The sequence below is a fragment of the Paroedura picta genome, chromosome 6, assembly GCF_049243985.1.
Source record: "Paroedura picta isolate Pp20150507F chromosome 6, Ppicta_v3.0, whole genome shotgun sequence".
NCBI classification, from domain to species: Eukaryota; Metazoa; Chordata; class Lepidosauria; order Squamata; family Gekkonidae; genus Paroedura; species Paroedura picta.
In genome coordinates, this window is record NC_135374.1 from 107,883,062 (window position 1) to 108,027,240 (window position 144,179).

The 144,179-nt window shown below is 44.7% G+C and overlaps 1 long non-coding RNA gene across 1 annotated transcript; it reads left to right on the top strand.

The window, feature by feature from the left end:
- The first annotated feature begins 23,265 nt into the window (after positions 1–23,265).
- Positions 23,266–88,698, top strand: LOC143840772 (uncharacterized). Its single transcript, XR_013232397.1, has 3 exons — positions 23,266–23,319; positions 67,308–67,373; positions 88,544–88,698. It is a non-coding gene; the product is annotated as an uncharacterized LOC143840772 (long non-coding RNA).
- Positions 88,699–144,179: the final 55,481 nt, after the last annotated feature.

Here is a 144,179-nt window from a genome sequence, read left to right on the forward strand (position 1 = left end):
GTCACTTTGGTCCAAAGTAAAAGCCATTTGAGGGGAAATACCCTCTGCTTTTGGATTCACCTTTAGTAATGAAACCATTTGGTTACACCAGGGATTCTCAACCAGGGCTCCTTGGAAACCACTGCCCCACTCCATCCCCAGTTACTGCCTCTCATCGATGTCTGTTCTCACACCGGCTTTGAAATCCAACCTAGAAGCACGCAAATATAGAAGCAATGTTTATGTTATAACTGGAGTCGAAGTGTCCTTATCTCAAGCTGAAGGAAGAATGGAAGAGGTGTTTGTCCCTACTGCTTATGTAAACAATTGGAGGGGTTTTTTTTTTGGGGGGGGGGGAACCATGCAAGCAGTTTTTTGGACCTGTCAGCAGCTTATGGTGAGCTGGCCTGAGAGTTGCAATTTCGTCCTGGGAGATGACATAGGGGGGAAGAGACCCAAGGTTACTGGCCTAACCCGTAAGGGCATCATCTCTCCCAACCACCAAGAGAAGGGTATTATGTAATCCTATTTTTGGCGTGCAAATTTGGAAACTTCCCTGTGTCTATTTATTTGCTGCAGTCTATAAATATTAAAAAGGCTTTCCTCTCAATGTGATCAAATTGGGAGTGTTGCACTGGGCAAAAGTACCCTGAATAGGCCACCTGGCTATCACCAAGAATACTTGAAGGAGTACAGCTTGAGACCATTCCTTCATACCACGGAATATCTTTTCTCATGACCAACTGAAATAACACCAAATAACATGAAAGCTTGCAGGTTCTCCATAACTTTTCATCAGCCTAGCAAGTTTACATAGATAAAATGTTGCTCAGTTAACTAGTTTTCTGAGAAGTAGCTAAAATAGAGGCCTCCGGTGAGCCACTCAAATTTGCATAGTTTCTAAAATGCTGGAAGGAGACATAACAAACAATAATTGCAAAAGTTGCAATTGTGTACACACTTAATCTGACAGTAAGCCCCAGTTTATTTAATGTCCTTATTTATAGCATGCCTTTCACACAAAGACTCAAGATGGATTATAAAAATTAGGAGCCAAGAATAAATGCAGTGACAAAGCTTACAGGCTTTCTAACAACATTAAATGCCAAACCGTATGCTCTTATATCAAATGCTATCTTAATAAGCTGGGTTTTAAGCTATTCTGTGGAATGACAGCAGGACAGAAGCCACAAAGAATGTACAGGAGGCCGCTGAACTTACCCTGATTTTGGGGAAGGGCCATTGCTCAGTGGTAGAATTTCCCCTTGGTATGCAAAAGGTCCCAGATTCAATCCCCAGCATCTCCAGGTAAAAGGACCAGACAGTAGGTAATGGGAAAGACCTTTCCTGAGAGCCTGGAAAGCTGCTACCAGTAGGAGTAGAAAATACAAACCTTGGTGCACTAATGGTCTTATACTAAGGCAACTTTATGTGTATTCATATGTATACCCATTTACCAGACACTACCTTTCAAGAGGCCTGATTCAGACAAATTTAGCCATTAAAGCTCATCTTGTCAGGGGTGGGAATTCACTGAAAACAATGCAACTTACTTCTTGAAAGACTGACACAAGATCATGCTGCAAGGGACCAAAGGAAGAGAAATAAATTCTTGTGAGAGTCCAACTATCGCAGGGTCTGTGGAACACATACCTGTTGTGGGGCTCCATGATCCTGTCCCCCTCTCTGACACACAGACACATACACTCTAATCCCCCTTTGCCTCTCCACCCTGGTCCCTCCCCCCTCAATCCCTCCCTCTCCCCCACACAAACAATTTCCCCCACTCCGTCCTTGCCTCTACCACTGACCTCTCCTTTGTGCTCCTTCCCCCACCCTCTCAGAGACACACAAACGAATGTGTATGCACAAACACTCTCTTCTCCTTCCTTACCTGTTGCTGCAGATCTCTGATAGTGGCTGTAGTGTCTCCCTGCTTCCCAGGCCTGCCTTGATCTGCAGAGGGAGGGGCAGCCTGGCAAGCCAGGTGCCATGGCAACACGGCTTCCCCGGCCTGCCCTGCACTGTAGTGGCACAGTGGCTTACTTCAGGGGTGACGCCTCACCCTGCAGCTTTTGTGTGGGGTGTGCGGTGGCCCCAGCCAGTTTTAGGGGCACTGCCTCCACGAGTTTTTTGGCTGGTGCCTCAGCCTCCCCTGCTGGAGGCCTCCCCACATCTTCTGGTGAGTTCTCTAGGGTGGGGCTATGGACATCACATCCATACCCATTTCCATCCCAGGGGGTGCGCTAGAAGATGTGTTCCACATCAAAAAGTCAGCTTGACGAAAAGAAATTTACAAAGCACTCATGAAACAGATGATTGAAGCTCTCTCCAAAACTGCAGTGGTTGAAGCAAATGCTAGAAAATTAATATGGAATGCTAGGTGTGAATGAGAGAAGTGTCAAAAGCTATAATGTGCAATCTGTGAGAGGCGATTTCAGAAGAATATTCATAAACCGAAATACTTAAAAAAAACAGAAAGAACACACATACACCAGCTTTTAACTGATAACAAAACACTGTAAAGAGCTCTACTGGAAACCTTTTAAACTCCAACCGTCTACGTCCAAGGAGGCAGGAGACTCCTGTATTCCTTCCCCCCCTGCCTTAAGATCTAGAATGGAGAACTTTTTCAGATTGACCTCCTTGTCTGAAGGCTGGAGAGAAGTTTCTAGATCAAGTTCTCAGTCAGTGCTTGTGCCCATGCTGATGACCTTCCTCCTGAGTAAGTTCCATGCAGCATCCTTCCAGATGCTTGGTTTTCGGTGTTCTGTTCTCAAGAATAATTCCAGAAATCAATGGGCTTAGATGGGAGTAACTCTGCATATGACAGCATTGTGAAGACTTTCCTGTTCAGAAGGGCTTTTGAGTCTTTCAGATAGATTATATAGGAGCAGAATCAAGTGAGTAGCTGTGTTGGTCTGAAGCAGCACAACAAAACAAAGTCAGAGTCTAGTGGCACCTTTAAGACTAACAAAGATTTATTCCCACTGTCATGATGGTAGTTCTTAGTCTGAGAAAAGCTCACTCAAAAGCTCACTCCTTGAATAAATCTTTGTTGGTCTTAAAGGTGCCATTGGAGTCTGATTTTATTTTGTTATATAGGGGCAGTTATGCATTCACTGTTTTTCATCAAATTCTGTTCACTTGACACTGTTAAATTGCCCCTTTTTAAATTCCTCTTTTTAAAAACATGCCTTTGGGGGGAGGGTTGCATGCCATAGTATTATTTATTATTATTATTATTAGATGTATTACCTGCCACTTTCATGAAATGTCTCACAATGGCTTACAGTATAAAAATCCCGCATCACATAAAATATTAAAACATTAAGATTACAAAATAATAGCTCTGGCAGTGCGAGGAAAGATCAAACTCATCTTATCCCCCCCCCCTCCAAATCAGCCTCTACTCTCTCAACACTTCTCAACATGTCTAGGGGTGCAAAATCATTCTAATCTGAGGAAGGAGCCCAGTGAATCTTCCGTGCCCTGACCTCAACCAAATGCTTGGCAAAAGAGCTCCATTTTACAGGCCCTGCAGAACCACGAAAGCTCTTGCAGGGCCCTTAGCTCTTCCAGGAGCCCATTCTACCAGGTCAGGGCCAGGACTGAAAAGGCCTTGGCACTGGTTGAAGCCAGGCAAGCTTCTCATGGGCCAAGAACCACCAACAAATTAGTACCCGTATTAGTAAAGCCCTGCGGGGAGTGTAAAACAATAGGCGGTCCCTAAGGTATGTGGGTTCCAGACCATGAAGGTCAAGACTAAAACCTTGATCTGGGTCACAATTGGCAGCCAATGCAGCTGCCTCAGGACCTGCTGGATATGGGCCCTCCAAGTTGTTCCTGTGTGGACCCTAGCTCCTGCATTTTGTACCAGCTGCCATTTCTGGGTCCAGAACAAGGGAAGCCCCATGTAGAGCGAGTTACAGGAATCAATTCTGGAGGTGGGTAGAGTGAATCAAACAATTATGCATTTGAGGGAGCCCTCCTCAAGTGGGAGAGTTCTTCATTGTTTTAGGAGCTCATTGATAGGTTGTGGTCAGCAGCAATCTCATCTGACTGACACATGCTGCTGGCAGAGCCCCGTGGGGATTGTAGTTCATGGGCTTTCTGTTCAGGGGAGGAGACAGAAAACACAGTAACGTTTATGCATGCCATCAAAAGTGTTCCTGGAACTGGCTTACAGGAAAGAATTGTAATAAAGCAAGTTTACAATACTGTGAGGAAACAATGCAGAAAATGCCATGAAGGGTGAGTGCCATGCATAATCAAAAATACTCCGATGGGTTTTCTGTGGCAAAACCACTGCCACATGGAGAATCAAAAAAAAGCAATTTTTTGCAGACTTTTTGTGAGTTTTCCTGTTGTGCATAACCGACCCAGATTATCTGAGTAGTGGTTAGAAGAAGAAGAAGAAGAAGAGTTGGTTCTTATATGCCGCTTTTCCCTACCCGAAGGAGGCTCAAAGCGGCTTACATTCGCCTTCCCATTCCTCTCCCCACAACAGAAACCCTGTGGGGTAGGTGAGGCTGAGAGAGCCCTGATATCATTGCCCGGTCAGAACAGTTTTATCAGTGCCATGGCGAGCCCAGCTGGTTGCATGGGGGGGAGTGCAGAATTGAACCCGGCATGCCAGATTAGAAGTCCGCACTCCTAACCACTACACCAAACTGGCTCTGATTATGTAGTGTGGTAGCTAAAGAAAAGCAGACTCTGATCTAGAGAACCGAATTTGATTCCTTACTCCTCAGGAAACCTTTTTCCTCAAGTCGTGTTGGATAATGACCAAGGTGGGAGATTGTAAAGTCTCTTTCCTGCAGCATGTAGTTTCATGCTCCCATTTGCAGTTCAGGTGCTAGTTAACATACAAGACCCATTTCAGAATGGTCCTGATTGTGCATGCAGTTGTTTGACTGGCAACATCTGCTGTTTGGCTCCTGACCAAGGATGCTCACCCAGTGGTCCAGCTTGCACCTTCCGTGTGTCTAGTGACCATGAGAGACAATAATTCAATGGCCTGCATGCATTTGAATGTCTTGACTATGGCCAGCTGCTGAGTAAAGACATTTGCACAATCACATGCTGTTTTCTCGCCAATGTCAATCTTCTGTCAATGGCTAAAAGGTAGTTAGTTGCTCAGCTATGTTCTTCATATAAAAGGTAGATGTGTTATCTGCCCAAAGATCTAGGCGATGAATCTCTGCAATTCATTCTCATGATCCCAATAGATGCCCTTGACTGTACTTGTGCAGAAAGCAGACAATATATGTAGGTCATGTAAGCATGGGCAAACTGGGCATGAGCTATGCTTGAAGTGTAGGTCTTAAGCATTGCTCCCTGTAAAGGATGAATCTGTCAGTTGTGAAAATGACTGCCAACTATAATTCAAACTAAATGAATCTTAACAAACAAAACTGCTTGGTACAATGTTCACATCAGAACATTTGGACACTTTGGACAGCAACATTAAGGCAATCTGTCTAGGATGTCCAACTTGTCCTTAAAATAGCATCTTGATCATGGGAGTTCAACTTTCCATAAGAAGAAGAGCAGGGTTTCTATACCCTGCTTTTCACTACCTGAAAGAGTCTCAAAGTGGCTTACAATAATCTTCCCTCTCTCTCCCTGCAACAGACACCCTGTGAAGTAGTTGGGGCTGAGAGAGCTCTGACAAAACAGTTCTGTGAGAACTGCTGTAACAGGACTGCGACTAGCCCAAGGTCGCCCAGGTGTCTGCATGTGGAGGAGTGGGAAATCAAATTCAGTTCTCCAGATTGGAGGCCACTGTTCTTTACCCACTACACCCCACTGCCTCTCTGTGAACATCACAGTGTTCTTAGTGAAGTAGCATCTCTGGTCCTGGTCCACCAGAAATCCCACAGTGTTCTCAGAGTGATGAGCTAAAAAGTCACTTGGTGACATTTCTGGTTTCTTATGGACATACAATTGCTCTTCCAACTCTAAGTACCCTGTTCAGGTATTCCACTCAGAATTTATCTTTCGCAATTGGGAAAAAAGGAAGACTTTTCCCACTAGGAAATAATTGGGCAGCCAGGGAGGGAATGACCTTCAAAAAGTCATCCATCCCATCTTCCTCACTTTCCAGTCAGTCAATGCAACAGCTAGGGAATAAGTTTTAAAGTATGGGTGAGTGGAAACAATACCAATAAATGCATTATTCTTGTCTTTAAAACAGCAAATGAAGGTTGACAACAATATATAGATTTTCAAAAAAAGTATGCTTTCCCCTGCAGGTATTGGGTAATGTAGAAACATAAGACACAGCAACTGTGATGGGAAATCCAAGTGGTAGACCGTGTTACAAAACACCACCTGTTTATGCAGCAAGCATGAAAGATTCAATTTGATCAGATCCAAAAACCACCCTGAAGATGACAGGGAAGTCTCCCAGGGGAGTATGTCTGCTTGGCTACAAGGAGCAAGATGTCTATGAGAATTAAAATATCCAGAGCAATTTCAGATAGATGCAGCAACAAATACGATCATTTTGAGGGGGGAAATGTAATCATGATATGTGAATGGAATAATCTAATATCCTCTAGCGTTTGTCTGTGTTGTTGCAGTGATAAATGTGTGTGTGGGTACACACTAATTTATTACAGAATCAACACAGAAGAAAATATTCCAAAACGTCAGAAATAATGAGTAACATTAGAGGACATTAGATTATTTAATTTATTACATACAAACTGACTATGCATGGCCGCGGCCACACTGGGCCGCTGCTGATGCATTCAGCAGAGCAGGGTGCTCCGCTGTTTCTTGTGTCCCCATAGGGAACGCATTTCAGTGGTGGAGCTGGTCTGCCACTTTCTGCATCCCTGTGAGGGGACATGTTTTGGTGATGGAGCAGCTCCGCCACCAAAATGTGTTCCCCTGGGAAAAGCAGCCATGGCAAAAAGCTTCCACCATGGGGGGGGGGGTGTAGAAAGGTGGGGTTGTGTGAGAACACATCCTCCCCCTTCCTGAAAGATAACAAAAAATACCTCCATTTTGTTGGAGTAGGCAATGTCTGGTATACAAAGTTAGGAGGAAGAAGAAGACCTTGAAGGGGGCAGCAAGAAGACTATTAGATAGGTCAGAGAGTTCAGGACCTTTCCATCTTTTACGTGTATCTATTGTCTGTCCCTAGACTGATACTCTCAGGGCAATTTCCTCTTTCTTCACGGAAGCTTTTCTGTATTCTCTCAACTTGAGCTAGCTATCTAGGCATACCTATCCTATCTCTCCCTCTGCATTATCACAAATATCTTTAAACCGCCCGTGGCGCCGCGGGCGCCATCTTTAAACCGCCCGTGGCGCCGCGGGCGCCACGTCTTTAAACCGCCCGTGACGCCGCGGGCGCCACGGACTATATAAAAGGCTAAGGGGTTCTAGGGCGGGATGTGTCCGTGATGAGGAAGGGTCCGAATTGGACCCTTCCTCTGGACAGACAATCGTAGGGACCAATCGGCAGGCGCGCAGCGCCTGCCGATTGGTCCCTATGATTCCCAGCCCCAGCAAGTGCGAGCCGCGCGCAGCGCGGCTCGCACTTGCTCCCTTTGCCGGTGGCCTGGCGCGTCAGAGGCGCAAAGCGCCTCCGACGTGTCAGGCCGGCCGCAAGGGAGTCCCCGGCAGCCGCGCGGAGCGCGGCTGCCGGGGGCTCCCTTACGGCCGGCCTGACACAGCTCGCCGTCTCAGGCTGTCGGCCGAGCGAGCCCGGAACCCCCCCGAGCCACAATCAAGGAAGCCGCTGGGACGCAGACAGGCGCGGCTGCCGGGGGCTCCCTTACGGCCGGCCTGACACAGCTCGCCGTCTCAGGCTGTCGGCCGAGCGAGCCCGGGACCCCCCCGAGCCACAATCAAGGAAGCCGCTGGGACGCAGACAGGCGCGGCTGCCGGGGGCTCCCTTACGGCCGGCCTGACACAGCTCGCCGTCTCAGGCTGTCGGCCGAGCGAGCCCGGGACCCCCCCCAGCCACAATCAAGGAAGCCGCTGGGACGCAGACAGGCGGGGAGACGAGCTGCGTCGGAGGCCACAGGGATGGTCGTCTGGCTGAGCGTGGCGCTGCTCGCTTCCCTGGGGACCCTCCGGCCTGGCTTCGGTGGGCGATCCTCTCCGCCCACAAAGCACCTCCCGATCCGCCCCCCTCTGCGCTCCGTCACAGCCGTCCGCCCGCCGCCATTACCTCCAAGCCTTGCAAGGCTGCAGGTCGCCGCTGCCACTAACAATACATCACCCCCCGGCCCAGGCAGCGAGCAACGGCCGGCGGGGGATGCTTCGGGACCGCCGCCGGCACTGATCCGACCCACCACGCAGCGCCAGCCGCCCAGCTCCCATGATGCCGGCTGAGGCTGCTCCCAACGCCCGCGCATGCGCCGCCTTGCAAGGCTTGGAGGTAATGGCGGCGGCCGGCGGGGGATGCTTCGGGACCGCCGCCGGCACTGATCCGACCCACCACGCAGCGCCAGCCGCCCAGCTCCCATGATGCCGGATGAGGCTGCTCCCGAAGCCCGCGCACGCGCAGGACGCCCCGCTGCCGCCCATCACTATTCGCCCACCGGACCCGCCCACCGGCATCAGCCGGTGGGCGACACTTCGGCCCACCCAGCGCCGCCGGCAGCGCACTCGACCATGCGGCCCAAGCTTCCCACCTCCAGCGCCGCTACATCCAGCCACTCACAGTGTGCCCAGCCAGCTTCCCGGTAAGTGCCCAGCCAGCTTCCCAGCCGCAGCCCGTCCACTTCCTACTGCCCTCCAGCTTGCCCGCCGCTCGCACCCCAGGAAACCCCTCCCGGACTTCCAAAGCCCCGCCGCACAGCCCTGACGCCCTCATCGTGTGCCCTTCTAGCGCCCGCTGCATTTTGCCTGCAGCGGGCTTATTTTCTAGTTCTTATATAAATAAAACCTTTCCTCCTTTAACCTAAAATATAGCCTGTGCATATCAATGACTTATCCGCCCTGCTAACACATTTGACCCCATGGCACTTCAAAGTACCGTGAAGCCAAATGGGGGCATTTTCAGTCCCCTCCTGGCCACTGTAGCAGTTCCGTCTTCCTTTAAGTAGGAACCTGGCCTAGCCTGGCCACTAATGGTCACTGTGGCAACAAAGGGAATACTGGAAAATCAGCATTCCCTTGCCATGGGCCATAAGAATCCCTAAAGCAAGCCATGGCTGGGAGTAGGCTGGGCCGACATCATGCATAAGCGGGAATTAGCCCCGCTGTCATGCAGGCACCAGACTGGTCTTTCCTACCTGTGCATAATTGGTCATGTATACACATAAGCGATTAAATATCAACCACTCAATAATCCATAGTCCTAAAAGAATTCTATAAATCCTCCTTGGTGAATGATAGAAAGGAAACAACAAGATAATTTTTTCAGTTATTTATGTCTTAACAACTCAGCTTTATGTGCCATGAAACTAATACAGGAGGTAATTTAAACATTTATATTCTGCTTTTCTGAGATAAATGTAAGCACCTTACCATAAATTCATTAAAATCAAATACCACTCCCACATCTGCCTATCATAAGACCCTCCCAATTAGAGTAGCAAACAGTCCGATCATTATATCAATACAAAATTAGCAGTTACCCACAAAACCAATTATACCAAATGCCTTTGCCTTAAAACCCTACAGCATGACTTCTACCCAAGACCCCCATAGAACTGCTGACAGAAGGTAGGTAGTAGGCAGTCATGGTGGGCATGGTGGGTCTCAGTATAAGGCACCTTCATGTGTATATGAGGAGCATTCTGGGCATCCTCCAGTGTTGTAACTAAAATTGAAAGATGTTTTCACATCCATTCAAGCTGTGAATTGATTTGCTCAAGGCAGATTGGCTGGCCAAAACAGCAGCTATCCACTGGGAGGGCAGGCAGGGAAGATTAGTCATTCCCCCCTCACCTCAAACTGTAGTTTGCATTCTTGCTGCCAACCGAGCTATGATATAACAGGATTAGCTGGTTGCCATTTGGAGCCAAGCTGGAACTTTGGAGACCTTCTTCTGGATTGGGCCTTGATCATGGGAGGTTCACCTGTCTATTGAGAGAAGAGTTAGTTTTTTATAACCTGCTCTTCACTACCCAATGGAGTCCTGATGTGACTTACAAACATCATTCCATTTCTCTTCTTACAATATGCACCCTGTGAGGTAGGTAGAGCTTAGAGACCTCTAACAGAACAGCCCTAAGAGAACCATGACTGGCCCAAGTTCACTCAGCTGGATTCACGTGGAAGAGAAGTGGGGAATCAAACCCTGTTCTCCAGATTAGAGTTTGTCACTCTTAACCACTACACTACGCTGGGTCCAAAGCAGGAATAGGTTGAAGAAAGACCTCATCTTCTATATCATATGCTTATAGGCTATACAAAGATTGATACCCCAATTACTACATCCGTTTTGCTATAATCCAGCCATGTGACGCAGGGAACCCCCACCGATGCTAATCTCACATGAACTGAAGGATGTATGAATTGATTTAACCTAGTAAGTATATGTGTATAAAGACAGCTGGTCCCTTGATTATATAGGTCCCAGACTATGAGAATTTAAAAGCTTAAACTACCATTTTGAATTGAATTTAGAATCTCATGGATCACTAGTACAGTAGTTTTATCACCAGCATTGTCTGGCCCTTGTACAAATCTCCTGATGAAAACATGGTCTGCTATGTTTTGCACTGAATGAAATTTCTAAGACAACCGCAAGGGCAGTCCCATCTTAAACATGTCACAGATGACCAATGGAGAAGTGACAGACACATTTATGAGTGTGGGTCACAAAAATTGAAGAGTTCACAGATGATTGCAAGTCATAAAAGGCACTTCTGGCTACCACACTAAATTTGCCTTTCTACTAAATGGACTCCGGGGGATGGTAGAGGACAGGAAGGACTGGAGGGTCATTGTCCATGGGGTTGTGATGGGTCGGACACGACTTCGCAACTAACAACAACAACTAATATGGCAGAATCAAGAAGTGCCCCTAAGCATTTAACTTCTGCTGATAAGGATTTTATCCCATCTATCAAAGTCAAATCACCTCTATCTTCCCAGCTTCATGACTTTGACTGCAGCATCCAGACACTGTCCTGAGAACAAGAATGTGGTATCATCATGTTTCTTGAAAGAAATGCAGAGTTGAGCATCATCTGATTATATGGAACTCCCAAACTCTGGGTGATCACAGCCAGAGGTCTCAAATATATGTTGAACAGTGTTGGTGAAAGAACAAGGACCACCACAGTCCAATTTCCAGGCTGAAGTCAAAGGAAAAAGAGTGAGGAAGAAAAAGATTAAGAGAAGGAGCAACAGTAGGTGAAGTCAATAACAAGTTAGATATATCTGATAGCCATCAGAAGTGGGTGTTGTGTTGCAAATTGAGAATAAAAAGGGGTCTCAGCTACGAAAATGCCGGAGATTACTATTGTAGCATCAATGGGTGAGCCGTTGTTTGTGCTTCGACAGCTAATGATAGAAATTATTAGGCTGTTAGAGTGGAGCCTTTCAGGGCAGCCAAGATACTTCTTGCTAACAGGACATGCTGACATTTGTCTGTTTTAAGCACAGATAAAGGTAGATGATGATTATAGTCATGGTGTCTTAAGAAATTGGAGTTGAATATTGTGTTCCAGGGTTTTATATCTACTTCCTGAAACAAGATGCTTGCAGTATAGCGTATTTTTATGATAGGGATCAGAATTGGATTTGACATTGTTTTTAGAACTTGGGCCAGATTATTCAATACTGAGTTGGATCCAACTAGTCTTTCCATTGGTAAAAAAGGGAGAGGGACTTTGACCACTCAAAATTGGTTGGCAATCATGAGATGTGAATGGATGAAAGTCATGTATATTAGGGGTTGTAGTCAGGAAAACAGGATGAGACGGAGTGCGAAACTCTAGATACAACCCAGTGGAGTGAAAATCAGTGATGTTAGGAACAGTCCCAGAGATGTTCAAGTGATAGGTGGGGGAGCTAAAATTTCACAAGGACCCCATGGAGAACACACATTCGTCCTGTTCTCCTGCAGCAGCATTGGTTGCCTGTTGAGTTCTGGATTAATTTTAAGGTTTTTGTCTTAACCACCAAGCCAGTCAGAGGATGAATGAGACACTGCTAGACCAAATTACACAATTTTCAAAAAGGGGGGAAACAGTGGTCATGGGTGACTTCAATTATCCAGATATCTGTTGGTACACCAACTCTGCTAAAAATGCAAATTCTGTTAAATTCTTAACTTGTCTTGCTGACAGCTTCATTTCCCAGAAAGTAGAGAGGGGAACCAGAGGCTATGCTATTTTAGACCTGATTCTCATCAATAGGGAAGAACTGGTAGATGAGGTGGAAGTAGTGGGCACACTTGGTAGCAGTGACCATGTGCTTTGGAATGTTCAATTCTGGGAAAGAGAAAACCTTTACGTAGTCGTACGTATGGACTGGACTTCAGGAAAGTAGATTTTCACAGACTTAAAGGTATGTTGCGTAGAGTCCTGTGGTTAGAAAGACTTAAAGAGATGGGAGTCCAAGAGGACTGGGAGTTTCTTAAAAGTGAAATACTGAAGGCTCAATCACAAACAATTCCCTTGAGAAGAAAAGATGGAAGGAGCCTAAGGAAGACAAGTTGGCTCCATAAGCAGTTGTCAAAAGATTTGAGGAATAAAACAGAGTCATTTAGGAAATGGAAGGAAGGGCTTATTACCAAGGATGAGTATAAACAAATAATCAATAATTGTAGGGGGAGTGTTAGAAAAGCTAAAGCTCAATATGAGCTAAGGCTAGCAAGAAATGCTAAACATAACAAAAAAGGCTTCTTTAGTTATATTTCAAGCAAGAAATAGAATAGGGACACCATAGGACCACTGCGAGGTCAAGAAAGTGAAATTATAACAGATGATGAAGAGAGGGCTGAACTGCTTAACTCCTATTTCTCCTCAGTCTTCTCTTGTGAGGGAAATAGTGATCAATGTGGCAAAAACATAACAGAACATGGGAGACAGGAATGGTGGCCTAGGAACACTGTGGGAGCAGTCCACAAACACCTAGTTTCTTTAAATGAAACAAAGTCTTCTGGGCCAGATGAACAGCATCCAAAGGTACTAAAAGAGCTTGCAGATGTCATCTCTGAACCTCTCTCCATTATTTTTGACACTTCTTGGAGAACAGGTGAGGTGCCAGACGACTGGAGGTGGGCAAATGTTATCCCTATCTTCAAGAAAGGGGAAAAGGAGGATCCATATAATTATCAACTGTCAGCTTGACATCTGTAGCTGGCAAAATTTTGGTACAAATAAACAAACACTCGGTCCTTGAGCAGCTGGAAATGAGAACTGTCATTTCTAAGACTCAGCACGGGTTTCTCAAGAACAAATCATGTCAGACCAACATTATCTCTTTTTTTGAGAAAGTGACTACCTTGCTGGATCAGGGGAATGCCGTGGACATAGTTTATCTGGATTTTAGTAAAGCTTTTGATACGGTTCCACATGATATTCTTGTTCACAAGTTGGTAAAATGCGGTATGGATCCTAATTCTGTCAGGTGAATCAATAACTGGTTGACAAATTGTACCCAGAGAGTACTTGTTAATGGTTCAGCATCTTCTTGGAAAAGAGTGACAAGTGGAGTACCCCAAGGATCTGTCCTGGGGCCTGTGTTGTTCAACATATTATAAATGATTTGGATGAGGAATTAGAGGGGATACTTATTAAATTTGCAGATGTTACTAAACTGGGAGGGGTAGCAAACACAGCTGAAGACAGCAACAGAATACAGGATGATCTTGATAGGCTCGAGAAGTGGGCTAAACTGAATAAAATGAAGTTCAATAGGGACAAATGCAAAGTTCTGCATTTAGGTAGGAAAAACCAAATACACCAATAAAAGGTGGGGGAGACATGTCTTGGCAGTAGCATGTGCGAAAAGGATCTAGGAGTCTTAGTAGACCATACATTGAACTTGAGTCAGCAGTGTGACTCAGTGGCTAAAAAGGTAAATGGGATTTTGGGCTGTATCAAACGGAGTATCATGTCCAGATCACGGGGGGTGATGGTACCACTTTACTCTGCTCTGGCTCGGCCTCACTTGGAGTACTGTGTTCAGTTTTGGGCACCCCAGTTGAAGAGGGATGTTGACAAACTGGAACATGTCCAGAGGAGGGCAACAAAGATGGTGATGGGTTTGGAGACCAAGACATATTAAGAAAGGTTGGGGGAGCTTGGTCTGTTTAGCTTAGAGAGGAGACGACTGAGAGGCGATCTGATAACCATCTTCAAGTATTTAAAAGGGTGCCATTTGGAGGATGGAGCCCCAGAGGGACAGACCAGAACAAATGGGATGAAATTAATTCAAAAGAAATCCCATCTAAACATCCAGAAGAACTTCCTGACAGTTAGAGCGGTTTCTCAGTGGAACAGGCTTCCTTGGGAGGTGGCGGGTTCTCCATCTTTGGAAATTTTTAACAGATAGCCATCTGATGGAGAGGCTGATTCTGTGAAGGCAAAGGGGTGGCAGGTTACAGTAGATGAGTAATTGGGATATGAGTGTCCTGCATAGTGCAGGGGCTTGGACTAGATGACCCAAGAGGTCTCTTCCAATTCTATTATTCTATGATTCTATGATTGCATGGTCATAGGACACAGGCCCCAGGGCAGACCTTGCATGGTCTAGGACCCAGGTCCCAGAGGGACCGCCTCTCCAAATACTCCCCTCAAAGAGCTCTACACTCAGCAAATTCCTACTTCTTAATGTTCCCTGGCCCCAGAGAGGTTTGCTTGGTCGCAACCAGCACCAGGACTTTCTTGGCCCCGACTCCAGCCTGGTGGAATGAGTTGCTGGCAGAGATACGTGCCTTCATGGAGCTTCTTAAGTTCTGGAAGGCCTGCAAAATGGTGCTCTTCCACCATGCATTTGGATCACCTTTACCATCAGAATGGGTCCCTTGCCAGTCTCCTTCTCCTGCCATCTTATGCCTGGTTGATAACCGGTATTCCATCTACTTGGTTCCCAGGCATTATGGGGAAAATTGGATGGAGCATATTCTGATTGTTTGGCTGTAATAATTTTAGATGATGATATTTTAAAACGTAGACATTATATGGGTTCCTGAAGATCGTTCAGAAAGGGAGGACCTGTAAGAATACTGTGAACAAACAAACAAACAAACAAAATTATATCTAATACATATCCTTGCTTTATTTTGAGTTACTTCTGTTGATGTTTGTGTCATGTTTTTAGGCCATGCCAAAAGTCAATAAACTCAGCTTTATTTCATTTTTATATGGTCTAAAAGTGAGAGATGGGCTGAGGAACACCCCTAGATCTTAATTAGATATGCACACAGTACCACCAACATTGAGTACTAGCTAAAATACTGCAATGCTTATTTTAATTGGCCAATTAATTAAAGGCTAGAGAGTTAAAAAGAACTAAATCTTTCGCTTGTACATTCCTTTATGTTTGGATCAATTGTTGTCACAATGTACATACCCTCAGAGTGAAATATAAATTAAACTTAAATTCTTGCCTTGTACATTTCTTGGCTACAATATTTGGTCCAAAAGGGGGAAGAAACCCACCAGTTTTTGACAGTCATCATTCCAAATTCCAAGTAACCTCACTGTTCCACCACCTTTAGCCTCTTTTAGGAGTGTTGCGTAAGATGCCCATCTATCCTGCCTTTGGTGGGGCAGTCCCGCTTTTGGGGCACTTGCCCTGTGTCCCGCGGCATTCTCAAATTAAAAAAAAGATTTTAATTTTTTTTTTGGCTGCGCGCCCAGCAGGCAGCCCAGCAGGCAGCCCTGCAGGCAGTCCAGGCTCAAGAGGCCCCCACGCAGGCACCCGGGCTCAGGTGGCCCCCGTGCAGGTGCCTGGGCACCTGGGTTGGGGCTCCCCGCTGGCTCTTCCTGGTCCGCCGCCGCTCTAAGGCCAGTCAGGGGGTAGGAGGACCTGCCTGCCACTGCCTGCCACCTGCCACCAACTCCGCCTCCGCCACCATCACCATCCTTCTGAGGCAGGTCGGGGAGGGAGGAGGGAGGGCAAGCCTGCCTGCTGCTGCCTGCTGCCGCCGCCATCACCACCACCACCATCGCCCTGCCGCTGCACTTTTGAGGCCAGCTGGGGAGGGAGGAGGGAAGGAAGGGGGAGGGAGGGCGGAGGGCCCGCTTGCCGCCGCCATCGCCACTGTGGCAGCGGCGGCGGTGGCGCATCCCGCCTTGTGGCCCCAGAAATCTGGTCACGTTAGTGTTGCACCCATGTTCTGAAATTACTGGGTGTTCATTTTCAATATGCAATTCACCTTCTGTCATTCAGAAGAGCAAACTGCCCTTTCTGAAGACTAATCTTGTTTCTTCAAAGAGGTCAATGTTATGGTCAGGTACCAGAGCTTTGCTGTGCTTGTGGGCTTTGGGTTCCTGGAAAGGCTGTCACATTCATTTCAATCGAGGCACCAGGTCAGCCCACACATTCCTTTTGTGCATTCTTCATTGAATGGAACAGCTTTGTCTGTGCATAACAACAAAGAACTCTGCATCTGAGCTGCAGCCAGCAAGCCTACCTTAGTTCTCACCCGGAAGCATGGATAGACTCCTGCACTGGCAGAACAATTACATTCAACCACTGTGAGATGCAAATCACAGTTATGACTCAAAGGCAGGAAGGAAAGAGGAAACGTTTTGAGAGGAAAGCCTTCAAGGCAGTGAAGGGGGCAGTAGAGGGTTGCAAACTGTAATAGGTCGCCATCTTCTTGGACTTCCCAGATCCACACATTCAACTTCACTACTTCTAGGAAGGGAATAAGACTTCACTTTGAGAACTCATTCAAGGGCTTCTTGCTCCTCTGCAGAAACCACCTTCAGTCTCTAGCTCACATATTCCCAGTAGGAGTTCTGAGGAATCCTGGGATTCTGCAAGAGTTTCTCAGGGGTTCCACAGCATTTTGGTGAAGTTTGAATGGCTACCTGCCACAGCTTGGTTAGGCAGAGGAACTGAACAAGGGCTAATGCTATGTTGAGGCTGCCAGTTTTGGGTTGGGTGTGGAGCCTGAGGAGTGTGGGGATTGGGGGGGGGGGGTAGAGCTCAAACTCCTTGGTCTCTTCCTCATAGTTACAGGATTTTGTTGGATCCTCATTGCTGGTGCAGCAGTAGATCAAGAGCAGTGATAGCAAGGCTTCCACATGACAAGGATCCCTATAGTTTCCCTGCCCCAAACGGCTAAAAAATAGTTATTTCCCCAGGGCTACTACAATTTTTGCATTTTTTATAAAAAGAAATAGCACTAGAATATTGATATACCATTGTCCCGATAGATATAGTGCTTTCTCTGAATCCTCAACTTACATTTTTAATAGGATAGGACAAGCATATGGGGTAAAGGCTATTAGCAATAAGGTATAAAGGGAAGACTATGTCTGAGAAGGAAGGCACTGGCAAACCACCCCTTATTGAGTCTGCCATGAAAACGCTGGAGGGCATCACCCCAAGGACCCAGTGCTTGCACAGGGTATACCTTTACCTTTACCTTATGTCTGAGAATCTGACATCTCTGTAATCTTGCTGTCTGAGGGCAACAGTGAGAGGGATTCTGAAGTTCTAGCCCTGCTGGTGCACCTCCTGATGACATGTCTGTTTTGGTCACTGTGTGACACAGAATACTGAACTAGACAGGCCATTGGCATGAACCAACATGGCTTCTCCTGTGTTCTTAAGTGTCTAATTGCTTCCATTGAGGAGATATGCCTTTTATTATTATAGGATAAGCATGTGGAGCAGAGGTGAATCTGTGACTATCAGTTATAAGGTATAAAGGGAACTCTAAGTCTGGGGCAGTGATGCTCTGTATTTCGAGTGCTTGTGGGGGCCACAGTGAACATCTTCTCAAGTTCCAGACATGCTGGTGGACTTCTTGATGGCCCATGAGTTTTGGCGACTGTGTGACACATAGTGTTGGACTAGATGGGCCACTGGCCTGATCCAACAGCTTCTCATGTTCTTGAGTCTCTAGTCACTTCCAATGAGGAGATAAGCCTTTGTCTTTATATGGCCACAAGGGAAAAGGCTGGAAACTTACTTTTAAAAATAGAAAGCCAGGCTTTCAGAGAAACTGTTGTGCCTATCAGTACAATAGTATATTGATGGATAAAATGGCATTCCAATTTAAAAACAACAAATAAAAAGCCTTCTTATGGCAGGTGGACAAGATGGATGCCACGGGATCAGGGAAAACAGCTGCCACAAGGCCTAGAAATTTAAAAATTTCCTACCCACACAACAACCATCCATACTTCCTAAACAGATTGAACTCTGGACAGATAACCCATGTGAAAGACACCCTTACCGCAGGTGAACTTTGACTGGACTACTGCACTGAAGGTTTGATGCTTCGATCTGTATGTAACCGACTTTAACGGATGCTGCTTTTAATTGTTTTCCTCTGATCTATTTCAGCACTGCTGGCTCTTTCAGCAGGATACTTGTATTGTTTCATTGACTCTTGTAAAGCGCTTTGAGCAACTTCTCACGGAGACGGCAGGAAATAAATATTTCAAGTAACAATTGAAATGGGAAGCAGCGCTGCAATAGGAGCAAAATGTGATTGCTTTCCATATTTCCCAAATGTAGCAGTGCAGCCTTTGTAATACCAGATGTTGCATACTGATAGAAGTGCCCTTGGCAAACATCTAGTCAGTCTAACCCAATCTAGATTATTGGAATTCTATCTTGCATCTACAACTTAATTCCATTTTAAATTGGTCTCATCATAGCAATAAAAAGTTATTGTTTTAATGAACCAAATACTTCCATTAGCAATATATCTTTTATTACAAGGCATTAAATGGATTTAAAGTATAATTAACTGTAAATTAATTTGATGCTTAAGATAACTTAAATTCAAGTTTCTTTTTTATCACTTGGTTTGTCGGCGTTGGTTTCGGCGCAATAAAAATGGAACGCTTTCAAAATCGTTCCGATAGAGGGATGATTCCAACCCACGTTTCTAGATATCGTTTCTATAAATCCAATAATATTACAGTAAAATTAATTATGATTCATAAAGCAGAACAAAATATACATCATATTATAGTAACATCTAGACAACAGCATAATTTATCAAGAACTTTTCCGGGACTGCTTAGTAAATCCAGTGAAAATGTGCCGGGATACTCTAATTAAACTGACTCTTATCCCTAATGTTAGCTGCCACTTAAAACTGTCAAATCTCACACGTTCAAGTTGAACACATGAAGCTGCCTTCTGCTGAATCAGACCACTGGCCCACTGAGTTCATTGTTTGCTCAGACTGCCAGTGGCTTTCCAAAGGCTCAGGGCGAGGTCTTTCACATCACCTGCTACCTTGTTATTCTTTTTTTGGAGATGCTGGGGATTGAACCTGGGACCTTCTGCATCCAAAATAGATGCTCTGCTACTGAGGTATAGCCCCTTTCTTGGACCAAAGGGTGATATTGCTACCAGGGAGCACTACAATTAATTGTTGAGGTATTAGCGAAAGCTTCCCATCCAAAGGAGGGACGCTGAGATGTGAGAGTTCTGATCCAACATTGTCTTGTGGGTGATTCACTGGCCTTTCTGTCATCATCAGTCACACAGATAGACCTCCTAGAATTAGTTTGAAAACACAATCCTTACCTTAACTCAATGTGTCCACTTACTTTGTGAGGACTTTTCTTGTGATGGCTTTTTAAAAAATCAAGTACTTTTGCTGGCAGAATTTAAATATTCTTAAAAGAATATGCTTAAAAGAATAAAGTGGGTTTATTTAGAAGAAAAACAACTTTGTATTAAAAGAGGGAGGAGAGAGAGAGTCCTAACATTCTGTCAGCTGAGGAAGCAAGCAGGGAGGAAGTGTGCTCCAATGAGCAGGAAGTCTTCAATGAGCCAATCAGAACATTGGAGGAAAGTGTTTGACAAATACTAGGAGATTCCTGATCTAAATATGATAATTATACATCTCCTCTGATGCCCCCTATCAGATATTCTTCATATGTTGAATCATGCACACTTCAGATCTTGCATCTTCCAGTACTCATTGAAAGTTCTCACAGATAATTTACAATCAATGTGTAGATTACAAGACCTTTAAATTACTCCATCCCATGAACCCTTCTTCTCTCTTCCTCACCTTCCCTGGTGCCCAGGGCAAGGGCAGTAGATGTGGCAATGAGGTATCCTCTTTTTATGCCCCCCCCCTCCTTTCTTGCCTTTCTTGATCTGTAAATGTTTCATCCCATTTAGGAAGTGTTGGTGACTATGTTTTCCAAGGCTTATTGAGACAGCCCTGCAAGTTAGAATAGAGGAGAGAGAGGGGGGAAATGAAACTGAAGGAAGGTCTAACAGTTTCTCCCACAAGGTAATACTTGGTGAAGGGAACAGTGTGGTGTGCAGGGCCCAAAGGTGTGGAAATGCGGATGGAAGGAGGGTGTTTCCCTGCAATGTAAGCTCATCGCGGACTAGACTCAACTATGAAAAGGTTCTCCATTCACTGGGGTGTGCCAACTTAAATCAGGGAAATGTGTATTACAAGCTCACCAGTTGAAATGCCATTATTGCCTCTAGTTCCCCAGGATCCACTCCCAAAATATCCAGGTATTTTCAAACTCAGCACTTAGCAACTTGAATTCAGAGATCTTATATTTGTAGGGTAGAAGGCCATAGAATCCATTCTCCAAAGCATGCATTTTCTCCAGGGGATCTGATCTCTGCAGTTTGGAGAACAGCTGTAATTCTGGAGGATCCCCAGGTCCCACCTGGAAGCTGGCATCCCTAGTAATAGGAGCAAAATGCTTTTAAAACACAGCATCTGTATCCAGCTTTTCCAGGGCAGCCTGGTGTGAGTGTTCGCACTCTCAAGGTGAATTAGAATTTATTGTCCTCATTGAAAATGAAAAATGAGCAATTAATGCATAAATTGCATGTGCGCAATAGGCAGGGGATAAAATATTGCTTTAGTCGCCAACATAAATATTGTGACCCTTAATTAGGCTGATTATTCTCTTTTATAAATAGGGAGGAAAGGATGGCAGTTTCATAATCTATTGGACCACCATGTGGTTTTGTTTTCCCTGTTCCTTACAATCGCTCAATTCCATGTGTATTCATAAAAGTCCTTCCTAAAGACAGATAGGTTTTCCCCTTCCTGGATTTGCATTTCTATTGCATAAATAATTGCCATATACTTGCCATGGTCTTACATGTGGAATGAGTGCATTTATCAGTTGAGGTCTCTCTGATCAAGATCCTTACAAATAGTGTACGTATGGATGTCAGCTTGTAAATACTGGGCTGGACTCATCAACGTGTAAATGGAAACTCAAACTCACTTAGCACAGAACTGCTTCTGGAAGCAGGAGGAGGAGGAGGAGGCTGCTTTTCTCTACCAGGAGTCTCAAAACAGCTTACAATCACTTACCTCTCCCTGGCCTGTTTAAGGTCTCCTGATAGCTAAGTTGACCATCTGTCCCACCTTTGGCGGGAAAGTCCCGCTTTTGGGGAATTTGCCCCATGTCCCGTGGCATTCTCTAATTGTCCCGTGGCGTTCTCAAATTTTAATTTAAAAAAATTGGGGGCCGCGTGCCCAGCAGGCAGCCCAGCAGACAGCCCAGGCTCAGGAGGCCCCCGCGCAGATGCCAGGGTTCTGAGGCAGGGCTTCCTGGCTGGCTGTGCTGCCACGGGCGGCTCTTCCTAGGCCACCGCCGCTGCCCTTCTGAGGCCAGTCAGGGTGGAAGGGGGGGAGGGGGAGGAGAGGGGGAGGGGGGAGGGGGAGGGCCTGCCGCCGCAGCAGCAATGGCGGCGCGTCATGCCTCATAGCCCCAGAAATCTGATCACATTACTGATGGCCCACGGCAAGGGAACACTCTGATTTTCTAGCATTCCCTTTTTTTTCCATGGCTGCCATTGGCATGCATTGCCATGCACAAAGGAAGAGCCGGATGTTCCAGTCCTGGCTCCTCCCCATGCTACAGTGGCCAGGAAGGGTCTGAAAATGCCCCACTCAGCAACACTTCACAGCTTTGCAGCGTCAATTTTTATTTTAATTTTTTTGCAGGAAGGTGGGATTATGTTCTCATACAATGTGTTCTCCCTCAACAAAACTCTCCAGAATCCAGCCTGGCCTGGAGGAAATTCACCTACCATCCCTCAGCAGCAATTAGCAATTCCCTGAGTATGTAAGGAAGGGCCAGAAGAGACAAACTTTGGCACATCCCTTCCTGCCCACCCACTTACAATCTAAGTTTATATTGATAAACAAAAAATGGTTGGAGACAAAGAAAGATCCTGGCGTTCTTACAGGGCAGCAGATACACATACACACACCCTTCAACTAGTAGATGCTGTGGATACTCTTTATGGCTTGGATCTTGACTAGCATTTCTACAAACTGAAGGATTTCCATCAGCAGAATGCAACTTTCCCCCTTCCTTCTGCTGCAAGCCAAAATGCTCCCTCCAGGGCTTCCTGGTGATGAGTCCCCCCCCATTAGCTGGAGGTAGATGGAAGTTTGTCACATGAGGGGTGAAATCAGTGACAATCTCAGCTGCTCCTTTTAATCCACAGAATTTTTAGGATGAATCCAAGCATCTGGAATCTCACTAAAGTCCTACCCTACACTTTTCACTGTATAGGCTGACAGAAACACATTTCCTTTTCCTAATATAAGTTTTCCCACTGTAAATTAGCAGCTGTTCAAAAGAAAGAGGATGGATGTGAATGTTGCCTCCTGCTTCAGAAGCTGACAGAATGAGCTAATTAATCCATTGAAAATAAGGTTGCCAGCTCCAGTTTGGGAACTACCTGGAGACTTTGGGGGTGGAGCTGGGAGTAGGTGGGATTTGGGGCAGGGAGGGACTTCAGAGGAGTATAGTGCTACCAACTCCACCTTCCAAGCAGCCATTTTCTCAGGGGGAACTGATCTCTGTCACCAAGAGATGAGCTGTAATTCCAGGGGATCCCCAGGTCCTACCTGGATGCTGGCATCCCTAACAGAAAATGATTCCAGCATCAGAAGGTCCAAATGGGACATCTGTGATGTGTACGGCTGGACATAGAGTTGTCTCTGATTGTGAATCATTTTGTACACACAAAAGTGCCCACTTTCAGTTCATTTCTTTTAAATTGGATGTTGTTAAGACACAGCTGTTGTAGTGATAGACACAGCATGCTTGCACAAAGCCCCACTAAAGGCAGCCAATCACATCTCCTCTCTGCTTTGCTTTTTTATGAGGTCACAAGGACATTGGCTCAATAATACTGTCAGTTAGATGATGTCGTCAGAATTACTGCTTGAGCTCTTGCAGCAGTTAGAGACCCCAGCAGGTATGGGATCACGGTTTTTCTCCAGTATTTGCAAATGTATTTAATCATTTTCATTTTTTTTTCAAATTTGTTGACGTTAGTTGACAATTATATTTACAGAAAGGATTTTCTTTGTGTTTCATTTACATATAATTAGCTTTTTCAGTAACTAATATGGTAGATATAACAGATATTTTGATGGTATATTGGATTTTTCTTCTTAATTACATCAGATTGAAGACTGGATGTAATGATATTTTATGTTATATCGTCTTTATCCATTGTATATAAGTACTTGTGGGAGAATTAGCATATTTTATCAAGTGAGCAGTCCTGGAAAAAAACACTGGGAACTTGCAAAGGGTGGAGACATGTTCACATGTACAGCTCTTGTTTCAGTCAGTGTGCATGGACATGTAAAACCTACATAAGCTGGAATGCTCATTTGTAGCACGAGTGTCTCTTATCTAAACCAGGAGGTCAGCCCAGCTAGAGCATCTCTGTACAAGCATGGACAATTTGCCTTCATTCAGAAGACCTACTGGCACAACCACTCAGCTGGTCACATGACACTGCATTTCAAAGGGCACATAGTCTGTCTCCCCAAGTTATTATTCTTTGATGCCACCCATCTCCCCTTCTGAGCATAGACAAGGAGCCAGAGAAGATAATATTCTCCCAGGTTATTTACGCACAGTCTGGCAAATAGAGCTTCCAAATTCTTGCCAGAGAGTTCCCATTCCAACATGCCCATCAGCATCCCCTCTTTCCAACCCTATTCATCCCATCACGATCCGTTTTACTTGCCTAGTTCACAAATGGAAAGAGACTCAAAGTTGCCTTATACCAGGGGTAGTCAAACTGCGGCCCTCCAGATGTCTATGGACTACAATTCCCAGGAGCCCCCTGCCAGCATTCGCTGGCAGGGGGCTCCTGGGAATTGTAGTCCATGGACATCTGGAGGGCCGCAGTTTGACTACCCCTGCCTTATACTAATGAGACAATGGTCTATAAAGGCCAGTTTTGAGACCCAGCTTGATGTAGTAGTTAGAACAGCAGCCTCTAATTTGGAGAACTGTGCTTGATTCCCCACTCCTCCTCTACATGCAGACAGCTGGGTGACCTTGGGCTAGTCAAAGTTCTCTCAGAGCTCTCTCAGCCTCATCTACCCCTACTCTGGACTCTGATTTTATTGTGCTACTTCAGACCAACATGGCTACCCATTTCAATCTACCCCTATTCCCTGTTGTGGAGAGAGGTGAGGAAGGGTGTGTGTGTGATTGTATGCCACTATAGGAAGTAAGAAATGGGGTACTAAACCCCCGGCTCTTCTTCTTCTATAACCACCAGTGTCCTTCCAGAGTCTCAGGCTTGGGTCTTTCATGTCACATACTCCTTGATGCTTTTAATCTGGGACTGAACTCTATTTAAAGGACCAGAAGAAATATGGCAATGTTGTTGACTGTAGGCCAAGTCAGATTCACTCTACAGCTCCCAAAGACTTACGTCCACAGTTACCATCAACTCAAATAGCCACATTTACTTCCATCACTGGCAGGAGGCCTGCATCTCAGGGAAGCTCACAGTTGACCCATTCTGGCAGTAACTGCTTAAAAGTAGGAGTCACCAGCACAATACTCACCAGGCAAGGGCCTTATCGATTATCTTAAAATGTGGAGCAGGTGCCATATGGGGAACGGTGCTCAGAAGAGACATAGCTAGCATGTCGAAGAGCCATTTGCCATGCCTGAGCCAGTGAGTATCACTGCCATAGATGACAGAGTATAGGGTTTGCTCACATAGTAACTATCAGTATGTATAGTCATAGAATAATAGAATCATAGAGTTGGAAGGGGCCATACAGGCCATCTAGTCCAACCCCCTGCTCAATGCTGGATCAGCCCTAAGCATCCTAAAGCATCCAAGAAAAGTGTGTATCCAACCTTTGCTTGAAGACTGCCAGTGAGGGGGAGCTCACCACCTCCTTAGGCAGCCTATTCCACTGCTGAACTACTCTATCAACATTTTTTCCTGATATCTAGCCTATATCGTTGTACTTGTAGTTTAAACCCATTACTATGTGTCCTCTCCTCTGCAGCCAATGGGAACAGCATCCTGCCCTCCTCCAAATGACAAGCTTTCAAATACTTAAAGAGGGCTATCATGTCCCCTCTCAACCTCCTTTTCTCCAGGCTGAATATTCCCAAGTCCCTCAACCTATCTTCATAGGGCTTGGTCCCTTGGCCTCAGATCATCCTCACCGCTCTCCTCTGTACCCTTTCAATTTTATCTACGTCCTTCTTGAAGTGAGGCCTCCAGAACTGCACACAGTACTCCAGGTATGGTCTGACCAGTGCTGTATACAATGGGACTATGACATCTTGTGATTTTGATGTGATGCCCCTATTGATACAGCCCAAAATTGCATTCACCTTTTTTACTGGTGCATCACACTGCCTGCTCATGTTTAGTTTACAATCCACAAGTATCCCAAGGTCTCATTCACACACAGTGTTTCCTAGAAGCGCATCCCCCATCCAGTAGACATGCTTTTCTTTTTTTCTGACCCAGATGCAGAACTTTACACTTATCTTTATTAAATTGCATCTTGTTCTCATTTGCCCATTTTTCCATTGTGTTCAGATCTCGTTGAACTCTGTCTCTATCTTCCGGTGTGATTTCTGTATTGTAAGGTAAAGTTTATAAGTCCAATACATAGTTGCACTGTAGCACCCAGAAAGAGAACTTGTTGTACGGTCTCATCCCCGCTGAAGTTCAGGTTTATGTTATAGTGGGATTCGGGAGTGATGGAGGCTGCAGCTCCTAAGCCAGTTTAAGGATTTATGGGACCCTAACAATATACAATTGCAGCAGGAGCAGCCAGACTGGGGGCAGACGGTCCCCAACGGTGGAAAGGGGTGGAAAGGGAGTATCCTTAAAGAGAGAAAAGAAGGGAGGAGAGAGTCTATGGTCCTGATCCATGGAGGGAAGGCACAGCGTGGGGCTCCTAGACATGCGGGGCCTGTAGCATGGATAAACTGGGCCTGGTGGGATATCCCAAGGGCTTTCTTTCCAATGGTTCAGATGATGAAGAGGTTATTGATGCATCTCAGGCAGAGGTGAACCGCAGGAGGGTAGGTGCAGAGAAAGTGGTGTACATCTGCTTTTCTGTACAGTGGAGGCATCCAAGTACCCTTGACAGTGCTGTTGACCTGAAGGCAGAAGTGACTCTCCACATCAGAAGTAGTTGTGAGAACAGTACTCAGGCTTTGGCAGAGCTGTAACAACATATTTTAAATCCTGTCTCCTTGGGTTGACCTTTCCTCTGGAAAGCACTCCAAACCAGGAGGGCTGGAGAGAGGAGAGACATGGTGCAAGAGGCAGCTGCCTTAACGCAGCTTTGGGCAGTATAATTTTAAAATTGACAAAACACACTGGATCTGAGGTGAGCTAAAGTATTCCGCCGTGATCATCATGGATAAGGTTCTTTCTTTGGTTCCAGAAATGATTTCTGTAACTTTCCTGGAGCAGATGTTCAAAATGTTCCCCTCCTGTAGGAATAAGTCTTATAAGCTTGTGTAGTGCTGCCCCAGTTATTCAGTTATGTTTCCTTACGGGTAAAATTTGCATTCTAGTCGCTATCCTGGGTCTTGTTGAATTCATATATATATATATATATATTTAATAGGAGGGGGAGGAGACAAACGTTTGCTATTCACTTTAAGCCTAAATTGTGTGGGCATGCATTATTCTGCCAAGGCGTGATTTGGTACCGAGTTTCCCCTTTCCGAATCAGATTTAACCTCCTGCCCTCCGCATGCATCGTGCAAACACGGCAATGGAGGGGAAGTGAATGCTTTTCTATCGTTGATGTCTGTGGGTGTGAAAAGTATAACTGCACACATTAGCATTTAATTTCCTTCAAACGCCTGCCAGTTTAAGATCCCACGGGATTGCATTTAATTTGTAAGCGAAACTTGGAAGGCGCTCGGCTTCTGCGTAGCCACACTGCACAGCCGGGCTTCAATTAACGGCCTCCCCGACGATATGCTTTACCTGCAAAAAGACTAATAGAAAAGGGATCTGAGGCTGAATTAGATGTGCGTGCCTGTGTAGTTGATGTACCTTCAGAAGGGGAGCCAAACTGTCATTCGTCACTGTGGCCGATGGGGAAAAATGCATCTCTGGTCCTTAGAATTTGTTGACTGAATGCATTGGGCAGAATTAGCCCCCCTTCTCCCCCAATAAAAAGATACATCTTTTTATTAGCACTTTTCAGAAGTTTTTTTCTCTCTTTAATACACTATAGTTTCTGTCTGGATGACAATATCATTAAAGGGGGGTGGGTAAGGAAGTGAGCCCAAGCAATACGGGCCTTCAATTAAATAGGCTTTTTCTAAGCCAGGTGGTACAATACTTGAAATTGCCATAAAGGAGTGTTAGATGAAAGATAGATGCCTCAATCAAATGAGTATAGGTGATGGAGCTGGGGTATGTATGGGAAATGGAAATTCTGTCCCGTAAACCATTGAAAACTGTAGTATTTAGAATGATGAACAGCAAGAAATGTCTCTTGTCAAGTACTTAAGATGTGGGATTCACTGCCAGAGGGTGTAGTGATGGCCGCCGGCCTAGACAGCTAAAAAGGTGATTAGATAGATTCATGGAGAGTTCAGAGAGGTTTAAAAGGGGATTAGATTCATAGAAGATTGGTCTATCAGTGGCTACTAGACGTGGTGATTAAAGGGAGCCTCACAGTCAGAGGCAGTCAGCCTCTGATTTCCAGTAAAAGGAAGGAGGAGGAGGAGTTGGTTTTTCTATCCCACTTTTCACTGCCCGAAGGAGTCTCAAAGTGGTTTACAATCACCTTCCCTCCCTCTTCCCACAACAGACACCTTGTGAGGTAGGCGGGGCTGAGAGAACCCTGACATTCCTGCTCTGTGAGAATAGCGCTATCAGGGCTATGACAAGCCAAAGGTCACCCAGTTGGCTGCATGTGGGGGAGTGGGGGAATCAAACCCAACTTGCCAGATTAGAAGCTGCCACTCATAACCAATTCTTCCCTACTTGCCTCCAGAACAGTTGTTGAAATGGAGAATGGCTCCAGACCACAGCTACCTAGCTAGGTCTCGATCCCTCTTCTTCTATACATAATGGTTTCTCTAAATTAATAAAACAATATTTTATTCTTTAAGCTGCTTGGTGCCCTACTTTCTCTGCATATTCAAACACTTCCATCACAATGAGAGAGATTAATGATTTTGGCACTAGAGTTCTGGACAGAGGTGAGAGGATGACATGGATTGCCTGAGAGGATCAAACTGCAGTAGCCAAAGTGAGAAATGAAAGGTGCAAATGAAAGTGTTTTCCAAGGGAATGGAGAGGAAGGGCATATTTTTGTGCTATTGTACAGAGTGAAACAACAGCATTTGGTCATAGACCGAAAATGATAACGATGATGAGCATCAGAGAGGATACAGGAATCAAAGCTATCAGAAGGCTTCATGCCTGGTCAACAGGATGGATGGTGCCATTATCAAGAGATGTGTGGAGACCATTTCTGGAAAGCAAGGCTTATTTGAGCAGATGAAAAGTTCATGGCTTGGACATACTAAGTGTGAAATTGTAGTTGGATACATTTTATAGGCACCTTGAAATGTGACATAGGATGTAAAGTGAACATTAGGCACTAGAGACGTAGACCTGGATGTTTTCAGGGGACACTGCAAGCCATGAGATTTCATGAGGCCATCAAGGGACAGTCCACAGTGAGGGTACAACATTCTGAATATGAATGGGAGGGTCAGTAGGTGGCAGTAGAGAGTCATCTTGGTATAGTGGTTAGGAGCACTGACTTCTAATCGGGCGAGCCGGGTTTGATTCTGCACTCCCCCACGTGCAGCCAGCTGGGTGACCTTGGGCTCAGCACAGCACTGATAAAGCTGTTGTGACCAAGCAGTAATGTCAGGGCTCTCTCACCCTCACCCACTTCACAGGGTGTCTGTTGTGTGGAGAGGATAGTGAAGGCAATTGTAAGCCACTTTGAGACTCCTTTGGGTAGAGAAACGCGGCATATAAGAACCAACTCTTCTTCTTCAGTAGGAACACATCCTAAGATGGAAGAGGGATCATGAAGACCACTCCAGGTTATTCCATGTCCTCTGCTTGCCAAAAAGTAGTTCAGATGGTTTCCTCTATAACTCCACAAACAAACACCTGGAGGAAAACAGAGAACAAGGTGTGCAGTACTGTATAAGAAAGACCTGGTATAGTGTTGGGAATGGGAGTGGGGTGGCGTGACCTTTATGGGCTTGGGGGCGGGCTCAGGGGGAAAGGGAGGCTACTTAAGGAAGGAACTGTCATTTATGAGGAGGAGGGGCTCACCTGTAGTGAGGTAACTATGGTGAGTCCAGGGAGGAAAAGGGGAAAGCCTGCAAAAGACTTAACCAGTCTCCAATTATGAGATGCCACCTATGGGCTGTTCTTAACCCTGACACCAACCTCCAGGCACTGTAGCGGAAAAGAAGGGGTAGCAGGACCCCACGGACCCTGACATGTTCACAAATGGTTTGCTACATGCAGCAATTTAAAGCACCCATCATATGTTGGCCATTAAATGTAGAATGTCCTATGTCCAAAGAAATAGACATTAGCAATGAAATCTTTATCTCCCCTCCTCTTTGTTGCTGTGGCAATCTCCAATAATGGCTGTCAAAATTTTAAAAAAGAATATAGTATTAATTGAAGAAACATGGTAATGCAGGCTTTTGTCCAAATTTCAACATATGGTCCCACCTGCCCTTTGACAAATGGATGAGCTCAGTGACAAATGTATGCTGTTATCTTCTTAGGGGGAAAAATGGACTTTTTATGGCTCATTAATTCAGTTTAAAAATCCATTATAACTCAGATTCATTTCTAGAGGACAAGGGCCACCTGTTGAGCAATCTCCATTACTGGAGATCAGCAATCCATCTCCCACAACCAAGAATTTGAACAAGTTCCTAGCTGCGCAGAATTCTGTATCCATTTTCACATGTACAACAAACTACCAAAAACGGTTTGCTACATGCGGCATTTTAAAGCACCTGTCATGTGTTGGCCATTAAATGTTGAATGTCCTATTAGTAATGAAATACTCATCTCCTCTCTTCTTTGTTGCTGTGATGATCACCAATAATAGCTTTAAATTTTAAAATAATAATATAATATTAATGGAAGAAAGATTTCAGTGCAGACTCTTAATAAGATAGTTCCCATTGTTGATCCTTCACAGATGCCATGACATCAAGAGATGTCTACTATTTATAATTAGGGTATGAGACCAGAATATATCAAGTTCTGGAAAAATTCCCTTTTCTAATACTGGTTACTATTAAAACAAGGGACCTCTTAGTCTAGATCGGGGATTCCCAACCCTGATGTTACTCGAAAGCTCTCCAAGGGTTCTGTAGCCTTTCCCAGATATTTGGATGGCTGCTGACGTCATTAGATGTCACTAGAGCCCAATTCTCCTGTTACTCTACAGCAGGGGTAGTCAAACTGCGGCCCTCCAGATGTCCATGGACTACAATTCCCAGGAGTCCCTGCCAGCGTTCACTGGCAGGGGCTCATGGGAATTGTAGTCCATGGACATCTGGAGGGCCGCAGTTTGACCACCCCTGCTCTACAGGAATAGTCTCCTTCTCTACAGTGAAAATGGTAAATGATCAATTGATCGATTGGCTGGCTCCTGCATCTTACTTCCACATCCACTTATCTAAAAGGGCGTGCCACCACTTCCGGGGTTCCTTGAAGGCTGAAAAATATTTCAGGATTCTTCCATAATCAAAAGGCTGATAAGGGCTGATCTAGAGTCTAACCTCTCACCAGCCTGTCATCTTAAATCCAGCCAGGCTCCTCCATCCTTCTGTGCTTCTTTTCATGAAGAACTCATAAAGTTTTGTGTCAATATTTTCAGGGTTTTCTTCATATTTATAAGAACAAGAACATTAAGAACACTGAGTTGGATCTAACCAAGATCCTCCCCCAACCAAGATTCTGCCTCTGCCCCCGCCCCCCCCCCCTACACACACACTCTCAAAAGGCCACACTGGAGATCTGTATGTAATAAGGGGGCTATCTTTGGTGAAGATAATTTGATGCAATTGAGCAGAAGAACTGGCTGGATCCAATGTATTTTTTTGCATTTACTTGAGAATAAGCCCTATTAAAATCAGATGGATTTCCCTCTTAGTAATCAGGTTACAGGCCCAGCCTACATGCTTGTGATAGACAACAGATGCTTAGCTGTGGCTCCCCCTGATGTAAATGGATCTGATTGTGCTGGAGAGGATGCCAGCTTTTCTGTTCATCAGAAGAACTGGGATATGTAAATAGCAGCAAAAGAACTGGATGTGTGAGACATCTGCTTACCGTATCGTTGGGTTAATAAAAATATAATGACTAGTGCTCTTTATATAAAAGTGATAGGTAATATCCACTAATGAGGTCTGCTGTTACCTAATGGAATGTAATAGCATTAAAATGATTTCACAGCATTTTATTTTAATTTCTCTCCCATCCACAAAAGGAATTCAATTTTCTAACAAGTGCCAGGTGCAATTACTCTGTGGATCAATGCAATGTTTTTTTCTCATTGGGGAACTGTGACTAGGAATGGAGTCAAGGGATTGGAAATGAATCCAAGCTAATATTTAATATGAGGAAATGTTCAGCTAATTCCCAGTTTATTGCTTTGTCCCTCAATGATGCACATTTCTAATTATCATAAACATTACAGACTCTCTCTTAAATTCTTCCCTGGGCCAGATAAGCAGAATTAGAGAATTCCTAACAGGGGAAAAAAATGCAGTATCCATAAGAAGTCAATTTTGAAAATTTGCAATATTTTCATATTTACCAAAGCCCTTAGGGGGCTTAGCTTTTCCTTCAATGTCTTTGTCTTATGAAACATTTTCACAATCAATAGTGCAAGCCTAGGCAAAGTATATAGAAAGGCCCAGTACAGGACATCTAATTAAGCCCTCTGCCCAGTGCAGGATCAGCCTAGAGTAGTCTTTTTCAACCTTTTGACCATGGAGGACCCCCTGACATATTCTCCAGATTTCAAGTGATGTCAACTGGCCACACCCCCAGAAGTCATATGTCACTCAAAGTGACATCACCAGCCACTCCCACCAGATGTGACTTCAAAAGCTCACTCCCATATCACAGGAAGTGAGGTTGCTAGGCCTCTTCCTATGTCATCAGAACTGACATAGCTATTAGATCCACCCCACCCACATCTGACTTTCACAGATTGCTAGAGATGCAATCTCAGTTCAGTACAAGATGATCTCCTTTGCTTTATCAACAGAACAATACCTGCTCTTAGGGCTTACTGGCTGTTTGCTCTTCTTCAGGAAAAAGGTGCCTGAGATAGACCTTGGTGCTCATGATCTCTCTCGTGTTCTTATGGTTAGCTGGCAGCCTATCTGGTGAATATTCCTAGCCAGGGGCAGGACTGGCTTCTGAAAGGCTAAACAGCAGGGAGGTGAAGAGGAAGAATCTGTGGCTGGGCATGAAGGTTCAGGTGGAGGAAAGATGCCTTACTCTGCCCAGAGAGGTCTGGACCCTCGCTCTAGCTTCAGCCACAGCCTCTCAGGCATCTTTTCCTTGAAGAAGAGCAAACAGCCAGCAAGCCCAGAATGAAGGTATTTTTCTGTTCATGAAGTTTCATGGCCATTCCGCACAATTTTAATATAGCACTAGTCTTACATTTTGTTTTCGCCACTAAAACTACGTTCTGCATGACGTCGTGAGCAATCTGCAACACTCCTGCAACACTAGCTCCAAAATTGCTTTGTTGTAGCGATTTCCGGGGAATTGGGAAAAATGGATTCACCCTCAGAAAATCGCTACACTCTTGCCAACAACCTGCAACACTTGCGAAAAAGACACGTGCATTCTCAATGTAGCAGTTGCAACAAAGACCCTCCCCCTGACTCTCTCCTCCAAACTTCCAGCAAAGCGATCGCCATTTTTCCCCCCTCAGAGCGGGGAAAGCAGTGAACCAGCGAGGCTTCATTCATCCAGCAAGGCTTCTCCGGCTACAGTCCCTCCACAGAAGTGCTTTAAAGCTCCCCTAAGTCCCCAAGCACAACACAGCCCCCTGTTCGCCAGTTCCCTTTAATTTCGGCCAAAAATCGTGCCTGTGCGGGGGGGGGATTTTTTTTTCCACTCGGGGGAGCGTGGTAACGATGAATCGCTAGGTCACACACCAGCTAGATGGGTCTCTATGTTGCGAAGAATCAAGGCATATTCGTTGAAACGTTAGTGTGTGTGTGTTTTTTTTAAACTGTGCTTAAAGGGAAAGGGGCTTTTCGGGTGCATGATAACAACCGCCCATTGGCTGTTCTGTTTGATTGATGGCCAGGGGCGGGAACAAGCACAGAAAAAAATCGTGTCCTTTCTAGCGAGACCGGAAACCTGTGGGGAATCAATGAAAAGCTACCGGGTTCCACTACAAATGAAGGTATGCGGAACACCGAGATTCCACTATTTAAAATAGTGTTTCCACTTTGTGAAAGCAATTGGCAACATTGGTCCTTGTGCGGAATGGCCTTCATTTTTATGTTTGCAGTATGCTAAATAGCAAACCTTGCCTGAGCAAAACAAGGAAGCATCACAGCTTTCATAAAGCCCACCATGCAAAGCAGCAATTCTTCTCAGAGGAAATGATCTGTGTGATTTGAAGGTGCGCTACCAGGCTCTACCAGGAGGTTGGCAATCTTAGTAAGACCTGAGTTTCCCAGGGTCAAAAATGGCTGCCAGGGCAAGGGGAAACATGGGAAGAAAGGAATCCTTGTACAGGTTGTGCACAGTCCTTGTGCTGGATCCAAGCATAATAGCTCTCAGCTAGGGATGCCAGCCTCCACGTGACAACAGATTAAGTCACAAATCCCAATCTCTGTCAGGATGATTTGGGATGAAAATCTTATGCTAAATAATTAAGTTTAGAGAGTTGCAAATCACAGGCTGATGTAGTGGTTAAGAATGGCAGCCTCTAATCTGGGGGGCTGGGTTTGATTTCTCCTTCCCCCACATGTGACCAGCAGGCTGCCCTTGGGCCACAGGATGTCTATTGTGGGGAGAGAAAGGGTAAGCAATTGTAAGCCACTTTGAAACTTCTTCAGGTAATAAAAAAGTGGGATACCATATACCAGCTGTTCATCTTCTTCACTTGAATTGTTTGTTGTTAAGACATAGAAGAAAGCTTGATAATATGTCCCTAGATTTAAACTACTTGTTTCATCCTCTTGGACTTCTTCAGCAAGGTTTCTCAAAGTCCATTCATATTTCTGAAATTTGAGAGCAAGCCCCCCACCCTCCCCGAAAGATAGAAGACTAAATGTTGTCTTAGGAGTACTTTTATGTGCCGGCCAAAAAGGAACTAGCTCCAATTGAAATTTCAGTAATATTGATGTACAGTAATCCAGATTTGCCCCGTCAAAATCCAATTCCACTCCATGTGCTGACTGGGCATCTTTAAAACCACAGGTTGGTGTCTCTGAATAGAGCAGAGAAACAGAACTGAATGCAAATATAAATCTGAATGTTCAGAGCCTTGGGCAAATGACAGTAAGACGAAAATGATATATCTGTTCCTCAGAAATGAAATCACATGTCAAGATTCTTTCCTCCAATGTCATAACCATTTGCTACCCTTATGATGATTGTAGCTCAAATATCACTTGCAAATATTTCAGGAGCTGAGGCACTGTGATCCCCATCTATTCCAACTAAATGGCTTGTAATCCTGACCCTTAGCTTTGCAGTGTTTATGAATTAGTTGCAGGGAATAGCTACGCCAGCAGACGAAGCACATGCTTTAATATCCGCAGCCACAGGACAGCTGCACCGGAGATAGATGCGCAAAGTGTGAAACATAGCCATTTCGACTTATTCGTATTACAAATAACTCTTTGGAGAGGTGTGAAAGCTGCAGACCACTTTCTGAAGCAGGAAGAGGTTGATCAGATAAGGGGACCAATTTGGCTACTTTGAGAATCTCATTATCTGGCACTGATGCATTATGTCATATTTCTGAGATAATGCTAGCAGGAGATCAGAGGAGTTATAGGAAAATTTCCATAGTTTACAAGCTACAAGTTTCAGGGAACTATTTTGCCCCCTAAAAAGAACATTTCAGAAACCCATTACAGTGTAATCTCAATAAGATGCTCCCGAGTGTGTTTTATGTACCCATTTATGCACATTTTGGTAGGCTGAAGTCTGTTAGGCTTTGGCCTTGTGCTTCATAGGGCAACCAAGGAGTGTAAAAATGGTTCTGTTAAAAAAAAAGAAAGGCTCTGTTATGTTTTATTGTGCAAAAAGTTCCAGGTCTATATAGTTTTTTGTAATCCATTTGAAACAATGTTCTTCATTTTTTTTTATTAGGCCGGGCTTTATAGAAGAATAACTCAAAGCTCTATCCAGAGTATTTTTCTTTTTATTATACACATCTTTTTAGTATCTTCTTAGTGTGTAGGACCAATATCATTATAATTATTTTTTTTAAAGAAAATTCTGATGTAACTTCAGGGATAGAGTGAATTTACAAGAACATTCTGCCAAAGTTTAAGACCTGATAGAACAGTGGTCCCCAACTTTTTTATCACTGGGGACCGGTCAATGCTTGACAATTTTACTGAGGCCTGGGGGAGGGACGTTGCAGCAGCCTGAGCCCCTGCTCCACTTGCTTTCCCGCCGGTGCCCCTGACTTTCCGCCACCCACTGGGGGGTGTTGCCAGCAGCAGCTGTGCAGTGCCATGCCGAGGGAGAGCCCCAGCCACTGGGGCCACTGGAGAGCACCAAAGGTGAGCCAGCGGCAGAGTAGCAGGGCAGCCCCCAAGGCAGCAGCCAGGGAGGAGGACTAGGAGGAGCCGTGGCCCAGTACCGACTGATCCACGGGCCAGTACCGGTCTCCGGCCTGGGGTTTGTGGACCACTGCCATAGAAAGTTTAGGACAATGCTTCTGGAGGGATGAGGACAATGTTTCTGTATTCCTAGATGGGAATACAGAGATGACCGAACATGTGCTATTGGAATATAAAATTTACAGTCAAATTTGGCAAGAGCTCATAGCCCCCATACTATCAGGCTTTCCTGTTAGCACCAATAAAAATGCTCTCAGACAGGAACCATGGGCAAACTCTTAAATTGCCAAATTTGTCTGGTTGGCTATTAAGATTAGAAGACCCTGGACTAGCCCCCAAAAGGAAGGCATATAATTATGACTCTTTTATTATTTTATTGCATTGTATTAATCGGCTAACTATAATCCTAATTCATTAGATGATTTCATTGCAATTGCTATATTTTTATACTAAGATTTATTCTGTTGTTTATATTGTATGATAAGTCAATCATTACTGCCTATATTGTATATGCTATTTGATATTCTGGTCTAGGGGACTGACAACTCAGTTGGGGAGATTGGCAACTAGTAGATTGACACCTCAACTGGGGAGGAGTTGTGGCTCAGTAGTAGAGCATATGCTTGACATCCTGAAGATCCTTCCTGGATTCAATTCCCCATATCGCCAGTTAAAGGAGTAGGTGATGCAAAAACTTCTGCCTGACACCCTGGAGCAGGGGTAGTCAACCTGTGGTCCTCCAGATGTTCATGGACTACAATTCCCAGCATTTGTTGGCAGGGGCTCATGGGAATCATAGGTTGGAGGATCATAGGTTGACTACCCTTGCCCTGGAGAATCACTACCTGCCTGAGTAGACAATACTGACTTTGACCAACCAAGGGTCTCATTCCATAGAAGGCAGTTTCATGTGTCCTTCATGAGGGAAGCAATTGGATCCTGCCAATTTGTTCTGCAAGTAGTATTGCTTTCCTCCAAAGAATAGCTTGCACCAGGGTAAGAATGTTTCTGCTGGATGAAAGGACCTCTGCTAGCAAAAAAAAAAATGTGCTTCCAACCCTGTGTTCCTACGTTGTTTGTCTCTAGCACTTATTATTAAAGTTATACTGATATCAACATTGAGGTCCCATTGAGTTGATAAAGTTAAAAGAAGGCCCTTCAATGAATGAAGCTAGAATGAATTTGATAGAAGCCACTTTGGAGCTAAAGGAAAATGTGCCCGGAGGTTGCTTGGCAAGATGGAGGTCAGGAGAAGACTAGTATTCCATTTCTGGAGGCATCTACAAACCCCTGTCTTTTTGGGCTACATTTTCTTGGCTATAATAAATACTGTATGAGAGTTTGAGGGGCTGCATGGAGATCACTTAGGCCCATTATGCACGGCCGCCGAAACGGCGATTTCGGGTCACATGGAAAACGCGGAGGGGGAAGACGCGACGCATACCGGTTATACACGGGGCGGGGCGCGACGGCGGCAAAACCCAGAGTAACCGATTATGCACGCGCCGATCCGGGCGCCGCTTCTGGTTGCGCCCCGCTCACCCGGAAGCTGCGCTTTCTTCCGCGTTTCACTGACGCGGCTTTTTCGGCGGCATGCACCGAAGCTGCAGCCGGTTGCAGCCGGCTCCGTGCGTTATCCGTGATTTTAGTCGCCGCCATTCCACCCCGAATGTGCGCTAAAACCCCCGTGCATAATGGGTCTTAGGGAAAAAAGGGGGTGGGGATAAAAGGTACTTATTTTAGGAAAGTCCACAAAGTTTAAGGCCTGCTCCTGGATTGGCTTCCACTTCTTGAGGCATACCGTCCTTCCTTGTCCTTGACCTATGAGTTTCTGATATGCTGAGATATGATGGTGTAGGAGTGCTCTCCAACATGCACGTTAAAGGTCCAGGAGATGCCAGAGTTCCACAAGATGACTGTTTCATGTGATACCCTCTAAGTGTGCTAAGCATGACACTTCCCTTGACAGGCTAATGAGGGGAATATAAGAAGTTTAATTCCAGATGTCTAGGGATGCCAGTCCCCAGACAGGACCAAGGGATCCCCCAGTTTTACACCTCATCCCCAGGTGACAGAAATCAGTTCCCCTGGAGAAAATGGCTGCTTTGGAGGGTGGAGTCCATAGCATTATGCTTTAATGAGGTCCCTCCCCACCCCAATTTTCAGGCATTCTTGGCTCCACCTACAAAGTCTCCAAGTATTTCACAACCCAATGCTGGCAACCCTACAGCAGTTACAGGTTTTTCTTGCATTGTCCAAAACAACACAAGGGCTGAAAAAGATACTGGTTATGTGCATTTTCTGATTTTTCTCCCCAATTATGAGAACTGTGAATGGGGCCTCAGCGAACACACCCGTTGTTTAAACATTGATCCATTGAGTCTGGCTTTAACTGCAGGTCTGTAGGCTCTTAATTGAAGTTGCTGCACTTTCTCTGTTTTAATCATTTTTTCATTAATATCATTTTTATTCGGTTGTCAAGTTTATTGTGCTTTTCTTCAAACCATGGGCAATCCATGTCACTTCAAAAAGAAAAAAGCTTAAGAAAAACAAAAGAGAGAGTTGTAGAAGGAAGGAAGAACTCTTGCTAAACCTACTTGAGAAGGGAGTGTCAGAGTCAGCTTAGAGAGATCTGTTGCTCCACATATCAGAGAATAAAAGTGTGGGAGGGTTCAGGGAAGGACTGCAGGGCATTTAGCACAGAGCCCTTATGCTACAGGGTGGGTGTGTAAAGTGCTGTCAAATTGTAGCTGACATGGCTTTCAAGGCAAGTGAGAAGCACAGATGGCTTGCCATTGCTAACCTCTGTAGTCTTCCTTGACAGTCTGTCTTCCACATGTTCAACCTGCTTAACTTCTGAGATCTGACGAGATCAGGCTATATCATACTGCCCTCCCTCCCTGTTCTAAACTAACTGCCAGTTTAAGAGGAGTCTGTGACTCCAAGGCTGCAGTTAGACATTCAGCTTAACTGTGATTAAATGAAAATTAATCTGAATGGACAAATGAAAATGAATGGACAAAATAAAAATGAATGGACAAAATTGATAGAGTACAGAGGAGAGCAATGAGAATGATCCAAGGCCTGGGGAGCCAAGCCCTTTGAGGAAAGGTTGGAGGACTTGGGAATGTTCAGCCTGGAGAATAGGTTGAGAGGGCACATGATTGCTCTCTTTAAGTATTTGACAGGTTGTCACGGAGGAGGACAGGGACTGGTTCTTGTTGGCAGCAGAGGATAGGACCCACTGTAATGGGTTTAAACTACATGTAGAACAGTAGGTACCACAAAAAAATTCACAGAGTAGTTCAGCAGTGGAATCAACAGCCTTAGAAGGTGGTGAGCTCCCCCTTAATGGCAGTGTTCAAGTAGTGGCTAGACAGATACTTATCCTGGATGCTTTGGTCTGATTCTGCATTGAGCAGGGAGTTGGGCTAGATAGCCTATATGGCCCTTACCAACTCTTTGATTCTGTGATTTATGCTGGGATTACACCTGTGCCTGTGTCTTTACCCTTCTTTGTATGAAGCACAATGAAGGGATGGTGTTTTAAGACTAATGATCATTTAGATTAACTAAGGTGCACAGTTTAACTGGAGTTAGTTTCCATCCAATCATCTGAGTTTAAACGAGGATTAAGCCCTAGCTAAAAATCCTGGTTTGAGATAGGAGGGGAAACCAGCTCCTGTTGACTGCATGAATAACTGAAATTAATCTTAGTCACCATTTTTTCCATTGTATTCTGTGGGAGAAAAGATCGTTGTACCATGTGCATGAGCCTAGCTCCTCAGTTTTTACATGTCTGCAGTTGAACTGGACATCTGAATGCAGTCCAAGACTTGAAGCTTCAGGGAGCAGCTTCTACTCTTTCATGAGAGATCCTTGTGACCATTTGCCCCAATGCAACCAGCTGGCTGCCTTCTGCCATGCTGTGATTGGACAGTTCTCCTTTAGAACTTTGATCTGGGTCAAAATTAATGTCAGTCTGCTGAACCTATCTTCCATGGGGCACAGGCAGCTGAAAACATTTTGGATACAGTTTACCAAGTCACTCCTTGTGGAACATCTATACATCTGTATCCAGTGCCACCAGAGAAGTGCAAGTTTGATCCAAAGATGATTCGTGTAATTGGATCCAATAACATTTTTTTCCTGCTTAAGTAATGTTTTTATTGATTGGGTGAAGTTTTCATTGACCCCTGGTCTATGCTACTGGAGGAGTACCTGACTCTAGATAAGTGATTATTTTGTGCTTGTGTGCCTTGCACTGATAGTTTATTGAGTTTGCTACAGGAATCTTTTCTTAGAATCATAGAATCTGTAAACCGCTGGAAGTGGTATAAGGTTAAGGCCTAAGTGGGAGGAGAAATGGGCGGGGCCAGTCCAGGATAGAAGGCGCTGATTGGCCCCTCGCCCGGACAGACAGAATTCCAGCCGGGAGGTGCAAAGCCAAAGTTCTAACAGAGCCAATGTTCTGACAGGTCCTGCCCACTCAGCCAAGCCAGGGGCAATCTGGAGACATCACTGCCAGTCTCCCCCTGACCACCAAAGGGAGAGGAGGTCAGTAGGGCTGGCAAGGGGGATGAGGCTTGGACAGGCTGTTCTAACTATCATGTCCAACTGAAACTTTGCCTCATAACACTGACAGAGCTGGCAGGTGGCTGGTGGGTGTGCTCCCTCCCCTTCAGGCCTGCTGCAAAGGAGCCTCTGACAGGCCCTGACTGAGGGGAGGGAGGTATTTCCAGGAGCAACGCAGGGGAGCCTGAGGGCCTTCCTTTTGAGGGGGGGGGCTTTCTCCTTCTGCCAAACAGTTGCCTGACAGGGAGGCTACAGAAAAGCCCCTTCTCACTTAAAATACTGCTCTGCCCGAGGGGTTAGACACCGCCAACCCATGTGTCTTTCTTCTTTTCAACTCTCTGCAGATTTGAGGTGACTGCACAGCATTATTCTGCAGATGAAACTGGATGATGTTGCGGAGGTTCTTTTGTCTCTTGTTTCATCTGCACAACAACCCTGTGTAGTAGGCCTCAAGCCTTTCAATTCAACAACAACCTGTGTGTGAAGCCTTAAATGTATATCCACACCCATGCCCTCATTTGCCACCACACCACCAGAACCTCCCACATAACACATTCAACCCCATGCCCTTACAGACTGGATAACTCCTCCCCATCCTCTTCCCACTGCAAAGCTCAAGTGCCTGTTGTATTCTAGTCATAGAATAATAGAGTTGGAAGGGAGCTCATGGGTCATCTAGTCCAATCCCCTGCACTATGCAGGACACTCACATCCCTATCACTCATCTACTGTAACCTGCCACCCCCTTCTTCTATCTAAACTTTGTCCACTGGACTCAATTTCTGACCTGTCAGTTTTTCACCACCAGACAAAAACTTTGTTTCTGCCTTTCACCTTTACTCCAATCAGGCTGTGATCCTGAACTAGATATACTCTTTTTGTTTTTATTGTTGGTGGTTTAGCTTCAGAGAAAGGGAAGCATTCTTCCATTCAGAAGTAACACATCTAATTTCAGTACTATACTTCACCTTAGCCGGAAGGACAAGAAGCTTCCAGAACAATTTGCTTCCATATAAATGCATTTAGGATTGCAACCTGAGAAGTGAAAGCACATTGAATAAGGAGTCTGGGTTCTATCACCATCCTGATGATAATGCCTTTAATTTCCATAAATGCACCTAATACTTTTATAGTACTGTCAGATCGGAATCCTTTATGAAAACCCACCAATCAGAATCCTTGATCGATGCATTTCTTCTTGGACAAGTTAATTTTTATACCTCACTTTTCACTACCTTACAATTGCCTTCATACAATTGCTTGGAATTGCCTTCCCTTCATCTTCCCACAACAGACACCCTGTGAGGTGGGTGGGGCTGTGAAAGCTCTAACAGGACTGCTCTGTGAGAAAAGCTCTATCAGAAATTTGACTGGCCCAAGGTCACTCACCTGGCTGCTTGTGGAGGAGTGGGGAATCAAGCACGGCTCTCCAGATTAGAAGTTGCCACTCATCACTACACAAGCAGACTTTGCACACAGCATACTGCAGATGAATGTCTGAATGCTCCCTCACATAAGAACTCTCATCACATGTTGAACTAACACATCACAGATGTGATTCCAGCCTGGGCATTCCAGTCATACTCATATGTGCAAGGATGTTCTTGAATGGGAGACCATTTAGACACTCAATCCTGCAAGTGCAGGTTGTGCATTTAACTTCTAAGAGAAACTACAAGTAGCTAATAAATACATTTTACCCCTGAATAAAATCCACTTGTTTTCCCTGAAGCATATGTTTACGCATTGTACATATTTGTTAATGTTTTAATTGAAATCAGAGCTTCGGTTCTAGTTTTTGCTGGGGGAATTTGCTGGCAAACTGTTTTGCTAAACAGGTTCTTTTCAAAGCAGATGTTTTGCAATAATGTTGTCGTTGTCCTTTGTAAGCTAAAACAATAACAAATGTTTTGACATCTGTGGTTTACATACCAATGGGCTTGCAAAGCTGATACCCAGCTTACAAAGAATGCAAATGGAGTGTTGTCCAATTATTTATAAAAGTGATGATTACCATGCCTGTTGTAGAATTTGATCTATATAGGATCTATGACTTCAAACTCCATAGCTGTATAATAACTAATGGGTTCTATAAATGCCCAGATGGGTCTATTAGATGGTGATCAAACCATCTTATCAGATGTTGATAAGAGTTGCAAGATGTTCATTTTTACATTGTTCACTGTTTTTTTCCTTTATGGAGTCAATTATCCAGACAACATCCCCACATAACAATAAAGACCTGCTGATATTTGGATTAACCTGTTGGGAATCAGTAATCATAGTCAGTGGGCCAGCCCACGGAAGAAATGTAGGTGATGGAAGAACTTGTTTTTTATATCTTCTTCCGTTGCTAGCATTATTATACCCAAAACTGTGGGTGGAATCCCAGAGCTCTTTTGCTTCTCTAGGATGTGTGTATCAGTGCAGTCCTAAGCAGAGTTATACCCTTCTATCCCATTTACCTTGATGGTGCTTTCTATCCATTATAAGCCCGTTGCCTTCAGCATATGTGCATGGAGAAACCACTGGGTGATACAATAATAAAGTACAATGAGGTTTTATTGGAGCCAAGGGCTCCTTTTACTTACTGCAAAGGGACAGTTAAGCAAACTGACACTTGACAACTTGTCAGAGTTCTGTTATGGAATTCCAGTTGCCTAGCAGCAAGATGCAAAAAAGATTGTGTAGATCACAATGGTTCCCTGCCCCTCCTGCCAAGGAACAATCCATCAGTTGATTAAGGCTCTGAAGGTCATGGCAGTAGAGAAGACTCCATTTTCACCACAGTCAGTGTGAAGAAATGAATACTTTTTGTGGAGGAGTGAAGGAGCATTTTAACAGGATTCCTCCCCCCTTGGGGGTGAAACAGGCAGGGAGGGAGAAGTCAGCCTATTGTTTACCTTCATACAAATGCTAATAGGTCTGGCCAGAGACAATGAGTGAATCAAACTCTACTTCTTGTCCCAGCATGAAATAGATATCTGGATGACTTTAGACCAGACAGTTGCCAGGTGTAATCTCCAGGAAGGGGCTCTGACCCAGCTTCATCTGATCAGTGGGTGGAGAAACTGAAATGATAAAAACTGTTTGCAACAAGGAGGAGGTCTCTTTTGTGTAGAGTCCATCAAGAGGGACAGAACTCTAACCTGAGGTCTGGAGGAGGCAACCATTTTTGACCGTGGGCTCACTTGGGCCCATTATGCATGGCTGTCGAAACGGCAATTTCGGATCACATGGAAAACGCGGAGGGGGAAGACTGGTTATGCACGGGGCGGGGCGCGACGGCGGCAAAACCCAGAGTAACCGATTACTTCTGGTTGCGCCCCGGTCACCCGGAAGCTGCGCTTTCTTCTGCATTTCGTGAACGCGGCTTTTTCGACGGCATGCACCGAAGCTGCGGCCGGTTGCAGCCAGCACCATGCGTTATCGGTGATTTTAGTCGCCGCCATTCTACCCCGAATGTGCATTATTCCCCCCGTGCATAATGGGTCTTGGAGAAAGCCTTAAGGTAATGTCATTTTTATAGTGATCTGTAACTTCTTAAGCTAGCCTGTCCTATAATTTAACATATGGTAGGACATGTATACCACAGACAAAATAATTTGCATTCTTACCCAGGTTTTTTGTTGTTGTTGTTGTTCCTTGTTCAAACTGGTGTTGTGTTAATTGTATGCTTGTACCGATTTTCTTAAAAAAAATACTTTATAACTTTGAATTGTGCTAGTAGTTATCTGTACTACATAGATCTCCACCATCTAAAGAAATGCTATCGTAAAGGAAACTTCAGGATGGGGGTAAGGTTGGTAGTTCGCAAGCTGCTATTCCTCCAGGGGTGCACTAGGCAGTAAATTGTCCCGTGGTGGCCAGGTGCTGGGCAGTGGGAAAGACAGAGGCAAGGCCTCTGAAATGAATAGAGAAGCTAGAAGTCCTGGACCTCCCAGCTGGCCATTCTGTATAAAGGTCAGTGGTATCAATGGTTATTCAAATAGATAAAGCTAAAGAGAGAGACCTCTCCAGGAGCTGGAAACATTTGGAGTGGCAGGGTAGAATAGGGCCTGCAGGCTGAAGCAGGCCCATTCTGCCACAGGCGGGTTCAGAGAGACCTGACTCTATCATATGCCTGAAGATCCCAGAGTCCCTGCTGTCACCTGGCAAGTAAAGTGGGTTCTGTTTATTGGCATACAATGGTGGAAATTCAAAAAGCAGAATTTACCTTAACCAGTTATCATTTGTTAGCTGGGTGGATCCTACCGTATTCTACAACTCCACTGAGCAAAGTTTATTTGCTCTGGAGCTGTCAGCGTTTTGCAAGGCCTGTAAAACAGAGCTCTTCCGCCAGGTCTATGGTTGAGGCTGGGATTGGCAAGGAAGAACATTGACCCCCTGGGGGGTTTGAAGTAGTCATCATCACCCTCCATCCCCCAATGCCCTTGTTCGGGTAGGGGAGAGTGGTATTTTCCGCCGTGCTGGGCATTTTTATAGTCTTTTAACGGGGATTTTAAGACTATTGTTACCTGCCACGAGCCTGTAGGGAGTGGTGGGAAATAAATCAAATAATAATAATAATAATAATAGTAGTAGTAGTAGTAGTAATAGTAATAATAATTATTATTATTATTATTTATATATTTTTGTTTATTGAAATATTGATATTTTCTTTTGGCTCATGCTAGAAGCTTTCTTCCAGTCTAAGGAGGCTTCCTCCAACTTGGATGAAGAGCCCTTTAATTTATAGAAGGAGGCTCCATAGGCATGCGGAAGGCTAATTGGGAGAAACTTGGATAAACCTTGTGGGCAAAAATGTTATTAAATATCATTCCAACTATCATCCAGTTATTGGTTTTAAAATCAAATCTGAGGTGTTCTGTTCCATAGTGATTTCCTTAAATAGCACTTGCATTGAAATTCTAGTATTCCCACGTTTTGAGTGTTCCCCAGGACATTTGAGTAATGTCAATATTTATGATATATTGCCTTTTTTTAAAATCATGCATTTGAGGACAGGATAATGTTTCCAGGTTTTCTACCCCTTCAAAATTAACTGATTTCTGTTTGACAGCAAGATGTGCTATTTTTTATTCAACTTTTAATGTATATCTTCAAGAGTCAGCTTGGTGTAGTGGTTAGGAGTGTGGACTTCTAATCTAGCAAGCTGGGTTTGATTCTGTGCTCCCCCACATGCAACCAGCTGGGTGACTCTGGGCTCGACACAGCACTGATAAAGCTGTTCTGACCGAGCAGTAATACCAGGGCTATCTCAGCTTCACCTCCCTCACAGGTTATCTGTTCTTGGGAGAGGAAAAGGAAGGCGAATGAAAGCTGCTTTGAGACTCCTTCAGGTAGAGAAAAGTTGCATATAAGAACCAACTCTTCTTCTTCTTCTTTTATATATATATATATACAGAGAGAGAGAGAGAGAGAGATGGATAGACACAATTAAAGAAGCCATGTCAGTGAGTATTAATAATAGGACCATTTGGAGAACATTGATTTGTAGGGTCATCATAAATGAGAAATTACTTGATGGCTCTAAATACCCGCAGAGTCATCCAATATATTTTCAGGGCACTATCCCACAAGTTATTCCAATGAAGTCAATGGGACCTGCCATCATTATGATTATGTACCTGTTTCATTGTTTTCACAAATGGCTCCAGGGAATGAGATGAAACATTCTGGTGTGCCCCTGAAATGTAATTGGTAGGCACCTGTTTTGGCAATTCGCCTTGAGGCCATGTGAAAGGTTAACTTTTCAACATCCAATGGGTCTTGCTATTCTTCCTACTGTGGTTTTCAAGCAGAAAAGAGACAGAAGCACAATGGCCATCAGATAAGTAATACACAATCCTCATGCTGTTTCTCTGCAAACATGAGGCTTTTGCAATGGGTAGGTGGTAAAGGGCTGTCCAGCCTCCAGTTGTGGTGGTGGGGTATCCCAAGTGCCTGTTCCTCACTGTCAAATGGAGCAGCAGCAGGGGTGGGTGTGAGGATAAAGAAATAAAGAAATCACTATCATCACCCATGCCAGGGAATACCACAAAGTGACAGCACTAGCTCACTGGAAATTCTATGGTTTCCTCATAGTAGGGGACTTCTGTTATTTCTAATACTTTCTCTCTCTTGATATTATAACTTGTAGACATTAAGAAATGGGAGAAATTGCTGCTAGCTACAGCCTCAGTACTCTGAATTCATTCAAATAACCCTTCATAAACACAAAGTTATACATTTATGTATCGTACGACTTCCATCTCCTGCATTTTCGGCTTCTATAGCTACAAGCTTCCCATTTGTTCTTCACTTCATTTATTTGAAATCTTACCCTTTCTGTGTCTTGTCAGCAGAGCAATTTGTGACTGCTATGCCAATTTAGTGGTTCCCCTTCCCCATAAAAGAAAAACCGCAACATCCAATCTGCTTTGATTTTTTAATCACATCTGTCCATTTGCATAGCTCAACCTTTTCTGGCTTGATTTCGTAGTGGGAATATTAAATAGGGGGGAAAGTGTGTGCGGATGTGTGGGTGGGCGGAAACAATAGGATTTCATCTGTAATGCTGGAAGCTGTGAGCAGAAACGCACCCAGTCTTTCAACTTAGTTGAATATGGAAAACAGCACGGCTTTGGATGCTGGAGGGGAGTGTGGAGACTGGGAGCTTCTTCTTGGAACGTCATCTGGGGTGAACACTGGGGTCGAATCCAACTATCCTTTCCAACAGTGAAACAAGGAGAAACAAGGAGAAAGGGACCCCCTTGGACAAACCCAAATTCAATGCTGTGTGTTATGGTAGGGGTAGTCAACCCGTGGTCCTCCAGATGTTCATGGACTACAATCCCCACGAGCCCCTTGCCAGCAAATGGGAACTGTAGTCCATGAACATCTGGAGGACCATGGGTTGACTGTCCCTGTGTTATGGGACCTGCATGGACAGAAGCCTTTCCTATGGCAGTAGTATAATGGAGGAGAACTAACTGTGGAGGGTGGGTGGGCTGGATCCTGCCTCCCAAATAGAAAGGTGACAAGAAATATAGACAATATTGTGCAACAGGGACTTTGCACCAGCAAGTTTATGGTATGTGCCACTAATCGTGGTCATCTCTACTCACTTCATTCTATCGTTTGTTCTGGGAAGTATAATGAATGTCAATGGATTTCACAAATCAAACTGATAGGCAAGGGGCATCAATTCCTGTGATATTTTTCTCCCTGTGCTCATTCCTACACTCTGCATCCAAACCCTGCCCTGAACCTCAAACCCAACTCTCACGAGTATTAGCCAAGTCAGTTGAGGTGGACCCAGGCACTTCCTTCTATAGGATTTCATATCCTACAGGGATTTTTTTGGTCTGTTTTGCTTTGGGGCCGCACCTTGTTTGGAAGCCTTCTGGCATGCCACCAAATTAAACAGTCACCCTCAATAAGGAGGAATTAGGAAGATTAGTGCTTGGATACAATCAGTTGAGGAAGATCATTCATTCCCTTGCAGAACCTTTGTGGAAAGGCTTATCTCAGATGAGCTGTTTGCAGAACCATTGGACTGAGTCTCAGCTGTAAGCCAGAAAGTTGCAGATTCAAATGTTGCCCCTGCCATGAGCTCAAACATCTTGATAAAACCTATCGAGTTCATGGCAGCGGTATCATTGTCTTAATCAGCCTTGACTGCCCCCTGCATCTGTGGTGGAAAAAGAATAAGAGCTTTTAAAATAATATCCTGCTTTTTACTACCTGAAGGAGTCCAAAAGTGGCTTACCCTTCCTTCCTCTGCAGCAGACCCCCTGTGAGGCAGGTGGGACTGAGAGAATAGAACTAATCCAAGGCTACCCAGCTGGCTATACATGGAGGAGTGGGGAATTAAACCCGGTTCTCCAGAGCCAACTGCTTTTAAAGGAACAGTTTGTGTGTTCTAAAAGTCAATGAGATAAATCCTTGAATACTCTAAGAGCTATATAATGGTGAGGATGACCGTGACTAAAGCCAGCTTGGTGTAGTGGTTAGGAGTGCCAACTTCTAACTTGGCCAGCTGAGCTTGATTCCCTGCTCCGCCACATGCAGCCAGCTGGGTGATCTTGGGCTCGCCACAGCACTGATAAAGCTGTGCTAACCGAGCAGGAATTTCAGGGCTCTCTCAGCCTCACCCACTTCACAGGGTGTCTGTTGTGAGGAGAGGAAAGGGAAGTGATTGCAAACCATTTAAGACTCCTTCGGGTAGAGAAAAGCAGCACTGAACCAATTCTTCTTCTTGTGTTCTGACCAAGCTGTAATATCAGGGCTCTCTCAGCTTCACCTCCCTCACAGGGTGTCTGTTGTGGGGAAAGGAAAGGGAAGGTGATTGGAAGTCACTTTGAGATTCCTTCTGGTAGAGAAAAAGCGGCATATAAGAACCAACTCTTCTTCTTCTTCTAAAACAAATGCCTGGAGATGGAGGGGCATTATGCACATTCAGGTTTTCACTTCAGTATGCTGACCATTTTAAAGTTTCATTTTTTTAAACAGTCATGTTTATGCATATGTTCTGATACTGCATTTTTTCCTGCTTAAGTGGGAGAGCACTTCCTCCATTGTGCTAGATGCTCATTGGCACGCTATGGTCAATTGCAATGTCACCTGACTGCTACTCTGTCACATGCTGCTGCCAGGGCCTCATGGGAACTGTAGTTCATGGACCTGGAGATCAATAAGAAATGTCCATGGGGGCACACAGTCTTTTGAATGCAAATACTACAACCTTTCCCCTTCAGAGGCATGCTGTTCCTTGTAGAAATTGTGGATTGAAATGCCTTTGAGGGAATGAATAAACTAATTTCTGCTGGTGTAATGTTGTCATAACAGAGGTGGGAGGGTCTACACCAAACAAGGGTCACCTCAAGCTGCCATTGGTGGACAAGGAACTAATGGAACTGTAGCTCATGGACCTGGAGACATCAACAAGAAATGTCCATGGGGTCACACAGCCATATGAATGAAAATGCTACAACCTTTCCCCTTCAGAGGTACATGTACAGGCGGCATGAGTAGGCGTGCAGTGCCAGTGGGGGTGGATACGCAGGCACAGAACAATCTGGAGGCAGTGTGGACATCGCCATTGCCATGGCTCCGCCACTGCTAGCCACTGCCAGCTGCTGCTGGCTGCCATCACCCCCCTCCCGCCACTTGCTGCTGCCGTCGGCCGTCAGCCGCCACTGCCACCACAGCAGCCACCAACCTGGCAACCCCGTGGAAGGGGCCAGGCGGGACCCCAAGCTTGAGAACCACTGATCTAGCTGAACTCAAACCATGTTCTAAATCTAATTTGCCAAAACCCATGCAGTTTCCGACAGAGATACACAATATTTCAATGAACTGAGTTCAGCAGGTAAAAAAGGAGGAAACTTAGATTTTAAACAAATCACTTTTCCGCCAATCACACAGAATGCTTTTGTTTCAAACAGAACCTCTCCCATTACATACATGGAGAAAGCTACAGAAACTTTCCCCGTGATATTGAATGCACTTGTCTCTGCATGGTAATTAGCAATGAGGTGTTTGTTCCAAACCTTTGGCAAATTGTGATGAAACTCCAACACATTTGAGAAGCTTGCTGTTAGAAGAGGACACAAAAAGACCCAGCCACTGATTGACACAAATTGCTCAAACAGTTTTGACTTTGTCTAAGGTCTTTACCTTATCTGATGGCACATGGCCCTGGCACAAGAAGGGGTCAAACCCCAGTTTCCTCTGGGAAGCACATCCTCCGAGCAATGGAAGAACAACCTTGTTTGTGTAAGCCAAAAGAAAGAAAAGGCGGTACACTTCTGGGCTGCACAATCATCATTGTCAATGCTACATGGACTTGTTGCATTTGCCAAGATTAGTACTAATCGGAATACTCTGCAGGAAGTGCATTAAATCAGTTTCGAAAATGTCAAGCCAAATCCTCTCTGCAGCTTTAATAAACAGCTTACCTTTTACATAATGCCAGAAACTGAATAAATACATGTGGCTCAGTGGAAGGGAATGCTTTTCTGGCAGGGTGTGACACATTTTTTCTTTGGAAACCTCAATGTAAAGGTTCCGTGAACACAGAATTATCTCTATTCTGACATTCCCAAGGGCTTTAAAAAAATAGTAAATTTGTAAAAATCCAAACTTACAAAGCCAATGGTATTGTCAAAATGCTTCTGGCCATCTTTAGCCGGGGGGGGGGGGGGAAATTGGGATGGCATGTGAATGTCAGTTTGAACATGGTTTCCAAATCTTTGATAAAGAGCTACGACCTATAATTATTTACTAACTTAAGTTATTGTCTGCCTTCCTTTCTGAGAATCAGTGTGGATTACAAATTTAGAGAGCTACTGAATAAAAAAGAAACAAAGATATCCCCTTTTTGAAATATGCAAAAATTGGCAGCCAGCTGATGCAGGTATGATCAGAGCTGTAAAAAAAGCACAATGCACCTCGAAAGAGAACCTTTTTTCAATAGCAGGATAACATTAAAGGCATTCTGGTGATTTCTTCTCCAAGACGTTGGAAGCAGTTCACTGATAATACAAAATGGTCTCTTGACTTTGGATTTGTGGATGAGGGAGAGCAGAGGGCACTCATATCTGAATGTACTTCAGTTTGATTTAAATTTAGCTCTAATTCAGTAGTGAACTTCTCAGACTTCAGTAACTGAAGGACCTGACCTGCATTACGATTTTTTAAAACATCCCTTTCCACTTGCTGGTACTCGCCACATATTAGACAGCCAATTTCAAAGTTCATGGCATGCTGTATATGCCTCATGGATATGTCTGTCTCCATGGGTCTCTTGCAGTATAGTGAAATTCTTACCAATAACTAACTAACTAACTAACTAACTAACTAACTAACTAACTAACTAACTAACTAACTAACTAACTAACTAACTTTCTTTCTTTCTTTCTTTCCCTTCCCTTCCCTTCCCTTCCCTTCAATTGAATTTATATGCTGTCAGTCCTGGGATTACCGACTCATGGCATCTTCCAACATTCATATAAATACAATAAAATATAATTCAACTAATTAAAATATTATAAAATACATAATAAAAATCCATTACTAGTCAGCAGCCACTGCATCCTTCTATAGTACAGATAATTGATTTACTGTGGGGCTGCTGTATTTTTTGCGAGGGGAGCCCCTAGTTGTTCCACCTGGCCTCAACCATACACCTGGTAGAAGAGCTCCATCTTACAGGCCCTGCAGAACTGAGAAAGCTCCTCTGGGAGCTCATTACACTAGGTGGGGGCCAGGACCAAATAGGCCCTGTCCCTGTTCGAGGCCAGGTAGACCTCTCTTGGGTCTGGGACCACCAACCTGTTTTTAAGAGCTTTAAAAGAAAGCTTAATGAAAAACAAAAGGAAAGCTTAACACCTACCTAAAATGTCAGATTTCTGACAGTCATTGATTTTATAGGTCCACTACACAAAAGGCCCTATCCCAAGGACTAATCAGTCTCAATTCCTGAATGGAAAGAACATTCCACCGGACAGCAAGAAACTTTCTTATTGTTAAATAATGTTTAGCCAGCAACTCACGGAACAATGCTGAGAAGGAACAGGTTTGCTGACTCCACCTTGGGAAATTCCTAGAGATTTGGGGGGCAGTGCTTGTGGGGAGGGACAGAGTTTGTGGAGGGAACTCTTCATGATATGTTGCCACATCCTATATTGGCATAATCAGATCACTTTCTTCCACCATACTTAAAAATGTACTTCTCCCCTTTCTCCCGTGTTTTATCACTTCTGCATACATTCATTCTATCATACTGATCTTTTGATCCTAAATATTTGAATTGGCATAACTTGCTGCTATCGAATTATGTTCTACTCAATATTAAACAAAAATAACTCAAAATCATCTTCAGATGTTTTTTCTCCAGGAGAAAAATCCACTCTGATGACCCATAAGGGGGTGGCAAATAACAGCTGTCCCACTACTCTCTGAACTAGCCTCATGTATTTAGAGGAGACAATTCTTTTCTCCTAGTCTGTACTGTGGCATGCTGGCAGGGGCTCATGGGAACTGTAGACCATGAACAATTGGAGAACTACAGTTTGATCACCCCTGGCATAGAGTAGCTACAGCAGGAATCCCCAGCTTGGCACTCATAGAAACACAGAAACATAGAACTGGAAGGCACCTCAAGTGTCATCAAGAACAATGGTCCCCAACCCCCGGTCTGGAGACTGGTACCGGTCCGTGGATCAGTTGGTACTGGGCCGTGGCTCGTCCTCCTCCCCGGCTGCTGCCTCGTGGGCTGCCCTGCCACTGTGCTGCCGGCTCTCTTTTGGTGCTCTCCAGCGGCCACCATGGCTGGGGCTCCCCCTCAGCGTGTCACTGCACAGCTGCTGCTGGCAGCACCACCCAGCAGGAAAGCAAGCAGAGCATGGGCTCAGGTGGCAGCGATGTCCCTTGGCAAAAGACTACCCCCCCCCCTGGCCTCAGTAAAATTGTCAAGCATTGACCGGTCCCCAGTGATAAAAAGGTTGGGGACCACTGATCTAGAAAACCCTCTGCACAAGGCAGGATATTCACATCTACCTTCCTCTCCTCCCTCTCTGCTAATGACTCCTGGGCTGCACGAAGCTTTTATTGCAATCCCAGATCAATTAAATCCCTCCCATCTGCACTGAAATCGATTTCCATTTTGATTTGATTTGATTTACCCTGTTTTTCACTACCCAAAGGAGATCCAGAACAGCTTAGAAACATCTTTCCTTTCCCCACAGCAGACAATTTCAAAGTAGGAGGGGCTGAGATCTCTAAGGGAACTGTGACTAGTCCAAGGTCATCCAGTTGGCTGCATGTAAAAGTGTGGAGAATCAAACTTGATTCTCCAGATTAGAGTCCACTGTTACCACCGCAGGTCTAGGAAGGGGCCTGAAAGAAACTCCCAGAGATGTTCATAGAAACAGATTAAGATCAAGATCACACAAAAGCGTTTACTTCTAATATTCAGTTGAAAACTACCATGAGATGGAATTTTGCATTGTTGCAGTCTTCCCTTCGCTCTCTGCTGAATCCCCTCGCACTGGAAAAGAGAGTGAAAAACAGTTCTGTTTTATATTGGAAGTCATTATAATGACCGCAGGAAGACTTTAGCTCCTTAGTGTCACTCGACCAATTAGAATTTCCCAGGGCTGAGCTATCAAATCCCAGCATCCAGTTTTCTGGATAGTGGTCTGAGGTGATCTGTTAGCTGCATGACTACAGGCAGCAACAACCCATAAGCTCCCTCAATTTGAAAGAAGAAGAGGAACTAAATGTATTGATTTCAACACTCTGTCAAGCACTGAGAGTAAAAACATATAATGCATGTAAATACGTGCATGATTTTTTTTTTAAATAACTTTTGGATATGGATGAACTTTTCGAAATGAGGTAATCAGGAGCAGCTGAAGTACCCTTATCCCTCTTTTTAGCCTGCCTAAATTGCTCATGGAAATTTCCCTGGAATGACCAGAGCGATATGAACGCTCCCTGCTTTCCCCCTGAATTTTCCATTTTTAATCTCCAATTTGTGCCCATTCAGTCTCATCTGTGGGAGCGGCTCCATCTAGGCCATGTGGACCCTCAAAAGCCATTGCTGGCACATGAATGTCTAGCTGACATTAGTGATCCCTTGAAACTCTGCCTCATAGTCTGAGCAGATGGCCTGCTGCTGGGGTTCATTGCCAGTTCTGAGTTGCTTGATGCATATAAATGAGGTCTCATAAATGACCAAACTGTCCCAGATTAAATTCTCTTAATGTATATATATGGATGGCCCAGGTTAGACCAATTTCATCATCTCAGAAGCTAAGAGGGGGGGATCAGCCCTGGTTAGTACTTAGATGGAAGTTCAGGATCACTGCACAGGTGCAGGCAATGGCAAACCTCCTCTGAACATCTCTTGCCTTGAAAACCCCACGGGGTAGCCAAAAGTTGGCTGTAGCTTGACGGTTTTTCCAATACCACCAGTTCCCTGTCAGATAGTAAGGAGGGTGCTGGCATATGTCAGGGGTGGATCAGTGGCAAAATTTGTACTAAAAGGTCATCTACATGGGATATTTGTTTGGTGGCTGCTGGTAGTCAAGATGCTGGTAATGCTGCTGGGTAGCTGTTAAGGAAACCTATACTTAAGGGTGGTGATATTTTAAAGTAGCTTAGTTCTGCTATGTATTGATAATGTACATTAGTGTCATCTGTATGAAGCCCCAGCCTGGAGGAATGCTCTCCCAGGTGAGATCAGGGCTCTCTAGGACCTCCAACCGTTCCAGAGAGCCTACAAGACACAGCTGTTCCACCAGACCTACGGTTGAGGCCATGTATCTAACACTGAGTAAATGCTGGCCTCCTGCCCAAGAACTGCACACTCTGTCTCACCTGATATAACCAAACACTCTCAGTAACATATTTTAAAGTGCATTATCCAACGTGAGCGTAATGGGCCCAAATGATGGAGCCCATCAGAGTAAGTGTTATGTGTATTCCATTTCTTTCCGTATTTATTTGGATTGCAGCTGTGGTGTGACTTTCATTAATCCATTTAAGATCAGTAAGATATCTATTTGGCTCTCCTGTGAATAACTGAAAAAGGGATTCGAAACAGACTGAATTACCTGGGAGGTAAGTCAAACCACAGAGCCAAATGTGGATTTATATTTAAACGTCTTCAATGCAGTCTTCATTTTTCACAAGGCCTCCAGGTTAATGGAGATCTCCCACGATTACAACAGATCTCCAGGAAACAGTTTACTTGGAGAAAGTGGCCCTTCTGGAAGATGGAGTCTATAGCAGTGAAATCCCTCCCTCCCCTAACTCCACCCTCGTCAGGCTCCACCCCAAAATCTTCAGACATTTTCCAACCCAAAGCTAGCGACCCTAGTCTCTAAAATGTTGCTGAACTCAAATCGAATTGTTTCAGGCTAGGAATTAAGGAAATGTCAGGCCCACAGTAAAATACCATATTGTTAAATGGATGTCTCCGAGGAAATCAGTGTCTCCAATTTAGTTACTAAATTCAACTGATGCAAGAATACCATTAAAAAAATTATCCTTAGTAACAAATATTGAAATGATTTGGTTGTTCTAGGATGAGGAAACATTTCATGCATTTTGTTTTGAAATGCTTCTTTGGGAAGGTTGCACTCCCTTAATTCCTATAGAATGGAAACGTAAGAGAGCCTTCATGCTGAATGGCTTTAAGCAAATGTTAGAAATGTTACCATCCGTAGACTTTCCAATATCTTCTGGGTAGTTGACATTTTTAAAGAGTAAGCTTTTACCATCAGCTGAATTATAGCAGTTAGTAGCAAACCAGGGGAGAGGCAAAATGAAATATAGGATTCGCACAAAGAAAAAACGATAAACACTTATTGGAACGGTATCATAAAATATTTTTTTCAAACACCTGAAACCTTATTTTAAATGTTCTTTTTAAGGTTGTTCCCCTTTCAATTTCTTTTCGCCTACATTAGCGATCCCCAACCTGTGGGCTGTGGACCACATGTGGTCCTTCGACTAATTGGAGGTGGGCCCCGAAAGATGCCTTCTCCCCCCCCCCCCAGCCCTTTACTTCATCCCCCCCCCCCGGCCCTTTACAACACACTTCGGGTGTCTTTGTCTCCCATCACTACCAGATAGGACTATCTCCTTGCAGAGAAACAAGCTCAGGGTTCCCATTGATTTGTCATTGTCCTTATGTTCATTGTTGTGGCGTGTCTGTATCTTATTTTGAAGGGATGTTTAAACATTACCATAGCGATCAGAGAGCATTAGGGCAGTGGTTGAGAGTAGAGGAGTAAACTACCCCCCCCCACTGGGCCTCAGTAAGAGGCGTTGAGTGGTCCCCGGTGAGTGGTCCCCGGCGTTGAGTGGTCCCCGGTGATAAAAAGGATGGGGACCACTGCCCTACATAACGAACCCAGAAGTTCCTCTTTTGTTGATTGAAGAAGGTTGCTAGGGGTGAGACCTGTTGTATATTTCCATAAGAAATTGTGATACCTTTTTAAAAATCCAGAAAAGGAACTGCATGTTCCACCTTCCATGAGGGCCACAGTCTGATCAAGTCTATAGCTTATCCTTCTCCCCATGCTTTTTCAAGTGCCCAAACTGTCAGAGAGTGGGGTGAGGTAGCTATTCCAGTGCTTGATGAGGCGGGACACACGTAGGCCTCTGCCCACCTCACTGCAGGCCCAACCAAGATTGAAGGAGGAGGAGGAGGAGGAGTCTCAAAGTGGCTTCCAATCACCTTCCCTTTCCTCTCCCACAATAGACACCCTGTGAGTGAGGTGAGGCTGAGAGAACCCTGATATCACTGCTTGGTCAGAACAGCTCTATCAGTGCTGTGGTAAGCCCAAGGTCACCCAGCTGGTTGCATGTGGCATCAAACCACAACACCAAGCTGGCTCTCATAGCATTTGAGCCTTCACAGCTTTTAAAAATGTCTTTAAAATAGAGGTCACCAATCAAATATAGAACCGTGGATTCCTCAATGTGAACTCAGAAGTAAAACGGAAACCACGAGGCACATAGTAGTCTTCTCTATGTTTATAGATGAAAAGGTTATAACATAAAGTCTAAATGGTGAAACATATGATGAAACATAAAGAGTCAACCAAAACGGGATCCTAGGTTAAGTGACCCGCTTTCTGTTTTATCTTCGTCAGTGGTTGCTCTTCCAATATATTGTCACAGTAGTAGTCGTAGTATCACATTGGCAAAATACTCATAATCGTCTGGGGATTTCATAAAGTGCCCATTTCCTTTTTTCTTTAGAATAGAGGTGGCATCGTCATAGCACCCTTGACATAGCGCCTCATGTTCTCGGAGCTGATCCTTACAGCCACATTCCCATGTAAGGTCAGGAGACTGGATTGGATTATCTCCAGCCTATTCCTCCAGCTCCCCTCTCCTTCCCTGCTAGTAGCATGTAAGAGGCATAGAGAGAAAGATTAGACTGAGCACCCTAATATAAATGTAATGCAGGCACTCGCTAGAAAAGTCATCAGAATTCTTCCTGGTGCCCTTGGGTGGCTGTGATTTGATTTTTCAAAATCAGCCTAGAGGGTAAATGTAGAGCATGTGTGATAATGCTCCGAGGAGCAAGCTGTAAGTGAGGGGAACATTTCTTGAACTCTCTGTTGCCACCATGGCAGCTGCTGTTGAGTCTTCTGCAGGATTTCTATTAAATTCACAATTTAATCTCATCCTTTGCTTAATGTTCAGGCAAAATGACAAGGCAGTTTCTTCAGCTCAGAAGGCTGGGTTCTTTTTATTATTATTAAACAAACAGTGTAAGATTCTCACCTCTATCGATGGACTGATTTGCCCTTCTAAGCAACGTGACAATCCTGTTAGTCTCCAGGTATGAAAGCGGCCTAAATGAATTAAAATTCATAGGAGTTCTCCCCCGCTGTACCAGCCACTTTCTCTTTTCCATTGAACTCACAGACACGAGCCGCTCTCCCGCGTCTTTGAAGTTTCGGGCAGTAAAATAAATAACCTGCTTACGGTGATGGGTGCGGGAGGAAGTTATGGGATTGCTTAATGAATCGTTTGAGCGTGCTTAAGATGTTAGACATACTAGCTGGTGATCAGGGCTGGATTATTCCATTATTAAACCCACTGTTGAACTATGTATTGTAAAACTGGGAGAGCCCTCGGGGAACAATGTACAATCAGAGGGTACTTTGTGTGCCGGTTAATGCTTTAATTGTAAGTGTTATTTGCCGCCTTAAGAGGAGATGGATGTTGCATAGCAATGGAGGACAGTGACAGTTGCTTCACATGGCTGGTGTAAAATAGTCACATTCAATATCTGACCCCTTTTCAGAAATTATTTTTAAGTGTAAAATAACACATATAGAATATTATTTGCCCACGTACCCAGACAAGAGTAGAAGAGCTGGGTTTTTATACCACATTTCTCAGAACAGCTTACAAAGCCATTTCCTTTCTTTCCTCACCACAAGAACACTGTGATATAGGTGGGGCTGAGAGAGCTCTAAGAGAACTGCTGTGCAAGAACAGCCTATTTATTTTTATGTATTTGTCACTGGATTTGTATACTGCCCTCCTCCCATGAGCTCTGAGAGAAGGCCAAGCTCCCCCGGCTGACTGCATGTGGAGGAGTGGGGAATCAAACCCAGTTCTCCAGATTAGAGTCTGCCGTTCTTTAACTACTATACCACGCTGGTGTATGAATATATGGGTTAAACTGGGCTTATTAAAACAAGAGCTGCCAGGTCTCCCAGCTCTCTGTTCTGCTGCCACTGCTCCACAGGAGGATGGTGGGAAAGGTGAGGAAAACATTGTTGAAGGGAAACTATGACAATACTTCCAAGGCAAAGTCAGAACTGCAGGCATCATGTCAGTGTGACACTCTAGGATTCACCTCAAAAGTGATGACTATCTGTTGAAGGGTTTCATTAAATTAAATTAAATATTTATAGCCTGCCCCTCTTGGCCCTGCCCTTTTAAGGCGAGTTACATCATAATACAATACAATACATTATAAAATATATAACAGATAAGTTAAAAACTCTATACATCTCTAAAACAGTTAACTGAAACTCACTCATTTAATGAATGGGCCTTTTCGCACAGGGATCTTTGTTGCAAATTGTTTGCGGAATGAAAAATCGCCATTTAAAATAGTGGAATTCGTCGTTATGCATACCTGCCTTTGTAGTGGAATCAGTTGCGTTTTTTAGCGTTTCCCACAGGCTTCCGGTCTCGGCAGAAATCGCTAGAAAGGAAGCGCTATTGCCAAGCTCGTCCCGCCCCTGGCCGTCAAGCAGCCAATGGGCAGCCGTTAGCATGCTCCCAAACAGCCCCTTTCCCTTTAAGAAAGGTTTTTTTTAAAAAAAAAACGACCCATAGCAACGAATCTAGGTAGATTCGTTGCTACGGAGAGACCCATCCAGCTGCTTAATGTGAGCTGTCGTTTGATTGTATGATCGTTTGCACGCTGCCTCGAGTGATAAACCCCCCCCCCTCTCACGGTCCCGATTTTCGGCTGAATTTATTTGTAAAAAATAAAGGGACTTTATTTCAGCAAACGGGCTTTTCAGTGGTTTGTGCTTAGTGACTAAAGGTGAAGGACTGAAGCCAGGGAAGCCTCTAAACAGAAAGAGGCTCGCCGGTGCGTTTATCCCCGCTCGCTCGGAGAAAAAAAAATGGTGATCGCTTCGCCGGAAGTTTGGAGGAGAGAGCCAGGGGGAGGGACTTTGAAGAACCAGCAACAATGGTAACGCACAGGTCTTTAGCGCTACTGTTGCAGATTGGTTGCAGGAGTGTATCGCTATCCGGAGGGTGAATCCACTTTTCTGGATTCCCCTGAAAGCACCACAACGAAGCGCTTTTTGCTGATTGGTTTCAGGATTGTTGCAGATTGTCTACGACGTCGTGGGTTTCCAAATAGCAACCATTGTGCTACTTTGAAGCCGTGCGAAATGGCCCAATGTATTTACAGAGCCGATTGTCTGGTGAGGGAGGAACCAACGAGAGATAACATATTGGCAGGGGAGGCCCATATGAGGTTTTCCATGTATGCTGTGCTCAACCATAGCTGCATGACCGAGAGTGCATCTGAAGTTTTTTCAACTCAAATGACTCTTGTAAGAAGCCTCAAAATGTGAAATGAAGAATCTTGTAATCGGCTACTTCTCGAAAGGACAGACTTACCTCGTAATTCTCACGGGGGCACAGTATCTATCCCCGCTCTGCTTAGATGGTATTTTGTCGATGCATCTGATCGTTCATTCCCTCTCCCAATTTAACTACCCAGGGGGCTTTGAATGTCTTTAGTACATGGCATCACCAGCTGGGTGTTGATTAGGAACATTGGATCTTTGTCATACAGTTCCCTAAACAGGTTAGAGTGATTGGGTCGCGCCTTGGAAACAGGCGAGCAAGATGTTCTGCTGACGGGCGCCAAGTCGTGGAGATGAGGTGGGAAATAAGAGTGATTCTGAGGACTGCTCTCTGTTGCCTTAATATTTCAGGGAACACAACAGATTGTCTCACCATGAGGAAGGCAAGTGGCAAGGTACTTGACAAGTTTATGGTGCTGTTCAGACCAGAACTTCTGGAATGAATTCAAAATGCTTGAGAAGGTCTTACACTTTATGGTCATGACTGAGTGCCCTTCTCCAGTTTTAGGATGCCCTTCAGAGGTCTGTGTCAAGGTGGTAAAATGAAATTGGGTTGTTTTCACTGAGGAATTTGGTGCGGCTCATAAACCATTGTTTTCCTTGGTGACACAAACCGAGCGCCCGGAACTAAAGCGCAAATAAAGAGCTACCTCACTGGAAAAAGAAACTCATTTTTTGCAACTAGTTCCTGGCCAGTGTGACAAGATCCTCATCCCAGTTTTGGTCCAGTGCACTTCTGTTTATTGCTGTTTTGGAGATAATGTTTGTATGCTCCTTGGATGCGCATGTTACCTCTTCCTGGAATTACATCCTTGGGAATTTGATACCTTTTCCTAAATGCTGAATTTCCACAGGTATATCTGTGTGTGGCAGGGAATAACAGTTGATTTAAATTTTATGATTGTTTATATGTGGCTTTCTGGGTAACGAAGACATCAAAGATGGCAGTTAGCAGATTTTGTGCTGAAGATATTTTCATTCTGAATGTGTTTTAGTTCTTGTTTGGTGTGTTCTTAGGAAAAAAGAAATATTTACTATACATCCTGCCCACTCCCCTATTGGAATGTAAGGTGTGCAGCAGTATCTATGCAGTCACATGCATAAATGTAGATGCCTTAGACCTCTGGTCTATCGTGGTCAGTGCTATGAATTCTGATTAGCAGAGGCTCTTGACAGTAGTTTCTTGACAGCCCCGGAAGGGTTTCCTGAATGGGTGGGAGTTACTAATTAGTTTTTAATCTATTTTTTAAATGTGTTAAAAATGTATCCGGTGATATGACAATTTATGGTCGTATTGACTTGCCTCCTCTCCCAAAATGACCAATGATGTAGGAGGCCGTAAGGAGAGGGTGTATACACAACTGTGCCTCCCAACCATATTCTGCACAGTCGTGCCACTTCTGGGGTTTCTTGAAGCCTGAAGAATGTTTCAAGGGTTTCTCAATGGTAAAAAGGTTGAGAAAGGCTGCACATAAGGGCACTCTTTGTCCCTTGAGCCCCCAAAAGAGGAACAAAATGAGACTGCTGAGCAGCAAAGAAAGGTTTATTTTGCCAGCAAAAGGAAGAAGCATCTAAAACCAACTTGGTATAGTGGTTAAGAGCTGTGGCTTCTAATCTGGTGAGCCAGGTTTTATTCCCCGCTCCTACTCCACATGGTCACCACAGCACTGATAAAACTGTTCTGGCCAAGCAGTAATATCAGGGCTCTCCCTGTTTCACCTCCCTCACTGGGTGTCTGTTGTCGGGAGAGGAAAGGAAAGGCAATTGGAAGTATTGAGACTCCTTTGGGTAGAGACATATAAGAACCAATTCACCTTCTTCAGTAATATCAGGGCTTTCCCAGCCTCACCTCCCTCACAGGGTGTCTGTTGTGGGGAGAGGAAAGCGAAGGAGATTGTAAGCCGCTTTGAGACTCCTTCTCATAGAGAAAAGCAGCATATAAGAACCAACCTTTCTTCTAAAGCCAGAGGCAGAGCAGTTTTTCCTTCAGTGCAAAAAAAGACAAACACTACTTTTTATACATTGTAGCATAGGAAAAAAATTAATAGGTAAGTGAGGTTTGCTTGACACCTGCTTGTTTCAGTTTGGTTCTTTTTCTCAGATATTTTATTTCTACATATAAGGAGAGGGGAGTGTGAGGTGCTATCCATTCTGTGCTAAGAAGACAGTCAGGCCCAGGCACATTCTCCCTCCCACGCTGGGAAGTTTTTTTATACATTTATACAAAGGCTTTCTTTCCCGTGCTTTACACCCCACACTGTTCTTTTAAATGGAAATGCTGGGCCCTGAACCTGGAACCTTCTCCACGTAAAGCACAAAGTAGATCAGCTAACTGAATTCCAATGGTATTTGAGGATGTTGAAGGGAATCTTACTCTTTGTTCCTAAAAGGTCACCCTGCACTTTGCTGATTTTGCCCATTTTGGAACAAATAGTCACCTCCCACCCTGCAGAATCTCCATGTCCAAATACTTTAGTGTGGCAAATGCCATGCTGGAAATTGATAAAGACAATGATTTAAAAGAATAAGCATCTGATGGGCCAGGACATGGCAGGGAAGGGCAAAATACAGCTTTGGTCTATGGGAAAACCTTGTCTGAGTCTAATGAGACAGATGACAAAACTAAGCAGTGAAGAAGAAATAATAGAACATGACACAGAACAGCGATTCTGTACTTTGTATTGGCATGATGATGTGATACAAATGCATCACGGGAAACAGCTAGAGTCAGCACAGATTTCAATATAGGTGACTTGAGAAACTAGTTACTCTGTTGGTGAAATATGCAGTACTTTAACATTATTTATTTCTTATATTTATATACCTCCCTCCCCTGAGACTCACGGTGGTTTACATAAAACAGGGAACAATACAGATAACTCAGTAGATACAAACAATAACAATACAGTGATAACAAATAGCACACTATAATAGAACAGTAGAACAATTATGAGGACATTAATTCAACTACAGCATACTGACAGCCCCATGGGTTGGATGAATCGGTGGTGGTTTTCATAGGAGGGAGGATCAGGGGTCAATGGAAGGTGATTGGAGGAGCTTTGTTTTTCAGGCCCTGCAGAATTGTTCAAGTTCCATTAGGGCCCTGATCTCCTCTGGATGCTGGTTTCACCAGGTGGGGACCATGATGGAGAAAGCTCTTGCCCTGGTTGAGGTCAAGAGAGCTTGAGTCCCTGTTTCTGGCGATCACGGGAGCCTGAAGTGGCGCGTAGGAGGCCAACGATGCAGAGAGGAGGGATGGCGGTACAACAGGGATCACCAGGCAGTTGGAGGTAATGGAGCGTCAAGATCTTTTGAGGGGTGTAGGCAGAAAGGCAGCCCCTCAGGTTTACTGAGGCCAGACCATGTATGGTGATTACCAGAATTACCATAATTTTGATCTGTAATTTGACTGGAAGCCAGCTCATCTGTTGGAGGATGGGCCCTGGTGTTGCTGTGAGGACCCTGGCCATTGTATTCTGGACCAGCTATAGTTTCCGGATTAAAGTTAAGGGCAAGCCTGAGTAGAGTGAGTTGCAGAAGTCCAGTCTGGAGGTATCTGTCATGTGTAATTGGTTTCTTAATATGAATGGTCTAGTTCTTTTGTCCCCTTATGACTCAAGAAACCAGTAACAACCTCTTCAATAGGTAGGTAGCACTTTCCCCCCTTTGTTTTGAATATTCAGTATTCAAACATCATTTTAGTTTTGAAAGCTCAGTGGTTTTTGTTTGGTTCAGTAGAAGATTTTTTCTTAGCTGCTGCCTTTCAGGACCCTTTGATTTGTTTTACTACTAATTCCTTCTACTATGCTGTCTGTCTGTCTCCCAGTTTCTTTCAATGCTTGCCAAGATGACCTCGCCTTTCCCTTGAATACTGTGGATCTTTTGCCTTGGCCCCCTTTCATAACCTGCCTTCGTTCCTACTAGAAGGGAGATACCTACATATTCCCTACTTCCAATGTTTGTGTCATAGACCAGTCAATCCAACAGAGCTAAGAGATGCTGAACACTCCTCTGAGGAAGAGGCAGCCAGTGGGAGAGGCATTGCAGGGGTAAGCAGTCTGGGGGGGGGGGAGAGATAGATCCTTAACCAACAACCAACAGACTGGCCCCTTGGCCTTAAGCTGACAACAGAGAGCCAGCTGCTGGCCAATTCATCCCCCCCCCCCCAGTCACCAGAGCCTCAGGAGTGCCATAGTAGGAAAACAGAAGATACAGTGCCTGGCTGGCAGCCCAATATCAACAATGAGGATGAGTGCTTGCAGGAGCAGGATTGAGGCAGCCAGCGGTTACATGGTGTAGTACAGGCTGCTGAGTAGCATGGTTCTTAAAGCCAAAAAAGAAGGGAATGGTTGTGTGAAGGTAACTCATCCATTAGATACTGATCTTGCTTATCCACTTTGTCTCTGCCCTGGTCTATACCTTCTTGTTCTCTGATTGCTCTTTGGACTTGAAGCTATGAGTATTATCTACCTTGTGCCTGAACCTTTGGATTGTATTTTGACACCTGGCCCTGGAATTGCTTTACATACTTTGATGCCCAGAAACTTCATCAGTGTGCCAGCTGGGAAGATGCTGGCCAACAGGACAGTCTGTGTTCAGGCCAACTGAACAGAAGTGAAACACTGGGATGTCTGTTATTATACTGTCCATTTTACAACCCCCCCAAACCCCCCCCCCCACATATTTCATATTTCATCCCAGTAATATCAAAGTTTTCAGGATCTCCTTCTTGGAGACCTAGCTAAGGGAACCACTTCTAAATTGGCCAGATTTTGTGCTTAGGCTTTGACCATAAGCAAGCAGATATTTCAAATTTAGTAACTTTTAATATATAATTAGTTGCACCTAGAAACCTATGAATTTTAATTGTATTAATTTTACATTTATATTTGCATGTAAACCATACTGGTAAATTGCTGCTGGCCGCTCATTCGATGGCATTGTTGTTGATGATTTGTTTATTTATTTACTTGCAAATTTTTAGCCTACTCTTCCACCACCTAATTTACCCAGTTCTGCCTCTTGTCTGGGTAGAGACAATGGAGCAGTATATAAAGTCAACTTCTATGGGAATCAGGCAGGGAGGTCAGTTGGAATCAGAGGTACCCCAGGCCTCATCCATAGAGCATAGACCTTGTCCTGCTACAGATGGAGCATGTAGACAAAAGGAGTAAGTAAAAAAGGAAGTAAGTCATGAGTTGGTCAAAATGCCAATCCATGTCCAAATACCGGTTAGTCCAAACTCATGGCAACAAATCTATGGGGAAATCTAAAAGAAGAATTCCACAATGCAGGCTGAAGTCTAAGATGGGAGAATCAGTTTATGATATAAGCTGCTGAGTCAGTAACTAATGGATGTGTTCCTTCCACACAGCCACTTCCTTGCTGGCTGCTTTTAACAACATGCTCAGCACCTGCCAGGCATCTTAACCCTGCTTGTGTAACCACTAATCCTCCTTGCTGATAGCAAGTTGGTGCTATGCAGCCAATCTGACACTGCACCTCCTGTCTTGCAGCCCCTCTCTTATCTTTCTCTTACATTGTTCCTGAGGTTCTGGTGACAGGGGAGGTGAACTGCTTGGCAGATGACTCTCCACAAAGGTTGTGCACTTTGGCTTGGTTCGGCCACCTTGACGATCACCGGAGCCTGAAGTGGCGCATAGGAGGCCAGCGGTGCAGAGAGGAGGGATGGTGGTGCTGGCCACCTCAGGCTTTGATGATTGCCGAGGCCAAATCGCACACCCCTACTCTCCACTGCCCACCTGGGGCTGAGGGGCTGCAAGGCCATTGTGCTGGGACCTGGTTGTGGATCCATGTCCGGCTCCTGCCCCTTCCTGTTGAGTCCCTATTTCTGGCTGTCGATGTGGATCAAGTCTGCTGGCTGCCCCTTTCTCTGAGGAGTCCTCTTCATCGCTTGATTCTCCTGAAGCTGAGTGGTCTATGACAATCCTGACAGAACATTTTACAGACTGTATGGAACTGCTTGACGTCCCACAGGGCCCTGAACTCACCAGGCAGAGGGTTCCACCAAGCTGGAACGCACCTTTTCAAAAAAAAGAAAAAAAGAGGGAGAGGGAGGGAGGGAGTATAGTCAAATGTAGTACTTGCAAATAAATTGTGTTGAGTAAAAGAAAGACTTACTCATCTGAATCTGCACCTTCTGCAGATGTCTGGAGTCTTCAACATTTAAAACACCAAATACCCTGTTATAATTGTTGACAATTTACACGTTGGGGGGAAAATACTACTTTTTACAAGTGGCATTGCAACATGGATAAATTAAGCTGCAAGGTTTCTTGAGATCTTCTGCATCATTCAAATCCTGGGTCGTCCAGCTCATGCAACTGTAATTTTCTCTTTTTACTAGGCATAAATCTGTTCTGCTTGAAAGGGATTCTACTTAATTTCCCTGCGTTTCTGAAGCATAAATATTCTTCCCTTGGATTCCTAGGCTATTAGTATGCATTTATTATTATGGCATTTAAAACACTTCCCAACAATCTTTAATGAGGCAGCCAAACAAACTGCTGTGTAATCTGCTAATGTCGGCATTTACAATGTAATTAAGATTAAGTGTTTTGAAAATGAATATCTTATAGTTTTATGCCTAATAACGGCTGATTACTGCAAAACACTTAAAAGCTGTAATAACTAAACAGAATAATTAAAATCATGCAATGAGCACTGAGTCTCTACGGTGTGCAGATGAAACGATACCTTCTTTAAATATTGTGCATCGCTCTGGGGGGGTATTCTGACACTGCTGGGTTTCACAACAGATACCGATGTTTGGATGTCCATGGACAGAGAGGTAGTTGATTCTAAATGTGGAACATCAATAAGATATTTTGGGAACTCTGTTTTGCAGAGCTTCCTCCTGGGCCCTGAATTTGCAGCCACAGGATTCTTTCCTGTTCCCAAATTGCTCTTTATGGTGAGTCTCCACTGTGGCTCTTTCTACTTCCTTTTAATCCTAATATCATAATCCATAAATTATATAATGATAACATTTGTGAATGCTTTAAAGAAAGAAAAGAGCAAAGAGGCAAATTACAGGACAAATAGTGCAGAATTAAGGTAAAAGGATAGCCTGCATTTTTGAATAACGAGATCTGTAATATCCAACCAATGGAGGCAAATGCCATTGAACTCTCTTTCTTTCTCTCATCTCTCATTTTTCAGAAGTTAATAATAACAACAACTTTATTTTTATAACCCACCCTTGCCGGTTGGCTCAGAGCAGGTAACAACAAGGCATATACAAGTCATAAAGTTACACTGATAAACAGTTATTGCATGTTTTAAATAAAAATATATTAATTAAATTATATTGTTAAACAACAAATCTTATAAAGGGGAACATTTCTGTTGGGCGGCTGGTTTTTCATGGGTGGTCCATTATTGTGAGCAGGAAGGCCAGTATTTTCTTGGCATTATTTTCCTGGTCTCAGTTGTGGGCTAGCTGGAATCTCATAGTGATTCATCAGTTTTGGGACTGAAAGCCTGTTTCCCCTCAGACTCAGGCACATAAAAGGGCGAATTCTGACAAGTGCCTCTGATAACTGAAGTAAAGACTTTGGCCAATTGATTCCCCAGTCTACCAGTTATGCCATGGGAATTAGAGGAGACATCTAATATTCTTGTGTTTGACCCACTGAGCTCCACAGCCTGGATGAGGTCTTAATTCCCATTAAGACCCAAAATAGCTTTCTGTATCCTCCATTTAATTCTAACATCATTCCTCTCTGTAAAATAGACTAGACTGAAAGTGACTGGCCCAGGGTCACCCAGATTATTTCCAAGGCAGAGTGTAAATTCAAACCCAGGTCTTCCATATCCTAGCACAATGTTCTAACCATCTCACCATGCTGGTTCTCTCTGCATGTGACACTCTGACTTAGTAAACTCCCACACATTAAAAACATAGGTATTATCATGTTGGCAGAGTTTAAATATGTAAAAGAGTTGTGAACCACCGGCTGCTTAAAGAATAAATAGCTTTACTGAGAAGAGAAACTTAGTAAAGTCGAGAGGAGAAAGTGAGGCCTAAATGACTAACTCTTCTGGAGGCAACTGGAGGAAAAGTGTGCTCCAAGGAGAAGGAAGTCTCCAAATGAGCCAATCAGGGCACTGAAGGAGACTATTTGAAAAATACCAGGAAGTTCCTGATCTAAATATGCTAACATATTTAGCCTCAGATGCCCCCTGCAGGATATTCTTCATATGTTGTTGAATCATGCACACTACAGATCTTGCATATTCTAACAGTTTCATCATTCATTTTGAGGAGGAAAGACAACTCCAGTTGGGCCACCAGAAGCAGGTGTAGATCCTAACGAAGTCCTTCAGGCCACCTCTTCAGTTTCTCTCCCCTAAATAAATGGCTGCCCTTCAGCCCTATGGAGAAAAAGAAAGCACGGCACTTGGAGGATTGTATTGCAGGGGAAGCTTTAATTTCATTTGCTTTCTGAATGGTTTTCAGTGTCCCCAGCGGACAGAGCTGCGCTAGAATGTTTCAGCATCCAATCTTCATGTGGAATTGCTTAGACTGCTGATGAACATGAAATCACCCTATAGCTATAAAAAAAGAAAGTTCTCATATATCTTGGAAGGAATAAATATGTCCTGTTTCCTAAATACAAGGAAAAAATGTTGACTAGATTAGTATTATTGTTGTTGAGTTGCTCATCAGGAAGTAGATTCCCTTAAGGAAGATACATGAAAATAGTGGTTTGAATCTTTCCAGTTTTTTTACTCCCTCTCACTGAATTCTCCTCCTTGCTGGCTCAGTGGTAGGGAGCATCTATCTGGAATGCAGATGGTCCCAGCTTCAATTCCCAGTATTCTCAGCTAAAGGGATCAGATGATGTGTCATTGACTTGAGACCTTGGAGAGCCACTGCTCTGACATGATGCCCTAATCGTCTGATTTAGTACAAGGCAGTTTCATGTGCTCATATGTACAGAACTCATCTACAGGATTTCCATTAATGCAAGCTCCATGATCTCTGGCATAGCCAAATTTGATAATTGAAGGTAATCTCTCCTCTTTTCACCATTGAAAAACCTGGTAGGATCCAAAGTGACTGCTTTAGAGCACTGTAAGAGAATCATATATTTCAGAAACAATGGGTCACTCACTACCTCATTGGCCCATGGCCAGTAATAGCTCTCTCCTCTTACTGAGCCCCTATTGGGAGGGAGCCCTCAGCCAGGCAGGGATGATAAGGAATCAGCTCTCTGCCCCCAAACTCCTGCTACCCTCGGAACATGCTGGACACAAACAGAGCTGGACGCAAACGGTCCCACTGAGTAGCTCAGGCATGTAGTGAGGGAGGGGAGGAGAAGCAGCAGCAGCAGAAGGAGAAGAACTGGCTACAGTGAATAGCTCGGCCCTGAAGGGGAGGGGGGAAGTAGAGCTGGCCCCAGTGAGTAGTTCGGGTGTGAAAGGGGAGGAGAGAAGTAGAGACAGCCCCAGTGAATTGCCCTGGTGTACAATTTGAGGGAAGGGGGAAGTAGAGCTGCCCAGTGTGTTGCCCTGGTGTAGAAGTGAGATGGGGTGAATCTCCATGAATTTTCCAAACACGTTTGGCACATCAACACATAGCCAGAGATATTGCTGCCTTAGAGGACAAACAGGATGCGTGCTGTGAGGGTGCCTCTCCATAAGTGTAAGCCATAAGACTATGTTAAAGGTCATAGGACTCACATGAACGAAAACTATTTGGGATGGAGGTTATAGCAAGGAGAACTGGGTAGCAGAAACATGTAGAATGCAGTGTGTGGTATGTGATACGATATTATAATGATGTAATATCTTAATTTTTTCCCCTCTTTTTTCTCCCTGGAAGTTGTCTTCCAGAAAAATATTTGATTTTCCTTTTTAAAAGATAGTAGTTTAATATCTTTAAAATATGATGATGTTAGCTATAAAGTCATGCCCGAATATTTGCTATCCTATGGTTCAACTGTCACCATTTTTTAAAATCTTGCATGACTTCTTTTAATTCAATAATAAAAAGAGTTGATTCTTATATGCCGCTTTTCTCTACCTGAGGGAGTCTCAAAGTGGCCTACTATCGCCTTCCCTTCCACTCCCCACAACAGGCACCCTATGCGTTGGGTGAGGTTGAGAGAACTCTGAGAGAGAACTGTGAATGAAGGTCACCCAGCAGGCTTCAAGTGGAGGAATGGGAAATCAAACCTGGTTCTCCAGATCAGAGTCCACCTCTCTTAACCACAACACCAAGCTAGCTCTCAGTGTATTGTGTAATAGTACACAATTAACAACCACTGATGTCCGTGCCTTATTGCACTGCTAATTGATTAAATGAAGAATACACAAACCCATAAACAGTGTCTCTTTAAAAATAAATTCACCTCCAGGTTCATCTGTGTCTGTGTTATCAACGTTAGCCACTGCTGATATGTCTGCATCTGCACCAGGTCACACATTCACATTTCCACCCCAACCCATGGAAGTTCCCTAGGGCAGGGGTAGTCAACCTGTGGTCCTGCAGATGTCCATGGACTACAATTCCCATGATCCCCTGCCAGTAAACGCTGGCAGGGGCTCATGGGAATTGTAGTCCATGGACATCTGGAGGACCACAGGTTGACTACCCCTGCCCTGGGGGGGGGGAACTTATACAATCTATTTCCAGGCACAATTCAAAATGTTGCCATTGATATTTAAAGCCCCAGAAGCCTTGGGACCAGCATATGCGAGGGGACCACCTACCTCCTTACAAACCTGTCCAACTGCTATCTTCTGAGGCCTTGCTTCAGGTGCCTGAGATTAGGCAGGTGGCAACCCACAAGAAGGCCTACTTGGTCATGGCACCGACACTCTGCTGCAACTCTCTCCCCAGAACGACTCTCCTGTCCCCTTCTGTTGCTTTCATCTGGAAGAGGAGGAAGACTTTTTTTGTTTTGTTTTCCCAGGCATTCTCTCAGTGATTCCCCATTCTTGCCCAAAGTTTCAACTGATGTTATATTTTTGCATGTGTATTTCAGCTTGGTTTTGATTGTGTTAATGATTTTAATAGTTTTTAAAGCTATTTAAAATTATCAATGCTTTTAATCTGTCAGCTGCCTTGGGGGACCTAATGAGGGCACAAAATCCAGGTATGAATTTTGTAAATAAATAATAGGGTTTTTAAGGAAAGGAGACAGCGTTGAGTATTAAGAGTGCAGCCCTAAGCATGGGCCTGACTCTCTAGTGTAACCCAAAGGGATCCAACCGTGCTTCCCTGTGACTGGATTGTGGCCAGTGTGCTTCTGTGCAGAATTCTTGTCATACTTGCCCTTTGCTAAAAGATGATTTCCTGAATATTTTGTTAGCAGGATGTGTAATGGGAAATTGAAAAGTTAAGGATTTGAAGCCAAAATGCAGGTTATCAATTTTGACAGCTATATTATAGAGTTAAGGTGATGTCACTCAAATACAATTTTGCTGAGAGAAATTCCACTAAAAGAGATACAACATAATAATGATATTGGAGTAAAATTGAATGCAATATGAATTCTGCTTCAGTCCCCAAGAGAAACGTAACTGGATTTATTACATATTATCCCCTCGGTAGCTAGAATTCTGAACATATGTAATTGGATTATGATGAATAGGAAAGCTCCTCACAATATGAAAAGTTTTAATGCTTTGCTTTGTTTTCTTGATTTTTTTTTAAAAGTCCCAATGTAGTATTTATAGCAAAACTTCACATTTCCAGTAAAAAAAAAAAAATGACATCGAGATGAATTAATGAGCATTTCCAGAAATTTTCTGAAATGAAATTGCAATAGACGCAGAGAAATTATATCAAATGAACACAGCTCATTAGAAATTCATTTGAGAGAGAATTTGGCTCATAAAAGCTTCAAAGTGCTGACTTAAGAGCTTCGGCGTTTCGTTATTCTCATAAGGGTCTGTAAGTGATTCAAAGCCTATTGCTGCAGAAGTTGAAGGGGGCATAAAATTTGCCATAAAACCTTTATTAATTGCCAAACAAATGAATAAAACAATCCTTTCCTTTGTACATCCCGTCTCGGTAGTTCTAGCCTCACCTTCTTGTAAAAGCCACTGCTCTTACACTCACCCCCCCTCCCATTGCCTTTCATTCAAAGCATTTTGAGGTTATCATTTGGGTGACACTGCCTGATACATAAAGGCATCCCGGTGTGCTGTACGTTTTCTCCCAGCAGTATGTCAACTGTATTTGTATTTCTGTGTAACCTTAAACTGCCACAGGCTGTACAGAAATCTTCACTTCCAGTTTGCTTCCCTCAATTCAGTGGATCTAGAATAACTCTGATATCTCTATGCAGAGGGAATATATTCTTGTCACCTCTGCAGAAAAAAAGTACAAATGGGCTCTTTATCCCCTTCCTTTTCGGTCTTGTCTTGTTTCATTGTTTACTCAGACTGCCAGCAGCCCTCTTGGGCCTCAGGTAGAAACCTTTCACGTACAATCTTGTCTTGTATCCAGAACAGCAATATGGCGGGGGGGGGGGGAACTAACAGGTATCATGGTATTGATTAATTAATTTTGCTGCGGAGATTAAAAGTGGATTACGAAAAATAAGAAACAACAAAGTAATGCATGCAAGAAAAGCTAACAAAGATACAATAAGAAACTACCCAGAAAATGCCCACCAACATTGAAGCTTCACATATATAATTTCTCATCACAAAAATGCAGAACAGCAGTATGGCGGGGACGACGACAAATAGGTATTATGCTGATTGTTCATTCATCGTTCGTTCATTCCTTGCCTTCCTTGCAAGGATTGAAGTCGGACTGCAAAAATTAAGACACCACCAAATCAAAGCATACAATAAAAGCGGCCCAAAAATGCAATTAGAAATCTAGTTGCCCATTAAAACTGTACAAAATTCCCATCATAAAAATGCAGAACAGCAGTATGGCAGGGAGGAAACGAATAGGTATTATGCTGCCCTTTCACTCACTCCTTCATTAATTGCCTTATCTGCAGAAACTGATGATGGATTACAAAAACCAGGACACCAACAAAGCATTGAACACAATAAAAGTGAACAAAAATACAAGAACACTTAGAAAATGCCCACAGATCTTAAAGCTGAACAGAATTACCTTCATAAGAATGCATTTCTGGAATGATATAAAAGTAGGAGCCTTCCTGAACTCATCAGGCTGGTCATTCCACCCAGTAGGACTCACAACAAGAGAACTGTCTGTTAAGGGCTGCTGTCGAACTTAGCTATTTTCAGTGTCACTGTCAAAAGAAATTGTTCAGATGAGTGGAGCTGTCACAGCAAAGAATATAGGGGGAGATGGCCCTGCAGATATGTGGGCCTCAGGCCATGAAAGACTATAGGTAATACCTAGCACTTGTTCTCTGTCATGGCACGTGTTTCATGGGAAACAGGAATACCTGTTTCTTTCTGGCCATTCAGCTGTTAAAGAGATAAGATAGTCTTTCTGAACAAGAGTCAGCAAATCTATTCCTACACACTTAGAGATGGAAGACTTGGGTGTCCAGCTTTGCAATCAACCTCGTCAGCCAGTCCATAAACAGTGGCAAGATGGGCAGACATTAGCAACTCATTGTTTATTTCCATGCTGCGAATAGCTTCACCTGGTCCGTTTCCACACTGGGAGCTTCGCTGCCCTGGCTCCTATGCAGGAGTACAAAAACGGTGCACCAGGCCAAATGCTCCCCTGTGCAGGAGCAGGAATTGGTGGGGCAACCACCAATTATATAGAAATCAGATGATAGATAGATAGATAGATAGATAGATAGATAGATAGATAGATAGATAGTTTTTTTTTTTACCAATTAGTATCTCTAAGAGAGAGAGAGTGAAGGGGATGGATGTGTGGATTGGCTCCATTGCTATCATAATACTACACCATTTCTACCCTGACTACTCCAGACCACTTCCAGAGTCAGCAGCCAGATTATTTAGCAGGGTGTGTGTATAATATTCTTCCAATTTTCAAGAGGACATTAGGCCACTTTCTTATCTTTGGAAGTCAAATTGCCTCTAACCAACCGGAACTTGTAGTCCTGTTTAATGAAGGAGCCCCACTCAGAGGAATAGTTAGAAAAACACATTTCCCAGGGATTTTGATCCGATCTCCATTCTAAACATTGACAAAAATATAAGGAAAAAGAAAAGTCGGTTTTTATACCCTGTTTTTCTCTATCCAAAGGAATATCAAAATGGCTTACAATCACCTTTCCTCTTTCCTCTCTCCACAACAGATGCCCTTTGTGGTATATGGGGCTGAGAGAGCTCTGACAGAACTGCTCTGTGAGAACAGTTCTAACAGGACTATGACTAGCCAAAGGTCACTCAGCTGACTGCATTTGAGAAGCAGGGAATCAAATCCGGCTCTCCAGATTAGAGGCCAACGCTCTTAGCCACTGAACCAAGCTGGCTTTCTCAGGATGAAGAAAAGGGGGGAAAGGGATAGAGAATCAGCGCAGTTCAGCCAGATATTTCTTTCTCTAGCTAAAAACGTACAGTTCTCCCAAGATAGGACAGTCATACATAGATAGTGTGGAGGAATGGACTCACATGCTCTATCTGGTTGGTCCTCAGAAGACTGGAAAACCCTTTGTCTCTCTCCAGTCTCTGCCTGATGGTGCTGCCAAACCAAAACATCAAGATCCCAAAACAGGTACCACTGGCCAATGATTGTGGCAACGTCTCCTCCAGATGATGCTATATAACTAGCAAGGTGTATCTGCATTGCTATTTAGAGGCTTGTTGCTGTGCTTCTAACTACTCTCCCCACAAATAAGCATGAAGATGATCTACTGCAACTTCATATGTTGGAGTTGTTATGCTCCAGGAAAAGCGAGGTTATCCCCTGTCCCCTCCATGACCATACTCCAGAGAGCAAAATCAAACAGACATGGTGTGGTCCAAGAGATCAGACAGAGAACTGAAAATATAAGGAAGGTTAATAGATGAATAAAAGATTCACACATATTATGGCCTAGTCTGAGCAAGGAAACAAAGAAACAAAGAAAAAGTGTTTTATTTTATCTCAAAACTGCCCCTCAGCAGCAGCCCTTGGTCAATGACAGGAGCTGTCATACGTGACTATCCCATGCATAACAAGCAACATTGAAACTATTTTGCATGTGCTTTTTTACTGTCTCTTCTACACAAATATCCATACAAAATACTTTGTTAAATAAGAGAAGATTTCCTGATCTTTTAAAGCAGGTGTGGGCAAACTGTGGCCCTCCAGATGTCCATGGACTACAATTCCCATAAGCCCCTGCCAGCATAATAACAACTCTGAAATAACAGAACACTCGGCTAAATTTCTGCAAGGTGCCATGAAGCTGTGCCAGGATAAGCATTAGGGACAAGTTGCAGCATATTTATTTTTTTCCTTTAGGTTCTTTGTCTTCATTCTGTCATTATATTCAACTCTGACCTTGACATCTTTTATTGGGGCAGTTTTATATGCCAATAAAGGATCTCTGAATTAATGAATTAATTATATGTGGCTAGAGCTGACCAAGTTGAGTAGCAAGCAAAACTGTCTTTAAAACACTCTGCAGAGGAAATCGGGATGTCTGTCATGGAACCCCTATTCATTACCAGGTATTCAAAGTAATTTTTCTGGGTGTACATTCATTGTGCACTGGATACGTTTAACAGTCCTGACTGTCAGGTTTGGTCAGCTAAGAATCTGAGGAACTCAAAAGTTGAGCTATAAAACAATATAAAATTTTAACAGTTATTTATTAAAGTGAACCAATATTAGGTTAAAACAAAATAAAAGCTATATAAAAACTATACAGGTCTAACTGCACATGAACAGACCAAACACATTTTGACCCTACTGGGTCTTCCTCAGTGGTCAATAATATTAAATAATGCACTCTTATCTCAAATCAATTATGAAGTATAGCTGGGTGGTCAAGAGAAATCTGTTAGGTGTAGCCCCAACAAATACTGGTATAATGTTTCTTTTTGGAGCGTCACCTTCTAAGATATGTAATATCTAGGAACATCACTCTCAGCTATTGTTTTACTCAGCATAGACCGTTTATGCACTGGGAACTTCACTGCCCCAGCTCCTGTGCAGGAGCACAAATTGAGGGCAGGTGTGGTGCACCAGGCCAAATGCTCCCCCATGTGGGTGCAGGAAGAGGTGGGGCAACCTGCCACGACTAAAGCTCCAGCCTGCAGCCTGGTATGAAACCTCCAGTGCATAAACGGTCATAGAGAGTATATCTCATGTGTGTCAGAAAGTGACCTTGTTTAGGTTGGGTTTTCGTTCCCGTTTTGGTTTTGCAACTAAGATGTGACTTAAAATGTACTTAAGCTTCTCCTGTGACCACACACACACACAAAAACTGGAACTTTTTCAGAGAAGTTTACTGCTCTTGCTTATATTGAGGAAATCCTCATAAGCTTCTGACGAACTTCATGGATTCTCCCAGAATGCAGATTAAAGACTGCTACTTTATGATTATTACAGTCTTCTGCACCTAGTCTTGAGGAGGGAATGAGTTTCTAGCAGTGCCCCAATGTGTTGATACTGTCACCATAGTTACCACTTAGTGGTGGTCTCTTAGGTATGTGGTTCGCCTCTGTGTTTTACTACCTTAAAGCACTATAACTCTTGGATGTAAGTTGCAGAAATAAATTGCTTGTGTTCCTCAATTGAACATAAAAAGCTCTAAGTCTTTCTCTGCGTGCCGCTGTTCCATTTATAAAACTATAAATGTAAAGTTTAATTACAATGTCAAATAGGTAGGAATAAATCCATTGTCCCTGCTATATACAATTGCGAGGTATTTACTGCGGCTATGGGTAGCCTATATTTAGGCGTGGAGGCCTTGCACTGATTGACATTCACTCATTCTTTGTTTGCATATTAAAGACACAAGAATGAAAATTGATGGGATTATCGCACTGGTTGATTTGTATAGGGTCACATGTACTTACAATGCATATGATGATGACGTTATCCATTCAGTCGTGTCTGACCCTCGGTGATTCTATAGGAAAGTTTTCTCCATTCGTCTCTGTCAATGACCGCTTCTTTCAGTTGGTTCATGGTCATCCCTGTATTGGCTTTGATCGTGCCAAGCCAGTGGATCCTTTAGCAACCACGTTTCCTTTTGCCACATGCCGAGCATTAATGTTTTTTCTAACAAGTTTGATCGTATGATGGGTCCAAAGTAAGTGAGCTTTAGCCATAATATCTTGCCTTCTAATGACATAGTTGGTTTGCTTCTCTCTAAAACTATCCTGTTTGGCTGTCCATGGTATCCACAGCATTCGTCTCCAACACCGTAATTCGAAAGCATCTATTCTCTTGTCTTCCTTCTTCAGGGTCGGGCTTTTGCAACCATAGGTTGTTATGGGGAAGACAATAGCATTGACTAGGCAGCAGGTTTGTAGGAGAATTATTTCTTAAATATAGTCTCATGTAATAACTGGAAATGAGTCTCTTGTGGCGCAGAGTGGTAAGGCAGCAGAAATGTTGTCTGAAAGCTCTGCCCATGAGGTTGGGAGTTCAATCCCAGCAGCCGGCTCAAGGTCGACTCAGCCTTCCATCCTTCCGAGGTCGGTAAAATGAGTACCCATCTTGCTGGGGGGTAAACGGTAATGACTGGGGAAGGCACTGGCAAACCACCCGTATTGTGTCTGCCATGAAAACGCTGGAGGGTGTCACCCCAAGGGTCAGACATGACTCAGTGCTTGCACAGGGGATACCTTTACCTTTACCTTTAATAACTGGCATTTTTCTATCAAAAATGAAAAAGCCATAGAGTTTCCAGCCATTCCTCGGGCTGTCTTGTAAGTGACAAAAGGTAGCTCTAGGAATGGCTGAAAACTCCACAGTAAAATCATAGTGTTTCAAGAACTTCTTTTCCTGCAGCATCAAGCTCTCATGTCTAGAGTTTAAAACTATACTTTAGAATTTTTCCAGATTCTTATTTATTTAAAAATACACTATGTAGTACAAAATGGAGACTGGCCAGAACATTATAAAGCCAGCTTCATATAGTGATTAGGTGCCTGGACTTCTAATCTGGCGAGCTGGGTTTGATTCTGCACTCCTCCACATGCAACCAGTTGGGTGACCATGGACTCACCATGGCACTGATAAAGTTGTTCTAACTGAGGAGCTGTTCTGACCAAGCTGTAATATCAGGGCTCTCTCAGCCTCACCTCCCTCACAGGGTGTCTGTTGTGGGGAGAGGAAAGGGAAAGTGATTGTAAGCCACTTTGAGACTCCTTCAGATAGAGAAAAGTGGCATGTAAGAATCAACTCTTCTTATTATTGAATTAAAAAAATTCATGCAAGATCAAGAAAAAAATGCTGACAGTTGAACCATAGGATCGCCAAAATTCAGGCATTATAGCTAACATCATCATATGTTAAATATATTAAATTACTATCTTATATTTTAAAAAGGAAAACCAAATCTTTTTCTGGAAGACAACTTCCAGGGAGAAAGAAGAGAAAAAGAGTTAGAATATTACATCATTACGATATTGTATCACATACCGCACACTACATTCTACATGTTTTCTAAAATGCACATATATAATTTATAAATCAATTATTTCTTATCCCATTTTTACTGATCAATATATAAGAATGGGCTTCATTTTCTTCTAAAATCTTATGTTAACACTGTTGTGCATCAGATATGCAATTTTTGCAGTTGTCACGTATTTGGTGATTTTGGTTGATTGGTCCATTAGATCTAAAGATGTTTCTTTTTTTACCCATCTTGATGCATCATTTTTACCATAAGTGATGACTTATTGGAAAGCAAGGAAAATTGGATTATGATTCCTGATGAGATGCAAAAGCTACTGAAAATTAAATCTTTATGAGATCCAACATGTACAGTATTAAAAATTTTACCAATGTATGTTATTAAATATGGTGCAGTGAGCTTGTTAAGTATATGGTAACAGCTGCCAGGATTTTATATGCATCAAAACTACACTTTTATACAGGGGTGGGCATAATGAAATTGCCAAGCTAAAGAGATACAAAAAAACTATTGGTTTGAATTGACATGATAATTTGCTGGAACAGTAATGCAAATCCCTCCTACTCAAAGAATAGATTGTTTTCATTCCAGTGCTTACCAGCAAAACAGAATTGTTTTTCTTTGAATCCAGTGATTTCCTATGCAATGGCATTTCTCCCTTCCAATCAGTTCCTTGCAAAGAAAGAACACAGAGCACTCCTAGCCAATCAGATTTGGAAATAAGCTGCAGAGAATGCAGGCAAGTTTTTTTTCTTCTCTTCCTTTTAATGCCATGGCCAGCTGAAGCTCTCCTGACCGGCTGCTGCTTGGCCACCATTTTAGGAATCTGTAGAGAGAACTGTAGCTGCACAGAGAGTCAACTACTTTGAGGGAGGGGGGTCTGTAATATTTAATCCCTTTGTCCAGTCTATGGAAATAAAGGTTACAGGAGCTTAGATGGGCAGGAATTGTTCCCCCACTCTTCTAGCCAACATGGTATAACAGTTAAGAGCGGTGGCCTCTAATCTAGAGAACAAGCTTTAATTCCCCACTCTTCCTCCAGATGCAGCCAGCTGGATGACCTTGGGACAGTCACAGGTGTCACCAACCTCACAGGGTGTCATCTGTGGGGAAATGAAGGGTAGACGATTATAAGACACGTTGAGACACTTTCAGGTAGTAAAAGTGAAGGTACAGGAAACCAGCTCTTCTCTTCTGTTTTATGCTCACAATTACCGTATGATCAGGTAGGTTATACTGAATGAGAATGACTGCACCAAGGTCACCCAGTGAGCTGTACAGTTGAGTAATCAAGCACCTCTCAGAATATGTCAATGGACTGCTTTTGGTTTGGCTGCTTCCCAAGTCATCAGCCTGGCACGTACTATACAGTGGGAAGCTAGATTGTTTCTCTATGGCCGATTATGCACAGGGCAGAAAGGCTGGGCTGGCAGCGGCAAGGCAGCGGGGCTAATTCCCATGTACACACGATGTCACTGTCATCCTGGCCCCCTCCTGGCCATGGCCTGAATCAGAGCCTCGGATGGCCAGTAGCATGGGAATGTGAATTTTTCCATGTTTTCTGTCTTGCTGCAGTGGCCAGCAGAGGCCCAGCTAAGACAGGTCTCCCCCACACCTATGGTGTCTCTGCCCTGTTCAGCATCACAGTGCTGCAGAGCCAAATGGGACATGTCTACACCCTCACGATGGTGGGATCCCTGTGTCCGCCCCCCTGCTGCTACTGTGAGGGGTGGCAGCCCTTTCCTGTCCCAGAGTTGTGAGTATGCATACACAATTCCAGGGCAGTCCATGTGTGCTGAGGGATTCTTTTCCCCCATACGTACTTGGGAAGTAGCAGGGCATGCTGCCACCATGAATAATCAGCCGAAGTGGAACATTTAGAGGAATTATCTATACTGAAACACTGTTTTGGGGAAGGGTAGACTGGATTTGTAAACAAGGCTTCACCTGGTTCCCCGTGCTATGAGCAATAACCTCTGGGGGGGGAGGGGGTTTGAAATTGTCTTTCCAAAACTGCCTGGTTTGATTAGAATAGCCCCATGCTGATTCCGTCCCCCTCTCTTGTAAGAAACAGTATTTCAGCATCTCTTTCCTTAAACTGAATTTCCTCCATTCAGAATAGCACATTTTTTAAAGTTCTTTTCTCTCCCTTTGGCATCCGTTGAGTATCAGTGATTTTGAATGCTTAAAAAAAACAAGCATGGAAGCATCATTGATAGCAGACAAGAGAGGACTAAATGTTGTGTTCATTATTTCATGACCCTTTTATGCACAACCATGGCCTAAAAGCCAGGAGGAGAGTTAGGAAGTGATAGATGCCACTTCGACATCACTTCCTGTTCACCAATTAATCAAGGAGTTCACCAACTGTTTGCAATCTGTTGGTGTGTATTCACCAGCTCTCAGGCATCAGAAGCCAGCCAATGAGGGATCAACTGGGAATCGGCTTCTGATCTCTTACTGGGGACATTTTGTGTATCCTCAACAAAATTTCTAAGAGTGGGGATCAAGAACCTACTCCCAGACAATCAGTTGGTGTTTAGGTTGTTTTGATGCTCCATCTTCCCAACTTTTAAGTCTCCGAAAATTCTGGAAATACAGCAGATTTCAGAGGGGTGATCAGAAGCCCAGGTGATTTCTTTTCTCTGCTCCCCACCCCAAACTGTCAGCTTGCCTGTAGAAAAAAAAAAAAGTAACCAGCTTTCTCCTCTCCCCTTTGCAAGGCAGAGATTAAAAGCGCTGCATGTGTCCCCACCCTGCTTACAAGGGATGGAGAAAGAAATGTGTTCTCTCTTCTGCAATGCATATTCCAAAAGCATTACATCTGTCCCTGCCAGCCTTGGAGGGAGGGAAGAGAAATTAGCTCTTTCTCTCACTTCTGCAATTCAGAGATCAAAAGCATAGTTGTTGTCCCTGCCCAGCTTGGGCGGGAGGCAAGAGCTTGCTTTTGCAACTTCTCTGTGTAGCTCTTTTGGTGGAGTGACAGAGTAGATAAGACCCCAACTCACAGCTGTGGTTCAGCTTTTGAGCAGGTGGCAGCTGTTCAAGTTGCACCATGCACTCTGGCGACATCCCTGCTCAGCTCACAGTCTGGTCAGGAATGTCCAACGAAGGAAGTTTGCGTACCAAGCAGATGTGCCGAAAAATTCACAGCATCCCTTTGGCAAAGAGCTTGCCAGTGCAAACTCAAAGAGCACTTTCCTGGGTAGGAGAGATTAAATAAACCCTAGGAGACCTCAAAGTAAACCTGCTTAGGGTTGCTCTCTTTGTTTCCTACTTTTACGATGTTTCTAATGAGAGAAGATTTCATTTGTCGAACGTATGGTTTTAATTCACTCGGTTACCTTCGAAACTACCATGGCAGAAAATTCATTAGGCGTTTAGTGAAAGGAGGAAGCCATAGAATGCTGACCTTTTAAAAATTCTTGCTTTTGATTGGTTCAATATCATGCTCCATTGGCGGGAGATCAGTGAAGCAGTAAACAAGGCAAGATACCGTAGCGTTCAGTCGGTCAAACTTTACAGAATACCCGAAAGGTCAAAGCAGTTCAGCTGTAAGTTTTTATAGATAAAATGTCCATCCTATGGAACTCAAGCCTTGTGAAATATCTGATGAACTGTTATTCTGTAGTCACAAGTGATATTTCAAAACTGGTGAAGACATATTTTGAAGGTATCTGTTCACAGTGATCAATACGTTCTTCTCATGAATGCTGTTCTTTGTGGACAGAGGGTCTTTCTCCAACAGCTATCCCTCTGTTCACAACAACAACAACAACAAAAATGGTTTGGGAATAAGACCCTCTGCAGATCTTTCTTCAGAATTACTGGTTTTTTTGCAAGCATGCATGTTCAACACATGATGCAGCACCTTTCAAGTGAGCACATGAATGAACAAGCCGACACAAGCCTAACCTTTTAGACCAGTGGTTCTCAACCTGGTGGTCAGGACCCCTTTGGGGGTCGAACAACCCTTTCACAGGGATCATGGCAGGGCGAGCAGCTTGGCTGAGGGGGGTGTTGCCACTGTTGCCCGTCTTCCTGCAGACGCCTGTGCTCGGCTGCCAGCCGCTCCAGCAGCGCCTCCAGCACAGTGCAGTCTCCTGCCAGGCTATCCAGGTGGCGGCACACCTTGTCAGGACAAGAGGCAGAACTGAACTGAGAAACCCTGGGAAAAACCAATTTATATACAATCATGAACAATGAATCTTCACGCCATTGGTCAGATTCGGTTTAATTTCTGTGAAAGAACACTTGCATGAGGAACTGTATTAAAGGGTCGTGGCATTAGGAAGGTTGAGAATCACTGTTTTTAGACAGAATTTCTCCATCACTGAACAAAATGCTTTTCAGTGAAATCAGTTCATGTACTTAGAAATCAAGTCTCCGCAAACGGGCCCAAGGTAAATTTCTGCCATCCAAGAAAGGAATTGAGGCAAATTGTCTGTGAATAACCCGACACTGTGGCTTTTATCCAGCTGGAACTTTCCCAGTGAAGTAGAGAGTCTGCTTAGACCACTCAAAAGTCTCTGCTGGGCATCATGGGACCTGCTTGGACCAAAGCCATGTGGAACAGAGGCTGTGACAAGGAGTGAGCATTGGCTGAGATTGAATGAAAAAGTAGACACCAATGGTCTATCCAGGAGACAGCTAATTTGCAATTTCCAGGGGAAGTTGGCAATCCACAATGAATTCAGAAATTCTCCACTTCTTTCTTTAAATTCTCCTCCACCAGAATTCTTTAAGCTGTCCGATGTTTCAGGAGGCTGGTTTCCCTTCCCTGGATCTTGCTCTGATGCTCAACATTCTATTTCAACTGGAGTATTCTGCGATTTCATCAGGCTCTTTTTGGGTTGGGAGTGACTGCTTTTGTATGTGTGATTAATTTACAAAGTTGTCCCTTTCTCTTTACTGTTAAAATGGCCTGAGGAGAGAAAGACACTGCCTTGTCTGTGTGAGGCTGAGTTTGGCTGGATTTATCTCTTGTACCAGAGGCAGCGAGTTTACTATTTGAGGGACCAGCACTCAAAGCAAACCTAAGAAATTATAAGTACTAGAAGCTGAAGATGAGAGGTGGGGTGGAAGAGTTTATTCTTCGTTGTATGGGACATTATACACAGACATAAGGGATACCATACAAATATGTATAAAACCATTGAAGGTGCATACACAGTATGAACAGATCTATAAAACCAAAACAACATGCAGAGAACCAAAAAAATACGTCAAATGAAAGGAAATAAAATGAGAAAAGCTTGCTTAAAAGGTTTTTTTTAAAGGTGAAACCAGATGTGCTCATGGTTTGTTGAGATGTGATGCAAAAAACGACATGCTCCACATTATAGTCATAGGAAACAATTAGATCATTAGGATTCGAACGGATCCTCTTTCCCAATACCATCCTCATTCTTTAAGGCTCATAGTGCTATAGAATCCTAGAGTTGGAAGGGACCATACGGACGACCCAGGTCAACCCGCTGCTCAATGAAGGATCAGCCTAAAGTATCCATGATATCTGTCCAGCCTCTGCTTGAAGACTGCCAGTGAGGAGGAGTTCACTACTTCCTTAAGCAGCCAATTCCATTTCTGAACTACCCTGTGAACTCCCCCCCCCCCCCCGATATCTAGCCGGTAATATGAATTGACCATGTGAGTCTGCTGGTCTCATTGCAAAACTAAGGGAGCTATTGGATGCATCAGATGGGCATAATAGAGGAAATTAGTCCCCATTGTATCCTAGGCTGAACATAGGATGCCACCTATGAGCATGTCCTAAACATGAACAACGGGGCTTGTTGTATGCTGACAGCGATGTAAACACGGACAGAAAATCTGCGATAATGGATGCTGCCAGTGATAGTGGAGAATACAGCAGAGGATAAGTGATTGAATGTACCTATTTCTAAGCTTGTGATTCTACCTCCATTATAGTCATAATGCAAACATAATGAAAACTGGGAATAAACATTAGGATGAAATTGGAAACTTTGCCTGACAGCTGACCAATCACATTAATGCAGCAAGACACAGGGAAAAGCCACTAAAACGGTGCATAAATATCTCTTTTCAATAAAACCATATATAAAAACAACTTGTCGACATTTTGACAGCCATTTGTACGACAGCCATGGGAGGAACAATTGCGTTCCGTTCAAATATGATGTGCAATTTATGCACAACTCATCCTTTATAGCCTTTTTTATTTTATTTTGGCTGAGATTTAGATTTTAAATGGAAGGTCATGATAGTGAAGGCCCATCCCTCTAGGATTAGAGACCTAAACTCAAACCATCTCGTTGTGTTTCAGTTTTATTGAAACAGACATACCGAGACCCAGCAAAGCAAACATTTCTACAATTAGAAAAATGTCAGAAGAATGAGGGTTTGTTGAATGACAAGGAGGACATTTTACACATCATGTCGTGCCCTGATACATTTGCTTGCATACACAACTGAGTGCTCAATTTTGCACTCAAGAACCTGAGCCTTGAAAAAGCCTGCATCCATATGGTGCGTAGGAATGTTTGAACTTTGAATTAATGTGTGCATTGTTATTAGAATAGGTCACCTCACAGGGTGTCTGTTGTGGGGAGAGGAATGGGAAGGCGACTGTAAGCCGCTTTGAGCCTCCTTCGGGTAGAGAAAAGCGGCATATAAGAACCAACTCTCCTCCTCCTCCTCTTCATATGTGCCATCCTAGATCCTGAGAAGGAACAGGCTCTTATGCCACTACGGGAGAGGGGAGGGGAGAAAGCCATACTGTGTGGGCTGAGATCTTTGAGTCCCTAATGTGGCTCTGGGTCCAAGCAACAGCATGTAAAATGCTTATGCAAGGAAGACATGCACAGGATATTCTCATGGAGGAAAGAAGATATCTAAGATACTGGGCCAAACAGACCACATTTATAGCTTGCTAGGTAAGCTTATACCTGGAGGTGGAATGGTAGAGTGCAGACCAATCTCACCAGATCTCAGAAGCTAAGCAGGGTTGGGATTTTGATGGGAGACCACCAAGGAAGACTTTGCAGAGGGAGGCAATAGCAAACCATCTTGGCTCAATCGCTTGCATTAAAAACCCTATTGTGTCATCATTAAATGACAGCAATTTGATAGCACTTTGTATGTACAAGCTTTGCCTTGTGCCACACATTTCCCAGAGATGTACAGTCTCTTTGAATGATCTTTCTGCTTAAAAAGATAAACTAGCTTCCTCCAAGGAGAACGCTATCTGTTAGAAGGAGCTGCTCACCCCCAAGAGGCCCATGTTATACAGTGCTGGGTATGTATCTCAGGATTCGCAGGCATAGTTGTGTGTTCATGCCATAGGATTAGCTGAAAAAATTCATCTCTGAAGAAACATTCAGAGGTGTTATTCTAAATGTCCCATTTTACTAGATGGTTGAGGTACAGTTTGAAGAACCCTTGTAGTTACGCTTGTGGTAAAGCATTACAGAGAATGATACAATTGAGAATTATTTAAAGTTTGGATGATAGACCGTCTGCCTTCCGGTGGTGTCTGGGAAGAAGAAGCGTTTTAAGGGCGTACATATAAATGATGCTGATATTTTTTTAGGTCAATTTTGTATATATTTTAACAGAGTTATTTTGAATGAATTGACCAGTTTTGTCATTTCAGGAAAATTCACATTTGCAATTATAAAATAATATTTTCAATGAATTGACCTGTTTTGTTTCTTCAGAAGAATTCACATTTGTATCTATGAGGGGCAGCAGTGCTGTTGATAATATTTTCATTTCATCTTCCCTAAGAAATTACATAGATATTTTCTAAATAGGAGGAGTGTTGTGATTGTTAAAATGGCTGCTGGGGTTGTTGCAGTTAGGGTCTAGGGTTATGAGGTCACCCCTGCCCAGCAAAGGGGAGTAAGAGGGAGGGTTTCAGATACAGGTCGGGAAATTGATGGAGATTTGGTTATGAAGACTGGGAAGGACAGGCATTTCAGTGACATTGACATTGGTCATAGAGTTGATCCTCCAAAGCATCCATTTTCTCCAGGGGTATGGATCTATGTAATCTGGAAATGAGGTATAATTCCTAGGGATCCCCAGATTCCATCTGGAGGCTGGCATCTCTATCAGGGCTTCTAGATCAAAGTTATATCTTAAACCGCCCGTGGCGCCGTGGGCGCCACGAACTAAATAAAAGAGTAAGGGCTGGTGGGGAGGAGTTAGGGTGGGCTCTGTCCGGGATAAAAACTCAGAGGAGTGAATCAGGAGCTGCAAAGCGGCTCGCCAGCGCCCGCGACCTTCCCACCCCCCCACTTCCCACTCACCGGTGTGCCGCTTCGCCGCCTCTCCGGCCGCCTCCACATCGCCGCCGCGTCCACCTCCAGACCTCCTCACACACTCTCCTTCCGACGATGCTGCTGCGCCCAGGCCCGCTGCTCCACGACGGCCCCGCCCACATGCTCGCCGCCGCCCACGCACTTCCCCGCCAACGCCCTGCACACGCGGCTCCAACGTGCACAGAAGATGGCCGCCAACACTACAGCCGCCCCGCGTCCCCTGGACGCCGCCGCCGCAACCTCCTGCCCTCGGCGGCCGCTCGGGAGCCGCTCGGGAGCCGCCAGCGCCGGGGACAGGTAGGCGCCGGCCGGGAGAAGGCTCGGGAGAGCCTCGGGGGGGGGGGATGGGCCTTGCAGCCTTCTCCCGGCTGCCGGAGCGGCCTTGCTGTGTCTACGACGCGGCGAGGCCGCTCCGCTTGCCGGGAGAAGGCTTGGGAGGGCCTCCGGTGGGGGGTGGGCCTTGCAGCCTTCTCCCGGCCGCTCCGCTGGTCGGGAGAAGGCTCAGGAGAGCCTCGGCTGGGGGGTGGCCCTTGCAGCCTTCTCCTGGCCGCCGGAGCACCCTCGCCGTGTCACAGATGCGGTGAGGCTACTCCGCCGGCCGGGAGAAGGCTCAATAGAGCCTCAGGTGGGGGGTGGGCCTCCTCTCAGGCCATCTAGGGCCCATTTCATTACAAGGTGAAATGGGCTTTAGATCTAGTAGATATATAAACTAGTTAAATTCCTCCCAAAGCAGCTGGGAGCACTTATTTGTGAAAACTGAATTCCCATTATAACAGTACCCAGCCTGATCAGCCTGATCCCCAACCTGTGGGCTATGGACCACATGTGGTCCTTCGACTAATTGGAGGTGGGCCCCGAAGGATGCCTTCTCTCCCCCCCCCCGTCATGAGTTAAACTGTCAGTTTAACTGTCATGAGTTAAAATTTCCATGAAAATAAAATGTTCCTTATGTTCATTGTTGTGGTTTGTCTGTATCTTATTTTGAAGGGATGTTTAAACATTAACCTAGTAATCAGAGAGCGTTAGGGCAGTGGTTGAGAGTAGAGGAGTAAACTACCCCCCCCCCCACTGGGCCTCAGTAAAAGGCGCTGAGTGGTCCCCGGTGAGTGGTCCCCGGTGAGTGGTCCCCAGTGATAAAAAGGTTGGGGACCACTGAATATCATCCTAGCATTTAACTAAGAAAGATATTTCTAATCCTGTGTCTCACTCCACTAAAGCAAGAATCAGATTTGCCTCCTGTGAATTTTTAATTTTAACATTTACTGCAGAGCAAACGCATCAGCTGTCCTCTGAGAAGTATTATCTTGATGTTTTTGCTTTGACATCACAATGGAAAGATCACTGCCATGTACATCGGAAAACGTGGATGAATAACATCATGCATCTTTACCCAGAAATCAATACTACAAACATAAGAACTGCTTTTTTGAATCACACCAAAAGTCCAATAGCTTTTCTCCTGGTGAAAAAGGGAGGAGTTGTTCCCTTTGCCCACCCCCAAAAGCTATATTGAGACCATCAAGGGCAAAAAAGTGCGTGTCAGGGGCTGCAGTGTATAGGAAAATTGGTTAAGACTGAGGGGGAAAGCTGGCTGGATCAAAGCTACTCTCTCTAGCAACAGACAGATAGTCACTCACAGAAAACCCACAAGCAGAGTCACCTCCTGTTGTTTTTTTGTCAGTATGTGATAACTGAAGGCATACTATCTCTGGCTCTGAACTGTAGCTCCACAGACAAGTCACCTCAGTGTGTTTTGTCACAGCAGTGATCCCCCTCCAATGTTTTGTCACTCCTATAAAGAGCATACTGACATCTGGACTCCATGAATACACTGCTTTTAGCCCACTGAAAGGGGAGCACCCTGTTTGAATAATTAACTGAGAAACAAGGTAGACAATTTTCAGTCGGACACCCAACTTTTCAGTCTTCTCATTTAAAGCAACATTGAGAAAACCATTGTCCCAAATTACGTTCAGCAAATTTGATTAGTCGTTTACAATCCCAGATATACCATTCTTTGAGAGATTATGTACATGTGCTTCAGATTAAATAGGTTCTCTTGACTATATAGCTTTAGATTATCTTGTATTTTCAGATTTAAGATCATAGCTAATTATGCCCTTATTACATGGAGGCGCTATCTAATTCCCTGGATGAGAAAATGTCTTGGTTATTCCAGAATGCTGAAAACCAGGCTTCTGTGCAGGGGGTCAAATAAATAGCAGTAGTTATAGCGCAGAGCATTTAAAGAGACACTTGTGTGTTTTGCCTGATTGCATGCGTCTCTTCATGACAGTGGTCAAAGAAACAGGCATTGGATTGGATACTAGTCTACAAACTATTTGGCTAGAGGCAGTTAGGGAAAACTGGTATATCTAGGGGATGGAACTCAATATATTATAAGACATAGAGCTGGCAGCCATATCTGACTCTCACCTTGATTCCTATAACATGACATGTCAGGAGGAACATAGAATCCTAGAATCACCGAGTTGGAAGGAGCCATCCAGGCCATCTAGTCCAACTCCCTGCTCAATGCAGTATCAGCCTAAAACATCCTTGATCAGTATCTGTCCAGCCTCTGCTTAAAGACTGCCAGAGTCTTGAACATGGCCTACCACCTCCTTAGGCAGTATATTGCACTGCTGAACTATTCTGACTGTCCATTTATTTATATATATACATCTACAAATAAATACATCTACCCATAAATAAATAAATTCATAAATAAATTGGGAAAAAACACACTCCCCCCATATCAAGCAAGTACAGTTCTACATGTAATTTAAAGCCATTATTACGGGTCCTCTCCTCTGCTGCCAACAGGATGGAACCTTTCCCTGCCCTCCTCTAAGTGACTACCTTTCAGATAGATCCAAGTGGATAGCCGTGTTGATCTGAAGTAGCGCAACAAAATCTCAGTCCAATGGCACCTTTATGACCAACAAAGATTAATTCAAGTTGTGACCTTTCATGTGCTTGCACACTTCCTCTGACAATGGACCTTTCAAATACTCAAGGGCAGCAATCATGTCCCCTCTCAACCTCCTCTTCTCCAGGCTGAACATTCCCAAGTCCCTCAAGCAGAAGCAATCTTGCTCATGATTGATTTGCTTGTTCTATTCACCTCACTCAACATGGACATACTGTCTACACACCTACAGTATGCCCATAAAGAGGCTGTATTCTTCTGACAGGAAGAACTGGGAACCAGACGATTTCTAAATGCCTAGATGGTGTACTAATATGCAGAAAGCACACAGAGGAGCGGGAGGAGCTAGCCTGATTGGTTACACCTGTTCCCGTTCTGGGCACAATGGATGTGTTGACATGTTCAAATAAAATGACATGAGTTTATGGGTCTTCACCCCTCACTGTCGCCACTGGCAGGGGAGGGCCAACAGAGCTACGTATGGGGTCACTTGGAGAAGAGGAGGGCAAGAGGTGATAGGATAGCTGTGTTTAACTGATCTGCTCTTCCTGAAGAAAGAGGAAGTGGGTAGGAGCGTGAAGACCCTGATAAAGAGATTAAAAGAAGAAAGTGAAAAGATGGGACTATACCTAAATATCAAAAAGACCAACATCATGACAACTACTGGCATTAGCATCAGAGTCACGATTGACAATGAGAACACTGAATGTATTGATGATTTCACCTTTCTTGGCATGAAGTGGTTGATGCAGCCATGAAATCAAACAGCGAATACCACTGGGCTGAAATGCAATGTTAAGCATGAATCGACTATGGAAAGATAAGGATATCAGCCTTAATACAAAGTGCCAGCTAGTTAACACCATTGTATTCCCTGTAACAAGCTATGGATGTGAAAGCTTGACCCTGAGGAAGGAAGACAGGAAGATAATAGATGCTTTCGAATTATGGTGTTGGAGACAAATGCTGTGAATATGCTGTGAATACCATGGACAGCCAAAGTTACCAACAAGATAGTTTTAGAGAGGAGCAAACCAACTATGTCATTAGAAGGCAAGATATTATGGCTAAAGCTCACTTACTTTGGACAAATCATGCAATCAGACTCGGAGAAATCATCAATACTCGGCATGGTCAGCGGCAAAAGGAAATATAGTTGCCAAAGGATCTGCTGGCTCAACACGATCAAAACCAGTACAGGGATGACATGGACTAACTGAAAGGGGTGGCCATTGCAGAGACGTGTGCCAAAGACTTTCCTATAGAATCACCGAGGGTTGGACACAACTGAATGGATAACATCATCATCATCATCTTTTTTAGGGAGAGAGCACTTAAAGGACGGTACTGCACACCTCCTTTGGGGTAAGAACAATTAAACCACAGTGCTGATGCTGTTTTGCTTTTGGGTCAAAACATTTTACTTTCCATGATGCAGAGGAGGTGTGGCCCACTAAACATGTTATTTCCTGTGATGTGGGAGGGGGTGTGGGCCCCCAAACATGTAACTTGTCACTTACTGTAATGCAGGAAGGTACATGGCCCACCAAATGTGCCGGGATTCCCCCAAAGCTGATCTTTTTCAGGAGTTTTCTGAGGTTCAAAAGGTTGAGAAAGGCTGTCTTAGCCATTATAGCAGATTTTCTCAACCAGGGTTTTGTGAAACCTTTGGGTTTCTTGACAACCCTGAAAAGATTTCCCAAATGGGTAGGAGTTAATTAAATTTTAAATATATATTTTTAAAAAATTATCGGGTGCTATGCTATGACCATAAATAGTCATGATCTCCCTCAGTGGCCAATGTTGGGCTGGGGTCGGTGGGAAGGGTGGGCACATACATAGCTATGCTTCCTAACCATGTTCTGCACGATCATACCACTTCTGGTGTTTCTCAAAGCCTGAAGCATATTTCCGGGGTTTCTCAATGTAAAAAAAGTTGAGGAAGGCTACATTATGGGTTAGCAAAACTAGGGAAAGTGCATTATCATTAGTTACTACCTATCTCGACATGCACATTTTACTTAAGGGGTTGGATCCAGACAGCTTTTCCTGTCACTGTCACCTATTTCTCCTTACTACAGGTTTATGGTATGACCCATAGTCTCCATAAAATACTTGTGTGTGTTTCGGGGGGGGGGGAGTTAAATGACCCCTTCTCCCTTTTTCATTGTTGGCAAAGCTGGCTGGATCTCACCCATTGCATTGCACCCTATGCTTCCTGCATTCCAGGAACCTTTTAAATATTTTCCCTCTTCATCACCTAGTATGTCTATGTGCGGCCTGCATCACAAAAGCTTGCATTAGAATGGAAATGTCTTGAAGGCACCACAAAACACCTGTTCTTTCCTGATGCAGCCAACTCACACAGCTGCCCTCCTCTGCATTCCGCATAAAATTTGAAATGATCCGACAAATTTCTGGCAGCTGTTCACTAATATTTATTTAATGCTTACCACGCACTCGCCATTGGAAACAGATCAGAACCCAAGAGGCACGCTACCTTTAATTGTTGGTTAATGAAGCTCGGTTTTAGAATCCGGCATTGTCTTTAATATATGGAAGGTTTGTTTCTGTTTTGCAAGAAAACAATAAATGAGCGGAGGGCGAGCGGTGGAAATGAGAATAATTTGTCCCAATTTTGCACAACGGCTCGCCACATCTGGCTCTGGCTTTGGTGCATCACTTCAGCGGAATGTGTCTCAGCTCAGAGAGAAGGCTTATTAAAGATCTGCTAATCAAAGCCCTTTTAAAAGAGGGCAAGGGTGGGTTTAGTGCACATTTCCACGTTTGTCAGATGGATTAATCTTCTTGGCAGGATTGTTTTCCTCGCCTAATGGAATGGAATCTATTGAAGAAAGTTTACAAGACTGGTGATTAACAGAATTTGTTTAAAATGTTTGCGTACTAATAGCCTCGTGGCAAAGATGCAACCTCTATTTATTACGGAGCTAATTATCTGACCTGACGCAGAAGTGGTGTCTGTCTTGGAGTGAACATTCAAAAGCACAAAACACGATCAGCGAAGTGCCAAGCTTGCGAAGAAGAATGCCAGTACTTTTCAGGGAATGCAATTTTTGTTCAGGCTTAATACCTGCTTGTTTGTCACTGCAGGAAAAGGGTTGTCACCCCACCTGCCCCGAGTGGGGCCTGGAGTTCTCCCAGAATTATAATTGATCTCCAGACTACAGGGATCACTCCCCTTGAGAACTCGTGTGGTGTAGAGGTTAAGAGCCGCAGCCTCTAATCTGGAGAACTGGATTGGCTGATTGATTATGTAGATTTATAGACCACCCCTATCGAACTTGTCCTCTTGGGGCAATTTATAGCTATTCATATAAATACAATTTAGAACAATTAAAGACAACCATTCATTATTAAGAAGTGCAATAAAACTATGTGCCAGGTCTCATTGGCTGGACCAGCCAGTAGACATGGGTTTAGATGTTTATTATCCTTCTTGTGTGAAGGAAGGCATGGGAGAGTACAGGGCAGAGAGCAGGGGTCAAAATGTTTTACTTCCTTTGATGTTCACTTTATATGATTGTCTCAGCTGGCCTCAACCATAAGCCTGGTGGAAGAGCTCTATCTTGCAGGCCTTATTGAAGGGCACCACTTCCATTAGAGCCCTGATGTCCTCTGGGAGCTCATTCCACCAGGCAGGATTCCCTGCTCTTCCACATGCAGCCTGACTGATCATGGGCCAGTCACCATTCTCTCAGACATCTCTAAGCCTCACCTACCTCACAGGGTGTCTGTTGTGGGGAGAAGAAGGCGTGCTGTACACAAAACATAGGGTGAATGGGAGGGAAGCAGCTCCCATGGCATTCCAGGTGAAGAGGGCGAGACCCACGCACGTGGCAACTTAAATAGTTACCACAGGTTCTCCCCTGCCCTTGACGCTGTGTGAGGTTCACTCATCCATTGTGTTGATAGGACATACTGCATGATGGGAAATCTTGTAGTCCATTATTTTGTCTCTTGTAATACTCTCCTCCACTTAGGGTGCAATATTGAAAGGGAAAAGGGAGACTGTTGTCATATTCTTTAAAAAAAATCCTTTTTGTAGAATAAAAGGGCTTTATAACCTAATAAAATGTAAAGCATGTAGGATTTTTATTTGCAACTTAGTTTCCGTAGCCACAGTGAGACTGTGGAGTATTAAAATATTTAGAAAATGGTTATGGCACATTACTCTTTAATGGAACATGCATCTCTGCATGTGCTCCCATATTTCAAGGAATTGAGCACAGTGCTTAAATAAAACAAACACCAAATATATTAGAAAAGCATTGCATTGGGCGTGCCTTCATACTCTTCCCACGGATTGTGTGATCTCCTTTACAAAGCACCTCACAACGTACATCTAATTAAACTTTAATAAGATATCCCTACAAGGGAGAGACTTTCCATTGCAAAAATCAAAAGTCATGGAACCCCTGCCTGTGTTTATATAAGGACAGTGGACTCTAATGTGGGGAACTGAGTTTGATCTCCCACTCCTCAACATGCAGCCAGCCGAGTGTCTTTAGGCCAGTCACAGTTCTTTTATGACTGTTCTCACAAAGCAGTTATCTCAGGGATCTCTCAAATCCATCTACCTCAAAGCATGTCTGTTGTGGGGAGAGGAAGGTGTTTGTAAGTTGCTTTGGATCTCCTGCAGGTTGTGAAAAGCAGGGTATAAAATAGCTCTTGTTTTTGAAATGTTTAAATGGTCTTAGGGTTTATATGTTTACATGAATATATTATGGATGACTTCAGAGCTGTGGAAAAACAAGAAAAAAATGTACGTCATCCAATAGGTAGTGAATGCCATAACATATATAAATCCATGGTTTCCCTCTTTTAAAAAACAAAATCAAAATAATTATTAAAGCTATTGACCGGCAGGTGTGCAGCTGGGCTTAAGGGTGATACTCACACCTTCAGCTTTGGCAAACAGGCCACAGATTTTATTTAACAATAACAGCAACAACAAGGTGTTGTCCCACAAGAAGAACAGGAGCCTAACCAACTTGATTATGGTCGTCCAACCTTTAGTTACCCGAGCAACGCCCTGGGTAGCCTGTCCCAGAACCCTGTCTGTCTGGAAATGAGATAGGGTGTACACTATCTCCAGTCCATGGCCATTCATTTGTCAGTATATGGGATAGAGAACCCATCCCTAAAGCCCCCCAGCAGATAAGACGCATACTGGTGTTAGGGACAGGCTACACAGTTCCTCTGGGGTGGTCTCAATCAATCTTTGCAGATTGGTGGAAGGTCCCCTTGTACCCGATCCCCCATTCTTCCTGGAAGAGGATCGGGTGCCCCAAAAGGGCTGCTGGGAGCCTCCATATTTAGTACAGTTCTGGCCTGGGTGTCCCCTGCCATCAACTTTGCAAACATGATTGTATCTGCACTGCTGCCTTTTGCAGACCTTACAATTAAAATCTCAACAGGGCAAACCAAGACTTCTCCTGGCTGCCTCTGGCCTTTTGTCCCCATTCTTTGCACTCCTGATATGAGGCCTCAACTTAACTAGCCAGGAGTTTTAGTGTTTCATGGGGGCCGCTGGGTTGTAAGAAGCGAGCTCTCTAAAATATCTGTCATAATCGAGAGTTGCTTCTCTCCCCCCCACACACACACACACCCACACTTTGGCCTCCAAAGCATGCAGTAAATACCTGGCCATGTGCCAATCCCTTTTGGGGTATGCAGCGGTTATCAAGACCATAAATTCCGCGAAACCACAGAGCCAGTTCGAAAAGCTCCTTATATACCGAGGCACCTCTGCCTTCTTTTTATCTTTCTTCTTCCCTGTATCTCCCCCTTTCTTTGTTTTTATAACCATGACTACTCAGCCCATCTCCAGGCATTCCCTTTAGAGCACCATCCTTCCCTCCCCACATGCCATGGCTTCAATGGCGGCTGTGTTAATTCATGGCCACTCTTTGTGCATAGCCAACTTTCTGATATGTCTTCTTCTAACAGAGCCTTCCCTGCATTCTTTAAATAACAGGATAATGTGACCTCCAGGAAGTCTGTTTTGTGTATATGGGAATTTCAATTAATTTTTGCATTTGAATTTCTCCTCGCTAGTAATCATCCCATAACCTTGAGAAATCTGTGCTGCTGTTCTGATTGTGCTGTTCCAATCATTGTGCTGCTTATCTCCATAGTAGAGGACAAAAGAGCTGATTCCTGAGATAGGCCTACAGGTCAGTACTTCCAGCCACTCAACTAAGCACCGCAAGCTGCTTGATGTGCCTTCATGATCCAGAGAGCCATTATTCTATGACACAGTGTCCTTTAGCATCCTCATCCTCCTCTTCCTCAATTTTATTTAGAACCCACCCATCCCCAAAGGCCCAGGGTGGGTAACAACAAATATATAGACCATAAAAGTATACAATGTAGTTACATAATAAACAGAAATATTAAAATCTCAAAAGCCACCTCCTTCTCTTTCTCTTGAGAGAGTGTAGTACACATGACATTAACAACTAGAGCTTGATGGAAATTTGATTGCTGAAATGTGCAGGAAGTCCAGAGTTTCAGTATTATTTCTGGCTTCAAGCTCCGTTTTCCAAAAGCAGTACAGCTCCGTTTTCCAAAAGCAGTATATATCTCTTCAGATAGAGCATTCCACCAGGGTGGGGCCAGGGCTGAAAAGGCCATGCTCAATGGTGAGACCAGTTTAGCTCTTTGGGACCAGAGATCTACTTGCTTGTTCTTAATCTCCTTTGGAGAACGTAAGGGAGGAGGAGGTCATGCAGGTACAAAGGTCCCAGACTTACTGGAACATTTCACCATGGACATGGAGAAGATGCATTATCACAATGGAGAGCAAGAAGCTTCACAGTGGCTCATTTGACAAAGATAAGTAGGTGAAGAGTAGGGTTGCTGGTTGTGAGTTTGGGAAATTCCTGGAGATTTCTTTTGGGGGGGGGGTAGAGTCTGGGATGGGCAGGGTTTAAGGAGGATAGGGACCTCAGCAAGGTATAATATCATACAGCTCAACCTCCAAAGCAGCCACTTTCTCCAAGGGAACTCATCTTGGGCATCTGGAGATCAGTTGTCATTGCAAGAGTTATCTAGGTGACAACACTAATGGAGGGTGAATGGGCAGATGGTATGGAGGGGAAGACCACTTGGCTCCCATCCCCAATCAAATGACCAAAAGTTAATGAGAGCTTCTGCTTCTCTCCCTTTCACCAAGAGCTCTTCAGCTGGAGGCATAGATTAGCTTGACCCCAGTTCCTCATCCTCACAAACATACCCTTCATGATCATCCTTTCCCACCCACCCATTAACAACCTCCTATGTTGTCTGATTTGGAATGTGACTCTGCAGGGTTTGATTTTATGTTTGACTTAATCAGAATCACACCGAGTTGTAATAGACCACAGAGGCCCATCCAGTCCAGTCCCCCAAATCCTTGGGGATTTAAAAAACACACACACCTGACGGGTGTTCATCCAATCTCCTCTTAAAAAATGTATAACGAAGGAGACACCACCATCATCTGAGGCAGCATATTCCGTCTATGAATAGCCATCAGTGTGAGAAAATACTTTCTAATAGTTAAGTGGAACCTCCTTTCCCTTAATGTGAACCCATTGTTCCTAGTCCTTGTCTCTAAAGCTGCAGTAAACAAGTTGCCCTCCTCTTCGACATGAATACCTTTTATGTAATTAAAAACTGCTATCAAATCACCCCTTGTCTTCCTCTTCTCCAAACTACACATACCCAACTCTCTCAGCCTCTCCTGTATTACACTGTATTATTATTAAGGTCTGTTCATTAAACATTTAACAACTTTATGGAGTTGGAAGGTAGATTGTGAGGCTTATTAGCTTCAGGAGGATTCTGGGAAGGTCTATCCACACCACAATTCCTAGATAAACTAGGTTTGATGATAAAAACATGCCAGGATCAGTCCACCTTCCAAATGACCTGAATGAAAGGCCCATTCTGCACATGTTAGATAATGCACTTTCAACGCACTTTAGAAGTAGGTTTTCCTGTTCTGCTCAGGAAAATTCAGCTGTAAAAGCATATTGAAAGTGCATTATCTAATACTAGCATCAAAGCCCATTCATAAGAACGGGCTTTGAAAGGGTCCTCATCGTGAGCTTCCCGACTGCTTTCCGGGCTGCCGGGAAGCGCTGAGGGCGAGGGGGTGGGGGAAAGGGAGCGTTTCCCGCTGGCTGCACCCTGATTGTTCCTGGAGAGGCTGGACCATTCATCCCCCAAGGCTGTCTCACAATTATTAAAAGGCACCAAATGGACAAGATCTGTGGAATGGGCTGGAGTACAACAGTACAACAGTACAACAGTACAACAGTAGCTCAAGGTGATACCCTCTGTAAACAGAATAACAGGCAGTAATAGGTCTGGGACCATTAAAAAGCTCATTGTTACCTATCTCCAAGGTGGGTTCCAGAAGTGTTGGAAGAACTTGTGGAGCAGATATGGATCAGGACAGCAGAAATATGTAAGAAAATTTCCTTGGGTGGCTGTTATATGGCCCTGATAGGAGGTTGTTGCTGCATATGGCAGCTACGCACCTAACGTCCCCCATTTCCTCCCTAGCATATAATAGAACTTATCAAACATGATGACCTTCCGTATTTCCCCACCTCCACTCTACACTGTGATGACTAAAGGAGGGAAACAGAAATCCAATGGCTAGGCCACTCTTACTGCCCACAATGGTGTGAAAAACTAGACATATAGTTGCCGGATTTTGCCAGCAGCTGCGTGTTCACTGTAACATCTTGTTTGATCATTAGTGATGAGAGGTCAGAATCAAAGAAGCCAGCAGATTAGAAAGGAACTTGAAATAATGAACCAGCGCAATGATGGATAGTTTTGAATACATCTCACATTTGGGTTAAGGCTTCTGGCAGTCTCCTTCCAGCAGAGATTCCAAAAGATTATAATTTGGAAACCTTATGTGCACCTTATGGAAAGTTCTATATCAGACGAGGATACTCCAGCGTAGATTTAAAGAGCAGGTAGGCTGTTTGCCTGCTTGAATATGCCAGCACTCTGTCAGTCATCCTTTTGAATGCAAAATTTTAGCCACAGCTCCAGAACTGACTTTATATTAAGAACTTACATATATATTGAGTGCTTATAGTAGAAAAAGGAACATGTGTTGGACTATTGAGTGAAATGCTCCCAGCTTTATTTTATTGTTGATAAATAATACAAATATATGAGAGATGTGAAGCTAATGAGCTTTCTTTCATGAACTCTGTTTCTTTGCAGTCCATGACTGCTGAAACATAATTTTGGGTATGTGATTTCCATCGCAAAACGAGCAAAACAAAACAAAAATCTTGGCAGGGTACAGCCTTGGAATAAGTAAAGGGGATGAAGAGGTTTATGAAATAATGACTGATGTGGAGAGAGCAGAGAGAAAGCAAGGTTTTCTCTGCCTGTTATCATGCTAGGACTTTGGGTCACCCAAATAAATTGGTTGGCATTAGAATTGAGACTCAGGCTAGATGAAAGGAAGTTATTTCTTCAAACACAAAATAGCTTAATGGTGTCTGTGTGTGTTTAAAATAGTCGAAGACTGACTGCAGTGTACGTAGGTAATTCTTGTGTCCAACTAAAACTGTGATTGAAGTTAATTCAAATCTCTGGGTCACCACACAGGGCAACCACCACTGAGATTTGGTCAGTGTTTGATCTATTTTATGCTTGATAAAATATTTAATGGTATTCCTTGTTATTGAGTGTTTTGTGGATTACAGACCAATCGGACAATGGAAAAAAGAGATGAGATCTTATGGAATCCCCCAGTATTAAAAGTTGGGGGGGGGGCTGCTATGAGGAGGGGGTAAAATGGAGAGGGTGGTCAAGAGACAGGGCAAACAGAGGAAGTGGGACTGAGCAGCAATAAATTGCTAAGGTGTCACCTGAAGAATGAATGGGTGATGAATGTAAAGAAAGGTGGAATCAATAAAGTCAAATGTGTCCACCGCAAAATTCACGATATCCCTACTCAAACACACAAATGAAGCAATGAATACATGGAAACCTATGAATAAGCAAAAAGAACAGTATCCCCAGCCATCTCTTTAAGATGGATAAGCCCACACAGTGCCTGGTGAATTAATAATGTGTTCATCAGATTTTGAAAAGGGGACTGAATGAACCTCTAGGGGAAGGGTATTCCAGAGTGTTGGGGTCACTTACAAAAAAGCCCTGCTTCTAGTAGACAACATAGGGTCCATGCTGGATGGAATCTAATACAGTGTAGCTTTTCATCTATAGATCCTAGTGCTCAGATGTGCCGGAGAGTTATGGTTCTGTCTGAGCTAAACGGGATCCAGATCTTCCAGGGCTGTTCAGGCCAAAATGTTGATTTGGGCTTAGAAACAAGACACAATTCAATACAATTTTTTTAAAAAACAACCTGTTGTAATATGATTGTGCCACCTAGTGCATGTAAATAGTTGTCCATCAGCATTCTGACACTCCAGAATGTCTTCAAGGGCAGCCCCAAGCAGAATGCAATGCAGTCATCTAGACCACAGTGGCTGCATCTTTCAAAGTTGCATTGAGTGGAAATATTGACACTTTGGGCTTTTACTGTCACTGCGGCATTCTGACCTGCCAATCTAAAGAGACCAATGAGAGCTAAAAGGCAGGTGGGTGATGAATTGCCCATACTGATTTGAATTAACCAGCCAACCCCTTTATCTAACCAGCCAATACTCTTATCATTTCGTGGTGGAGTTAAGTTTAGATTGTAAATGCATTCCTGTAGAATATTAAAAGCCAGTGATTCAGTTAATGGAAAATATTCATAGAAAAAGAGTATGTAAAATCTTTGAGCTGTAATGCAATTTCACATTAAAGTGAAGAGACTGGCATCAGACAAAATCACTTTGTGTTCAAGCCTTCGGTCTGGCTATTAGCCATGACTGCTGCTTTTCTCCCAATTCTCACAGCCAATCTTGCATTCAGATTCTTTCCTTGCAAGCCAGTCAAAAGATGCAGGCATAGATACATACAGGATTTGATTAATCAAAGTGAGCTCTAATGTCAGGTCTTCCATTTTACAAAATCGCAGCATCTGGCAGCCTAGAGGGTCTGATCCTGCTTCCCCTTTGAAGTATGAATATAGGAGCATTTGAAGATCTGAAAGGGGCTTAACTCTGTAAATATGGACGAGTTTATGAGATATGGAGTCCAATAGTACAGATTTCTTGAGGAAGAAGATCTGTTTTATATATGCCCTAATTTTCACTAACTGAAGAAACCCCAAAGCAGTTTACATACACTTTCCCCACCCCCTCCCCACAACGGACACCCTGTGAGATAGGTGGGGCTGAGAGAGAACTGCTGTGCGAGAGCATCTCTGAGAGAACTGTGACTGGCCCAGGGTCATCCAGCTGGCCTCGTGTGGAGGTGTGAGGAATTGAACCTGGTTCTCCAGGGTGTAAACTGCACGGAGCTTTTATTCCAACGCCAGATCGATTCAGTCCCTGCCCTCTACACAGAATGTGATTTCCGTTTGGATTTTGGGCGATTTAAATTTTCCTCATGCAGCAAGAAGGATTGATCTGGAGTGACCCTACCTTTATTGTGCAATATATCAGAGTGCTTTTAATCCTCAATATCCAGATTGGGAAAGAAAGCTCCGTGGTAGAGAACCTCTGATAGGCTACACCTGGTCATGTGACACACTTGCCTTAAAGGAGAAGCCCCTAATTTCTCTCAACTTCTGTCGGTCCTGGATTTTTCCTCCCTCCTCTGCCTTTTTCGATCCTCTTCCACCCCTCCAAGAAAAGAAAGAGGCTCCCTGCCTGGCTCCTCTCCCCCCCCCCCTTCAAGAAAAGAAAGAAAGAGGCTTGGCTCCCCCCCCCTTTCTGAACTGCCCTAACCATGTGCAGAAGACTTTCCTGTTTCAATGGGGGGGGGGAGAGTTCAAAGCGATCTGAATTCAACAGGATTGACAATGGAATAAAGAAAGTAAGTGCAGACTCTGCCCAGATTAGAGTTGGCTGCTCTTAACCACAACACCGTGCTGGAGATGACATAGCCTTTTCAGGGCCTAACCATCCTTACAGTAAATGCCCAGGGTCCTTTTGATCAATTTCTGACCTATTAAAATCAATTTATGTTGAATATGTTCAGCAGATAGATGTCCTATTCTTGTTAGCTGAGTCCACTCTGGCAGAGCGGGTGGGCTATAAATTCAAAGAAATAATAAATAAATAGATAAATAAATCACCCATGAACCAAGGCTCAGATCTTCTCAGTTACCACCCTCTGATAGAAACAGCTGTCCAGCAGTTTTGCTGCTACGCAGGAGGTGAAATTGATTATCCCCCAGGGCCTTCAATGGTTGGGTCAGGAATGGAGAGGGGTTATAACTCCCATAAAGCTTTGTGCAATGATAGCCTGGAAGGTCAGACAGCCCTGCCTAACAAGGTCCTTTGCCAAAGACACGCCAGGCTGGAAAAATGATTATTATGCTTTGAATTCAGTGGCCTCAAAAGGAAAACAAACAAACAAACCAGACACAGGGGACTGGAGTCCAGAAAAAACCTGTGCCCAGAACAAAGGGTTACATAGGATTATATACCTTTACATCTCAGAGGCTGGCTGCACCCTCGGTTTGATGCCATCCTTCCCCTCTCACTTACGATCTCCAGGTCCACTCCCAAAGTCTCCAGGCTAGCCCTGGAGCCCTGACATCCTCTGATGTGGCAAGAGTCATCCAGTCAGCACTCATCCTTTAGGCTTACATTAAACAGAGCAAATATATTTCTCCCTGTGGCACCTGTCTGTACTAAGCACTGTTTTATCAGAAAGATAAAGTTAAAGCCACTCTTAATGTTCGTCAAAACATTCCCTAGTATGTTCAATTTGCCTTTAGCTCAGCTTCGTGCCAGCTCTTCTATATTTCCCTAGGTGAAAGGTCATAAGGCAGGCAGTATTTCTTAATACAAAGAAGAAAGAGAGATCTCATTGTCTAATATAAACACCAAAGCCAATTTCCAATCACTGAAGGATCATTAGACATTTGTAATCATTTCTTTCATCACCACCCAATCAAAAACATGCATGAGAGAAATCGCCTTGATAACATGGGCTTAAACGGACATTAAACAGTAAGAGTTTTGAAATGTTGTGTTTATTTATGATCACTGGCTGACTTGTTAGTTTTCTCGACCTTTCTTTAAACGATTCAAACATATTTGATAAAAAGAAAGTTTAAAAAACAATTTTAGGCTTAAGAAATAGCCACACATATGAAGTCAAGCCACAAAATGAAGTCAAAATTGAGAAAGGAGTTCGGCAAGGCTGTATACTGTCGCCTTGCCTATTTAACTTGTATGCAGAGCACATCATGAGAAATGCGGGATTAGAGGAGTCACAAATTGGGATCAAGATTGCAGGGAGAAATATCAACAACCTCAGATACGCAGATGATACCACTCTAATGGCAGAAAGTGAAGAGGAACTAAAGAGCCTGTTGATGCGGGTGAAGGAGGAGAGTGCAAAAGTTGGCTTGAAACTCAACATCAAGAAAACAAAGATCATGGCATCCGGCCCTCTCAATTCTGGCAAATAGATGGGGAAGAAATGGAGATAGTGACAGATTTTATTTTCCTGGGCTCCAAGATCACTGCAGATGGGGACTGCAGCAAAGAAATTAAAAGACGCTTGCTCCTGGGGAGGAAAGCTATGGCAAATCTAGACAGCATCCTAAAAAGCAGAGACATCACCCTGCCAACAAAAGTGCGTTTAGTCAAGGCTATGGTCTTCCCAGTTGCAATGTATGGCTGCGAAAGTTGGACCATAAGGAAGGCCGAGCATCAAAGAATTGAGGCTTTTGAACTCTGGTGCTGGAGAAGACTCTTGTGAGTCCCTTGGACTGCAAGGTGAACAAACCGGTCAGTCCTAGAGGAGATCAACCCTGACTGCTCTTTAGAAGGCCAGATCCTGAAGATGAAACTCAAATACTTTGGCCACCTCATGAGAAGGAAGGACTCCCTGGAGAAGAGCCTAATGCTGGGAGCGATTGAGGGCAAAAGAAGAAGAGGACGACAGAGAATGAGGTGGCTGGATGAAGTCACTGAAGCAGTAGGTGCAAACTTAAATAGACTCCGGGGAATGGTAGAGGACAGGAAGGCCTGGAGGATCATTGTCCATGGGGTCGCGATGGGTCGGACACGACTTCGCACATAACAACAACATGAAGTCAATTGATAAAATATTGCTTTTAACTTTCCCTGTATCTGATACATGTATTTTCATTTACTTTAATATTTTAAACTCTCAGCATATTACTTCTACACCATTGGGCCACATATTTATAATTTTTCAGTTGTTTTGGTACTTGATTCAATTGTTTGGGGTTAAGTTCTGCAGTGGAAGGAGGTAGAGAGCTCCCCCTCACAGGCAATCTTCAGGCAATGGCTGGACAGCTACTTATCCTAGATGCCTTAGGCTGATCCTGCATTGAGCAGGGAGTTGGACTGGATGGCCCAACTCTATGATTCTATTATTCTAACCAGTGGTTTCTTTGTGTGTTCATATGGGTGTATGTATAGCTGTGTGCATGACCCATTATGCACGGGGGGAATAACGCACATTCGGGCTGGAATGGCGGCGACTAAAATCACCGATAACGCACGGTGCCGGCTGCAACCGGCCGCAGCTTCGGTGCATGCTGCCGAAAAAGCCACGTTAGCAAAACGCGGAAGAAAGCGCAGCTTCCGGGTGACCGCCACGTGCATAATCGGTTCATATGCTGCAGCTGGTGGAGACGGAACCTTCTGTATGCAAAGCACAGACTTTACCATTAAGTGGTATCTCTTCCTCAAATATTACGATATACAATACGAGAAAGAATCTATATTGGATTTTGAGGAAACAAAGTGTTATGTGACATTAAATCAAACAGCATTTTCATACTCCTTTCATCCTTTTTTTTAAGGCTGTCTGTTTGAAGTCTGCCTGCTGATAATGCCGAAGAGATGAGATGCATTTATAAGGCAAATGAGCATTCTGGCCAATGTCAATTTTACAATGTCGATATTACAAACCTGCCGAAGTAAGAACTGCCTTAAGCTTTATGTGTCAAAACACTCATATAGTTTCTGGAAACATTTAAAGCATAAAGGAACAAAACTTAAACTTGGGGGGGGGTTTACGGGAAAAGGAAGGAGGTGAGAGGGGGCAGATTGTACAGTTATGGGCTTACGATGCTGATGTTGTACCAAAACCGAATTTTTCTACATAGGCTCTGCTTTGAAACATATCGTACGTGCAAGCACCGAGTACTAAAATAGATTTTTTTTTCAAAGTTAAAAGATGGTGCCAGATGGTCTTTTCACATCCAGTAGATTGATCAGACGCTCTTATGGAGAAAAATATCCAGACCATTAGCAGCTAAAGGAGGTGGCCCATTAAAGTGAAAACCGTTGCTGAAAACCTGCTAAGCAGAAAAGCCCAAACTACGCAGCCATATTGATCAAATGTGAAACCTTCTGGATGGCTTGAGATTTAAAAGGTATTTATCGCTAGTTAAATGTTGGCTGATCACAGCGTACGCCGTATTAATTTTTTAGTAGTTGCAAAAGCTGTCAATATCTCAATGGTATTTCATTTGCAGCAGTTGATCACATGAATCTCTTCCCAAAGGGAGGGGAGGGGGGAACCCGATTAATTTACCCGTATCCTTGCAGGGGCCCATCGTCATGGTTTAGTTATGAATTGATTGTTTTTACTGTTTTCCATTTATTGTTTCATTGTTCTACGATTAATGATTTCTCTGTATTGTTCCTGTTCCTATGTTCTACGTAAACCACCCTGAGCCTCTGGGGAAGGTGGAATATAAATATAATAGATAAATAAATGAATAAATATTCTTGAGACAGACCTGCTGAGACTTCAGCCTGCTCTTTCCTCTGTTGTGTACAAATTTCCTCCTAAGGTAAAGGTAAAGGTAAAGGTAAAGGTATCCCCTGTGCAAGCACCGAGTCATGTCTGACCCTTGGGGTGACGCCCTCCAGCGTTTTCATGGCAGACTCAACACGGGGTGGTTTGCCAGTGCCTTCCCCAGTCATGACCGTTTACCCCCCAGCAAGCTGGGTACTCATTTTACCGACCTCGGAAGGATGGAAGGCTGAGTCAACCTTGAGCCGGCTGCTGGGATTGAACTCCCAGCCTCATGGGCAAAGCTTTCAGACGGCTGCCTTACCACTCTGCGCCACAAGAGGCTCTTAATTTCCTCCTACCCAACCCCTTTTTATATGTATGTTGCTTTGTTCTGCAAATTCCAACAGGCTGACGGTCTTTGATCTGCAAGAAAATATCTTGGCCTCAACCAGGGCCAGGGGCATTTTGGTCCTGGCCCACACCTGGTGGAATGAGCTCCCAGAAGAGCTAGGGGCCCTGACAAAACTAACATGGTTCTGCAGGGCCTGTAAGATGGACTTCCTCCACCAGGAATTTGGTTGTGGCTTGATTGGGAGGAAGATCTGGAGCCCCTCCTCTAAAATGTGCTATGTAATGTCATTACCTGGAATCAATAGTGGATTAGGGTAGGGGGATTGGCTGGTTAATTTTTACTGTTGTTATGTTTTTAATATTGTATTACTTTATGCTGTTAGCTGCCGTGAGTTGGCTGGGCCAAGGACACTGACCTCTAAATCCAACAAATAAATGTGCAGTGACTGGCTGCAAACATCCACAAAGATGGAAGTGAACTTAAAAAAAATGGAACACGTTAAGCCCTGTTGACATCAGTGGGGGATAGAAAAACACATGTTAAACTTCCCCAGTCAAATCTGTTGGACCTATGTTGGCTTAACTTTGGTTGGAATTTCTCCTGCAGACAAACCTGAAACTGCAGAGCTAAATTAGCAGATTGAATTGCTGCCGACTGTTTCACCCCTGTCCCCCCTTGCCAGGGACCTAGAATCATTGACGAAGGCTCAGAATGGCAGAGCTGCATTGACCTCGCTACTCCAGCTCACCTGACAAATAATGGAGGCCTGCAGATGAATAAATATCAGCCATGCAGGAATGGTTTTATTTTAATCGTATTTCCCTCATGGTCTATTATGTGGCTGGGAGATGGGGATGAATGTTGCCACCCTAAGGGGAACACAAACCACATGGATGTTTTCCATTGACCAGGAAAACAAGACCCACGTAATAAGACTGCTTTATGAGGATTGAGGAGGACAGATAGGTCCACCTGCTTCCAGCATTCTGCAATTATGTGGAGCAGAATTGTTCAGGAGGACATTTATGTAAAAGCTGGTAGGGCTATATTATAATTGAATGATTTAGGACAGGGGTAGTCAAACTGCGGCCCTCCAGATGTCCATGGACTACAATTCCCAGGAGCCCCCTGCCAGCATTCGCTGGCAGGGGGCTCCTGGGAATTGTAGTCCATGGACATCTGGAGGGCCGCAGTTTGACTACCCCTGATTTAGGAGATGTTTCAATGAAGGGAAGTGGTCTTTGGACTTCACTACTATGTATGGATTGTGTTAGGTGCTCAGTGCAGTGAATTTCTCTTAATTAATGCCATTTACTGTTGATTTAAAATGTCATGTTTTATAAATAGATAAATAGACAGACAAACAAACAAACAAACAAACAGATAAATAAATAGGATTAATAGCAGAAGAAGAGTTGGGTTTCTCAAAGTGGCTTACAATCACCTTCCCTTCCTCCCTACACGTTACACACCAGGTGAGGCAGGTGAGGCTGAGGGAACTCTGACAGGACTGCTCTGTGAGAACAGCTCTAACAGGACTGTGACTGGCGCAGGGTTACCCAGCTGGCTGTATGTGGAGGACTAATACTGCCTGGTTTGGTCATCCACATGCTGGTCCCAGTCACATCTAGAAAAGTGATTTCTCTGAAACTGAGGGCAGTAATTGATAAGAAATTTGGAGGCGGGCAGGGATTGGTATTGACAGTTTTCTGTTTGAGGTTGAGATTGAAATGGTTACATATCTTACTTCCATTTGAAGCAAGAGTTCAAAAAGTTCCACAGTGGAGCCCTCAATCCCATATCTGCTTTAATGATCTGACAAGCTTGAAAAGAGAAAGACTGCATGACTAATTTTCTGTTTTCACAATACTGTGCTTATATGTGAAGGCTTCCTTATAAATAAGCTTCATAAAGAAGAAACTCACAGGAAGAGAAATGGTGCACTATAAAATATTCAGGGAAGCATCAAATAGGTCTAAAGCAGCTTAGCAAATCCATTTCATCTCTCTCCTTTTTCCAGGAGGCAACCAATGCTACCTTGGCATTCGACCTTTTCTTTTTCTTTAAAGAGCTACAATAAATTAATTTTTTAAAGGAGAAAACCGGGGCCACAAAATATGATCAGAAATTATCTGCATCATAACAAAATGTCTCACTAGCTGAAAAAAGAGTTATAGAAATATGAAAATGAAGGGAACCTTGGTAGCTTAACGTGGAGTCTTCTACAAAATGAGAGTCCAGTAGCACCTTTAAGACCAACAAAGATTTAGAAGAAGAAGAAGAAGAGTTGGTTCTTATATGCCACTTTCCCCTACCCGAAGGAGGCTCAAAGCGGCTTACAGTCGCCTTTCCATTCCTCTCCCCACAACAGACACCCTGTGAGGTGGGTGAGGCTGAAAGAGCTGAGATATCACTGCTCGGTCAGAACAGTTTATCAGTGCCATGGCGAGCCCAAGGTCACCCAGCTGGTTGCATGTGGGGGAGCGCAGAATCGAACCTGGCATGCCAGATTAGAAGTCCGTACTCCTAACCACTGCACCAAACTGGCTCTCTCTCTTTATAAAAGGCATGAGCGTTCAAGTGCAAGCACTCTTCCTCAGACTATGAACTACCATAATGACAGTGGGAATATAAAGCAAAAGTAAATTCTGTTTAATTAGTAAACTGTGTCACAACATCCAAATACAGCCATATGATAATTCTTTGCTAAAACAGCCAATCAGTCTCCTCGAATTCAGTTGTAGTTCACAAAAACATAAGAGAAATGAAACTGTCTATGTGAGTGATTAACGGCTTACACTTTACCGTTTGTTGCTGGCCCCATCCGTCCCCACCCAAGTTCTACTTCAGACCAACACAGCTACCCACTTGAATCTATCCTTGTGGAGTCTTCTAGTTTCTCATGTTTTCCCTCCAGTTGAAATATATACTAACTAGATTTTAAGCCCATTTTATATTAGAATAAAATGGGCGCTAGCTACTGTCCCTGGGGACAGCGCTTGGTGGCTGGCAAGGGTGGGAGAAGATGGCAAAGGCTTCTGAGCGCCCGGGAACGGCGCAGGGCGGCTCGGCCGCCCTGCGTCCTCCCCGGGCGCGCAGAAGCCATTCTCCCCTCCCAGCCCCCCAACTGCAAAGGCTTCTGAGCGCCCGGGAAGGGCGCAGGGCGGCTCGGCCGCCCTGCGTCCTCCCCGGGCGCGCAGAAGCCATTCTCCCCTCCCAGCCCCCCAACTGCAAAGGCTTCTGCGCGCCCGGGAAGGGCGCAGGGCGGCTCGGCCGCCCTGCGTCCTCCCCGGGCGCGCAGAAGCCATTCTCCCCTCCCAGCCCCCCAACTGCAAAGGCTTCTGCGCGCCCGGGAAGGGCGCAGGGCGGCTCGGCCGCCCTGCGTCCTCCCCGGGCGCGCAGAAGCCATTCTCCCCTCCCAGCCCCCCAACTGCAAAGGCTTCTGCGCGCCCGGGAAGGGCGCAGGGCGGCTCGGCCGCCCTGCGTCCTCCCCGGGCGCGCAGAAGCCATTCTCCCCTCCCAGCCCCCCAACTGCAAAGGCTTCTGCGCGCCCGGGAAGGGCGCAGGGCGGCTCGGCCGCCCTGCGTCCTCCCCGGGCGCGCAGAAGCCATTCTCCCCTCCCAGCCCCCCAACTGCAAAGGCTTCTGAGCGCCCGGGAAGGGCGCAGGGCGGCTCGGCCGCCCTGCGTCCTCCCCGGGCGCGCAGAAGCCATTCTCCCCTCCCAGCCCCCCAACTGCAAAGGCTTCTGAGCGGCCGGGAAGGGCGCAGGGCGGCTCGGCCGCCCTGCGTCCTCCCCGGGCGCGCAGAAGCCATTCTCCCCTCCCAGCCCCCCAACTGCAAAGGCTTCTGCGCGCCCGGGAAGGGCGCAGGGCGGCTCGGCCGCCCTGCGTCCTCCCCGGGCGCGCAGAAGCCATTCTCCCCTCCCAGCCCCCCAACTGCACAGGCTTCTGCGCGCCCGGGAAGGGCGCAGGGCGGCTCGGCCGCCCTGCGTCCTCCCCGGGCGCGCAGAAGCCATTCTCCCCTCCCAGCCCCCCAACTGCAAAGGCTTCTGCGCGCCCGGGAAGGGCGCAGGGCGGCTCGGCCGCCCTGCGTCCTCCCCGGGCGCGCAGAAGCCATTCTCCCCTCCCACCCCCCCAACTGCAAAGGCTACTGCGCGCCCGGGAAGGGCGCAGGGCGGCTCGGCCGCCCTGCGTCCTCCCCGGGCCCGCAGAAGCCATTCTCCCCTCCCAGCCCCCCAACTGCAAAGGCTTCTGCGCGCCCGGGAAGGGCGCAGGGCGGCTCGGCCGCCCTGCGTCCTCCCCGGGCGCGCAGAAGCCATTCTCCCCTCCCAGCCCCCCAACTGCAAAGGCTTCTGAGCGCCCGGGGAGGACGCAGGGCCCTCCCAGCCCCCCAACTGCAAAGGCTTCTGCGCGCCCGGGAAGGGCGCAGGGCGGCTCGGCCGCCCTGCGTCCTCCCCGGGCGCGCAGAAGCCATTCTCCCCTCCCAGCCCCCCAACTGCAAAGGCTTCTGCGCGCCCGGGAAGGGCGCAGGGCGGCTCGGCCGCCCTGCGTCCTCCCCGGGCGCGCAGAAGCCATTCTCCCCTCCCAGCCCCCCAACTGCAAAGGCTTCTGCGCGCCCGGGAAGGGCGCAGGGCGGCTCGGCCGCCCTGCGTCCTCCCCGGGCCCGCAGAAGCCATTCTCCCCTCCCAGCCCCCCAACTGCAAAGGCTTCTGCGCGCCCGGGAAGGGCGCAGGGCGGCTCGGCCGCCCTGCGTCCTCCCCGGGCCCGCAGAAGCCATTCTCCCCTCCCAGCCCCCCAACTGCAAAGGCTTCTGCGCGCCCGGGAAGGGCGCAGGGCGGCTCGGCCGCCCTGCGTCCTCCCCGGGCGCGCAGAAGCCATTCTCCCCTCCCAGCCCCCCAACTGCAAAGGCTTCTGAGCGCCCGGGAAGGGCGCAGGGCGGCTCGGCCGCCCTGCGTCCTCCCCGGGCGCGCAGAAGCCATTCTCCCCTCCCAGCCCCCCAACTGCAAAGGCTTCTGAGCGCCCGGGAAGGGCGCAGGGCGGCTCGGCCGCCCTGCGTCCTCCCCGGGCGCGCAGAAGCCATTCTCCCCTCCCAGCCCCCCAACTGCAAAGGCTTCTGAGCGCCCGGGAAGGGCGCAGGGCGGCTCGGCCGCCCTGCGTCCTCCCCGGGCGCGCAGAAGCCATTCTCCCCTCCCAGCCCCCCAACTGCAAAGGCTTCTGAGCGCCCGGGAAGGGCGCAGGGCGGCTCGGCCGCCCTGCGTCCTCCCCGGGCGCGCAGAAGCCATTCTCCCCTCCCAGCCCCCCAACTGCAAAGGCTTCTGAGCGCCCGGGAAGGGCGCAGGGCGGCTCGGCCGCCCTGCGTCCTCCCCGGGCGCGCAGAAGCCATTCTCCCCTCCCAGCCCCCCAACTGCTCCCGGGAAGGGCGCAGGGCGGCTCGGCCGCCCTGCGCCGTCCCCGGGCCCGCAGAATCCTTTGTACTCCCCCAGTTGGGGGAAGGCACAGGGAGCCGCAGGCTTACCTTCCCTGTCGGCGGCCAGCAGAGTAATGGCCGCCGTGCAAGGAAGGGTAGCCCTCGTCGGGGATGGGGCGGGTTGGGAGGCGCTTCGCGCCTCCCTATTGGCTGTAGTCCAGGCAAACAGCCAATCAGCAGCCGCGTTGTGCGCGGCTGCTGATTGACAGTTTGGGGCTGGACTGACAAGCGGAGGGCCCAATCGGGAGGCGCTTCACGCCTCCCGATTGGGCCCTCCGCTTGTCAGTCCAGGGGAAGGGGCCTATTGGCACCCTTCCTCATCCCGGACAGGGCCCGCCCTCGGGGCCCTTACTGTTTTATTTCTTCCGCTCCGCTAGGAGCGGTTAAAGACTAGGCTTCAAAGCCCGTCCATAAGGATGGGCTATGAAGGGGCGAGGGAAACCACACCCGGCCCTCTCCCCGCAGACTCTCCTGCTCCTCATGGGCCATGAAGCCTGCTTCGAGGGCCACGAGAAGCCTTCCCCAGGTGCCTCCCTCCCCGACGTTCCCCCAGCTTCTATGGGGGCCTCGGAGAAGGCCTTGTGCATCTTCAACATGGCGGGCCTGCTCCGAAGCCCGTGGGAAGCCTTGTCCCCAGCAATCAGCTGCCCCTGTCCCTGTCGATCGGCTGTCTCCTGAGGGCGTGGGAGTAGTCCCAGCCCTACCCCCATCCCCGGCGATTGGCCGGCTTCCTGCAGGGCTGGGAGCAGGCCCCGTCCCCATCGATCAGCCAACTTCCCATCCCCGTCGATCGGCCAGCTTCACCGGCTGCCCCCCTCCTGGCACTACCCCAGCTTCTGTGCAGGCCTCGGGGCTCCAAGGGCCACATGGAAGGCTCCCTCACCTGGCCTCCCCACCCCCCCGCCCGCTGACAATTTCCTGGCGTCTGTGCAGGCCTCGGAGCAGGGCCGCTGCATTGGATCAGCTGCAGCCAGTGATTCATGAAAAAGAGATTTATTAAAAAATTGTCTTTCCTGAATGAAGCTGAACCTGAATCCCAGTACAGAAACTGTGATACAGGTGATTCAGGCTATGCCAAATCAGGTTGGGGACAATTGAACCTGAACCCAAAATCACCTGGATTTTGGGGTGTACCTTTTTTGCACATGCCTAGTCAGCACATTCTCTCCTTTTAAGTGTCCTTCCTTCCCTGTCTCAGAAGTTCTTTACTCAGTCTTCTTTCTTTACTCAGTTCTTTACTCAGGGGGGTCAATCCACCCTTTCAGGAGGTTTGCTGTGGCAGTAGCAGCAGTGGTGGCAGCCTTGGTGATCCAAAGGGGAAGGAGTTGAGAACTGCTGGTGGCGGCGACCCAAAGGGGGTTGTAGGGTTGTATATATGCTGGCTATCATGGAAGGCAAAGGTGGCCAGAACCACAGCATGGAGGGGAGGGGCATTGGTGGTGCACCAACCAGCACTGGCACCACCCCTCTCCTCCGTGCTGCGGTGCTGGCCGCCTCGGCCTTCCATGATTGCCAGTACGTGCACAACCCTATGACCCCCTTTTGATTGCTGCCACCACCGCAGGGGTCGCGGCTGCAGGAGGGTTGAGAACCACTGCCTTAATGGTGAGAACCAAAACCTTAAATGTAATCTGGAAGCTAATTGGTAGCCAATGATGAGATTCGGTCTCAGTAGTGTATTATAATTAATCATATTCAGTGGAAATCTAAAGAACATTAAAATGCTTTCATTTTATTAAAGTCATATATTTTGTCATCTTCTGTATTTTTTCTTGTAAAGTTTGATGATATAATAAAGGATATAATTTAAAAAAATATCCAGGTGCTAATAGCAGGAGAAATGTGGAGTTCAAACTGAAGTTTAGCTGAAAACATGTTGAATGTAAAATAAGTATTATTCAGCAAAGAAAATCACAATTACAATATATACCATTTGTACAGGAGTTCATTGTAACATGGATATGGGATTTCTGTCTATCCCGCATAGTAGAAGCTTCCACATGCTTCACCTACTTTGTCAGCAACAGCCATCTCTGCATTGAAGGGTGGGTCTAAACTCAATTCCCCATTTCACGCAGACAGACAGAAAGAGGATTAGAAGTCAGGTATGCAGAGGAAGTCCTGACAGCCTTCTATAGATGTCAGGCTTCAAAACCTGGTTTTCTCTGAGTTTGTGAGCAGGTCCTTTTATCAATCCTCTACTTTATTGACCTGGTCTGCCAATTTTGATTGGACAAGTTTCTCATTCTACAGAAAGATTGAAAAGATTGCAGCTAGCCAAGCTCAGATGTCAGCTTCCAGCTAATGTAGGCTAAGTGTAGGGTAAGTTTTCTCCTTCTCCTTTGCTTGGGAAACACTTCTATGGCCCATTATGCACGGCCACCGAAACAGCGATTTCGGGTCACATGGGAAATGCAGAGGGGGAAGATGCGAAGCACACCGGTTATGCACAGGACGGAGCGTGACGGTGGCAAAACCCAGAGTAACCGATTATGCACACGGCGATCCCGGTGCCACTTCTAGTTGTGCCCCGGTCACCCGGAAGCTGTGCTTTCTTCCGCGTTTCGATAACGCGGCTTTTTCGGCAACATGCACTGAAGCTGCGGCCAGTTGCAGCTGGCACCATGCGTTATCGGTGATTTTAGTCGCCGCCATTCCACCCCGAATGTGCGTTATTCCCCCAGTGCATAATGGGTCTATGGGGCTCCCTCCATTCAGAGATGCTTTGAATAAAAATAGTTCTGTAGACAGTAGCCAAGTAGGACTGGTCTACCTTAGCATAATTCCGTACCAGTGGCACCATTCCAGAGTGCTGCCAGTGTGTTGTGGTGGAGCAGCATGGTACGCCACTTCCTGTTTCCCCCCAGGGGACACAATTCAGTGGTGGATGCTTTCTGCCCTGAATTTCTGTGTCCCCATGGACATAGACCTGGAGGGAAAGTTCTGCTATGTGTGCGTGTGTGTGTGGGGGGGGGGGGTATGAAAAGTTGGGATTAGAATGCAATCTCACCTTCCTGCAAAAAAAAGGAAAAAAAGCCCCAATTGGCCCTGTGTTACCACAAAGTGCCATGCAGCCGTGTGGGGCATTTTTTGTCCCCTTCGGGCCTCCCCTTCAGGGAGGAGCCAGGCTGTGCTCCTTTTGCAAAAATTCGTCTCAGCTCATTTATTGTTGCTCAGCAATCAGAAAGGGCTTTTCTGCAACCCTCTGCTCCAGCTCAGAAATGTAATCCATTTGGCCAACGGCTCTCTAGATTCTATGGGCTCTGTATATGCTATAGTCCAATCTGGCCAATTTATATTACGAGGTATGACTATGGTGACTACCATTAATGAAAAACCTGAACGAAAATCTAAAAAGAGGGAATAGACACCAAAGAAAGGGTGCTTACCTTGAAAACGTGTATTGTTAACCCAGATCCAGTTTTGGCTACCTGATCATTATTTTTGCAAAACAGAGGCATTCCAACATTTCTGGAAATAATTCCAACTCAGTTTTTGTATTCATACATTTGAAAGAAATAGAATGGACACTGAAAATCATCAGGAATGTGTTTATTTTTCACCTGTGCTACATTTTTCTTGTTCTTTGCTGGGGATAAGGGGCAGTCAGGGGCCCCCATTTATTGATGTCATTACGTGCTGGCATCGGCCTCAACCATTTGCCTGGTGGGAGAGTGCTGTTTGACGTGCCCTTTGAAACTTGGATAGCTCGGAAAAGCCCGGATCTCTGTTGGCAGTTCATTCTACCAGGCTGGAGCCAGGGCTGAAAAAGCCCTGGCTCTGGTTTATGCCAGCTGCACTTCCTTGGGGCCGGGCACCACTAGCAGGTTGGCATTTGTGGAGTGAAGAGCACTTCAGGGGACATACTTGGAGATGAGGCCTCTCAGATATGCAGGTCCCTATGCCACAATTGGGTTTCCTCTTTTCCTGCTGCCTCCTGTCTTTCCTAGCATAATTGTCTTTTCCACTGAGTCTCGTCTTCTCACGATGTGACCAAAGTACAATAGCCTCTGGGTTTTTTTTTTTTTTTTAGCTTCTAACAAAGTGCTTGATAGAAGGGAGGGAAAATACACCCTGGTTGCAAACGATTGATCTAATTAATTTCTATACTGAGCTTCCCTGCAAGCAGATTGGGTGGTTTACAATCAAAACACAGCCAAAAAACAGTCCCCTCCCCCCCCCCTTAAATGCCCTCTGCCAGTTACCAAGACGGGAATGATATAAGATGAGAAATGATCTAATACAGGGGAAGTCAAACTGCGGCCCTCCAGATGTCCATGAACTACAATTCCCAGGAGCCCCTGCCAGCGAATGCTGGCAGGGGCTCCTGGGAATTGTAGTCCATGGACATCTGGAGGGCCGCAGTTTGACTACCCCTGATCTAATATAATGGGGGGGGGGGACAAGGAGAAGGAGGGAGGGCCATATAACTTCAGGCCGCCATGGCCTCTGTTGTGTCTGTACCTCTTCTGAGGACTGAGCTTGAAGTCCAAGGCAAGATCATAGCCCTGCAGACAGTCATCCAATGTGCTGCTAGATAACGACTGCTGGATCCAGGCAGTTTGGACTAAAATTGACCTATAGTGCACACTGGCAGGAAGATCTATTGTGTTGCAAAGAATATAAGTTGGGGATTTTGGTGGGGTTTCTAGTTCAGTTTTGCTCTCTTGTTGTACCATGCTGGGGTCCTAATAAAGAGCTTAAATCAGTTCCAGTGTCCGTGTTCCTCTGAATCCATGGATATTATAGCTTCATCCATAGTGTCACAAACCAAGGGGTGACATGACACATAGGCCTGGTGGAAGAATGCTGTTGTGCAGTTCCTGTGCAACTTCAACAGCTCTGTCAGGGTCTGGATCTCAGCTGGCAACTCATTCCTCCAGATTTTTGGCCCTGGCTCTGGTAGAGACCAGACTTGGCTCATGAGTGAGGGAGACTGTCAAACACAGTACATTTGCGTACAGAACATATGCACTGTGAAGTTGTTCAGCAGTGGAATAGGCTGCCTAAGGAGGTGGTGAGCTCCCCCTCACTGGCAGTCTTCAAGCAAAGGTTGGATACACACTTTAGGATGCTTTGGGCTGATCCTGCATTGAGCAGGGGGTTGGACTAGATGGCCTGTATGGCCCCTTCCAACTCTATGATTCTATGATTCTAAGTTCCCAGTGCTTCAAAGATGAGATGGGATGGAGGGCATGGAAATATTCAATGGGGGAGCCTATGTTCTACTGTCTACTGCTTTCCCACTCAGGGCCAGCCAGATTATAGAAAGGAGTTCCATGTATAAAGTTTCCATCTATAAATTGGATCAGGACCAAGGGACGGACAGATGGACGGAGGGAGGGAGGAAAGGAGGGAGGAAAGGAGGGATGGAGGGACAGAGGGAATCCTGCATCCCCATGACACTTTCCCAGCATGAAATGGCCTTGTGGGGTTGCTATTTCCCTCACGGAGTCAAAGACACAGGTTCTGCATTGGAGTGGCTAGCCATTCAAAAGCAGTCTCCTCTGGAAGCCAGCGACTCTATGACAAGGGTGGGGGTAGACGTGGGGACCTTTGGTATGCTAAAGATATGTTCTACCGCTGTACTGTAGCATAGACGTCTCAAAAAACAAACAAACAGTGCTTCCCCTTTCATCGTGACAGCCTGCTTTTCCTGAGCGTCGTTGCTTTGATCTCTTATATCTTTTGTTAGTAAAAGTGTGTTCGCGTCTGATTCTCTGCTGCTGCCTTCGTTTTGTTCCGTTCACAGTGCCTTGTCAGCCTCTCACCCCCTCACCACTTGATGGGAGCGATGCTTTACCGGAGTAAAGGCTGCTATTCTACCCAAGGGACAGAAGATGTCGCTGCAGCACTCACTGACCGAACATGGCTGGCAAGTCACTGACTGATGCCTTCAGAGCTGTTCTTGCCATTCCTGCTAAGGCCTGGCTGAGGTTTCAGGGTTTAAAGCAAGGAGAGGAATTTTGTTTTACTGATTTCATGCATCATTATTAGTAAGAATAAACGAACTGTGCCGCTGATCATATAAGACAATGTGTTTTTAGGGATACCATGTGTTTACCCATGACTCGGATGTGATTAATCCATACTCACTTTTGTAGATGCATATGCAAGAGCTATTTATTTAGTGTGTATTGAAGTAGAAGAGCTAGATCTTTGTATCCCACTTTTTACAACCCAAAGGCATCTCAAAGCATCTCACAATTTCCTACTCTTCCTCTCCCCACAACAGACAAGCCGTGAGGTAGGTGGGGCTGAGAGATCTCTGACAGAACAGCGACTGGCCCAAGGTCACCCAGCAGACCTCATGTGTCTCAAAGCAGCTTGTGATCACCTTCCCTTCCTTTCCCCAGGTCAGACACCCTATGAGGTAGGTGAGGCACATTAACCCTTTTCTGACATTACAGCCATGTCTACTGGGAGCCTACTAACTGCATGTAGCAGCAACACACACAAAAGATGACAGAAAACAACCGGAGCACATGTTCTTCAAATTCATTCTCATTTTCAGAGTTTAATCTTGAGCATGGTTGACAGGGTTGTCATTCCCCCAAATCTTTTTGCCCTCAAATCTACTGAAAAGGAAAATGCCCCCCTATGAGATTCCTTAGAGAACTGGGCAGTTGGAAGTCATCTCTCACAGAAAATGGGACCCAAAATCTTGTATTTCTTTCGGTCCAATTCATTCCTTCTCTTCTTGGCTCCCCCATCTTTCTTCCTCTCACTCCATTTGTGTGTGAGTGCGTGTCCGTGTGTCTGCGCTTTTAAGCTCTTCAGATAGTTTACTCTCTTGGCGGCAACACTACTTACTAATGACAGAGGAGAAGAGCAGGGAAGGTGACTGAACAGACTTATTGACAGCCAAAAAGGCCTAAATTGATTATCTACAACGAAATACAATAAGAGGAAGATGCTTCGCTAAAAGCATATCCTTCGAACAAGCTCTCTATTAATTAATTGTCCACCCCAGGAGATAATGTGGTGCCTAAACAAGAAAGCAAAGCATTGAAACCTGAAAGGAAAGTGTGCAGTGAAAGGTGGGCGCAGAGGAGAGTAGCTCGGCTGGCGTTGAATAACTCGATCAAAGCGCTCGTGTCGCCAAGCGGGCTGCAGAGACCGAATGTGCTGGTTTCAGAGTGCCCTCTAAGTGCAGCCCATTTATGTCGGCATCTCGGTGAGGACATGGCACGATTTTCTCTAGAAGCTTTGGTATTAGTCCAGGGCTTTAAGTCTTAAGGAAGCATATTTACCCAGAGATTGGATGCGTACAAACCCGTTACGCTCTTCTTCTTCTTCTGTTATTATTATTAACTGCCCTATTGCATGAGACTCAGGGCAGTTTACAATAGAATTAAACATTATGTTTGTATAAAAATATAAATATATTAAATGATAGCAGGCTTTCCCAACCAGGGTTTCATGAAACCCTATGTTTCTTGTTGGTCCTGGAAGGGTTTCCTGAGTGGGTGGGGTGTCAATTAATTAATTAATTAACTAACTAATTAATTAATATTGTTATTGTTATTATTGTTATTATTGTTATTATTGTTATTATTGTTGTTGTTGTTGTTGTTGTTGTTGTTGTTGTTGTTATTAGATTTATTCCCCATCACTCCCTGACCGGTTCGTAGCGGGTTACAGCGTCTTATAAAATCCCCATTTAAACACCCACTAAAAGACATCAAGAAACTCAGTATGGCGGCAAACCCAATCCCACCCCCCACTACTAGAGGGGTGGAGAAGGAGGTCTAATGATGTACTACTCAAACCCCGGGGAAGGGGCATTGATCTACCTCGTTGACCTCAGCCTCAACCATAGACCTGGCAGAAGAGATCCATCTTACAGGCCCTGCAGAACGCAAAAATATGTTTTTTACACGTGTTAAACATTTCTGGGGTGATATGACCATGGTACTCTCCCTCCCAAAATGGCCAATGCTGGGACTGGAGGGGGTAGGATGGAGGGGCTCAGGTAGGTGTGTACACAGCTATACTTCCCAACCATATTCTTCATGATCACAAAACTTCTGGGAGTTTCTCAAAGCCTAGAAAATGTTTCAGGGGGTTCTCAATGGTTAAAAAGTTGAGAAAGGCTGAATTATAGTATTGAAACATAAACAGTTGCATGCTTCCCTATCGTGGTAGGCGAAGGGGAGCTTACAAAGATGATCCATTGTTGCATGGCCAGTGGGTTCTGGCAGGGAGGCCAATAAATCAGATTATGTTAGGCCTCAAAATAGGCCTGGTGGAATAGCTCTGTCTTACAAGCCCGGTGGGACTGTCAGAGTTAGGGGTGAGCACTTCGGTGCGGTTCAGCCGCCTCAGCAATCACCAAAGACCGAGATGGCCAGTGCCACAGCATGGAGGGGAGAGGTGGCGGCAGCACGCCAACTAGCGGCCACACACAGGCACAGAGCTTGGCTTCAGTGATCGCTGAGACAGCCAAACCATGCTGAAGCACTCACCCCTACCTCTGACAGTCCCACAGGGCTCTGACCTCAGTTAACAGAGCATTGTGCTAGGCCCTGGTTGGGGCCAATTTGAACTCTTTGGGGCTGGGGATCCTAAGCAAATTCTGTGGCTAGATCTAACTCTGAATGTTCAGGGTGATCCTGCCTCCAAATTCATGCACACACATTCCTTCTGGGACAAAATTTGGGAGTTTATTCCTGGCTGGGACACAGAAATGACTAAAAAACATGCTTACTTTTCCTAATATTTTAATTTGTCTAGCTTCTGTCATCTCCCCTCCCCACCCTGCCCCATCTCAGTCAGGGAGGTCATGCAGGAACTGTTATGTCTTCCAAAGCATCAGTCCTATCTAAAGTTTTACTTCCCTGTCTTCTAAAAAAAATATTCAAAGAAATAGAAAAAAAGTAATATTAACGTCACCCCCCCCTGCTGCCGCCTCCCATCTCCCAGGGGTTGCCAGAGCAACTGGATTCAGACTCCTGCTGTGGCAGTGTCCACGATCTCTCATATGCCGGGCCTGGCTGACTTGAGCAGCCCTCCCCAGCGTCCCTGTCAGAATTCCCTGTTTCTTCAGCCTCTTCAGCCAGAGCTGACTCAGTTGCCGGATCCAGTTGACTTTGACTTTGACTATGTCTCCAGCCATTCAACCCTTGGTTCGGCTTTCAACCACATTCCAGCTCATCTTCTGACTCCACTTCTGATTTCGTCTTGGCTTTTGACTCTTGCTCCCTCTGGCATTTGACTTCGGCTCAGCTTGACTCTGTTCCCATCTCTCCTTGCTGTGAACCGTGTCTCCTTTGGCTCTCAACCTCCTGGACTGGACTCTGGCAAGCCCTCTGACTTGGTACAACCACCTGGCCGAGTAAGTGCAACCCAGCAGGGCAGCACAATTTGGTTGGGAAATTCCTGGAGAATTGGGGTTGGACCTGGGAAAGGTGAGATTTGGGAAGGGAGGGACCTCATTAGAGTATACTCAGTAGAGTATAATCCTATAAAGTACCCATTTTCTCCAAGAAACTGACCTCTGTTGCTTGGAGATCAGCATTCTGTAGGATCCAGGTACCATCTGGAGAGTGGCAATGTACCTTAAGACAATATTTCCCTGCATGATAAAAGCCATTATTCAGATGCTATGCTGTGGTATGGTGAATGAAGTAGTATCTGTTAAGACATAATGTGGAACTATTTCTTCCATACTGTTATCATCATTTCATTCATGCTCCAGAACAGTGGTCACCAACCACCGGGCCACGGCCCGGCGCCGGGCTGCGAAGGCCTCGGCACCGGGCCGTGGCTCCCCCTCCCTGGCCCCCCTGCAATGCGAAACTTCCCAGGCTGCAAGAAAATTGGCCGCCAAAGCGGCCGCACATGGCACAAACACGCAAGCATGGACCTGCCGTGCATGAGTGCTTCCGCATGTGCTGCCGTGCATGTGCGGCGCCCGGATCACCTTCCGCCCCACCAGTCTGCAGCCTAAAAAAGGTTGCGGATCGCTGCTCTAGAAGACCATCAGATAATGGTTGTACACAGACAACAAAGCTATATACACTAAAGTCAAGAGGTTTAGAAGTGAACAATTTTGTTTAACATTGTAGTGAAACTATTTTTTACGCTCTTTTTTTGGTTTGGGTTATTCCTAGGATTATCCTTTCTACTTTACAAAACATTGTACTGATCTGGAGGTAACAGTCACTGTGATTGTGTTGTATACAACATTGTGGATACCTTAGTTTTCTTATTGAAAACAAGATGTTTTAAATGTTTCTCTGTGTTGGTTATAACCAGCTTTTCCTCCACTGAAAAATGGAAGCAGGATCCCCTTTGACCACCTGAGAAGTCTATGATGGGAACCACTGAACCTGCCTTGACAAAAGGCACAGGGGTTGGGGGCTGTAATAAAGAAGAAGAGTTGGTTCTTATATGCCGCTTTTCCCTACCTGAAGGAGGCTCAAAGCCACTTACAGTCGCCTTCCCATTCCTCTCCTCACAACAGATACCCTGTGGGGTGGGTGAGGCTGAGAGAGCCCTGATATCACTGCTCGGTCAGAACAGTTTTATCAGTGTTGTGGCGAGCCCAAGGTCACCCAGCTGGTTGCATGTGGGGGAATGCAGAATCGAACCTGGCATGCCAGATTAGAAGTCCACACTCCTAACCACTACACCAAACTGGCACCAAAAAGGAGAATTGTGCAATTTTGAGTGACAAAAAAAGCTAGATGGACCCAACCCTTGTGGCAATTGAATGAGATGAACTGGAATTTGGGTCCAACTGTTGGAATGAAATACTTGCTGTCCCTAAATATTTTAATTTCTTGGCATTGATATACCATATTTGGAATAGGAAAAAAAATAATGCAATGAGCTTGTCAAAATTAACAATTTCTGCTCCATCTGCTTTGCAAAGAAGCCAGGTTTGTTGCTGGATATATCCTACATCAATATTGAAAAGACTGAAGACAAAATAACACTATTTTTGTTAGTTAGCCCAGTAAAAAGTTACATTGCTGTTAACGCTGTTTTTGCTGTCATTGGCAGGAATTTACAAGGCATTCAGGAAAGTACAGTTGTGGTTTCCATTCTTCTCTCACTTCCAGATTTGAAATAGCCCCCTGCTTCCATAAGGGTAAAACTCGATGTTTCTTAATACTAAGTAGTACATGCTTCCAATGATTTCTTCCAGTGATTGCGTCTGTATGTGCATGTGTGCACATGCATTATGATCAGAAAAAGGACAACTGAGGGGAAGGGGTTTGGAGGACAAAATTACAGGAACCCTGATCCCTCAGGAGGAGGGGGGCATCTGTGACATGGAAACCACTTTGCCTCCCCAAGAACTGTTTTTTTATACTTTCATCACTTGCTAAATTTCTGCAGTTCAGAATTCTCATGTTTCCTTGAAGTTTAATCCTGTTCTATACAAACCTTCCCTTCTTCCTATCATCATATGATATATGAAAACAGATGAAACAATCTTGACATGTTCTCATAGTTTCTCTTGTTTTAATAATTCCACATTATCCAGGATAGGATACTGAGGATTCTGGCATGATCTTAGTGTTGTTATTTTTTAGCAATCAGATTAATTATAATTCAATTAAACAAAAAGATATATTAATATAACTTAAAGACATTCCCTTAATAGTGTTAGTGATAATGTGTAAACTCACCCCTCAGTCAGATGGTCGTTGTTTGCTCCACAGCAAAGCCTGTATACTTTGCTCCTGTATAAAATGTTTGGGTTGCTGCTTATATTAATGTTTGTCCAGTTAGTCTTTATCTCAGGTGTATGTTTACATCTTGAAATCCTCATTGGTATTTAGCTAGACACATAACTTCATAGAGAAAGATTTTTCTACGAGTTAAACAGAAATAAGACTTTCAGATCCAGTTGTGGGAACATTCAAGATCTGTAGTGTGCATTATTCAAAAGCACATGAAGAATGTCCTGCAGAGGGCATCAGAGGAGATGTTTTTAGCATTATTCAGGAACTTCTTAATGAGCCTCTTGTGGCGCAGAGTGGTAAGGCATGCTGTCTGAAAGCTCTGTCCATGAGCCTGGGAGTTCGATCCCAGCAGCCGACTCAAGGTTGACTCAGCCTTTCATCCTTCTGAGGTCGGTAAAATGCATACCCAGCTTGCTGGGGGGTAAACGGTAATGACTGGGGAAGGCACTGGCAAACCACCCCGTATTGAGTCTGCCATGAAAATGCTGGAGGGCGTCACCCCAAGGGTCAGACATGACTCGGTGCTTGCACAGGGGATACCTTTACCTTTAGGAACTTCTTGATATTTTTTAAATACTCTCCTCCTGTTCTCTGATTGGCTCATTTGGAGACTTCCTGCTCTTTTGAGAACACTTCCACTATGTTTGCCTCCAGAACAGACAGAATGAATGCAGAACAACAGTTAGACAGTTAGCTGGGCCTCTCTTCTAGCTTCTTTCTATGCAAAGTTGTTTCTATTCTACATAATACTGTTACTAGCTGCAAAGCCCATTTTAAAAATGGGCTTTGAAAGTGGGTAGCAAGTAGGAGGACTCTCACAGAGCGTGGGGCAGCAAAGAGGTATGCATGGGAGGGGGGAAGTTCCTTGGCGCTGCACTACCAGGGGTGTGTGTGACCCTTTGCGGGGTGAGGTGTGTCTGGAAGGCCTGACTCCCCTCCCTCCTGTGCAGCGGCTGGTTGTGTCCTCCCTCCTTCATTTCATCTCCACCCTCCTGTGCCTGTCCGGTCCTGGCATGGCTCACCTGCAGGAAATGGTGAACTAGATGGTATCAGGCAAGGAACATAGGGCCCTGCGGTGCAGTCAGGCATATCTGGAGATGGCTTGAGGGAGAGCTGGGGCAGCAGCCATACCTCCCTCTCTGTGGCTGAGTGCAGCTCATGTCTAGCACAGGCTTCTCTTCTCATGTGTGATGCTGAGGCAGTGAGGCAAGAGCTAGGTAGATGACATCAGCTGCGGGGGGGGGGTGGCCTCGATGGCAAAGGAGAGAGGGAGGTGCAAGAGGCAATGGCCAGGCACAGCTTGGGGACCTATGGCAGCGGCCACCCCTCCCACTCTTTGCCTAAGCAACATTTGGGCCTTGCATGGTGCATGCCAACACATGCCTGCTGCGTGCCAACACATGCCACCATTTTAGCATGGCCTGTGGCTGGGCATGCTGGGGAGGCAGCAGGGCAAGGGCGGGCTGGGTGAGCGGCAACCATGGGGGGCAGGCTGGATGGTGATGGAGGCACATGAGGAGAGTGACAGGCAGGGGTTGTGTACCCACAGTGGTGGCCACCCCTCCCGCTCTTTGCATTAGCATCACGAAGCAGAGGGCCAGCCAGGGCTCAACAGGTCTGCTTGCCTTGGCAGCCAGGTTGTGTCTGGGTGCGAGGCTTGCAACACGGTGTCCTGGCTGCTGCAGGAGTGCCCTCTGCAGCAGTCAGGGCATATCTAGCCATGAGACTGCATGTATAGCTCACGGCTCGCTTCTGGGGGTGGGCGCTCCAGGGGCCAGCCCAATCCAGGTGCACCCGGTTTTGTTGGGTGGGCATGGTCCGTTGGCCAGACAGAATCCGGACAGGGCCCGGACACCACTCCTCCCACAGCGTCTCTTACAAATTATTAAGAGCCACTAATGGTTATAGATGTTATTTTAAGCAGCTTGGTACTTTGCATTCTTTACATGTTTAAACTCAGCCAACAGCAACCACCGCGTACTAGTTTAGGTATTGGAGAGGAATTTTTTTTAAAAAAATTACTTTTAAAGATATAACTATGGATTTCTCTTACTCTCCTTTTCACTTTCAAAAGAGGAATTGTCTTTAATCTCTCTTTGATTTCTCTTTAGAGTTTTCTATTATGCAGTCAGGCTATCTAAGCTCTTTGGAGCTTCAGCTTTTGGAGGGATTTTTTCCCCTTCTTGACATTGTATAATCTGTAAAACTTATAACATCCAAGCTGACTGCTCAACCACTACCTGATTGGACTTCATCCAGGAATGCATGCCTAGGATGTTAAGACCCAATCAGAAGCCAGTCCTCAGCCAGGAAGGGCTTAATAAGGATTCAGATCACTTACAACTTACTGCCAGTTTCAGAAGTTTTCTGGGTGGAAGAGAAACCAGCCTCAGATCATGCCCTGCTGCCAGTAAGTTGCCATGTCCTCCTTGCCTCTTTCAATTCATAGGGGGGAGCTGGGGCAGCCTCTGTGAGCCTTCTGGAGTGGGGGGTGGTATAGAAACCCCAGAAACTGGACTCTGCCAGCCTTCTGGGACCCAGGGTGCCAAGGTAATGTCTCTGCCTTGCGAATGTTTACTCCTGAGTAAGTGATGGCCCATATCCAGGAATGGCCTGCCCTGGTAGCTTAGGCCTAATCAGGAGGGGGCACTCAGCCAGGAGGGGCTTGACAAGGAGTCAGCTTTCCACCTCCAACTTCCTGCCAGTTTCAGAAGTTTGCTGCACAGAAGAGGAGCCAGCCTCAGAGCATGCCTTGCTCCCAGTAAGTTGCCCTGGCCTCCTGGCCTCTTTCAACTCAGAGGAAATGGGGAGGAGGGAGCTGGGGCAGAAAGGAGGAGGGAGCTGGGGCAGAAAGGAGGTGGTGGGATCCAGGGTGGTGAGGAAATGCCCCTGCCCTCGAAATTATTTCTCATGAGTAAGTGATGGCCCTCATCCAGTAATGGCCCACCCTGGTAGTTTAGTAAAACTTATAAATCCAAACTGACTGCTCACCTACTACCTGATTGGCCCTCATCCAGGAATGGCATGTCCAGGTAGTTTAGACCCAATCAGGAGGCATCCCTCAGCCAGGAAGGGCTTAATAAGGGTTCAGATCTCAACCTCCAACTTCCTGCCGGTTTCAGAAGTTTTCTGGGTGGAAGAGGATCCAGCCTCAGAGTAAGTTGCTCTGGCCTCTTCAAACTCAGAAGACATGGGTGAGAGCTGGTGCAGCCTCTGTGCACCTTCTGGAGGTGGAGGGCTGCAGAAGGCCCAGAAAGAACACCCCTGCTGGCCCATGGTGTCCAGGAAAAGCCTATGTCCTTGGAATGTTTACTCATGAGTAAGTAAAGTAAGGCTTGCAATTTGCAGTGTGAGAAGGAAGGAATGCTTTTGGGATGGCCATCACAGGCAATTGCAGCCAGGAAAATAATGCTGATGTGGGTGGGACTGGGAAGATGTAGACTTTCCCTTTCCACATGGATACCACCTTGGTCTTGCTGCAGTCTTCCCAAGACCATCACAACAAAGCAAATTTGAGACCAGTGTCATAGAACATGAGGGAACTGTCGAGGGTCGCAAAAATACCATGAAGCCATTGGGACATGTGGAGAGGGGAGTTTCCCAGTAACAATTTCTCAGTAGTACCTTCCCAGTAGAAGAAGAGTTATTTTTTTATACCCTGCATTTCACTGCCCAAAGAAGCCTCAGAGTGACTTATAATTGCCTTCCCTTCTTCTCCCCACAACCGATACCCTGTGAGGTAGGCTGAGAGAGCTCTGAGAGAAACTGCTTTGTGAAGGAGCCGGGAATTAAATCCAGCTCACCAGACTAGAAGCCACTATTGTTAACCACTACACCAAGCTGTACAAATTGTCATTGCCTGAAAGAGATGTAGCTAAAGCACAGGCATGAGAAGCTGTTGCAGGAGGATGGTGTAAGTCTTTTTTGACTTGATCATTGACTATTATGGGATTATTTCCCTTTACATTTGGACCTTCTGGCCAACAGCTTCTCAGAGCAATCCAAGGAGGGAGACAATCAGGTATCTTGTGTGGTTAATAAGGTTTGTAATTTCTGAAGAAAGGAATACTTTTGTGTGTTCTCTCTCTCTCTCTCTCTCTCTCTCTCTCTCTCTCTCTCTCTCTCTCTCTCTGTGTGTGTGTGTGTGTGTGTGTAGAGAGAGGAGTGCCATACAACACCCCTTTCCTCCAGGGGAACTGATCTCTGCCGTCTGGAGAGGAGCTTTCATTCTGGGTGTTGGCAGGGATGCCAGCCTCTAGTTGGGATCTGGAGATCCCATTTCTGGCATTTCTTGAAGCCTAAATAATGTTTCAGGGGTTTCTCAATGGTAAAAAAAGTTGAGAAAAGCTGACATAAAAGCAGTAACCCGCTGTAAGCTTTTTGCCAATCAATGTTTTCATGTTTCTTTGAAATATACAACTATTTTTGATTTACTTTGATATTAAACTGAACTGAAGAACATATAGACTGAAAGGTTTTCAGTTCTTCGAGCAAATTTTGCTATCAAATATTTTCATTGAAGGAAGAAACTGTGACAAGTTTATGAATTATTTGATGTTTATTACGCTCTGCGGGGGCTAACCTATTGGTCATTCCCGGTCCCAAGGAAGCTCGCCTGGCCTCGACCAGGGCCAGGGCCTTTTCGGTCCTGGCCCCAACCTGGTGGAATGAGCTCCCAGAAGAGCTGCGGGCCCTGTGGGAATTGTCATCATTCTGCAGGGTCTGCAAGACGAGGCTCTTCCGCCAGGCTTTCGATTGAGGCCAGGCAGCAAGAAGATCTAGCCCCCTCACAAATGTGACGGTTGTGTCTGTCATCTGCCCCCTCCCTTTCCTTTCTTAGGGAGTGTGGAATTGGGTTAGCTATATTGAATTTTGCCACCATTCTTGTCGTAAATTTTGTATTAATTGTATTATGTTTTATTGTGCTTTTATTGTTTTAGAGGATTGGTTTTTTTTCCTCCAGGGGGAGGTGGGATATAATTTACAATAACAATAACAATAACAATAACAATAACAATAACAATAACAATAACAATAACAATAACAATAACAATAACAATAACAATAACAATAACAATAACAATAACAATAACAATAACAATGGTGATGATGATGATGATGGTGATGATGATGATGATGATGATGATAGCAATTACTGCCACACAGCATTTCTCTTTGCTTCCCATCTGGTACCTGGCATCCTGCATCTCCAAGGGGTCCAAGGGGTCAGCAAGTCCCACCTCCCAAGTAGTCTTTTTCTCCAGGGGGACTGATCTCTATTGCCTGGAAATGACGTGCAATTCCAGCAAATCCTCACATCCCAACTGGAGATTAGCATCCTACAACCTCTCTGGAGCACAGTGCCACAGAGTTTCCCCCTCCCAAGCAGCTCTTTCATCTCCAGGAGCTTGGAGATGAGTTGTCATTGCAGAGTTCTCCTTCCAAAACAGCAGATGACCTCCAATTCCAGGAGATTTCCAGTCCACACCACGAGGTTGGTGACCCCTGTGTTAGGAATGTTCCTTAAGGTTTGGAGGTGACACCTCAAGGATTTGGGGGGCAGGAAAGGAGTAAAGGCTGCCCACTAGCCCCATTGGGCCCAGTTTGTCTTTCATTCATTCATTCATTCATTCATTCATTCTTTCTTTCTTTCTTTCTTTCTTTCTTTCTTTCTTTCTTTCTTTCTCTCTCTCTCCCTCTCTCTCTCTCCCCCTCCCTCCCTCCCTCTCCCATGATTTACATTTTTGCTATGTAGCCAGCTTTACAGTGCATGTGTGCATCCTAGAACCCTTTATTTCGCTGTGTGCAACAGGTTTTGCCTCTAGTATACCTATAAGCTGTGACTGTCACAGGAGTGTGTTTGTCCTTAGTTCACTACTGATTTTTTTTTCTATTTTTTGCTCTCTTTTTTTCTGGCAAAAATTAAGATATATGTACTATGGTATAAAAAGGTGCATCATTTTGTAACATTTCTCGACTGTTTTGTATATCAGCATTTATTTCTTATAGAAAACAATGATGTTTATATTTCAAGATTTCATAATAATGCAAATTACAAGTTTATATTCAAATTAAATTGCCCCTTTGTTTCATCTAAAATTATATTGCATTGGGAAACAACAGCAACTATCTCTATCATTAAATACATAAAATGGATTATATTTGATTGGGAAAGTATTACATACATTTCAATTTTCTCACAATATGTGCACCCCCATCCCCACCCTAAATGAGGGGAAAATGTTTTGTTTCTTTTTAAACCCATAGCTTAAACATTTCTGGAAATTTTACAGTTCTGCTCATAGGTGGAATTTCCTCGCAATGACCGTTTGTGCACTGGAGGTTTCATGCTGTTCTGCAGGCTGGAGTTTTAGTCATGGCAGGTTGCCCCACCTCTTCCTGTACCCACACGGGGGAGCATTTGGCCTAGTGCACCTCATCCATCCCTGATTTGTGTTCCTGCATGAAAGCTGGGGCAGTGAAGTTCCCAGTGCATAAACGGTTATAGTCAGAACCTCAGCAGTATTCAGTGTCTGGTCGCAAGAATGGAAAATCTTAAATTCGAGTCTAAGACTTCTTGCATGAGGTATTTCAGATGTGCTGATCTCAAAACCCCTTCCTCACCCTGGGAGCTGAGTGAACTTAACATGAAGACTGTTGGAATGAACTTTGACTTTTTAAAACATTCTAACTGGCTGATTTCCCGTTGATTAATACGACAGGAAATGAGGGGAAATGAGAGTGGATGGCTAATCAAGTAAAAGAGTATTGAATAGTCACCCACGATCCCTCACAATTACGGCTCACAGAATACGTGAAGCCTGAGTTTTGATAAAGCACTCTTTAAAAACATTTCTAATGAAACGAGAAAATGGTACTACATTAGTCTATTTAAGCAGGAGACAGAGTGCCTCAAAAACTGAATGCTCATTTGGCAATATCCTAATCTTACTGTACATCTTGGATGTTTCCCTCATTTCACCATGCTTCAGTATGTCGGTTCCAAGTATAATACTAATCTTGGAATTATTTCTGCTTATATTGCCTTTGTTTAAACTCTGCTCCAAGAAGCTGACGTGTGAAAATTATGCAAATATATGAATGTCTTCTTCCCACATACATTTTTCTGCACTTGCATGGGGGAGCAAAAAGATCTTTGACACCTCACCTCCAGATCTCTAGAGATCATTACAAAAACCAAAAGGGGGATATATGCACTAATAAGAGAAAATACCATTGAACTTTTTGGCAGCCTTTGGGAGAGAGCTAATGACTGATAGACATCTTCATTCATTAAGTGACTCTGGTACTTTACAGCTTAATTTTGGAGCTTTTATTGGCTGCTATACTCATTTCATATGTGTAATGAACTGGTGTGTGTTAAAACCAGACCTTTGAAGAAGGCCTTATAAGTGCAAAAACATGTTGGTCTATTGGTTCATGTAGTGTTTAGCACATGGGCTGTATGTTTTAATTCCTAAAGTTTTTTAAATTGTGCACAGTAAAAGTTATATAATTTTAAAATTAATACAGATATCCAACAATTGAAGGTCCTAACTGTTAACAGTTGGGTTTTTATGGTTCCAGTTCCATTCCCCCCTTTTTGTTTTTGCTTTTGTTTGTTTTTTCCCCTAGAGATCATAACCAGTTAATCCTTCAGTGTCTCAGGGGCAAGTCACATGTGATAAAGTCCTTATTTCCCCCATGTGTCTGGTCAACAAATGTCTTCTGGGATTTCCATGTTCATAACTTAATTTCTAAGTCCTAGATTGGACATGAGGAGCCCAGGTCAGACATGAGGCATGTGGACCCCAATTGGACATGAGGAGCCTGTTAAATGTGAATTGGCCCTCAGATATCATGAGATCTTAGGTGTGCATTTTTAAACGTATCTGTGTAATGATAAAGATTAAGAACTAAAAGAAAAAGCTTCAGGTCTCGGGAAACTCTGAGTTAGTAGTACATTCTTGCTTCTGAAGGAGAATGTGAGAAAATTACAGCTGCATATACCCATGCCCCTTTGTTTCATCTAAAATTATATTGCATTGAGAAACAACAGCAACTATCTCTCCAAACAAGAGCTATCGCATAAAACTCTTCTTATTGAAGGCAGAAATACAGTGGCTTCCTTATATTTGTTCATCAGTCAATGTTCTAGCAGATAAAGTATCCCTTTTATCAACTGAAAAGTTTTTTTTTTCCCCCCTTACTGGACCCTGCTTACTGGACCAAAGAAGACCATCTTCTTCAATCAGCCACAGCTAGGTTTCTCAGTACTTTAGAAGAAGAAAAGACATTAAGTAATGGCAGGCTCAAAAAAAGAATTATGGCTGATTCAGATAAATAACTCCTGGAAAAAAATAATCTAGACAGTAAACCTCCTTAGGGGAGGTGCGGGGGGAGAAAATGACAGACTGTGATCCCATAGAATCCCAGGTTCTACAAGGACTTTAAAACACATCTAAGTATAATACTCTGAAGAACAAACCAGACACAAAGTTTATTTTGGGCTGCACACATGCGCAACTGTCATCCCCAGAGTCATCTCCAGAGTACAGAGATCAGTTCCCCTGGAGAAAATGGATGCTTTGGAGGGCATACAGTATACTATTGTACCTCACAGAAGTCCCTGGCCTCCCCAGGCTCCTTCCCCAAATCTTCAGGAGTTTCCCAACCTGGATCCAGCAACCCAACCTCCATCAATCCCCTGCTGGTGCCCAAGGGGGACTGGCAACCCTACATTTGGTCACTCCTAGTGCTTTCAGAAGACTCAAAGCAATAACCTATTTCGAAACAAATGTTCATGTACCCAGGATTCATACAGCAGAATATCTTTCTTTTTGGTGTGTGTCATTTCCATATTAAAAGGCCTCTTGGATCATTTCCATATTCCTAACTCAAAATGCTTCTGTGAAACAGCCCAATTTCCACCACTGACTCCCTTGGGGGGGGGGAGACATATTATAGGGGGAAAGTGCCCTGGCTTTGGATTCGCAGGCAAGATGGCTGGTGGAAAAGCAAAATGTGTTGAAACTGTTATAACTACATACAATGTATAAACCTACTGTTTACTCAGTCAGGGTAGGGAATTACTCAATTCCCACCCTCCCTGAAAAGGGAGGAGCAGGAGAAATAATGGTCTCCACATGGTGACAATGTAGGTCAGAGGTCCCAAAGTTGGTATCAGTGGGTTCCAAGGTACCTGCCATTGCCTTTTCTGGCATCTATCAAGTGAGGGCCAGGTCAGATATTTGTTGGCAAGACTTCCAATTGACCATTGTATATCTGCTTGACTTGGCAGATTGAAATAATGTTGTTTCAGTTGTAGCTGCCACCATGGTGTTTCATTCTCTCACTCCTGTTTCCTAGTGTATTACCTGCCTTGTCCTTGGCTTTACCTCTGTGTGTGACTCCATCTCCTGTAGCAGCCAGTTTGTGGTTTGCTACACCTCATGTGGCAGCCAGATTGTAGTTGTGCCTAGCACCTACTGTCAGAATTCCAAGGGTGTCCATAGTCTTCCTGCTCCGGGAATTTCCCTTTGCCTCTATGATAAAGCCTATATAAAGAGAAGCAGCCTAAAGCATTGCAAGGAGATGACATCACATTCCCAAGCCCCACCACTCTTGGGTACTGCCCACAAAATCTCTCAGCCTTTGCCAAGGCAGTATTTGGAATCCTATCTGTATAATGCTTTACACACAGTCTTGTGCTTCCCTCTTAGCCAATAAAGACAGCCACATGAATAATAATGCAGTCCTAAACCAAGTTCATTCTTTAAGCCCCCTGCAGTAAATGAGTTTAGGAGGATGTAAGATTGCCTAGGCTTGCCTTGTGAAACTCCTATGCTGCAGCAGGAGTGAACATTCACAAAACAATTTAGCAAAAAGATCGATTTGCCAGTTTGAGAACTGACTGTTTCTTTTTGCACTTTTGAAGACTTGGATCTTACTGAGCAATTAAAGTAGTGACAATAGAGAGGCTGATCGGGGCTACCAAACAGGAGCCTTTCCATGCTGAAAATGACACATTCTCGATGGGCAGAGCTGGGCGGGAAATCCATGTGTTTAAACAGCAAGGACAGAAGAAGAAGAAAATTAAGTCAGTCTGGACTCCCTTCTGGGATGCATTTTGATGTGCGGTACAAATCTGAGCATGTTAACTCCGAAATAAGTCTGATTGCGTCCAATGTTTCTTACTACCTAGTGAGGGAGTTTAGGATTGTAGCCTTTCTAGGGAGAAAATGCAGACAATTCTATTATCCTGTGAACAGCAATAGATTCCTTTGCCAATTTTGTCTCTTAGGGAGTTTTCAGAGACACTTTTTTGAAAATACTTATGCATTTGCAAACGAAAGAAACTATGTCCCTTCCCCTACCTGCTTCTCAAAATGCTTCATGGTGTTGAATGGGTTTGAGTTACTCTTATTCTGAGCAAAACCCAGATCTATGGTGACATTTAAAAACCCAGTACAGGACAGTGAATTGCACAAAACATTAATCTGACATACAGGAGGTGAAGAAGGGAATCACCAACATATAAGGCAGACTTTCTCAATTTTTTAAACTGTTGAGATACCCCTGAAACATTCTTTAGGCTGCAAGAAACCCGAGAAGTGGCATGTCATGGTTGTGTAGTATAGCTGTGTACATGCCCACCTGGGATCCCTCCCCTTCCCACCCTCTCCAGGCCCATAATTGGCCATAGGGGGGTCAAAATGACCATATATGATCATATCATTCAATAAATGTTTAACAAATTTTAAAATATATGTAAAAATTAATTAATTTCCACTCATTTAAGAACCCTTCTAGGGCCATGAAGATTCCTCAGGGATTCTTGAAACCCTGGTTGAGAAGGCCTAATTTATGGGTAAGAGGCATAATAAGACAGTAATATGTAGTATGAAAACTGGGTTACACAAGAGTGCCCAACTTTCATTTCTGAAATATGGAGGGTATGTGAAGACATACAGATAGAATAATATTGACAGACAATTATGATTGGTTGCCAGTTGTGGCCTGGATCAGATTCAAGATTTTGGTACTAACCTTTAAGCCATCCATGGCTCGAGCCATACCTATCTGTGGGACCGCAGTACCTCTGTCTTGAAACGGTTGCGTTTCAGGTGACTCAGCTCCAGCTATCCAACGACTGCTTCCAAACATCTGGCAAATGTATCTTGGGAGGAATCTGGGAAGCTGTCTGTGAGAAGACAGAGCCTAGGGAGGGATAAGAGGGGAGATAGCAGGATCATCCAGCTTTCGAGGGGAGGGCCCATAGATCTTAATTGCTCTTGCCTTCACTTGAGTACAATGCCGATAACAAACTACCAGTTGCTAGGAAATTAATGGTCTGATATAGGATCACCTATACCAATCCCAGAATCAGGCCTGATCAGAGTCATCCATAACAGCATGCTTCACATCCCTTTTAAAGAAATATCAAATCAGCCAATCACCTCTTCTCTCTGTATTGTTTCTTTATGAGGTCACTTGCTGAACTATTCTGTCAGATAAATGATGTCCTCAGAGTTTGCAGGTGTCCAGTTTCTCTCTGACCCCCTGGTGCAGCTAGAGATCCCAGAGGATTATAGAGGACTTGGTTTTCAAAATGTTCACTTGTTCTTTTAATCCGGTGTTCCCTTTGATAATCAGGTTGGTAGTTAATTTTTTTTAGTTACATACTGCTTTTCTCTTCATTTTATTTATTTATTCATTATTTTATTTTGTTTCCCTCCATTCAGTCGTTCTTACTTCTGATTAGCCAGCAAGGTAAGCAAGCTGTCAGAGTGCTTGAATTCCCAATAAGCCAAACTTCTGTAGAAGAAAGTTTCTTTAATCAGGAATGAAGACATCCAAACAACTTCATAGGCAGAACTGAGGGTTACAGGTTTGAGTCAGGTCTCTTAAACAGCACAGCAAGTCTTCCCCTCCCCTTGGAAATGCAGTTCAAAGGAAGACAAAACACAGCAGCTATCTAACTACAAAGGAAAACCAAAAGGCTAGCAGAGAGGGTAGGAGATAGAGGGGAAGGAAGGGGAGGCAAGGAATCATTGTGGGAAGCTAGCAGCCATAAACCATAAACAACTGAAATAACCTTGTGGTGCCAGAACAAGCAGCTGGCAAAAATCACAGGGCAAACATCTATCTTGGGGAACCATGTATCATGGCCAAAGAACCAGGGGGAATCTGACACAAGCCCAGTATTTCAGCTATGTTGCATCTGTAATGCTCCCCCCCATTATAACAAGGGCAGAACTTATCAAGCAAGAGACAAGATGAAGCCACATCTACATGAACTGAATGTAGATCTTTTGAGTGGTGGAAAGTTGCCAGTTTTATCAAAAGAATTAACCTGAAAAAAGTGTAAATAACCATTTTAAACAAAATGCTCTTCTTTCAAGTCAGCATAAAACCTATATGGGCTGAAGAGTTTGTTCAGTTACGAACTACTCTTCTCTTTCTGTTCCATTAAACCCATGGAGAACCACCTCATGGAGGACCTCTCTGGGTTAGTGGCCATCCAACACCACTCTTCTTTTGTTATTTAATTCATTGAGAGAGTTTAATTGCCCTACCTGATAGGATTGGCTTTCAGTCGCTTGTTTACCCTGAGCATCCTTCCCCATTGTTTTGGGGAAGAATCAAAATGCACACCACAACATGTGTGAGTCTGTCAAGGGTACATTCATCCACATTGCTTCTGAGCATTCTCAGTGGGGGCGGCCATTTAAAAGGACTGCAAGGGCCCCGATTCAGATCAGATGGCAGAAGAAGAGAAGAAGATGCTGTCCCACACACCATTTCCCCAAGTTGAAATTCCACTAGGGAGACAGTGACTTTCCCCACAAGGGGTTCCACAACATGCATTCAACAGTTGTGCAAGAAAGCACTACCGACAATGCCACAGTTAAGCATAAGCTATTGTGCTGGCTTTTTGGATATTTTTGCTAGGGGGTGGCCTGTGCACTCTCTCTGATAAAAAAAAAAAGAAAACACAGTTGGTTCTGAGATAAGTTGCAGAAAATGAGCTCTCAACAAACCAGCAAACTTTAATGACAAAAGTTTTCAAATTAGCACCTAAAAAGGTGACAGGGTGGAAGGAGGGGGTAGAAAAAAGCTATTTAAGTTTTTGTAATAGATAACTCTGCTTCTAACAGGAGCATATGAGTTACGTAAAACTTTGACAGCACAGGAACTTGAGGCTCTTCTAATTACCAAAGTTAGCACCTGGAGGGAGAACCGTGATAGAAAAGAACACGCCAGCAGCTGCCTCATCAAGACTCCAATTTGCGCAACATTCATGTACTGAAACTCGGCAAGAGAGAAAAGTGCAGCTATCTTTTATACTTCAAATAAGTTAGAGCCATTACCTTTTGAATTTATCCTGCATTACCCATCTGTGGTGGTGAAGGAAGCAGAGCAAAGGCACTTTCTGTTGTCAGTGTCATGAAGGAACGTTTTGAGGAGATGCCAAAACAGTTGGCGGATTTCCCCCTCGTGTTGTCCTTCATCCAGTTTCCTTCTCCCATGCTGCAGGAATTGTGGGTCGGTGTGTCTCAGACTGATGGGGGTGTACTCGGATATCCCTGATGGGTGTGCACTCAGATATTCCTGTTCCCAGGCTGTTCAGCGATATTCAAAAGGATCCCCACAACAAATTTCGGGGGAAATGAAAACGTATCTTCCAGAATTGTTGAGTTTTTTGTGATCCTGGCAGCGGGAACCAAGAAGGAAAGAAAGGAAGCTGGTCAGCCAAACAATTGTTTGGCAATATTTATTCAGGTCAATTCCACCTTGTATCTTGGTTTAAGGCAGGTTGAAGAAGAAGAGCAGCTGTTTTTATTTTTTTCCATATCCTGCTTTTCACTACCTGAAGGAGTCCCAAAGTGGCTTCCAAACACCTTTTCCTTCCCCTCCCCACAACAGACACCCTGTGAGGGGGGGAGGGGTTGAGAGATTTATAAGAGAACTGCTCTACAAGAACAGCTCTAACAGAACTGTGACTAGCCTGAGGTCTTCCAACTGTCTGCCTGTGGAGGAATGGTAATGGTAATGGTAATGGTATCCCCTGTGCAAGCACCGAGTCATGTCTGACCCTTGGGGTGACACCCTCCAGCGTTTTCATGGCAGACTCAACACGGGGTGGTTTGCCAGTGCCTTCCCCAGTCATTACCGTTTACCCCCCAGCAAGCTGGGTACTCATTTTACTGACCTCGGAAGGATGGAAGGCTGAGTCAACCTTGAGCCGGCTGCTGGGATCGAACTCCCAACCTCATGGGCAAAGCTTTCAGATGGCTGCCTTACCACTCTGTGCCACAAGAGACTCTAAGGAGGAATGGGGGATCAAAATGGGCTCTTCAGATTAGAGGCCACCGTTCTTCACCACTATACCAAGCTGGCTCTCATTGGGAGGAGCATCTACCTCTCTTTACATTTTAAAGGATCATATTTTCTATGGAAAGGCCTAGCCTCTAAAATTGGGGGCTAGGTTTAACTCCCTTAGATAGTAATGGCTCTTTAAAATATAAATGGAATGGAGACTTCAGCTAACAGTTAATGGGAGAGACCTGGCCTCTGAGGCTAGGTTTACCACCCACAGGAAATAATGATTCCACAATTTCCTATGAGCAGTACAGAGGTTAGGTATACCAATAGGAAATAATGGTCCCTGTTATTTCATGCAGGTAGACCTGGCCTCTCCATGGCTCATAGAAAATTATGGGGCCATTTTTTCTTACTTTGGCAAACCTCAGACCAAGTCTCCTGCATCAGCTGTTAGCTAAAGGGTCTCCAGACCCTTTAAATTGTCAAGGACCATTATTTTCTATGGGAAGTAGACTGGGCCTCAGATTTTAGAGTTCAAGATTTTCCATAGAAAATGATGACCCTTCAAAATGCATACAACTGTTTGGTGAGATTAATTTCCTCTCCCTCCCTGCTCCTACTGCCTCAGAGCTGGTGGTAGTGGGAGACCTATGGTGGAATGTGAGAGTTATGGCTGAAATGGTCCCATATTTTCAGAACCTAAAACAATATCTGGGAGGGGGGGATCAGAAATGGTGGGAAGGAATCCAAAACTTTGAATCAAAAGTCTGCCCTCTTGGAGGAGTATGAGAATATGTGATTTTTCGTCTCTTTTTGTGTGGATATATGACATTTTCTTTGCCAAAGTAAGTTGTTTGTATTGTGGAATAACAATAAGTATATCAACAAATGTATGTACATGCATGAGTTTTCTAGCTCCAAGTTTGTGTCATAATCTCTACTGACAGAAATATATAAAAGCGACTAAACCACAACACAATAATACATATATATGTAATATTTAATAGTGTCTAATAAGTATGATAAGATTTTTAATGTTGTTAAAAGTGGCAGCTAATTTTCTTTTTTTTAATCTGGAATGATTATGAGAAAAGGCAGAATATTTTAATTAAGTGTATACATTGTTAGTAAATATTCTTTTTAATTTGGATAGATTATGCATGAAGCAAGGCAGAATGTTTTGAGTTAAGAACTTATTAGAATTTAAAGGAATGTTATTAAGTGATTAAAATAAGAAATGTAAACAGAGAACCAAATAAAACAATATCATAATGCCAGTCTTATTATACACTGTATTTTATTCTCTCTCTCTCTCTCTCTCTCTCTCTCTCCCTTTCTTTTGTCATGTAGCTACTGGCTCCTTCCATGATTATCTTGACCAGAGTTCCAAAACTCCCCGGGGGAACTGACCTAAAGTTATCTTGCTCATATCCCTCCCTGCCCCCAGGCCTTTGATTTCCACACTCTGGGGGCTCCCTATCATGTGCCCAGTTGTAACTACATCTTTCAGCCTGAAGGTGTCAATTTTAAACTGTATTACCCTTTGATGATCAGAACCATTCTGTATGAAATGGAATTGTGTACAGAAGGGTGGGTATTTGCTTCTATAATTGAGCTACGTTTTTTCTTGCCTTCCTCTTCAGCAACACAGGAGTCTTATGAAGCGGTTTGTACTCTCTTGAATTAAGTACTGAGTTTCTAGCCAGAACTTCGGGTTTGCATTTTGCAGGGGGGGGGGAGGAGTTTGCCATGGAACATGACACTTTTAAATAAAATAATTAAATTGATTTAAATTAAATTTTCAAAGTCCTCCTTCCCCAAATTAACTAATACAAAATTTTTGGGACATGAACACCTCGACTCAGGTCCATGCTCCCAACTTCTTAAACAATGTTAATGATTGTATTAAACATCCAGGTTAGCTGGGTTAAGGGGTGCTAGGTCCAAAAAAGAACTGATGATATCCATTTATTACATTTTCATTTGGCCATTCCTCCAAAGATCTCAGAAGACCTGGATTTCCTTTCATCTATATTATCCTCACATGGGCCACTTGAGGTACGTTTGTGCACTAATTCAGTGAGCTGCCTGATGAAGTGAGGATATGAATCCAGGGCTCACAGATCCTGATCTGGCACTCTAACCATATTACACATGTTCTTATTGAAGCCTCCAATGAAGAGAGATTCTGATCACACTACAGATCAATCTAGTACTGCGATAATGCAAGACAACAGGAGGGTTTGCCCTGGGCATTACTTTGATGAGCATCCTCTAGGAAGCATTTCTTACAGCACCTGCCATTCAGAAGTGCCACCTTACATTTTGAAGAGGAGCAATACAAGTAGCCTCCAAAGTATATAGAAATGTAAGCAAGGGCCCGTTTCCCACAAATGAAAAGTGACTTGCCACCTAGCGTGATGATCCTATTACAGCTGACAAATCAAACCCGGCAGTTCAGCGGCGGTCCTTCCCACAGTGATCCTACGAGGAACACCTAGTTAGGGAGGTTGATAAGTTAGCGGTTTATGCTTGAATCTTAGCCAGTGCAGGATAAATCTCTTGGCGTGGAGCCAAGGAGGAACTGAATTTTCCCCGAGAAAAACAATCTGTTGGCTGTCAAAACAGATAAGCCAGAAAAGGTTCATTTTAAGAAAGACAAAAGTCAGTGTTGGCACAAAATAAGCTAAACATTGTATGTGATCTGGCTGTAGTGCTCACTGTAAGACTCCAAAGGGGGGGAGGGAATTGATACTGAAAATCAATTATGGATGACCTCTCCTCAGGTCAAATTCATGAAATTGTTAACAGTACTCTCAAACTATTTTTAAAAAATCTTTCTTATCTAGCGTTCTAAACTGTAGCACAAATACCTTGATTGTTTGCATTCTTATCCTGTTTCTTCTGAACTGAAATCCATGCGTGAAGTAAAATGTTACCTTGCCTTGGTCCTTGAGTGTATCAAGTGTCACCACATCCTGCCTTGTGCTTAGTTTCTTGCATTCACTCATATTAAATAGCATTAACTGCCCAGTAGAGATCCCCCCATTAGAGAAGTGTGTTTATGCTCACTTAGCAAAATTCCTTTCCCCCAGCCATACTGGAAGACTAAACAGAGTATTGACTAAACATATTGGAAGACTAAACAGACAGAATCAAGTCCTTACAGTTTCAGTCCCTAGGACACATTTTATTGGAGTGTAGATTCTGGCCTGATTTCAGAGAGAAATTTGTCCTTCCCCTTAATAGGTTATATGAATTTAGCATCTTTACAATGTATCACTGCTTGTAGACTGTTGAAAATATGCAAGATCTGCAATGTGCATACCTGAACAAAATATAAAGGGTGTTCTGCAGGGGGCATTAGAGGGAATGTATATTCAGCATAGACAGGTGTGGAACGTCCTGCTATTTGAGCACACTTCCAAGTAGCATGGTTCCTCATTTGGAAGTTGAGTACAAAAAGCCTCAGAAGCTGCCAACTGTACCCTTCAGGATCAAAGTAGATGTGCTGTCTATTTAAAGGAGGCTTTCTCAGCAAGGGTTTTGTGAAAACCTGGGGTTTAGAAGAAGAAGAAGTGTTGGTTCTTATATACTGCTTTCTCTACTAGAAGGAGTATCAAAGTGGCTTACATTTGCCTTCCATTTCCTCTCCCCTGTGAGGTAGGTGAGGCTGAGAGAGCCTTGATTATTCATGTTTGGTCAGAACAGCTTTATCAGTGCAATGGCGAGCCCAAGGTCACACAGCTGGCTGCATGTCGGGGAGCGAGGAATCAAATCCACCTTGCCAGATTAGAAGTCAGCGCTCCTAACCACTACATTAAGCTGGAAGGGTTTTCCATATAAGTGAAAGTAAAATAATTTTTATATATTATTAATAATTTTGTTAAACATTTATTGGGTGATATGACCATACATGGACAACACCAGACGGTCAACACAGAAATCAGATTGACTATGTGCTCTGCAGCCAAAGATGAAGAAGTTCTATACACTCAGTAAAAACAAGACCAGGAGCTGACTGTGGTTCAGATCATCAACTTCTTGTTGCAAAATTTAGGCTTAAATTGAAGTAGGGAAAAGCACTAGGCCACTCTGGTATGAACTGACGAATATACAATAGAGGTGGCAAATAGATTTAAGGAATTAGATCTCATAGACAGAGTGCCTGAAGAACTATGGATGGAGGTTCACAACATTTTACAAGAGGTAGCAACTAAAACCATCCCAAAGAAAAAGAAATGCAAGAGGAAGCTTTACAAATAGCTGAGGAGAGAATGGAAGTGAAAGGCAAGGGAGAAAGAGAAAGATACACCCAATTAAATGCAGAATTCCAGAGAATACCTAGAAGAGATAAGAATGCCTTCTTAAACGAACAGTGCAAACAAATAGAAGAAAACAATAGAATAGGGAGGACCAAAGATCTCTTCAAGAAAATTGGAGATATGAAGAAAACATTTCATGTAAAGATGGGTATGATAGACCAACATGGTAGGGACCTAAAAGAAGCAGAAGAGATTAAACAAAGGTGGCAAAATTATACAGAAGAAATATACAAGAGTGAGATTAACATCCCTGATAACCACAATGGGATAGTCACTGACCTGGAGCCAGACATCCAGGAATGTGAAGTCCAATGGGCCTTAGAAAATCTGAGCAACAATAAAGGTAGTGGAGGTGACAGCATTCCAGTTGAACTATTCAAGATCCTAACAGACGATGCAGTAAAAGTGCTACACTCAATATGCCAGCAAATTTTAAAAACTCAACAGTGGCCACAGGATTGGAAATGGTGAGTTTACATTCCAATCCCAAAGAAGGGCAATGCCAAAGAATGTTCAAACTACCACACCTAAAGCCTTTGATTGTGTGGAGCACAACAAATTGTGGAAAGTTCTTAAAGAGATGGGAATACCAGAGCATCTTATCTGTCTCTTGAAAAACCTATATGCAGGTCAAGAAGCAACAGTGAGAACCGGGCATGGAATCAGTGATTGGTTCAAAATTGAGAAAGGAGTTCAGCAAGGATGTATACTGTCACCTTGCTTATTTAACTTGTATGTGGAGCACATCATGAGAAAGGCGGGGTTAGATCAGTCACAAATTGGGATCGATATTGCAGGGAGAAATATCAACAACCTCAGATATGCAGATGATACCACTTGAATAGCAGAAAGTGAAGAGGAACTAAAGAGCCTCTTGATGCGGGTGAAGGAGGTGAGTGCAAAAGTTGGCTTGTAACTGAACATCAAGAAAACGAAGATCATGGCATCCGGCCCTCTCAAATCCTGGCAAATAGATGGGGAAGAAATGGAGGTAGTGACAAATTTTATTTTCCTGGGGTCCAAGATCACTGCAGAAGGGGACTGCAGCACAGAAATTAAAAGATGCTTGCTCCTGGGGAGGAAAGCTATGGCAAATCCTGACAGCATCCTAAAAAGCAGACATCACCCTGCCAACAAAAATGTGTCTAATCAGGGCTATGGTATTTCCAGTTGCAATGTATGGCTGTGAAAGTTGGACCATAAGGAAGGCTGAGAGTCAAAGAATTGAGGCTTTTTTAATTCTGGTGCTAGAGAAGGTTCTTGCGAGTCCCTTGGACTGCAAGGCGAACAAACCGGTCAGTCTTAGAGGAGATCAGCCCTGACTGCTCTTAAAAGGCCCAAATCCTGAAGATGAAACTCAAATATTTTGGCCACCTCATGAGAAGGAAGGATTCCTTGGAGAAGAGCCTAATGCTAGGAGCGATTGAGGGCAAAAGAAGAAGGGGACGACAGAGAATGTGGTGACTGGATGGAGTCACTGAAGCAGTCGGTGCGAGCTTAAATGGACTCCAGGGAATGGTAGAGGACAGGAAGGCCTGGAGAATCATTGTCTATGGAGTCATGATGGGTCAGACATGACTTCACACCTAACAACAACAACAATGACCATATATGGTCCTGTTGACCCTCCATGTCTGCAAAAATGGCCAATGCTGGGCCTGGAGGAGGTGGGAAAAGGAGGGGCCCTGGGCGAGCATGTACACAGCTATGCTTCCCAACCATATTCTTCATGATTGCATCACTTCTGGAGTTTCTTGAAGCCTAAAGAATGTTCCAGGGGTTTCTCCATGATAAAAATGTTGAGAGAGGCTGATTTCAAGAGTTGGGTCCAGTTCCTCACACCTGTGGGAAGAGTCTATTTTTTTTAAGGGGTGAGCCCATTTGGGCTGTTTTCCAAACTAAAATGGC